This window comes from Centrocercus urophasianus, unplaced genomic scaffold, assembly GCF_019232065.1.
Source record: "Centrocercus urophasianus isolate 14NV4802_14NV808 unplaced genomic scaffold, USGS_Curo_1.0 seq_47, whole genome shotgun sequence".
Taxonomy (NCBI): Eukaryota; Metazoa; Chordata; class Aves; order Galliformes; family Phasianidae; genus Centrocercus; species Centrocercus urophasianus.
Window position 1 is genome coordinate 2,531,382 of NW_024885055.1, and position 127,940 is coordinate 2,659,321.

General features: G+C 48.5%; 1 protein-coding gene across 1 annotated transcript; it reads left to right on the forward strand.

Moving 5' to 3' along the window:
* The first annotated feature begins 42,585 nt into the window (after positions 1–42,585).
* Positions 42,586–111,406, forward strand: TOX2 (TOX high mobility group box family member 2). The gene is given in 9 exon segments (XM_042834519.1): positions 42,586–42,651; positions 62,344–62,589; positions 89,757–89,996; positions 93,196–93,423; positions 101,921–102,001; positions 103,766–104,107; positions 104,109–104,168; positions 106,265–106,395; positions 110,899–111,406. Coding segments are annotated over 9 exon segments (1,416 nt in total). The 5' UTR covers positions 42,586–42,600; the 3' UTR covers positions 110,936–111,406.
* The last annotated feature ends 16,534 nt before the right edge of the window (positions 111,407–127,940 follow it).

Here is a 127,940-nt window from a genome sequence, read left to right on the forward strand (position 1 = left end):
CACAACATCCCCCCAACCCCGGGCTTGGCTCGTCCCGCAACTTCACTCCGGGTGGGAGGAAAAGTGCCGGCGGCGGCGGGAAGGGATCGGAAAAGTGGGCGACGGGGCCGCCCGCATCGCCCCGCACCGCCACGCATCGGCCCGCGGCCGCCACCCGGAGCGCTGCGGGCGGGCGGAGGGAGCGCCCGGGGCTGCGTGGAGCGCTCGGTTCGGCCGCGTTCGGAGCTGTCGGTTTGTTTTCTTGTTTTCCCTCCGGGAGTGTTTCGCCCGGAGCGGTTTACGTGCGCTTTTTTATTTGTTGCCGTTGTTGGTTGGCACTTTGTCGCCTTGTTTCGTACCCTTCGTTTGCCGGGCGGTGCGGAAGCGGAGCTGCTTCTGGACGCGGGGATGGGTGCGGGGGGTCCGGCGCTGCCCCCCAACCCCCGGGCTCCCCCCGCCCCGCACCGCGCTCGGTGCGTGCATCGCTGTCGGCTCCCGACCCGCCATCCCCGTTCATAGCGGGTAGAGGGATTTCGCGGTGCGGGGATATTTGAGGGTGCTGCGGGAGCCGTAAGGAACGGCCGAGAGGAGCCGGAGGGGAAGGCGGAGGCAGTCGGAGCGCGGGGATAAAGAGTTCTCCGCGTTTCGCATCCGTGCGGGATCGCGGTGCTGGAGCGCAGAGCCCTGCGGAGGGGCGCCTGGGGGGGCAAAGCCCGATGTTTGCGCTGGGAAAGTTTCAAAAAGGGGCAAAACTGCAGCGGGGCCGCCGCTGTGGGGTGGCAGCGGTTCGTCCCGCCGCTGTGGCACTTCGGGGCCAAACTCTTCAGGAGCGGCAGAAGGAAAGCTGAGCGGCTCCCGGCTGCGGGGAATTCAGCTCTGTGTGTCGGTGCGTGTATTTAACTGTTCTCTGGCGTTTGGGTTATTTGTCTCTATTTGTTAAGTTGTAGTAAACCTAATAGCCCTCATTTATTTTGAGACGCCCGGTTCTCCCGAAAGGAAACAGATTTCTCTTGTATTCACGTACTGGTTTCAAACGGTTCTCTTATCGCTGCCGCTGTTCCTAAAACACAAATGATGCTCTTAAAACGCTCTCGAGAGCCGACCCCATGGGAGCCGGGATATGGGCGACCGAGTGCCGACACCGACGGTCCGGGAGTGCCCATGGCAGCTGCATCCACCCCAATCCCACTGCCTTTAGGAGCTCCATTTCGCCACGAAGTTCGGAGGTGTGGACGCGGTTTAGCGGTGCCCCGGTTCTCCAGGCCCACGGTGTGGGGCCGTGCCACCCCCAGCACCCCCAGCCCCAGTGCCTGGCCGTGCAGCCCTGCGCTGGAGCTCCTCGCTGCCCCGAATCTCTGGGCTTAGGCCCGGATTAGCAAGTGATCGATCCACACGAGCAGCCCTTGTGTGCGCAGAGTGGCACCGTGGGGCTGGAAGGAAGCAGGAGCTGTGCTGTGAGAGCTGCGCGTGGGACACCCGAGAGGAGCACCCAAGGTACTGACCACTGCCACCAGATGCTGCTGTTGTCACTGCTACCGAGGATCTTAAGACAGCCGGGGGGAGGAGGGAATGGGGGGCCAGGAAAGAAAGGAAGCGATTTACCCTTTTCAGGGTGCTTTTTCTTTTTTTTTTTCTCCCCTCTTTTCCGAGTTACCACGTGTCACTCGCAGCGGTGCACGTTTGTCTGTGGGATGAGGCAGCTGGAAAGGAGGCAGAGGTGAAGTGAGCCGACTTTGTCCCCTCTTCGTGACACAAGTCCTGCAGTCCTGGCACCACAGGGCTGTGGCATCACCCTGCAGAGCTCCTCTGGGCTGCAGGTGCCCATGGGTGTGCTGGGAATCCATACTCACTGCTGCAGACGCTGTCTGAGCACAAGTGCACCCTCAAAGCCATGCAGGACACTGTATGAAACTTCAGAAAGTCCCATTCCTGTTCCAAGCCAAGGCATTGTCTGCCTGAAAGCTTTTCTGCTTGAAAAATCTACAGAGTGGGCTGAAGTGTGAAAATGTGGAAGTTCTCAGGCTGTACAGTGCCCCAAGAGCTGAGGAAGGAGTGCCCGTGGGCTCTGTTCCCCATGATGCTCCCAGCCCCAGAGCACACAGCAGCAGCCCACAGAGCCCGGGCCATGCTGCAGGTGAGACAGACTGTGAAGGGGCTTTAACCCTCTGCTCCAAGTGCATCTCTTGTCCAGGCTCAGCTCTGGCTCCCAGGGGCTTTGCTGTTTGTTTTCCTATTGGGGATGCTGACGCACGCAGTGTCACCGCCCGTCAGCAGCTGCCCAGAGCCACAGACCTGAGCATCCTGAAGTGCTTTGTGCACCATCTGAATGTGGTGTGGTTGGGAACGTGGTGGTGTTGCTGTAAGGTTCCCAATCCATGCACTGCAGCAAGCCACGGTCTCTCTTTGCAGCCACAGAGGTACCTACAGTGAAGCAGATTTTCCATTTTTAAATGAACGAGGAATGTTTCAAGGGATGATGAGATGGGGACAGTGTGTTCAGCCCAGGCCTGCCCAGAGGCTTACATTTGCATCCTTTCTTTCTCCACCAGTATTTTTCCTTAGAGAGATGCTCACCTGTAGCATGTGCTGGGGTCTGTCCCGAGTGGAGACCCATAGTGAGAACTGAGGCTGAGCACCTGGATGGGAGCATGTTGGGCTCTGTGCTGACTGTGTTTGGTGAGGAGTTGTGGTGCTCTGGGCAAACTGGCGGCACTGGGGCTGCCCAGATCTCCATCACTGGTGACCCACTCGGAGAATCCAGCCTTGCTTGAGGTCATGACGTTTGGGGAGAGGAGCAAAGCCCACACTTGCCAGAGCTGCTGCAGGCAGGACCAATGGCACGGGCTTTAGGGCTGCATCGGTGCTGGATTCAGCCTAGGGTGCAGAGGCAAATAGGGCAGCATGCTGCAACAAGCATTACCTGTGCCAGAATGCCAGCCCATGGGCTGGATCCCAGCCACATTCTGTTGGTGTGACTGCACAGGAGAAACACCACTTTGGTGTCAGGCTGTGTCCATGCAGTGGCTGCAAGGGCCTGGGGAGATTCAGCTCACCCTGTGCCATCTCTGAAAGGAGAGCTGGAATTGTGTGTGGATCCACAAAGTACCAGCAGTTGGGGTCTTGTTCTCATCCCAGATGGACTCATTTCTGCAAGGTGTGCAGCAGGTCCCTGCCTGAGCACTGTGTGTGCAGCCCTGGGCTGCGATGGGCAGGGAGAGAACCTCTGCAAATCCAGAGCAAATCTAAGGGGAGAATGAGCATCTCTCTTCTGAATTTCAGTGTACATCCTCAGTGGCTTCTGGTGTTTTTGTTGGTCAGGCTCGGTTAGCACAGTGCTGGATTTCCACTGAAGTCAATGATTGATGGGGAGGAGGAGGGGGGCCAGATTGGAGGCACTGAATCCTTGTGGAGAGCACTGCTGTGGCACTGGGTTTTTGGGGGACTCCACAGCAGCACACAGGGATGCTAACAGGGGTGCGAATGGGCCAGCCCTGAACCCTGCAGCATTCCTGCAGGACAGCACAGCCGTGCCCCGTCCCACCACCAGCACCCTGCTGCTCTGCACCTCCACACACACCCTGGGCTTTTGGCTGAATAATGGACAAAAACTGCTTAACTGATTCAACATCATCAATTAATTATGGATAATTAAAGTCCGGTGGTCACGAGATGGATGTTAATCTGCGCTCTGCTCTCTTCATCTTTGAAGAACCCTTCAGCAATGGGATTCAAGCTACTGGTAGGAGTCCGGGTTGATGGATTGAGTACATTGCTGCAGAACATTCTGTTTTGCTTTGATTTTTACTGTAAATTGTAAATTGCAGCAATAAACACACTCCCTTTCTCACTGTGTTTCTCCGGAACCGCTTTGCCATTCTGGAAGATAAAATATATTCTTTTCCTTCTTTTTATTTTGCTTTGTAAGCCAGCTCTGTTGTGATGTAACATAAATCTTTCTTTGGGGATGGAGGGTTTTGGATGGGGAACAAAGTCCAGCTGACTTTTAATGTGGGGCCCATTTGGTTCTCATTGGCAAGCAGCTCCCACTGAGTTGGAAATGTGGGTGTTGGGTCCCCAGTAAGGGCTGTTGCCTTTACCTTTGTGCTCATCCTGCTCGTTCATCTTTTATTTCTTGACAAAATGAGCTCAAAATGCTTTTACCAGAAGTTGGCTTATATCTCTCAGTGTAAATGAAGCACATAATTGTGTTTTCCTAACAGCTCTACATTAAAAAGAAGTTATTGTGCTGCTAATGTGTTTTCCTTGATGATTTCACACCCAGAGAAGCTGTGGTGTGCCACGTTCCCATCTCTTCTTTGTTTAATTCTTCATTCCTAAACTCAGGGTACAGCATTGGTGCATTGCACTGACTCCTACATGGAGATCTGAGCTCTGATGTTCCACCTTTGTGATTTTCCATACGTTTTCTTGTAATTAAAGCTTATTTTGGGGCTGAGCTGCAGCGGAGAGGGGGAATCTCACAACGAAACTTAATGAAACAAGTGCTGATATGCCAAAAGGAGTGACTGGGAGCTGTGCAGTATCGCGTGGTTTGCACTTAGAAGGCCAGTTTTAGGTATTTTAATCCCACACGTATCCTCCCTCCTCTTCTTCCTATTGTTTCCTTTGGTGGTTTGTTCTGATGGATCCCATTTCTTCCTTGAAAAATGCCATCGGCTCCACATTGCCTGCAAGTCAGAACCTTTGCATTATGCCATCCCTCTCCTCTGCCATAATCCCGTGCACAGATTGTGTGAGCTCTGCAGATACATTAAATCCCTTCCTGATGTGGCGTGCAGCTCTGTGGCTGGGCAGCTGTGAGCAAAGTGTTAAAGCAGGGCCCTCTGCCTGCAGTTGGTGCTCTGGAAGGGAGATTTGGGGCTGCACGTGGTTCTCAGAAACATTTTGGAGGAAGCAGGATGAGCCGGGGCTGCATGGCCAGACTGTGTAGAAGGGAGCTTTACCCATATGCACATATGTATTTTCCTGTTGGTTTTACACCTTGCTCTCATGGTGGAATTTCTCTGCATTTCTGGGGTGGTGGGGTGGGACCCAGTTCCCAGCTCCGTATCAGACTGCGTGGATCCCAGCAGCAGCTCCTTCCCACCGCCCCGATGACTCAGAGTTTCCATTTCCATCTGGATTCACCCACAGGCTCCATCCCCTTTCTGTCTGCATGCAGCTTTGCCCCTGCTCTCCCCTTCCCAGCACACCGTCCTCTTCTTCTGCCTCTCCTTTTGTTTGCGAGGTGCAGCCTTTGCTGTGTGCTTCTGGCCAGAGCCTGAGATAAGGGCTGTGCTGTGGCTATGCTGTTCATCCTCTACAGTTGCCCTTGGCCTCTGTTTCCAGATGCAGTGGCTCACATTGCAGAACCCCAGGCTTTAGGGCTCAGCTCATCCTGAGCTCTAAGCATCCACTGTTGGAAACCTGGGTCCCTGGAGTGGGGCATGCAGAGCCCAGGGCTCCTCAGAGGCTCCTTTCCTCCCAGGCTGTGGGTTCTGAGGGGCATGGGTTAGTGGGCATGGTGGTGATGGGTTGATGGTTGGGCTAGAAGATCTTAGTGGTCTTTTCCAACCTTAACAAGTCTATGATTCTATAATTCTAGGATTCTGTTTCCTCTCCCTGAAGGGTTTCACTGATGGATGCTCCCAGCAGTTCATTGCCCAGTCTTCCCTTGGGAAGGTGCTGGGCTTTGGAGAGCTGCTGAACTGCTGTAACAGGAGGGTGCTGCTGGGGAGATGAGATGAGAGATGGCAGTGGGGAACTTGGTTCCAGAGCACTGGGAGGGGGCAATGCCAGCTCATCCCAGCTGAATTCAAAGACCTTTTGTGGCCATCGTTATCTTAAAACAAAGGTAAACTTTGTCAAAAAATAAGCTGATTAAGATGCATTCTGTGTTTCTCATCTTTTACTGGTACTTGGAGCAGTGTGTTTTTATGGGGTGCGCACCCTGCCTGCCATGGGACATGTCCCACTGGAGGTGACTTCAGGGGCTCTCAGGACTTGAGGCACTCATCCCTGGGGTCAGAAATGAGGCAGAGTGCACTCAGCCCTCAGTGACACAGAGCAAAACTTGAACAGTGTAGAAATGGCATTAACTTCAGGAAAACTTCAGAAGAAATGTTGTATGGAAACAAGCTGGGGCAGACAAAACAAACCAACTTATGTCGAGTCCAAAAGAATGGAGTTGAATGGTGGGTGCAGAAAGCGCGTGGATGTCGTCCGAAGGAGGAAAAGCAGAAATTCTGCTGGGGGGAATCTGGGCTCTGCAGCTCCTGGTGAGATCCTGCTCTGTTTGCCAGCATTAAGCCCAGGCAGACAGCTTCTCCCCAATGCGTTATCTTGTCTCTAAAGAGCGTTCAAAGGAGAAGAAGAATGTGCTGTTAAAAATACTGAACTTTGGGGAACGGCTGGCAGCCTGCGCCGCTGATAAGCGTTGTTGATTGAAGATCAAACGGCCCTTGGAAGCAGGAGGAAACCTTCCAGCGGGGCCGAGCCTGCAGCCAGACAGTGAGGTCACTGCCTGCAGCCTGTGGGTATGGAGGGACCTGTGCTGGATTTAGGCTCTGGGCTCCTCCAGCCCAGACGGATGCTGGCGACGCAGTGCTTTTAAACCTGATAAATCTGTTAAGGCTGAGAACAGCATTTATTAGACGCCAAGAAAGACAGAGTCATGTTTTCATTATTAAGTGGTAGGGCTTTTTTTGTTGTTTTCCCTTGAGATAAAAAGTCTGTCCAGTAGGATGCAGGTCTCAGAGTGAACCAGAGACCAGGGACGTGTGCTCTGTAATGAATTGACAACCTGCATCAAGGTGGCAAGTGAACTGTGGGTGGCTGTCTGCTGTGGCCATGCCAAACTGCACACGTGGGAGATTGAACTGTTTTAGTTAAGTCAGACCGATGTGTAGGGTTTTTTGAGAGCAATTTTAAACAGATTTTTCTACTGTTGGGCTTTGAAAAGGGGAAGAGTATTACCTATCTATTTATCTATCAGTCTATCTGTCCAACTATCTATCCATCCATCCATCTGTCTATCCATCCATCCATCCATCCATCCATCCATCCGTCCATCCATCCGTCCGTCCATCCGTCTGTCTAAATGTATCAACGTTAGCTTCATGAACTTGCAGCCATTGAAGTGAGGTGGTTGGTGCGCAGTGACCTGTTGGGAACAGAGAGCAAAGCCTGGTAGGAATAACTGTTTGTGGTATGGAAGTGGGTTATCACATTTATGCAAGAGCACAAATGAAACAGATAGTGTTTAAAATCATAAAATGTCAGTTGGAAGCAGCTCTGGAAGCATATTTAAGAAATTAGCAATGGCACGTGCAGCTGCTTGGTTGCTGTTTTGGGGTTGGTTGGATACAGGGCTGCATTCCTGAATATGAGGTCCTGCACACTGTCAAAATGAGATCACTACAGAACTGGCAAATCCAAGGTTATCATGGAAACATTTCTAGTTTGAGCTGAGGTTCATTTTAAGTCCTATGCAGAATTGTCCTCCAGTATGCATGTGAATCCATGTTCCTATTTGCTGAAGAGCACCTCTCTAAGAGATTTATCTGGGAAGTGCGGATTTAACATCCTCTTGTCTTGTGAAGCTGTCTTACAATGTTGTGAAGCTCAGCTGGAGCTTCTCACTTGCTCCCAAAGCTGGAAATCACGGGCAGCATTTTGAAAATGCCAAAATCTTACTTGGAGACAAGGAAGAACAAACTCTCGGATCTGGATCTGGTGTCATCGTCGTCGTGTCACAAGAGTGGAGATGGTGCCAGCTGGGATGGGATCCCCTGCTTGGCAATGGAGGTCTCAAGAGCCTGTGGCAGTGTGGCACGGACAGGGACAGCTGAAACTGGTGGCCATTGCTTTGGAGTTGGAGGAGCCACCAGGGAGACACGGCTTCCTTTGGGCTTTGTGCTTGTTTGGAGACAAACTCAAGGCCAACCAGTACTAATGGGGGTACCAATGGACGGGAAGCCGGACGTGAGCCAGCAGTGTGCCCTCGCAGGAAGGCAGCCGGATCCTGGGCTGCATCCAAAGAAACGTGGCCAGCAGGGTGAGGGAGGGGATCTCTGTTCTGTGCTGTGAGACCTCACCTGCAGCACTGCATCCAGGTGTGGAGCCCTCAGTGCAGGAGAGACACGGACTGGAGCACTTCCAGAGCATTGGAGCCTCTCCAACAGAAATGATCCATGGAACACCTCTCATATGAAGACAAGCTGAGAGAGCAGCATGGACTGTGCAGCATGGAGAGAAGGCTGTGAGGTGACCTGAGAGCAGCCTGTCAGTATCTAAAGTGGGACTTAAAGGTGCCTTCCAACTCTAAGGATTCTATAATTCTGTGACTCTATAATTCAGCACCGTCCGGGCTGAACGAGCTTAAAAACCTTACGTGACACTTGTGGGGCTGCTTGAAGCTGCTTGGCCACTGTGATGAACACATTGGATCCCTGCACGAGCACACTAAGCTCTGCAATTAGCAGCCCCGGGGCCAAGGTAGTGCAGCAGGAGCTGCTGAAACCTCGCAGCCTGGGGCCCTGCGGGAGCGCGTTTTCCCTTTGCTGTGGTTGTGGTGCAGACTTGACCTGCGTGCTGTAGCGAAGCAGAGCTCGGTCCAAGGGGCTGGAGGGAGGTGAGAAAGGGAAAGCTGAATTCCCTGCTCATCTGCTCCACAGATTCCCTCTGTGGAGAATTCCCTTCTTCCTCTCTGTTGCCCAAGTGTTGCTTCTGTTGCGTCCTTATGTTTTCCTTTAGCCTGGGGGCTGCTGTGAGAGGTGTCTCAGCGCTCTGCCGGCTGTTCCTGATGCTTCCTTTCCCTTGCTAATACCAATTGTTTCTGCCAGAAGTCGTTTGGCGGTGTTATGTAAACCTAGAATCACACACTAACTCCCTGAGCTGGGGCTCCTGCGTGTGCTGATGGGACTGGCACAGCGTGCCATGGGTCGCTTGGCACAGCACCCAGAGCCAGCAGCCCCCGGCCTCGTTATCCACGGCAATCAGAGCCAACATCTCCCTCACAGCTGATAGTTTTAGTGGGAGGATTGAAAGCATGCCGTCAGTCGCTCGGAGCTGGGATGTAAGCTTGTTGCTGAGTGTGGTACCTGCATATCAACGCTCATTCTTGGCATGGGGTCTCTCTTGATGCTGTTGGGTTGGCAGCAGTGTTGGTGTGCACTATATGAGAGTGGTTTCTTGAGGATCTTTGCATCTCCACCTCTCTTCTACTTGTGGCTCACTGCAAGTGGGGCTGGAGCTCCTGAGCACCTTCATGGGGATGGTGTCCCTGCAGGGACGGATGGGACCTCTCCTCCTGTCCCAAATGGTGTGGGACCTACATTGGAGCATGCACGCTCCTTTGGTTGTTTGCCTGGAAAATGATGCTTGCAGAGACCTTAATGAATTTCTAAGTGCTTCTTAATGTGATTTGGCAGTCAGATTGGAGGGAGGGAGGGGGAGAGCAATGGAACTACAATTGCTGCATGCCCAGTCTCCTCCCCACACACTCCACTGTTTGTGAGAGATTAGAGGGAGATTAAATCCCACGGAACTGGCAGGTGATGCTGATGGATGTTTGGAGGGGATTAGGCTAAATCCATTCCTCCTCCTGATTTAGCTCAAGATTTGAATTCATTGATAAGATTTGCCCAGGTTACATCTCTCAGACCTCCTCTGAGCTGATGACTATGCGGAGGTGTAAGTGAAAGCAGAACCTGTCTCCAAAGCAAAAAGGCTAACGAATTAACCTTTATAAAGTTGATGAATGCTTAAGATAACTGTACATCTATTCCTGTTGCAGCATCCAATTAATCTGCAGTGCCACGGAATTGAAGGGCGCTGGGCTGGCTCCTGGCTGGGGGCTGATGCCTGCATCCCACCATAACGTGCCCAGAAGGTGTACAGCAGCAGTGGAGTTGTGTGTGCAGGGTGTGATGTTCATGGGCTGCTTGAGTTGAAGTTCAAAATGCCATCTCTCAAACTAGAGATGAAATGAAATATGAGTACAGCTGTGCACTGTGGTTGAACATCTAGATCCAGCCTGGGATGTGTTGGTGGTTTTCTGATTGAGTTTCCTGCTTGGAGCTCTTCCCCTGGGGCTGCTCACACAGGAGGGTGGTTGTGGCTTGGCCAACTCAAGGTGTCACCTGCAAGCCTTTGCCTTGGAATGATGGCTTTGGGACGAATCAGAAGAGAAGGGCAGCTAGCAAGCTGCAGTTCTCCTCAAGCTACTTGTCTCATCTGGGTGCACATCAAGGGGCATAAAAATCTTTCTGACCAAGAAAGATTTCAGCAAATATATTCATGCAAAGCCTGTCTTGGAAGCATGGGAAGACTCACAGCGTGGAAGACCCAGCATATGAATTTGTGGCAACACAGTGTGTTCCCTGTGCTCTGCAGCACAGTGACTCATGTTTGTCACCAAGGGATGGTAATGCCAGGTGGTTTATCCTGAATGTGAGTTCCAGGCTCTGTAAGATGGGGCTGGAGGTGGGAAAGGTCTCAGCAAGTATTGTGGTAGTGCAGAGGATGCAAGGACCAGTCTTGCTCTATTCTCTTTGCTTCCTTGGAGTTGCTTCAGGTTTATAGGACTGTAGGAGCAATTACAGTTCCTTCCCTACTGTTATGGGGATGGGAAGGAAAAATGAAGCCCAATGGTAAGTCACAGACAGCTGGGAATACTTTAAGAACATAGTGCTTGGGAATAACTTAGAAATAATGTAACTGAAATTATGCTTTTCTAGAAAGCAGGGAGAAAGAGAGCTTAAAATGAAATATACATTAAACAGAGCCTTCTTGACTTCATTAAGAAGAGAATCTTAAGGGCAGCGATCTGCAGTTTCCTCATCATGCTGCTGCACAGCCCAGTGTTTGCCAGTGAGTGTGTATCTGTGGAAAGCAGCAAGTGAATCCACCATATGGTGGAGGAGAATATTTGGTATCTTTGTGTGTGTGGTGATGGCAGTTTGTTTAAAATAGGGTTACCTTTGCATTTGCTTCTTTGAACAAGAAAAATACCAGTTGCCGTAAGCTCTCCATTAGAGTTCTTCAGCACTTTGGGGTCACATTGCTCAGCCTCCTGGGAGCCAAGAGCCACGGGGATGTGCAGCACAGGTCTGTGGGTGGGAACTCCGTGTTTTGGTGTATAACTCAGTGAGGAAGAGCAGCATCTCACCCCAACAAAGTAGTTGAAGCATTTCCATCCATCCAGTGCTGTCGTTCTCTGGATGCTGGGGCGAGGAAGCCTAGGTTTGGTTGGACCCCTGGGGAGGTGCAACTCAATGAACACAAAGAGGAAAAGCACCAAATTCTACTTGCATTTAGGGTTATTTTTTTCCTCTCTTTTTCTAAAACGTGACTCATGGTGGGATGCAGGAGGGGAGCTCTTGCTGCTGAGCAATGTCCTCAATATGTCCAGGATGGCCTCAATAGCTATTGGTGGTGCAGAGCAGCTGCCAAACCAGCAACATGTGTGCATGCACAGCCCTGAGCTCAGGAGGCTCCTGTGCACCCAAGTCCAAGGGAGAGCTCAGCTTGTTGGAGCTGCAGATGCACGCACAGCAAGCCGAGGCCTCGGCAAATTTGGCACAGGTTGGCTTTCCAGCAGTATCCAATGATGTAATAGAGCAAATATTAGGAGAACAACATCTGGTAGCACTGCTGCCTGTATGCTCATTGCAAACAATTTGTCAGACCTGTGTAAACGTTCAGTTTAGTAACAATGCTGCGGTAAGAGGATCGTGCAGCCAAGGCCACCTGCTTGCTTCTTTTCCTTTCCCATACACTAACAAGGACATTTTTAGTCCGGTTTTGTTTTCAATGCAATGAGTAAGACTTTGAAAGCAACTGCGAGCATTGAAAAGAGAAGTCAAACTCTCCTTGTGCAAAGGTGTTGGCCATTTATTTTAAGCATCGCACGGCAGTTAGCTCATTATCTCTGAGCTGTAAACCAAATGGGGATGACCTGGATATCCTGGAGAAGGAATCAGTTCCTGGCTGGGGACCGGAGGGTCTCTGTGTGCTGCTGGGGTAGGGCTGGGGCATGCAGGGCTGGGCTTCCCCTGCTGCATGAAGCAATGCCCCTTTGTAGTCCCGTCTTGTTTGCTCCACCAGGTCTCGGGGACGGGGATGCTGTCAGCATCCCACAGCCACGTTACTCAGAGCCTGAGCAGCCCAGCTGCAGCTCCAGGCCTACAGGAGATCTTCTCTTTGGCACGTCACTTCAATTCCTTTCCTTTCAGAAAACCAGGAGGAAAAAATGGAAGAGAATTTCATTCACTTCCACGCTCATCTCCTCGAGGAAACAATGGCAGGGTAAATGGGCAAGGCGGTGCTGCAGCACTCACTGCTCCTGCGTGGCTGAGTCATGCACAAAGGGCAGAGCTGGGTCAAGAGCCATGTTTGCAGTGACCATTGGAACTGCACATCTGTCCACGTTTATTTGAGAGTAATAGGGCTGACAGAGGCAATTTCTCTGCCCCGGCTGTTCCAAAGGGGAGTTCTACCCAGAGGTGTTGCTGGGCCCATCCCAGGGCAGTGCCTGGAGCACGCTGCGTGGCACAGAGCCCACTCCCAGAGCTGGGGGCTTCTGTTGTGAACCAGAAGAGAAGGCAGTTCCAGTTTTTATGAACTTGTTAGATTTGATACGAGCAGAATATATTTAAAGAATTAAATCTGAAGTCCAAGAGTTGAGTGACTTTAAGGGCTCTTAGGAGATGATTGCTCATGCCTGCCTTTGCATGTTGAAGCTCCCTGCTCGCAGGCTAAAACACCTCCTGGCAGTGCTTATGGGGCTGTTGGGATCCCATTCCCACTCAGGAGGGATGGGCACAGAGTTGGACACACAAAACCAGTTTGTGCCTTTGGAGATGGGGGACCTCTGGTCTCAGTGCTGCTCCACGAGGCTCTGGTTTCACCTCTGTGCCTCCCACCATCTGGCTTTGATGATCATAGAATCATAGAATGTCCTGGGTTGAAAAGGACCAAAAGGAAAATGTCATCCAGTTCCAACCCCCTGCTGTGTGCAGGTCACCAACCAGCAGCCCAGGCTGCCCAGAGCCACATCCAGCCTAGCCTTGAATGCCTGCAGGGATGGGGCATCCACAGCCTCCTTGGGCAACCTGTGCCAGTGCCTCACCACCCTCTGAATGAAAAACTTCCTCCTAATATCCAACCTAAAGCTCCCCTGTCTCAGTTTAAAACCATTCCCCCTTGTTCTATCACTATCCATCCCTGTAAACAGCCGTTCCCCCTTATGATGATGATGATGATGACAGATGCTGCTCTCCTCCAACTCACTTCTGATGGTGAATTAAACCACAGCTTTTTTTTTTCCTTTCTTTTATCCCCCAGTATTCAGTGCTGTGAGCTAAATTAGAATAGAAACCTTTCAAACCATTCCTTTAATAAAGTATTTAGTTAATAGACGCTGCACAGCTCACAAAGCTTGCAGGAATCTGACACGGGGTATCATAATATTATGATATTTAACAGCAAATCCTACTGCATTATCAACTTACCTCTATAGCATGGAGGAGGCAACAGCTGAGGCATAAAAAACTAATGCTTCAGTATGACAGAGCTAAAATTGAACTTGGCAATTACCGCGTGCGTGATTCACAGCATTGTGAAGTGAAGCTACTATATAAATCAGCTCCAGTAATCATAGGGTTTAAAATTAGTCAGTCACTATTAACTCTGCCGGCGTTAGCGTGTGCTGGAGGATGATGAAAGGGAAAGGTATGGAATATCCAAAGTTGGCTTTAAAGCAAAGGCACTCCAGTGTGCGCCCAGCGGGAGGTGTGAGGTTCACACAGGAGTGAGGTTTGGGTCCTCCGACAAAGGCTTGTGGAACATTTAATTGCACGGTGCAGTCTGATCTTTTTGAATGCTTCACATCCTTCAGAAAGCCCCTTTTCATGTTCCCAAGACTTTTGCAGTTTTACAGAGGGTAAAGCGATGATTGAATTTAATTTTTTCTCTCTTACAGATGATGATGATGATGATTATTTATTTTTTTCCAGAACAGCACTATTCAAATGCTTTGCAGTGCTCTTCAATGCCAGGCGTAGAAAAAAAGGAATCAGCGGGATCGTGTTTTATAAATGGTGCTGGGGAAGTGAAAGGCTGCTCTGAAATGAGCCACCACTCTGACTGCTGGATTTTGGCTTGGTGCAGAATGCATGGCATTGGCTGGGAGGAAAAACAAGAGAGGAATCGAGTTGTTCTGTAGGATCCCGACGGTGCATGTGTGTTTTGTAGGGATACAGAGCTGCTGGTGTCCCTGGGTGTGAGCAGGGCCTGGGGGCAGCTGTGCTTCGTGCCGCAGTGCTGTCCCCACTCCTGTAGTTTGTCTGGAGAGGTTCAGCTTCGTTTTTGAAATAGAGCATTTTTGGGCTCGGTGATGCATGGCTTAATGGACACACACTGCAAGAGCTTTCCAAGGAGGGTGGGGATGTACTGCTGCCCTGGTCTGGCTGCAGCCACCTTCTGTCCCAGCGCAGGTGGCAGTGTCCTCTTGCCAGTTCCAGCCAAGTGCAGACATTGCAGCAAAGCTCCATTCATCCTTTCTTAATTTTTTCCCCCTGTTTGCTCTGCCTGTGCAGTGCAATAGGTCCAGGCTCACAGCTGGGCTGTTTTTCCCCTCTTTCTCTTTTCCCCCTCTCTTTTTAATGGGGAATAGGATGGACGTCTGTCCCCGCCATGACAACTGAAGGCTGTGAAGGTCGCTGTGCACACTGAGCCTATTTGCCATCCTACACATCTTGGTGTTTTGGAAACGGGCTCTGGTATTTGTCTCACCAGCAACAAGGCATTCCATTATCAGCCAGAGATAACGCTTGCCACATTCAGGTTAAGGATTTTGAAATCTATAATATGATTTCCAATTGTTTGATATGGGGTAAATGGCTTCCATTCTTTCTGCCCATAGCTTTAAGATTCGGGAAGAATTTATCAGTACGTTTAACACTTCCATTGAAACCCTGTTTCTGAGGTTATGGAAATGAGCTACAAATGAAAGTCACAGCTCAAGAAGCAGGAAACATGCCTGTGAGCGAGGAAAAAGCTGTCACTGGCATTGTGAAGAAAGAGAGGTATAAATAGGGCATTGGGTTAGAAAGCAGGAAATCTGCGTGCTGTGGGTTTTACTTGGAATGTCTTCTGGTGACCCCAGATAAGATTGTTAACCCTTGTCTCTGCAGACAGTCGTACGTGCTCACTTATGGGCGCTGCTCCTGGCTTTTGGGATTGTGTGACTGTTTGAAAACGCAGCCTCTCCATCAATCATGGGTCTGTGGTTTTTTTGCTTAGAGAGGATCTCTCCATCAAAAAGACTGGATTTCTCAATATTTCCTGCAGAGTACAGCTTAGCCTCTCTCTCCATGTGAACGGCCCGGTGTGACGAGCAGGACAGGCATCGCCTCTATGGTGTCAATGGACTTTGTGTGATTGCTGACCACTTTCAAATTGATGGTGTTTTAGTGGAAATGTTAAAATAAATGGTATTCGTGAGGAGCAACTTAGAATCATAGAATCACAGAATGGCTTGGGTTGGAAGGGACCTCAAGGATCATCGAGCTCCAGCCCCTCTGCCACGTGCAGGGCCACCAACCTCCACATTTAATGCTAGACTTCTTCTCATCCCCACTGTGAACCTAAGAAGGGCCTTCCACGTGAGGCAGCACTGCAGGTACCCGTGGTGTTGTTCCTGTCCCAGAGGACTGGCTCCAAGTGTGACACAGGGTGATGTCCTGGGGGATTTAAAAGTGCATTTTCCAGAGAAGGGCACGTCTCTTCCTGAAACACCAAGGGTCTTTTCAGCCTGCGATCAGCACTGCTGAGTGTGCATCTTGGCAACAAAATAGGGTCTGGTATTTGTTGTGCGCTTCTGTAACTGTTTGGAATGCGCTTTCTCTTTTATGGTGTGCACTGGGTATGGAGACAGGCAGGGGGGAAATGATCAGGGTGGTTGTTGGAATGGGAAAACCAAACGTGGAGGTTGTAACCAGCGGGCAAGGTGCTGCACAGCCTTCCTCCTGGGATGCAACCCATGAGATGTGAAGTCCTTCCTGGCCAGAGCTGTGGGCACAGGAGCATCCCCACCATCTGATGCTTTGCTTTGGGCGGTGATGCCCTGTGTCTGGGGGTGAAGCACTGGAACAGGTTGCAAAAGGAGACTGTGGATGCCCCATCCCTGGAAGCATTCGGGGCCAGGCTGGATGTGGCTCTGGACAGCCTGGTCTGCTGGTTGGCGACCTGCACACAGCAGGGAGTTGGAACTGGGTGAGCACTGTGGTCCTTTTCAACCCAGGCCATTCTGTGATTCTATGATTCTATGATTCTATGAACTCCATGACGTAGCCGTGGAACAGAGCCATCTCACTGTGGCATATGATAGCTTAAGAAACAGCACTGAGGCAAAAGCAATGCTTTGAGAAGCGGGTCTGGCCTTGCTGATGCTTCTGGTTCCCAGGACTGACAGCCTCGGTGTGTGTGTAAGTCATGGGGTGGTGTGGGTCTTTAATAAAATGGCAAGTGAATCTTATGGTTCTGTTACAAGTCAAAAATTTGGCCTACGGAGTTATTTCAGGCTTGCACAGTCTAAAATTGTCCTCGCAGCCTGAAATCACATTTCAGATAGAAATAATAACCTCCAGTCTCTCTGATCCCAGCGTGCTCCATAACAAATAAATGGTGCCTTCCCCGAGGTGTCATCCCAGCAGCTTTCCAGGAGTGCAGAAGATGCAGGATCAGACAATTCCCACACCTCTCAGCTCCATAAATATCGGTCTAAGTAATTTTTTTGAGTACTGCCTACCTGGGCAGGGGGCATTGATGAGCTGTTGCTCTGAATCTTTCAGAGGAGTGATTGCCCACACTTCTTTCTCTTTGGCGTTTCTCATCTCATCTTGCTCTGAATGGTGGTGCTTTCAGCAGGAGGCTCTGAGTGCCCAACCTGCAAGTCTGACAGCTCAGTGCAGACACTGACTTTGCTGCCTTTGACTCGTGCTTCCACCACCAAAGCTGAGCCTTGCCAAGGAAGGCTTTCACAGCTTGCAACCCCCTTTGCAGAACTGAAATCGCTGGGCACAGAGCAGTCGCACCCTCTTCATCAGCAAAAGCAGAGCAGAATTTGTCTCATATCCCTCCGAAGCATGCAAACATGTGCTCTGTGGGCTGTGCTGCAGCGTGGCTCTTCTGCTCGTGCAGGTTGTTTTGTTTCCTGTGGTGTCTGTGTTGCTGCCGAGGCAGTTCCACGAACCTCCTGTTTCTCCCAGGGCTGTTTGCATGGCAGGTGTTTGCTGTGATAAAATATTGACGGGGAGGAGGAAGGAAGGCTTCATTCTCAGGCTGCCTTGCTCTTTCTCTCTCTCTCTCTCTCTCTCATTATTTTTCAGATGAGAGGTATAAAAAAGGCCACAGTTTGATTGAAAATGGATTGAGGCTAAGATGTAAAACCCTGGGAACTTCTAGAATTTGAACATGACTGTGGTTTGGTGCACGTTTAGATAACTCTGCCTCTTCTGGGTGCTGCCAGGCCTACTTGGGCATGGATGGAAGTGCAGGGCTGAAGATGCAGCAGGCTGTGAGATGCCCAGGACACACATTGGGCATGGGGCAGCACCTACATAGAGTAATAGCTGTGTGCTGGAGGCCTGGGTGTCCCTGCAGCCAAGAAAGCACGGCAGTGTCTGTCACTGTGCTGCCCCACTGATGCTGCAGGTCTTCAGAGTGCCCCAAAATGCAGCACTGTTCCTTGCAGGCATCGTGACATTGTAAGAAAAGTGGTGAAGAAAGGTTGAAGGGGGACTTGGGGGGCCGGAGCAAGAAGCCACACTTCATTTCAGACTCGTTCACTTCAGTCTTCGTTTCAGACTCGTGTTTCTTGTTTTACAAGGTGATCTTGTATTCAGCAGAGAATATTTAGCACGAGCCCATAAGCTGCGAGTTAGAGCAGTTTTCCCCTTGGTGGCCAGCTGGGAAGCCAGGGCTTCCCTCCCCACGTTTCTCTCTTCCTTCCTGTAAAGTACGTTGGATGTTATTTCTCTGTTTTCCAAACAAGAATAAACCTTGGTATTTCTGGTCCAGCTGCTGCACGGGTATTGAGCAACATCAGTGCAGTGCTGGGAGCAAAGGCAGGGCAGGCAGATTTGCACATGGTGCTGCTGCTGATTGCCTGTGGTTGGGGATGGGCAGCACAGAGCAGCAGGTGTTGGCACAGCCCCATTCCCCACTGCTGTTTCAGTGGATGGCAATTGCAGGCAGTGTTCTTAATTTGTGTCCTTATCCAGGTGTTATGGCTTCTGCTGATTGGATGGTTTGAGTTTGTTTGGAAGCTCCGTGGCATAGTGATAATTGCCAAAAGAAGGACATTGGATTAATTGGCAAATCCTCCAGCACAGGATTACATTAAATGTGGGTGATGTGACTGCCTAGCTAAGTTGGTACGTGGGCTTTGAGAGTAAATCCTAGAGCAGAGGAGGAGGAAAATCAAAATCTGCAATCATAAAATGGGAGTTAAGTATTTTTTTCAATATTGAATTATGGTAACAAGGTGATACTCTTCACCTTTTGCCCTGCTACAAGAGCAGATCTTGAGAAATGGCTTAGCAGCTTTTGCTGATTCATGACAGCAGTATTCTGGCTGGGGCTGTCCTTACAAGAAGACCTGATTTTCCACAGCCTTGCACAGTCCTTTACTGGCAGCACCAAGCTGCCAGGGTCATGGGACGCGGATTAAAACCGAGTAAATCCTGTATAAAGCTTTGATTCCAGCATTGCCAACAACTGAAGGAGAAACGCCACTGGTTTGACACTTCTGACACTTACTTGTGGTTTTTGCCTTGGCCTTCTTCTGGTGAGGATGTGCTCAGGGTTACTCATGACTCATGGTTGGCACTGTGCTTGGGCTGCTGGAAGTGGTGCTGGGCAGGAGCTTCTGCTCCTTCTCTGCACCTCCCACTGTGTGCTGTTGGGGCAGCACAGCAGAGCCCACCTCTGTGGAGTGAACTCAGCACTTCTCCATCCGGAGCTCCTGCTGGAGGCCACGTGGGCATCTTCTGCTGACTCCATTTGCCCTCGCTCTTAGGAGATTCCAGCCAGATTCTTATTGGCATCTCCTTACAAAGAAACAGATCTACATGTTATCAGATGAATAGGAGAATGCTTCTGATAAGAATACAAAGTCCTTAGATAAGATTCTCTTGAATTATGGGTCTCATCTGCAAGTAGCTTATTCTTCAAGGCTTTCAACCACAGTTCTCACTGAGTACAAAACTGAAAGTCCTCGTGCATCAGAGCAGCAGCAGATGTCAGCTGAAGGACACGCTGCGTTGCAAGCAGTTGTGTGCCAGGAGCGTGGGCCAAGTCTGTAATTGTGAATGAGGCTCCTGTGTGACTGATTCTTCTGTCTGCTCCCAAACTGTGCGCTGGTGCCGCTGTGTTTTGCTGAATGTGTTTGCCTGGAGGCATTGTTTAAGAAGTAGCTTTATGTGCCTGAATCCCAACCTGTTGGATGCTTGCAAGCAGTTTGATTTGGTTGTTTCTTGCTTTTCTTGTGACTGCTGTGCAGCTGAATAAACGAATGCTCACTCCTTTGAATGCTTGCAAGAAGCAGCTCGGAGCCAAAATGCTGCTCTGCGTCCTGAGAGCAGTCCTGAACTGCACCAGGAGAGACGAGAGCAAAGTCACTTCCTGGAAAGGAGAGAAGAAAAGAGTTGCTTTTAATAAAAGTCTTACAGGGCGCATTTTTTTTTTTTTTCTTTGTATTTATTTGTTCAGGTTCCTGCTGCAGCTCACTGCTTCTGCAGCCCTTGCTGGCTTCTGCTCAGAGGTGTGTGCTGCTGCACTGAGATCTTTTCCTGGTCAACCCAGCTCCCATTGCTTTGCTTGCAGGCTGCTCCTCCTCTGAGCCAGCAGCTGGCTCTGTTTCAGAGCTACCTGTGTCTTCCTCCTCTTCCTGGGCCAGCAGCACATCTGAATTCCTGGCAGCCCTCTGACATGTCCAGATATCGACCTTGCTGTGTGCCCTGTGCCATGCTCCACAGCAATTTCTGTTCTTGAGGCTGGAGAGGTGCTGCCTGCAGAGGGAAGGGAGGGCTGCTTTCTTTGCAGGGAGCATCCCTCCATCCTGCACGCCCGAAGCACTGGAAATTGTCTCATGCAAATTGCTGTCTTACAGGTGTGTCACGCTGTAACCACCGCCTTGCTCTGGAGAGCACAACAAGCAGAGCTCCAGATCTGATTGGAAGGGGCAGTGCATTCCCAGTCAAAGGATCTGAAGGTTTAAAAGACAATTCATTAGCTTTTGTACCAATCTGTATGGCACGTGGCTCAGTTTGGGTCTTGGTTTAAGCCCTTCCTTAAAGCACAAAGATTTTTTGCAGGGTTGCTGTTAATTTAGCAAGCCTCTCAAGGGACTGCAGCCCTGGGATCAGTATCAGTGTGACTTCATCCCTCCAGGCTGGCAGATCAGCATCCACACTGGGGAGGGTTAGCAGAGGTAGTGCATCCATTTCCATGAAGTGATGAAGAAACTGGTGAATGAACCTGGCAAGCGTGAGGGCTCTGGCACGTTGGGTTTTGTTTCAGGTGAGCTGGTGGCACGAGCCGGTCGGCTGGGTGATGTGAGCCGGGCTCTATCTTGGTTAGCAAAGCCTACAAAGAGCAAACACATTGCTTATTTATGCAGCCCAGATCCTGGTGTGACGGCATGCCACACAAAAGCTAAGCTGACAGTAATTAGAACAGATCCCCGCTCAGTGACCCAGAGAAAAGTGAGCACTCGGGGAGATAATCATGGGTGAGAGAGGCAACACAAACCAGAAAATGGTGACTGTTACAATTTGAATGAGAAAATAAGCTCTTAAAGCAAGCTGGCTCCTGGAAATCCCATTAGTGCTGACAAATACCCAGCTCTGGGCTTCTGAAAACACTGTGGTGAGCATCTGCTCAGGTAAATAAAGAATTCAGTTTCTGTTTGAAGGTGCTGCCCGCTCCTCTGCTGGAGGTGGGTCTGTAATATCAGCTGCCTGCTGGAATGGCCTGCTGTCATCTCCGTGATCACATCGTGATGCTCCGTGTGGTCAGGGATTAGCTGCACCTGCAGCCATGCTGGTAGCCCACAGGCACAGCATTAAGGGTGGTGCATTGCCAAAGAGTGGGCTGGGGACCCTCTAAAAAGAGCAGGATTTGGTAAATTCAAGTCTGTGTTGCTGCTGGATCCAGTGATTTCTGACCAGGTTTGAGACCTGCGTGAATTTGGGTCCTCTGATATTTCTTGGAATGGTTTTGAACTCGTTTGTTGGTTTTTAATGAGGATGCTCAGCTCATGAGATGAAGAGGACCTCAGAGACTCTGCTCTGATTGTGGTTGGCTGAATGGAGGAGGTAGCTCCATTCAACGCTGTGTTGTAGGCACCCAGCACAAATAACTTACAGCTGTAAAAATAGCTCTGAGAAGGAGGGTGGAGGGTCGGGCTGCCTTTGGGTTTGCCAGTCCTGGTCACTCTGGTTGGACAAGGATAACTGGAGCTGTGTGCTGAAGACCTGATCAGGTAGGTGCTCGTTTGTGTTTGGAGCCTTGCATCTTGCAAATGGTGTGATACACCTCCGTGGGAGCTATAAAAGGTAAAGCTTGGCACTGCCATGGCTGAAAACGATGACAATTTGGTCTCAGTGGCTTCCTGTCTGTGGAATGAGTCAAGAGGCTTTGCCAGACTTCAGGAGAAGACGGCAGGTTGGTCTAAGGGAATGGGAACGACAGCTTGGGGCTGAGTGAGGTGCTCCTCCAGGGCTTAATTCGTCTATGAGACCACTGATGGGTAAAGGAAAACAGCATCATGCTGGAAGCACGGCAGCTTTTGTTCCCACAGTGTTTATGATTCTTGTGGGAGAGGATGGTTCCACGCCATAGTTGAACTTCTCCCAGCAGCTGGAGCATGTTGGACTGGGGCAGGGAAATGAAGCCAGGCAGCAAAAGCCGTATGATTGGGTTGAAAAGGTCTGCAGTGGAAAGATGCAACTTGGGCTGCATTTTTGGGACCCGACGTCATCCTTTTGCAGGCACCTGATATCCTCCAAGGGCAATTTGCAAGGCTTCTCCTTTGGCTCTAGCTGCTGCCCAAAGGCTGTGGGTGCAGGGGACAGCTTTGCAGGCTGGGAGAGCTGCAAGAGATCCCGCTGCTCTTCTCTGGCCTTATATTAGCCGACAGGATTTGTTGCTGCTGTTGGTTGTTTTCTTTTTAAATAACCCACGTGGCGAGTCCCTCGTCCCCATGCTGGCTGTCTGACAGCCCTCTGTTCTGGCTCGTTTTTGGTGTCATCAATCACAAGCACCGTGACAACAGCCTGCTGGTGCCCTGCCTGCTCTGCGGGCTCATCGAGTGACCTATTAGCACTTCCAGTTAATTCTGCTGACATATTTATAGCACGGAGATGTACAGCGCCGGTTTCCTACAGGACTCATCACGGTTTGACATCAGATTAAGTTATAGAGTAGCCTTTCCTGGCTGGATCAATGCGTAGAGTCAAACGGAGCCCTGTCGACATGCAGATGAGGAGGATTAGATTTAAATTGGCAAATGTCACCGATGGCTGCTTTTCCCACCAAGGGAAGAATAGGCAGGGAAAAATTTCCATCATTAATAATTGAAGTTTATAGAGGGGAAAAAATGAGCGTATCATATATTGCTCCTGCAGATAACAGGGCCCCCGTCCTGCTGACAGTTCTGCCTGGCAGACGAGTGCTAAGAAATTACCTTGATTACAGCCGGGTTTCTGAATCTGTTACGAATCTTCTGCCATCAGGGAACATTTTAACAAATGCTCTTTTGTACCAGTGCTGAAAATGCTGTCAGCAGCCCGAAAATGTCCACAGAAAAAATACAGACAAAATAATTTGAAATGAGAGTGGGTACGATTTGTGGTAATGAGGAGTGACACAAGTTGTGGTGTGCAGTTGGTAAAGCAGGGGGATGGGGATGGGGACAGCTGGTCCCCACGTGATGGGTGTCAGGGGCGCAGGAGACTTTGAACTTTGGTGCTCTAAGAGGCTGGCATGCCCCAGTCTTAGAAAATGGAAGCAATTGGAAAGCATCTTTATACAGCTAGTTGCAATGGAAAAAATGCTCAAGTAAGTTATCTGTACTTCTGTTTAGCAAAGGGTCCCAACCATTCTCACATCACGTGTCCATGAAGCATTTTGGTCACCTGTTGCTGCTGCTGCTGCTCTTTGCACTGCTGGCTCCAGGCTGCAGAGCACCACGACCTCAAGTGCTCTGCACTTCTGTGCTCCTCCATATCTCACACCCCAGAGCCTCAATCCCAGCAAGTATTCAAATAAAGGCAGCACATGTAAATCGAGCAGGAAATAATACATGAAAAAAAACCACAAGCGTGCATTCCTAATTAACTGCATCTGCAACACAAGTTAAAGGGCATGTGATTTATCACCTGCCAGTGAAACTGTTGGTTATAGCTCGTGCTTTCAGTGCTGTGCAGTTAAAGGGCACCAAACTTATTGCCCAACACCATCCATGCTGCTTAGAGCCTTCGCAGCCAGGGTGGCTCTTTGTGGTGCAAGGCTGTGTGGCTGAAGCTGGCCAAAATTGCCATGCATCCTGCTGTTGCAGATTTGTGGCTCGCAGCCTTTGCCTGAGCAATTGGTTTATAATGGTGTTTGGGTGCTGGCAGTGCTCAGTGATGGCTGATCAGATCTGTGGGCGCGCAGTTGACTTAAGTCTACTTTTTTTGTGCCTGAAGCGTTAAGTGGGGAAGCTGTGATCAGGCTCTGGGGTTTTTTGGTGGTCATCTTCTGATTTTAGGTACTTTGGTTGTACGTGTTGGGGCTCACGCTTCCATTACTTACGGAATGTGGGTGTAATTACTGCCAGCAGAAAGACGAGTAGCCTCACACGAGCCATGGATTGGTGTAGGTCTAACCAGAGAAACGTCAAAATGTCTCTAGAACTTTGAAATCCATTGAGTTTTATGCAGAAATTTCAGTGCAGTTTTAACACGGTCCGTTCAACCCAGGTGCCTCTGTGGGCCCCGTGCTGGTTTCCAAAGGGCCCGTGTAGAAATCTGTGGGAGCAGAGTGATGACTGTACGCAGGAGGACCAGCCAGACTATCTATAGAGCTGCGGCTGTCCCCCGTGTGTCTGTATCTGTGTTTTCCTCTTTTGTCATCAGGTGGACGTGAGGTAACTTCTGTGCCTTAGATACTTTCCCCAAGCAGTGAATGACTTCTGAGAAATCATTTCTGCTTTCTGGTGAACCCAGGCTGCATGGAGCTCCTCCTGCCCTGAGAGCAGTGCTGCGAGAAGGTTGGGCCAGAGCAGGTCCTTCTCAACCCTTGTCACCTCCAATGGCCACACAGCCCTTGGGCGGCCCGTGGCCCTGCTGGGTGCAGTGGACGTGTACCAGTTGTGTTGGGGTCATCTTACCCCAAGTGTGCCATTGCTAGTGAAGATAACAGGGCTTTATTGTGAGTGTATGGAGGGAAATGCTGAAAGCTTTTCCAAAAATGTTTGTGCGTGCTGTCATTGCTGTTGGCTGCATCAACTAGAGAATCGCTAAGAAAGCTCTACGGACCACAAAAACCTCATTACATAATGTCTGGAAATGCAAGTCATACGTGAATTCAAGTGAGAGATGCAGTAAATCGTGAGACTCCTGAGGATGGAGACAACTCTCTTTTAAGTGTGCGTTAATTACCCAGCTCAAAAATCTCCAAACCCAGTGCCGAGCAGCGATCAGTGCTGACTGGAAGGGCTGGTTGCTGAAGATGATGCTTTCAATGAATCAGTTCCAGGATGAGGCCCCCAAAAAACCCACTGGGGCTGTGCAATGACCTGGGGTGATGGGAAACCCTGAGCTGCTCCTCACTGTACTTCTCCCCATCCTCAGTGTGCAGTGTGCCTCAGAGGGCAGGGAGCAAAGACATGCCTATGGTGTCCCGTTCTTCTCCCGGGCTCTGCTGCAATCCCAGCCCATTATTTCCACCTCTGTCATTGGGTTGGTAGGTCTGCTTATCCTGGTCCCCCAGACCCCACGCACATGTTGTGGTTTTGTTGCTTTGTTGTTTTCCTGAAGTTTCTCGTCTTCTTCCTCCCATTTTCATGTGTTCTTCTCCTGAGTGCTGTGCAGATTTGGGCAGTTATCAGCACCCAGATTTCCTTCTAGCAAGGAAAATATTTTCTGTCCTCTCTATACCTTTCATGTGGTTGGGTTCTCAGAGGGGAAGTAAGAATGAAGCACGGGCGAGGCAATAGCATTTTGCTTCTGCCTCCACTGAGGGGCTGAAGGAATGAAGGTAACACGTTTATCTGACAGTGAATATTTTGTGTACCCATGTAATCTGTTGATGGGGAAATTAAATCACTTTCTTCTCCCCTGTCTGTGCCATTGATCTTGGAGTCATTAGTGAATGAACATGTTGTTGCTGTGACACCTCCCCTGCCTGGCACAGCCATCGCAGAGGGGAGCAGGCATCCACAGATGCTCTTACTTGCACGGGGCTGGGCAGGGGGCTGGCAGTGGGGCTGCAGAGGGGTCAGTGTGTGTGTGCATACACGTGTGTGCATACGTGTGCACATCAGTAGATGGGGGTGTGCAAACTGTGTCTGAGTCTTTGTGTATGAAGTGCAATATCTTCTGCAGTATTTTAGCTTTGGTCAGCTTTACATGCTGGGTTTTCTGTTTGTATGCATGCATTTATGCTCTGGGTAAAAAATGAAAGTTTGAGAAAGTCCATTGGAAAGCTTAAGCAATGATTTATTAGAACATTTGCTCTACAGCCACAGTTTGAAACAAGCTTGTATTTATGGGTAGAAGTAATATATTGTTTTCCCCATCAGCCATCTGTCTGTGCATTTCCTGCTGCCCCATCTGAGCACACCTGTGCTGTAGGGTTGCTGCCCTGCTCCCCTCTGCTCCGGTCCACCCAACCCCTCTCTGTGCAGGGGTTCCTGTTGGTTTTGCTGCAGCCTGCCCCCAGCTGGGGGGTGGGTGCAGGAAGGAGGTTTGCTTTCCCCCCTGCGCTTTGGGAACTGGCTCTGTTCTGCAAACCTGAGCTAGATGTGGGGCAGGCACAAGCTGCCAGCTGAGGAGCGTGGGTTTGGGGGAAAAGGTCCCGGCTGTGCCATGCATGGTGGCAGGCAGCCAGAGCGCGGCAGGCACTGTGTCACCATGGGCACCATGCCACTGTCCCCAGCACAAGGTTGGCACCTGCCCCTGAGCTCTTAGCTTCCAGAGGAGCTTCTGTGCTTCTGCAGCTGTTATTTAAACCCTCTCCCAGTGCATCCTGACTGGGAACAGTCCCTGAGAAGCTGCGCTCTGTTCTTTTGGGCTGATGGGACGAGTCCTGGCCAGTGGGATTTTGTGAGCCTAGCCCTCAAGGTGATGCCTCATAGAGGAGAATGGATAAAAGCAAAGGAGATGCCTGGTCTGCTATTAAATGTGGAGGTTGGTGACCCTGCCTGTGGTGGGAGGGTTGGAGATTCATGATCCTTGAGGTTCCTTCCAACCCAGGCCATTCTGTGACTCTTGATGAGGCAAAATAACACAGCACACAGAGAATCTTCCACCTGCTTTTCTGTTGTTTTATGATTTTTAATTGCTATACTGCATGGGTGCTTCCCAATAACCATGGGTTGTGAACTGCCCTGCTTGTAGGCTTGCTTATGGGTCTTTCCCTGTGCTTACTGTAACTCGGGTTCATTTTTCTATCTCATTAATTATTGTTTTGTCATGTTAGGAGCCTGGGGAGGAAAATACTAATCACAGGTTTAGCTGAGTGCTGTTTCAGTAAGTAAATTCATAAATTAATTGCAGATGGGAAGCTCAGTTGTGAGGATGCTCAGCTCCATCCCATACCCAGCTCCGGGGACACAGGAGGGGCTGGACAGCAGGTGCCTTCACAGGATCCCCCACTTCTCTTTGACCAAAGGCAACGCACACCGGGAGGATCCCATTGCAAAGCTCCCCTGGCCCTATGCCCAACCACAGGGGGACTGGGGCAGTGAGGAGGGAAGAGCATGAGCTCATTGCTCCATCCCTGCTCCATCCTGGCTGCAGCTCCTTTCATAAATCAGATCCACATTTGCTTTGTCAAGGGGGAGAACCCGAGGTAGGGGATCAATGGCAGCAGCACGCTGTCCCCAGGCTTATTCCCTCTGTCCTAAAGCCATTAGGAGCACAGTAGCTGTGCATGGAGCACGTGCATCCTGGCCACCAAAGGTGTTTATTTCTGGAGCCCCTGACCCCAGGCAAAAATAAACACCACCTAACTGCTCCTGCCCAGGGTTATTTCTGGCAGCCCCGCCAAGTAACTGAATTTCAGAGGTCTGCAAGTGTGTGTGTGTGTGTGTGTGTGTGTACAAAACAGCAGATCTCAGCAAGATAATCAATTATATGCAAGAGGAAACCAGAACTTTTTCCATTGGTTTTATCAGATATTGTGGTCCGTGGAGGCAATTCAAAGCAGCTCAGAACCCTATTACGTTCATTCTTGCCATAATCACTCCATCTCTGTTTACCATATTCAGTTAAAGTGGCTTGTTTGCTACATCCGCTCTGCTGCCAAAATAACCTCATTTACTCCTGCAAACGGCTTCTGTTGCTGCTGCTGTAGTGCTCCTGCATCGCAAATACATTCTTGGCCGCAGTGCTGAGGTTTGGATATATTGTTCTTTGAATCCTGCTGCGGAGTTGATTGGTTGGCATTTTCATTCACTTTCAAGCAGAATTTGAATGGCAAGGCTTTTTTGGAACACAGGCTTTGCTTTCACCTGCTGCAGAGCTGAGCAGCCCTTGGCTGGGGGCTGCTTTGGCCATGTGCTGCTGCTGTTATTCATTCTTGTGGTTGCTGTTGTTGCAGATTTCATCTTCAAACAGAAGAGTGTTTTTTGTTGTTGTTTGTTTTGTTTTGTTTTGTTAAAGTAACTGCTTAATGGAGATTTGGTCCCAAAGTTGTCAGGAACCTGTGAAACTGTGGCACTGTGCATGCAGAGGTTTTGCCTGGATGGTGTGCAGGCATCAGCAGGCACGAGCAGCCACCCTGAGCTTTGTGGTGCTGCAGTTCAGCTCGCTTTCTCCTGTTCCTTGTTTTTGCATGAAGCTCTGCTGCAAGTAATTGGGGTGAGGCTGGAGGTATCATTGTGAGGAGGGGAGGGTGAGAAGGAAATCTAGCCAAAAATGGTTACAACCTGTTTGTTTGGGTTTGTTTGCTTGCTTTTTTTGTGATATCCTGTTCTCTTTGATGTAGCTTAGCTCCTCTTCCTCTGTGCAGGCAGTGTGAACCTGGCCAGGCATTGCCAGTGCTGGCTGTGCCCCCCAGGAGATAGCAGCAGTCATGGAGTGTGGTGGGATGTGTGGGTCTGTCCCATCCCATGGCAGCAGTGCTGCAGGTGTTGGCTGGCACACAGCTTGTCTCTGTTACAGGATAGTGTTTCTGCTGTGAGTTACTCCATCGGTCATGGATGGTGGCCCAAAACCAAAGAATCATGCAGTGCTCCTGGATCTTCAGTCCAGTTTTGTGCATTGTTGGTGCAACCACAGTCGCTGTGTGATGGCTACAAACCCCATAATAACCCGCAGCAGGGCTGTGGTCCACATCAGCACACCTGGAGCTGGGCAGCTGCTGGGATGCTGGGGCTGGCCAGTGGGGTTTTGTGTCTCCTTGCTGGGCAGCTGGATTTGCTGCTGCCTGTCCTTCTGCATCCCTTACCCTGCCTCCCCACCCACTGGTCTGTTGGGAAGCTGAACATAGGCAGCTGAGAGCTGCCCTTGGCCATGAATGGTGGTGATGCTGCCCAACAAGGCAGGTGGGGAAGATGCTAAGCAGGTCTGGTCCCAAGGTTGGAGAAGCCTGGGGATGGGCTGCTGCTTGGTGACAGTGTCCCTTTTCTGGGGCCAGCTCCATGTACAGCCCTCGCCTGGGTTCCATGGGCTCCTGGACATGGGGAGCTGCTGCCATGTTGTAGCATCACTGGGGGCACAGGCAGCAGTTTAATGCACCGGGCATTGAGCAGCTCTGTATTTTCCAGTTCTCCAATAGCCTTGCAGTCATTGCATTTCTTGCCACTGAATCCCTCCTGCTGTGGCATCTTCCCCAGTTAGCTCCCCAGAAAGGCTCGAGGCTCAGGGAACAGCTATGGAAACACAGCCCCAGCACCAAGGGCTGCTGCTCACACTGCTGGCTCAGCATGGCACTCCTGCCCTGAAACAAATTCTCAGGAAAACACTGTGGGTTTTTGGGAAGAAAGTGGAGTGAAATTTCTCATTGGTATAAATCTAAAGGCTGAGGTGGATTTGTCCCCTTTTGTTTTCCTATAAGCATTGCTATCTGCTTTGGGATCTATATGTATTTTTTTGGCCTGGCACACTGTGAAATTCTGTTCTTAGTGATGAAAGCCTTCATTGGTTTCATTATAAATTGCACCTCTGACCCAGCCCTGAGCAGAGCTGTGGCTGCATTACAAAACCATCCACACAAAAGCAAAAGTCTAGGACACCAGTTTGTCAGCAGAGGGTTTCTCCTTTCAGCACTGCAAGGCACCTCACCATGACAGAGTCGTTATCCCCACTGCACACCTGGGGAAGTGATGTTGCACCTGCAGCACTGCATCCAGCCCTGGGGTCCCCAGCCCAAGAAGGACATGGAGCTGTTGGAGAAGGTGTATAGGAGGGCCAAAGGATGCTCAGAGGGCTGGGGCAGCTCTGCTATGGAGTCAAGCTGAGGGAGCTGGGGGTGCTCAGCATGGAGAAGGGCAGGATCTGGGAGACCTTCCAGTGTTCTGCTGTCCTGGAGCCTGCTTTCCCAGTTTCTCCCTGTTTCCCCACCCCTCTTCTCTAAGAAGGGGTGAGCAGAGCTGAATTCAGTACCTGGAGCAATCATGTGCTGACAGTTTGGATAACAGTATTGCAGTATTTTCTCTGTTATTTCCTGGCCTGTTATTTTTGCACTCTGTCATTTTACTATTGCTGTGCTTTCAGTAGAGGTTTGCACAGGGCGGCTGATGCGATAGTTGGACTTATCACTTAATGTTCAGTTAACTTAAAACCCGCTGAAGTCTGGAAGTGTTTCAGGCAGCTCCTTCCTGCGTGCATTTGACAGCTTTGGGTTTCTCCTGCTTGCTGCTTTTCTGCTTGGTGTGGTGGCTCTGCAATTCCCAGGACTTCCTCGTTTGTAATTAACCTACATAGCGTTCTTTTTATCTGCAAACTTTGTTTTGCCATGCAGCCTAGTTTCCAGGTCATTAATAAAGATATTAAGCAACAGGAGACCTGGTTAAATACTTGTGTTGGTGTGTTAATTATTGCTGCCTTGAAAAACAAGTGGCGTTCTTAGTCTTGACTCTTTGGCTCTCATCAGCATTGGGTCACATACAGCATCGCATATAAACTCCAGTTTGGTTAGAGCAAAGCCCCCTTGTTTGCTGGGGCAGCTGGATTGACCTCCTAGATCTTGTCCTGCTCGGATGTTTGGGGAGGGAATTCAGCATCCTGCAGCCCATGGCTGCCCCTGCTTCTGAGCCCTGGGGAATGTCAAGAAATGCACTTGGGTTTGTTGTGGGGCTGGAGGAGGTCAATGGGCAGCGCGTCGCAGGCTGCTCCGAGACTCAGAGATGCGAGGAGGGGAAGGATGCTGCTGAGCACGGCGGTGCTTTTCTGTGCTGCAGACTATTCCCAAGCCAGCTGTAACTCCAGCCCCACTGAGCAGCAAAGGTGAACTCAATTTGCACATCAGGTGTTTGCTTGGAGCTGTTTGTGTTGACAGTCAAGCATCTTTCCCATCTGACCAGGCTGTGCGTTGTTCCCACTATGACTTGTGAAGATTTATATATGCGTTTTAAGAGCAACAACAACACAGTTTTTCAAGAGATAGAAACTAGGACCTTTCAGCTGTTTGGGAGATTCATCGTGTTTTGTTTAAAGGAACCAAACATGTTTTCCTTTCCAACGAGCACACGAGTGTCTGCTCCCACTTATCAACTAGAGGAGGCGATTAATTCTTGTGTTTTTGTAGCCAATAGTGTGATGGTGGGGATGACACACAGGTGGGGATGACACACAGGCTCCCTGCAGCCTGCTGGAGCAGCATTATCTGGCACAATGGAGCCTGTAATTAGGAGGTGGAGAAGGTGCTGTACGTGCAGCTCTAGGGGATTGCAAGAGAACGGAGGGAAACGAGAGATGATGGCCTGGCAGCACAAATTGAGTGTTTTCACCTTTCCAAGGTGCCTAAATCTTTACGATGCAAACTCCAGGAAGTCCTTCCTCACTGTGCTGGAGGTTTAACTTGTGCACCCTGCATCTGGTGCAGTGCTTTGTGCTGGCACAGCCCTGCTGGCCCCCTTGGGTCCACAGTAAGGAAGCTTCTTAACAGTTGTGAATAACGTGGAAGAGGAAACGTATCGCTTCTTTTGTAGAGGTGCAGCTGAAATAGGCCCACTGTGTGCCCTGAAGGAGTCTCCATGCAGTTCACATAGGGGCACTGTGCTGGGCTGGACCAGCAGTCAGGATGCAGAGGACGCAGCCCAGGAACAACGCTGAGAGCAGAGCTCCTTAATTACTCCCTCAGCCCTCCCTTTAGCAGTCAGTGTCTGCACTCTCTGGGTTCCCCACACCAGGACAAACCCATTATTGACGTTTTCTCTAAGAAAAAAGGAGCAGCGAGAAGCATAAATCCTGTTTATGGGATTTGGGGGTGAGGGCTGTGTGAGGAGAGACAAAGATGGGAGCACAGCTGTTACCTTTTCCCTTTGTCAGCACAAGTTAATGTAGAACAGGGCAAGGGTTCTCCTGCCAGAAAGAGCCAAGCAAGACCTTATTTGTGAATATATGAATAGCGAGTTGGTAAATACTGCCTCTGAAGTTATGAATGATCTGACACTGAGTGGCTGAAACTCTAATTTTATTGTGTTGGATTTAGTAGGTCAGCCATATACATGCCAAGTCAAAATGACCTAGAAAGCCTTTCTAGGTCAAACTAGAAACTTGAAAACTTATCTTTTTCGAAGGCAAGGCCGTAACATTTCATGCTCACTCCGGCACATTTTCCTTCTAACAGCGCAACGTGAGTCTGTGGGACAGAGGAAATTTGTCATCTCCCACACTGAGGAGAGAAATAAACGTGACCAAGGAGGTTACTAATCTCTTAACACAGCTGTTGCTTTCCTGGTCATCTCTCTTCTCCAGAGATGGTACATTGGATGCCCCACGGGCAGGATTTTGGGCTAGAAGTTGCAACACTGATGCACAAACACGTTTGTGTTTCCATCTAAAACCTGCCGGGGACTCCTGGGTCTGGCAGCATCCAACACCTCCTGCCTGCTTTTGGAGCCCTAATCATTAATTGACCTGAAATTGGGTGACCGTGCCCAGTGTCCCATCCCAAACCATGCCCCCACCCTTGTTCCAACTGTGGCGAAGCCCCTCATCTGCCAGCAGTGGGACCAGCAGCGTTCCCAAGGGCTGGCTCATCCCATCCCAGGCTGCAGGTTGGTCCTTGAGCCCAGCCGTGCCCCACTTGAGAGCAGCTTTTGCCATCCCCAGCAAGTGCGCGGCTCAGAGGCTGCGGTGCCTTCTGAACAATTACAGCTCACAGCAGTCCAAATGAAAATGTTTGTTGAAAACAACATGTGCATAATTAAGGCTTAATGAGCCCTTGTCTGTTTGGAATCTGCAATTAGATTTATAATAGAAAATACTAGCAAATGCCAAATAGCTTTAAAAGAAGCCAAGATAAAAGATAATTTTGCTGCAAATCTATAGTAATACTGTAATTTAATGAGCTGGAAGTGTTGCAGAGAAAGACTGTAAAGGCTTTGGACAAGTTTGTATTGTGCGTGTTTATCTTATCCGCCCATTCTCCTATCTATAAAGCTGTCAGTCTGCTTTTAACTGCTTGGAGAAAGGCAGGACTTTGCTCAAATTGGGAAGACTCCCTTTGTTTATTTTTTATTTAAGCCGTTAATTAGTCGGGCAAAGCTGCTTTTCCTTTTTCTCATTAACGTGCTTTAAACTTTTTGTTAGGGTTAATAATAGTAATAATAATAATAGTAGTAATAATAGCAATGATAACTCAAGTCAATTACTTACAGCGAGGCAGACGCAGAATAATAATCAGAGGTGCCTCTTTCTCATTAGTTTCCTTAATTTCCAACCCAGGGGACTGTCAGTGCTCAGGTGTGCGTTATAACAAGTGAACGTGGATTGCCTCCTTGTTCTAATGAAAGTGTTACACAGCAGAGCAATTCATGGGGAAGATTCAGAAGCTGAATGGAGAGGTCTCCAACAAAAAGAACCGAAATGAGAAATGCTTGAGTGAGGTGCTTTGGGTTTTTGTTAATAATGGGAGTTGGTGGGTCGTGTTGGAGCTGCTCCTTGTGCTGAGCTCCATGTGGAATTGCTCTGCCTCGAGGTCAGGGTTTTAAGGCTTTGGGGTTGTTTTCCCCAGTGACGTGCTTGGAGAACATTGGTGGTGCAGTCTCCATCCCTGGAGACGTTCAAGAGCCATGAGGCACTAAGGAACATGATTTGGGGGCATGGTGGCGGTAGGTGGACGGTTGGACGAGATGGTCTTCGAGGTCTTTTCCAACCTTAATGACCCTGTGACCGCGACTGTGTGGCTTGCTGCCTCCATCTGCTTGATCCCACGGGGACACCTCGCAGGGACGCCCTTTGCCGGTGGGAATCCCGTTTTCTCCTTTGCTCCTCCCGCTGAAGAACCCGGCATGGCCGGTGGGTGACAGCAGGTCCCCTGGCCCCGCTCCAGGCGCACTCTTTGACGCTGGAGTTGTGAGATGAGCTGTACTTTGTCAGCCCATTTTTGCAAGTCATAAATTGCACGGCTGCGGGTGATTTGCATACCGCCGTGCGCAGAGCCGCGGGAGGGAGATGTCACCAGTGCCAAATATCTGCCTGCTGGAAATTCCTCTCCAAATGACTGCAGCAGAAGCTCTGTGATTGCTTTCCCCCCACCGCTTGGTCAGCTTTGCATAATGCTCCCATTCTCGCTAAGGTTGCTTTGAAAATCAATTCTTCATCTCCCTCTGGGTCAGCAGTGCTGGAGGACGGGTGCGTTTAGGTGCTGAGCTGAGCCCTGCAGGTGAATGGTGTGGGCTGAGCTTCAGGCTGGGCTGCAGGAGAGCAATTGCATTGCTGAGAGAGAAGTGGCTTTAGAAATAATTCATTAAAATTCCCTTTCAGCAGCACTCACAGTGTTGTGAGTTAGAGGAGTTTGCTGGAAGATATTTGGGTGAAGGAACTCAACTTGCCCAGCTGTCAGAGGCAGCACCAGGAGCACGATGCCTGCTCCTATGAGATAAAGCTGCCAGCAGCCTCTGCCCTTTCTCTCCCTCTGCAACATGCAGTTGAGTGTGCATTTATTATTTTTTATTTTGCTTTGCAGTTGAGAAGAGACAAAGAGGTCTTTTCCAGACCCTTCCGTTTTTCACCCAGAGGGTGGTGAGGCACTGGAACAGGTTGCCCAAGGAGGCTGTGGATGCCCCATCCCTGGAGGCATTCAAGGCTGGATGTGGCTCTGGGCAGCCTGGTCTGCTGGTTGGTGACCCTGCACATAGCAGGGGATTGGAACTGGATGAGCACTGTGGTCCTTTGCAACCCAGGCCATTCTGTGATTCTAGGATTCTACGATTCTGATTCCCATGCAGGATGTGGATGTTGGACCTTCACCCCATGGGTGCCTGTAGAGAATTGCAGAATCATGGGATCGTTTGAGTTGGAGGGGACCTTCAAGGGCCATCTAGTCCAACTCCCCTGTAATGAATAGGGACACCTGCAGGCAGATCAGGTTGCGCCCATCCCCAGGCATGGCTGTGCATCACAGCATCACTGCCCATGGTCCCATTCCTCCTGTGAATAAGATAGACAAACCTGCTGGCTTGTGGCTGCTTTCTTCCCAGCTGCTCCCTCCCCTCCCTAGCCATTTCAAGGCTGTTGTTTCCCTTCCAAAATCAGCACCTCCATGAGGACCCACATAGCAGAGCAGCACTGGCTGCTGCTGCAGAGGCAGACAGGTGGAAGCTCTATTTTTATCTCAGCCTGAGGTTTTATCTTGCAAAAAAACAGTGTTTCTAGATGCCTTTGACGCTCGCAGCACTCCTTGCACAGAGCCTCCTCGGCTTCTTTCAGATCTTTGGATGCTTTCTGCCTCTCCCCGTTTCCTGTGAATTACACGTGTTAGCAGTGGGGCAGGCGGTGCAGTTAAGTCTCATTATCACTTACTGTATTTGTTTCAGACTGTCTACATAGCAGCCCAGTGCCAGGAAACGTGCTGCGTTCACTCCCCTCCCTCCCTCCCCAGCAGTGCACATGGCAGAGGCGCTCACAGCTCTCGGGATTATTCAGCTGCTGAGGGAGCAGGAGCAGCTTAGCAAGGGCCCTGGGTTTATTTTGCAGAATAACACCTCCAGCACCTGCGTAAGCTGATAAACAATGCAGGGTGTGCTTGTTGTTGCTGGGTTTCAGAGAAGATGTGATGTAGGTGCTGGAGATGTGCAGCTCCATTGGTCGTACCGTGGAAGTAAATGGCCCTGAGTGCAGTCAGCAGTGGGATGGGGTGCTTTGGGGTGAAGGCAGGGCTGTATTCCCGTGGCAAAGGATTTCTTTATTCCCAAGTTTTGAGGGAAATTGGGAAGGGTTTGGTTGGGCTGTACAGCAGCTCTATGCTCCGAGGAGGAGGGGATGTGATGTGATGTACCTGGAGTATGGGGATGCTGGGGTACTGCATGCCTCCCTCCAGTCAGCAGCACACCAGGCAGCTACAGCCAAACGTGGTTGTTTGATCAGGATCTGTCCTCATAGGATGGAAAAACCCAACCCCTCCCCCATGCACAGTGCAAGGGCAAATGTGAGCGCCTCTGAGCATTTCTCCAAGCACGGTCTTTTGCTTTGAGTGAGAGAAGGAGGACAGATGGATGGATGAATGGATGGATGGACGAATGGACAGACGAATGGCTGGATGGGGAGCAGTCTGCTTTGTGCTCTGCTAGCAGTGCTGCTTTTGCCTCCTGTTGGAGTCACACAAGAAAGGGTTAAGAGGAATTTTGATCTCGGCAATATTTTCGTGCTTATACATTCTGTTTCTCATTTCCATGACAAAGATGGTAGGAAGAGCAGAATAAGGTACAGAATTTGCAGAGCAATTTTAAGACTGTAATGAGAACAGAAAATAGTAGGGGGAGAAAAATTGTAATTAGAATATGAAATGGGGGAAAAAAAATTAATCTATTTCCATGTCAGCCTTAAGACTGAATTCTGCTGCTCCCTGTAGCTTTCAGTGGACGGATTTTTTTGTGTGCATCTGTGAGGAACTTGAACTCCTTTGCAAGCTCTGAAAGGCCCGGGTAAATGAGTTTAAGTCCTCATTCCCCTCAAATAACGTAATAACAGTAATTTGGTGAGCGGTGCACACAGAAAACCAGCTAGTCCGTGAGATAAATGAATGCTGTCTGTTGAATACTGCTGCGTCGAGTATGCAGGAACAAAAGGGGAGGCTGGGGAAGGTGCTGGGGCAGGGGCCTGGGAGAGGTCTGTCTGATGCCCACGGGGCACAAAGCACCCAGACATCCTCCCCTTGGCCCAAGGGCTTGCACTGAGCTTCCCCTCCCACTTGGGCAAGTGCTGTTCTGGGTCCCTCCATGCCACAGCAGGAGGCTTTGCTGCTGGTCCTGCAGGAAGGACTCCCACAAGGTGTTGATTCCAACAGCGCTGCTTCCAGTGGCTGCTGCTTGAGTTTGGGTTGGGAGCACTGAGGAAGAGCCGTTGCCTGTTCTTGTCTTGGGATTGTGTGTGCATCTCTTTGTCCCTCTGCATCATCTCTTTTCCTCATCTGTGCGTGCCATGCCATTTGTGTTGCTCACCCCTCTGTTCCTAGCAGGTGGAAAATATGTGCTTTATCTTTTTATTCTCTGTTCTTTCCCGCATAACTTCTAAATCTTGAATGGTGTTTTTTGGCAGCCGCTGAGAGCTGAGCAAAAGTTGGAAGTGAACTCTTCAGGATGAATGCACCATTTCTTCTCTGGACAATAACAGCTATTTTAAGGCCCATTGTCGTGCCTGTGTTGTCAGAATTGCTTTTTTCCAGTGCATTACTTTGCATTTATTGACATTAAATTTAATCTTCCATTTCCTCAATGCCACTTAGTGCTGTGAGACTCTTAACACAAAGCCATTCGAAGTCTGCTTTCAGTTGTGGCCAGCCTGCATAATTTTTGTCTCATTAATAAACTTGAATCCTTCTAGATCACTTCAGTTCTGAACTGGGTGGATTATAACACAGCTCTCTCATCCATGACCGTCCTCCTGCTAAAACCTCCTGGATGTCCTTTCGCTGACTGTGAGCAGAAGGACCTTCCCATTGGTCCCAGGATGAGCTGGGTTTGGCTTTTAAGAGTTTGGCTTTTTGGTTTCAAAGTGCGGGAGTAGGACCTACAAGTCTGCAGTTTTCTGAATCAGAAATTAAACTCAGTTCTGGAACTCGTGAGTTAACAAAGCAAAAACCAAGCACTTCTGCCTGCAACTCCAGTTCCTTTTGTAGCAGAGCCTGGCTGGTGGGCTACGCACTGCATTTGTGAGCTTGGGATCCTGCAGCACAGGTGTCTGAGTCCCACTTGGCCATTCAGAGTGGTTGCTTTGCTCGATTGGTTGGTTGGTTGTGTTGCTTTTAGTTGATCCCTTTTGGCTGTCCCATTTTGAGATGGTTGCTCAGTTTGGTCTTTCTGAGGAGGATTTTCCAGTTCAGGGACAACTGAAATCTGCAGAAGGCAGTGCAGATCATTCCAGCCTTTTGCATGTGGTTTTAATCTCTGGACCACTCTTGTTGTACCTTGGTCACCCCTTGGAATCACCAGCTGTGCAGTAGGCTCCTGCTTCTGCCGTGCTTGGGAAGTAACTGTCACTATAGTTTTATCCTATTTGTACATTGTTTTGTTTTGTTTTGTTTTGTTTTTAAACTACTTTTTCTAATAGTTTTAAGGCTTAAGCCTTCACCTGTATCCGTGTGGATCTACCCCTGTGACTGTTTGGTATAACACAGAAAAAACTGTCCTTCATGAGAACCAGTTGTCTCCCGTCAGTGGTCGGTTGTGCAGCCCTTTTGCAGATGCACTGCTGCTGACAACTTCTGCATTGCTTTGCTTCCTTCTAATGACATTTGTCCAGAAGCACATTGCAGTAGGTGGTGAGGCTGGTGGCTGCACGGAGGCAGGGAAACACGGAGCTTTACAGCAGGAGCATCCTGCGGGGTTCGTAAATCTGTGTCTGAACCCATGACCCTCTCTGACAGCAGCAACTGAGGGGCCATCCAAGCATTGCAGTGGACAAATAAATAATGCTAAGTAGATCACTTTGGGCCAGAGGTTGTGTAAAGACCTTAATGGGGGAAACTGCAGTTAAAGAGATTAAGCTAACCTCAGCCCTGTATTCTCCGGAGAGGCGTGATACTAAATGATTCTTGTAGGAAATCACAGCTCTGCAGGCGGCCACACACTGGGGGCAGGGCTGCAGTGAGCTGTTCCCATCCCAGGGCTGCTTTGAGCTGTTCCCATCCCAGGGCCGTGTGCTGACAGCTCCATCCAAGCCAGCGCTGGGGGCTGCTGGGTGCTGTGCTGCTGCCCATAGGGCTGAGCTTAGGGGCAGGTATCCCAGAGTGTCACCATAGGGATACAGGGCTGGAAGTTACTTTAATTGATTGGTTTTGTTTTGTTGATAGGAAGATAGGTAATGGCCTTAAGATGCGCTAGGGGAGTTTCAGGTTGGATGTTAGGAAAAACTTATTTTCAGAAGGGGTGGTGATGCAGAGACACAGCTGCCCAGGGAGGTTGGGGAGCCACCATCCCTGGCAGTGTTCAGGACCCGTGGAGATGTGGCACTGAGGGCCGTGGTCATGGACATGGTGGGATGGGTTAGGGTTAGACTAGATGATTTTAGAGGCCTCTTCCAATCTTAATGAATCTATGATTCTGTGATGTTCTCTATTTGCTCTCTGTGACATGCTGAAGACATGGAGACCCAGCTGTGAAAGGTGCTGTGCCAGTGCACCCAGCTTGGCGATAAGAGTGCCATGGCTGAGAGAGGACCTGCAGCTGCATCCTGCACGAGGAGCAAAGTGGAGGGCAGTGCTTGTGTCTCTAAGCAGTAGGGATTGCTGGGAGCATCCCATTCCTTCTTCACTGGGCATTAAGTAGGTCGGTGATGGTGGCTTTTGGTTACTGCTACATTTGCATTAATAGTTCACTTTCTAAAAGCTCCAGTTGACTTGCAGATAGGATGGACCAACTTAATACTGCCACCACCAAACGTTAAGCTTCAAAAAAAAGGAAAAAGGGAAACGGTAACAACAAAAATTTAAACAAGAAGTTTGGGAATTTTTTTGAGGTCTTGCAGGTGTCACCAAAGCCACTCCTCCAACATATTTCTTACAAACCTGAAAGCTGACGTTCCCATCGCAGCTCACAGCTCCTGGGAAATAAAGGGATGTGATAAGGTTCGTAATGACGCTACACGAGTTGGCAGTGCCAGCCATGAACACGTAGCACGTTCCCCAGCCTTGGCAGGGCTGTGTGTCCTTCCAGCAGATCCCTCCCTGTGAACAAACATTTACTCTGTGTTTGCTCAGAGCCGATCCTGCAGCATGCTTGCCCTGGGGCTGCCCCAGCTCACTGCATGCGCCTCTTGTTTTTCTCACATCTTATTAACATGTGCCCTGTGTGACTCCTGGGCTTGTCTACAGCTCTGACAACGCTGTGGGGCCTGGAGAAGCCCCCGTGTGCAGCATGACATTGGGTCACAGTGTGATGTTGGGTCATGGTGTGACATTGGATCACAGCGCATCATCCCCACTGCTCCGGGTCCCAGCTCTGGCTGTGTGGGCTTCAGACTCATGGGCTTCAAACGCAGAGCACTCACAGCTCCCTCTGCTCATTGGCAGTCCATGCAGGAGGGCTGAGGATTAGCCACAGCCACCAGTTTGCTCAATGGGCTGCTTCTGTTAACAGAAGAACAGCAAAAGTGAAGTCACTGCAAAAGAGCAAGGACCTGATTAAGACAGCAGCACAAGAGCAGACTCCTTGGGACTTAGCAAGGACCTGAAAAAGATAACTGCTACTCCACACACGTGCATCATTCAGCATGGATGTGATGAATCTGGGGTCAGAGTGCAGAATGGCTGCACCTGGAGCATGGTGAATGGGGAGGAAATGTTTGGAACCAATGGGACATATTAAAATGATGCAGAGCTCTTGAGATCCTTTTTTGTGGATGCCCCATCCCTGCAGGCATTCAAGGCCAGGCTGGATGTGGCTCTGGGCAGCCTGGTCTGGTGGTTGGCAGCCCTGCACACAGCAGGGGGTTGGAACTGGATGAGCACTGTGGGCCTTTTCAACCCAGGCCATCCTATGATTCTATGAAAATGCCCATTTCTGCTGTAAATCATCGTGGAATGATGGGGCTGATTTTTCTGAAGTGTGTTCTGTAGCAAATCGATGATGAGAAGTGGGAGAGCACATTGCTCATCTGCTCCACCTGGCTGCTGGGTACGTGGCAAATATCTAGTTGAGAAAGATATTCTGATGGGAGAATTTCTAATGAATTTGTTTGCACCTTCATAACCTGGGAGATATGGAACAAAATCAGCACCGGGGAACTTCCAAAGTTCCAGTGGTATTTCAAGCCTTGATTTTCAGGCTCACTGCTCAGGGTGGCAATGAGAGCCACCATAATTTTGAAGGAAGGATTCATTACTGTTATTATAAAGGCACAAAGGGCAGAAGGAGGTGTGGAATGGAGGTAGGAATAGTAAAAGCCATAAAAAAAAAAAAACATCTGAGAAATAGAATGGGATGGAGAAAGAAGAGCTCTCCCCTTGCCCTGGCAGCCTGCAGTGGAAGACGCCTTGTCCATCGCTTTCCCCATTCCAAAGAGATGGACTCCCCACAGCCGATGCTGCTGCCGTGCTGTCAGTGCTGAGCCTTTCCACCACCTTGTGTCATCTCCATTGCAGACACAGCCTGCTCCACTTGGGCTGGCAGAGGGTTTTTAGACTGCGGAGCTGATTGAGTCTGCACACCAGGAAAGCCGTCAGCTCCAGCTGGGAGAGCGTTAGCAGCAGCGGCTGTGCTGGCAATCATTTTACACACGGAGGGAAATTCCATTCAGTGTGTCTTTCTTCTGGAATTGCTGCTGGTCCTGGAAAGCCCTTAGGGATGCTGGTGCTTGCTGCATCCTGCTGCTCCTTCCCCACCGAGGGGTCATAGGGAATCCCGCACACGTGTGGGGATCCCCCTCCATCCCACTGCAGTTGCTGTTAGCTGGTGAATCACTGTAATTTTTCTGTTTTTAATTGGTTTTCTGTGCTGTCCCAGAGGAGGGTTCAGCAATTAGAGGTGTCTGTGCACTCTGATGCCACGCAGGGCTTTGCTAACTCTGCAGACTCTAATAGCTAATTCAGCAGCACTCGGAGAAATGGAAGTGTAATTAATAGCCTGCGCAAAAGCCTTCACCTGGCTTTATTTAGATTACTCTTTTATTGGCCTTAATGTGGCCCGTTTCTGTTAAGGCATAACTGGTTGTCAGCCTCATACTGGAGAGCAAAGGGACAAGTACAGGGTGAACAATCTGCAATTCATCATCCAGTTGTAAGGGCAAGAGGGCTGGCTCTTCCCCTTGTTAAGTGCACGGTGTCATTCACAGTTCTACCTCCATCCTTGTCTCAGGAGTGTTTTACAGCATATCCCATTTTATTGCCATAATTAATTTGTGAACTTCACCTCCAGAACTGCTCCAGCCACACTCTGAGTCAATTCTAGGTGGCATTTTTCCTTCATTTGGAGCCAGAGCAAGTGATCAGCTGTAGATAATTAACGAGAAGAGTTTTGCAGCTCTCCGTGGTGGTTTAGCATCAAATGGCTGGATCTAGCAGCTCAGAACCAGGTGAAGGCAGGCATGCTTGCAGCAGCCATGGGAACACACCGTACTCAGGGTGCTCCTGGATCCCCATTCACAGAGATGCAGCCCCAGCAGGCAGGAGGGGATGAGGAGTAGGAGAGGAAATATGTCATCTTGCACTTGGAGTTTGCGTAGAGCACCAAACTGTGAGGATGGTAATTGGGCCTGGGGTTGAACCCCCTGTGCACATCCTGTGTCTGCTTGGGGATAAAGGGATACATGGGTGTCTGGAAGAGGACTGAAGGTGACCTGCCTGTCTTGGAAATTTCCACTGATGGAAGTTGTCTTTTCATAGTTCACTGATGGTGTAGTGGGAATTTTAGGCAGAACTTCATTTCAGCGCTGCTTGCTGCTGGGTGAATCTGTGAATTTGCACAGCTTCGCACAGTTTTGGTTTATTAATTTGAATTGGAGTGACTCATTCTTTCACTTTGCTGAAAGAATTATCATAACCATGCTATGTTACCACATCCCATTGCAATATCAGTGATGTTCATGAGCTCATATACGCTCAGAAGTACAGGAGGACCAGCCCAGGATTTCATTCTGCAAATCTTGGCTCTGGAAAGAGCCAGGAAAGCACATAACCCTGGCACACAGATGGCATTTCTCTAACTCTAACTTTCTTTTGCCATTCTAGTTTGATGGGGAGAACATGTACATGGGAATGAACGACAATACCCAGGAGTTTCTGTCTGCAAATCAGGTAAGTGTTGTTGGGGTTGGGTGGGTTGTGTGTGCAGGGTGGGGGAGGCTTCCCAGGAGACGGAGGCCATGCAGAGCTCGAGTGTTGGGAGATCTCCAGGAATCCCTGCTCCTGGGACAGCAGAAGGGTGCACAGAGGAGGTCAGCATCCTTCAGCGTAAATGGAGGTGCAGCAGGTGTTTCTAGAGGTGAGGTTTCTGAGCACTGTGTGTAGAGTGGGTGCCTCTCTCTGCCCCCACACAGAGCATTTCCTGCAGCTGAATAGGTTGACAGTGAGCTGGCTTGGGGAGAAGAGGAGTCAAAGGTTTCCTGTTCTGGAGCTATGAACCCTCGTGGAGAGGATCAGAATCGAGCTGTTCATGTCTCACAGTGGCCTTTGTGGACTCATAGAGCAGGAATGGCTCTTCAGTGAACCCTGAATGTGTGTAGATGAGCACATACATATAGGCACATGCCTAGGTCTTGCGGAGAGGGGAGAACTTCAGCACGTGCCTACCTGTCCTAACTGGGAGGTCAGAGGTGGTTCTACTTGTGTTCTTCTCTGATCCTTGGCATGAAGCTTCTCACCAAAAGGGAAAACACAAGTTTGTCACTAATATTCTAATCTAATCCCTCACTTTGGGGTTGAGTTGAGCCACTTTGTTGTTTTGCCACAGCTGTGTGCAGCGCAGACTCTGATGAGTCCACTGTGAACTCAGTGCAGTGCAAGGCCATGAAAGACAGCTGGGTGAAGATTTCCATCTATCCCCAAAATGCTGCTGGAGCTGCATAGGGTGAGATGTCAGTTGCTGCCAGGGTTGGGAGTTGCCTTTTTTAGCAATTTGTAGCAATATAGCATTGCTATAAATTAGGAGACTGGTGAATATCTAACTTGGGTACCTATGATGAAAAAAAACATCTGTATGTCGAACAGGAAGAAAACCTGTTGTTCATCCTCCTAGAGTGTGAGACCACACAGGTGGAGGGTTGTCCTTGTGCAAGAAGTATTTCCAAGAGTGGGAAAGGAGCTGCAAACTTTGCACTCTAAGGTGATTCAGCTGTTCAAACACATGCCAACCAACCCAGGCACTGCTTGTGGTAGCACAGGTTGAGTAAAGGCAGAAGGGAACAGGGTGGCCCCAGGGTGCTCCAAGTTGGGGTTGAGCTTCATCCCACCCTGCGCTGCCCAGAGCATCTGGACAGGTGATGGCACCATCAGAAATGAGCAGCAGCTTCTTTACAAAGCAATTAATGAACTTAATTAAGGTTACTCTCCATTCTGCTTTTCCCTCCTCTGGACTATGCCCTGGGTTCAGCTGTGGGTGATTGGTGACTGTGTGTCTGGGACTGCTTTGTGCCCCAAGGTGGAGAGCATCGTGGTGGGGAGTTCAGGAACCTCTCGTGCTCCTTCTGAGACTTCTCCCATCATCACCATCAGTTCACATCCCCTGTGTGTGCTCACATCAGTGCCTGTTTACCACTGAGCACTTCATAGCACTGGTCATGACTTTATTCCTAATAATACAGCGCCTCTAATGAAATGAGGAACCCAGATGTTTTTCACTGTTTGCTCAACCTGCTGGAACCTGAATGAGTATGTTAAACAGCGGGAGAGCATTTTCACAGCCCCATTTGAGAGGCAGCTAAATCATCAGCCTCTGGATGCCCACACAACACATGTGGGACAGTGCTTGGTCCGCAGCACTCGTGGGGATAAAGACATGTCCTGCACACTAATTACAGGAGCCAGCAAACCGTAATTGATGGATATGATGTTTTTCCCCTTGTCGTGGTCCTGAGCTGCTCAGTCACAGTGTGCACCATTAGGCACGGCCACCACAGATGGAGCTTTACCAGGGCTGGATGTTCACACTGCTCTGGGTTATAGGGGCTTGCCTTTTGCTTCTGGGTCTGTAGTTTTGCATTTTCTGGTGATTTTTCTTTCATAATATATAGGGAGAGTTAGGTGGAAAGCAGAATTCAGTTTACCATGTCTCCTCCCATTTAAATAGCTCCTGTCTATCACAGTAATGCTTTACATTTCTCATCCAGAGACACAGCAACTGCTTAAGCTCTGGAGCCATCCCTTCCCATCACACAGATAAGATTATTCTCATTTTGCCACTGCAGAGCCTGTAGTTAGGGCAGCTCTGGTGCTGAGCAGTCCCTGGAAAGCATCGTGAAGCTGTAGCATCCCAGCATCAGCTTCTCACAGCCACTTCCACAGTCTTCATCCTAAGGAGCCTCTCATGGCAGGGGGAGAAGGCATGATGGCTTCCCTCTCCTTCTTCTCCTGCAGTGCTGAGCTGCTAACTTGTATGAACAAACTGCCATGAGCAGTGTAAAGCCAGCTGATCTGCTTTCCTCTTAATCTTCTTCTGTGTGATTGCTTGCGTGCTGTACTCCACGTTTCTTGTTTTCATCCCCAAAGGGGTTTGTCTCAGCTGAGAGCTAAATGCAGAAATGCAGGAGCCTAAAACACAATGAGAACACTGACAGATCCGTACCTGCGCCAGCACAGGCTGCTTGGGGAAAATAATTCCTCTTGTTCCATCAAATAGCAGGGACATTTGACCCCAGAAATGAGTCAAATGTGAAATGTAACTCAACCCCCAGCAGGAGCCGGAGCATAAATGCAAGCTGACATCTGATCAAACAGTCGTGGACATCTGACCCCCGAGATGAGTGAGGGATCTGTCATGTCTCCTGAATCAGCAGAGCATCATTCCTCACCCCTGCCCATTTTCAGTCTTTCCTTCCCCACCTCCAAACAAAGACAAGGAAAAATCCCAAGAAATGCACAGAACCACAACCAGGCCACGTATCATGAAAGAAATGCAACAGTGCTGTTAAAAGAAACAAAAACACCTGCAAAGTCAGTAAGGGAAGGCATTCATCGAGTCCTTTCTGATGGGGGAAGTAACTTCAAATAGGGCAGAATGTGCAGTTGGGTGGGAGTGGGTGGGTTTGTCTTTGAGATGTGTGGATCCCATGAATGCTGTCATGCTGATAGGTACATTTGCCAGATTTCTGCTCTTTCCATCACCTTTCTCTGCTCCTGGGTCAGTGGGTGCTTCAAAGGAGCAAAGAGCTCATTACTTACCACTGGGCACTTTTGATCTTAATCCCAGGAGCTTTCTGCGCACGCCTTGTTCCAGCTGAGCAGCACTCTGGTTTCTATACCGACAAGTTAATTTGTGCAACTCCTTGTGCAAACACTGTTACACACCAGTGTCATTTATTCAAGGATGCTTTGCCATAAGCAGCTCCTTTCCTTTGTGGCTGAGAGCACAGCAAGGACCCCGCTGCTGTGTCTGTGGGTGTTTAACATATTCTCATTAATTTTGACACGATATTTTTATGTGGCATAAAGGAAAGCTGGGGTTTCTCTTGTTGTATGCAAGTCAGCAGGAGCACAGCTGAATGAGTGCACTGGGGGAAATGGAGTTAAGAAGGGTTAGATTTGTCATACACACACATACACATCTGTTTTCAGATGTGTCCCTTTACAAATGTTAGCACGAGTTTACACATGCCTGCCCATTCCTGCACGCATGGAATCCATCTGCACATGTATGTGTGCTTGGATGTGGATAAATCAACATTTATCTATTGTGTCTATTGCCCTTTATCTGTTTATCTCCATACATCTTCAAGCTGGGGTCTGTATTAGCCATAATAGATACAGTGAGTCGCTGATCTGCTGGGTCAAATGGTCAGGGCTCCTTGATCAGCCGTCAGGATGCATTACAGCAGGGCCTCCGGTGGGGCTTGAATTACAACTTGCATTTGACTCATTTCTGGGGTCAAAACGTCCCTCTTATTTGACCAAATGACAGAAATTGTATAATTTGTATATATCCCTGAGCCATATGTGCTCCAAGTGCCACTCTAATGTGTTTTATAAAGGCATAGCTGTCTTGGTGACTTATTTAAAATGGGATTTTGAAGTAGTGTTCTTGCCATTTAATGTCCTCATTCAGGGTTACACAAGGTTTATCAAATAATAAATAACATTTAGAACATTCGTTTTAGCATAACAATGGGTTTGCTAGTTATAAGGAACTAGACGTCACAATAAAGCTGTGTTTGGTAAATAAGCAATAATGTAGAAAGCAACTGATGGCATAATTAGAAATTAATGACAGCATGGGAAGCCTCCAGTACCTTCCTGGCGTGCCGCGAGTGCTGAGACGAGACAGAGCTCCTCCTGGCAGGCTCTGCTATAAAACATGCCATCAAACCTTGTCACAATCCTGGCAGACACGCCGCACTCCCACCTCCCAGGCCTCCCACCCAGCTCAGCTGAATCGTGGAGAAATAGCAACAGTTGGTAAAATAAAACCAGTCTCCGGTTGCTGAGGGTGAGCATCAGTGGTCCATGGTGGGGAGCGTGCAGCCTGAAGCACGCGTTGCTAGGTGGTCAGGAGCCACCGCCTGGGAGGGCAGTTAGGGGCTGCTGATGAAGACACTGCATCCTTCCCTAGCGCCTGCTGCTTTCCTTGGTGGTTGGGCTAGATAATCTTAGTGATCTTTTCCATCCTTAATGATTCTGTGGTTCCTCCCGGAGCTGGAAGGCAGGACCAATGTGGGCATTTTTCCCTTGTGTTTTGCCTCCATCACTGACTTTGGTGAGGATGCTCCATTGCTGGCAGTGCGGTTGTTGGGGGATAACGTGTGCTTGTGTTGTTTTGTCCCTCGCCTCCCAGGACATGTGAATTTGGAGGAATTTTCAGCTATTTGTCCCCATTGCCTGAGGCTCATAGTTGCAGCATGTTGTTCATGGTGACCACCGTTGCTGCTCAGACCTGGCTTTCCTCCAGAAGGAAGGCTGGGAGGTTACCACGCACGTGGCTGAGCAGGGCTGTAGACAACTCTTCCCTTGACTCATCCCACTAAAGACTACACAGCCTGATGGTGGAGGAAAGCTCAGAGCCCACCGTGGTGTGGCTGTAATTTCCACTCTGGTCCCTGGATGAACTTTTGGAGTTGATGATCCTTATGGATCCCTTCTAACTTGGGAGATTCAACAGGTTGCCCATAGAGGCTGTGGATGCCCCGTCCTTGGAGGTGTTCAAGGCCAGGTTGGATGGGGCTCTGGGCAGCCTGGTTTAGCATTAAACGAGGAGGTTGGTGGCCCTGCATGTGGCAGGGGGGTTGGAGATTCATGATCCTTGAGGTCCCTTCCAACCCTGGCCATTCTGTGATTCTGTGATTCTGTGCTTCTAAGGAGTGTGATTGGTCTTTGCATCTGAAAAAAAACACAAGTTTGTTTTAAACTGGAGGAGATAGGTCTCAGGGTCTTTGTAATCTCTTGGCTGCATATTGATCATTGGAACAGATGATGGTCAGATGATGGTCAGTGTTAGAGAAAATCACTGATGTCAAAGAGGGGACTCTTGCCCCCAGGCATGGAGAGCTGTGATGCTCCTACCGGTACCATGCACCTTGCCTTGTATGCGACTTTCTTGCCTATATATGCATGTATGTCTCTCTCTATGTATAACACATGTATATGTATATCTAAAGATCCCTGGTGAAGAGAAGTGAGCTCTGTGCGGATTTGAAGTTGAAAGGAAGGACTAAACTGTGCTGGCAGTGTGGTGGAAGTTATAGTGTGCACTGCAGCAGTACCAAGATTTTACTTCTTTTCTGCTGCTCTTAAAGCAGTGCTGTGCAATTTCAGATGTTGTGCTAGAGAATAAAAAATAGAGAGAAGACATAGATAGATATTAAATGCCTTTTTTGGCAGACAATTCAAGAGAAATCTCATGTACTATTTTAGAATGAACAGTAGAGTGTTACATGTCATTTATTACAATCAGCAGCTAATGGAAACCCTTCCAGATGGGGTTTTGAAGGTGAGCACAACTATAGCTGATGATCCAGGCTCGTGAATTTTGTATGAACTCTTATGAGACAGTGAAATTTTTGAAAAGTGAAGTCAGGAAGCAATTCCTATAACTTCATCTTAGCAACCAAAGCTTCCACTGCTGGTGTAGTGCTTGGATAGTACAATAATAAAAAAATGCATGGGTGTTACAAAGCAACATCATCTTCAACCCTTGTTCTCAAAGAACTCCTAAGTTGTTAGCAGTAGGGTGTTTGAAAAACATCACAGAGTGAAAAACTAATGGGACTGAGCAGTTCTGAGACCAAGTGAATCATCTTTGTTTCTTATGCATTTACTCTAGGGGGGAAAAAAAAAAAGCATCTTATACAGCTGACGAGATCTGTTAGGTGGTGTGGAAAGCGTTTTGTAGGGAGAGAAAACTCTGAGGTCGTGGTGGTGATTGAAAATTTCTTCTCAGAAAGAGGCGGTGGCACAGCTGCCCAGGGATGTGGTGGAGTCACCGTCCCTGGAGGTATTGAAGAAAGATGGAGACGTGGCACTTGGGGCCATGGTTTACTGATGGTGATGGTTGGATTTGATCTTAGAGGTCTTTTTCAGCCTTAAGGATCCTGTGATTCTGTGATTCCAACCATCTGGTCAGGCTAAGTCATGCTGGAGGAGACCTGCTGGGATGTGGTGTGGCTCCCATGGCGTAAGGAGCACATGGGCTGGCTGTCCAGCAATGCTGATGAGCTGTTAAAGCCAGCTGACAGTTCATAAAATAGCAGCAAAATATAGAGGAAGATGGTACGCAGCCAACAACTTTTATCACTTTATCAAAGATTTCCCACTGCGCTCCGTGCCGCTGGGAGCGAGTGCACGTGGTGCCTGCAGAGCTGCTGCCTTTGATGCAAACTGGGGGGGACCTGGGCAGCCCCGAGGGGAGCAGCTCATGCTTCTGAACCCCCAGCATCGCATTGGTATGATGCTGTGCGTGCTGAAAAGCCTCCATTCCTGCTCCTCCAGTCAGCCACTGCTCTTGAGAGCTGAATTACTGCTGTGAAGCCATGTGATGGCTTCCGTGGGGCTACCGTGCTCGCTCGCAGTTGCTGAGCTCTGATTGCACCGTCATTTCTAAGCTGTGACAAGCAAGATGTTCTGCTGCGCCCTGTTGGGGGTTGGTTTTGGCTCCTGCTCTTGAATGCAGAGATTTGTTTGCTTCTGATATGGACCTCTGGGGAGTGGCTTTGGGAAATGGTGTCTATTTGGGGAACTGTAGCATCGTGGGCTGCAGAAATACTGAAAAAATTCCAGGTCTTGTGCTCTTGGGATTTCCTTTCCCAAGTGATGGATTACTTCTCCTGGCCCATCAGATCCTGTTTTTGGGTCTGCGGCCACTGCGGGGCGATTAGCTGGGGAACTGCTTGCTTCCAGCAGGAAAATGTTGCTTGCCACTTCAGAGTTTGGATGGAGGCCTGTGCAAACAGGAAGGCACCTCTGTGGCCACAGGACGAGCCTTCTGCTCCCCGAGGGTGTGGGGGTGCCTGGGTGTGTGCAGGGTGGGCTCAGCCCCAAAGCTGCTCTTCCACAACCCTGGCTTGAGGTTGTGGAGCAAGCACACCGCCGCTCACACGGCTTCACGTGTTTGCTCCAAAATCTATATGCTTGTTGGGCAGGAAAGCAGACCTGAGAGTTTGTCCATCTGAAAGGTGATGGCATGAAAAGTGGCACAGCTGAGCCAGAGCACAGCGTTCAGCTCGCCTGCCCATCACAGCATCACGGCTCTGCTCGCTGGCCACCGGTGACACTGCTCTCATGGGCAGCAACCCCTGAGATTCATCTCAGACCAGGAAAGTCATCAGCAGTCACCAGAAGTGTCTGTGCTCATGCTGTGTGCTCAGGTCTATACATCTGTGTACACTGTAAAGGGCAAAATATGACTTGGCTTTTATTACTTTAATTAAAACATGAGTGAAGGGTATGAGATTCATATTAAACTGTATTTTCCAGGCTGCTGTGTGAAGGGCTAACTGATCTGATTACCATGAAGATTACAAACTATCAAAGTGAAAAAGAGCCTTTTGCAAGTATTTCATATTAAACCTTCAAACATAACACTTTAAGAATAATTATGGTTGTATTACGGGAAAATGATTCATGAATTCTGAATAAATATAAGACCCTTAAAGGGAAATGTTCCAAGACCACAGTTTTCTTTCCAATCTGATGAAATTTAGTATCATTTTGCAGCTGTAGAATAAAATGAAAAAAATATATATATGTACATAGGCTGTATTGAATATATGTCAGACTAAACTAATGAGATTTTTTTCATCAACTCTGAGCACGCACACACAAATGGAACAGCCGTTCTCATTTTCTGTAATAGAAAGCAGCGAGGAGAAGGGAGAAAGGATCTCACTGCTCACAAGCCTTTATTCTGTCTTGATTGTTAAATAATATATTTTAAGTTCTCGTGGCCTGACTGCAGAATGTTTGAACTGACGTTAATGGGGACAGGAGAGAAAAGAGGCAGCTAAAGGGAAAAAAAAGTGAGGAAGGGCCAGGACTGGGGATTTTATTGGTATTCCCAGTGGGCTGTAATAAAGATACTTTTCACACAATACAGTGAATGTTTACAGCAGACAATTTAGTTTCCTTCCAACAATTATGAGAGAAATTGAATCTCAGGAAATGTTAGTTTTCCCTAAAATTAGACATAACAATAAAGATAGCCCTGCAAGTTTATTAAGGAGGGAAGAAAAGAAAAGCCATCAGTCTCTGGAAGACAATTTAGCGAATTTATTTTAAGAATTCCAGCTAACTTCCAAAGCAAACACACAGCTATGCAGCAGAGCCTCGTGCTGGGCACTGCCATTTTCCCAGGCTCCAGCAATCCCCAGCACAGTCTGGAAGCAAGCAGCCACTGGGTGCCCATTTCCACCAGGGACCTGGCTGGTGCAGGAGCTGCACTGCACCCAGTCGGGAGGTGTTTGCTCCCCTGAGCGCTGGCAGCTGCATGGTTTTGCATGAATATCTGCATGCCTTCTTGCAGGTGCCGTCAGCTTTGATGCGTGTGCAAATGTGATGTTTCTGCACAAACGCTCTGCGTGCAGATCCGTGGGTTTGCTAACATGAAGGACCAGCTGGGAAAAGGCTGCAGTCAGCTTTTAAGGTTTTCCTGAGAAAATCGGTCATGAAATGTCAAGAGAAGAAATGAAGGGAGGTGATGGGAATTATTGGGCGCCCAAACGTCGCTTCAGGAGCGAATTCATTGTGCTCACAGAGCAATGCTGGGGGTGAAAAGGGGAAAGCCCTCTGTGAAATGCAGAATATTCTGCATCTCTTTGAGCTGCTGGTACTTGGGTGCTAAGTTTTTGAAACACTGCACTGCCATTGCAAGATGCCATGCAATCGCTCTGCTGGCTCTGTTTTCCTGACCTCTGCATCAAGGGTCTGTCTCAGAGCTTCCAATCCCTGTTGTTTGATATCAAGAGTAGGAACAGGAGCTTCTCTGGAGGTCTTCCTTCAGAGAGCCTGTCCCATTTTGGTCACATTTGGATCTGCCTATAATGTTCTTTTTTGGTTAACACCCAGAAGGGCACTGGGTATGTGGTTTGGTGCCATTCTGAGCAATAGAAACACTCAGCTCTGAGTTTGTGAGCGTATTTATGTCTTGTCCACACTTTAAAAGATGACAGTAGAAGCCATTGAGTGGTCAGGGCAAATCTGAGTTTGTACCTTGGGTTTGTTGTTTCTGCTTTCAGCCCACATTGTGCCAGGATCTTCTCTAGTTGGGTTGGAGCTTGATGGTCTTTAAGGTCCTTTCCAACCAAAGCCACTCTGATTCTGTAATTGTAATTACTCATTTTGTCCCTGTCACTTCTTCTCTAAAGGTATTTCATGAGCATCTGTGAGTTAGGACATAGATGAGCCACTCAGAGCGATGTGTGTGATCCTAGCTTTTTTTAGATTCCATACATAAGCTTATTTTTATTAAAGAAAAAAAATATGTTAGAATTGTTAGAGATAAAATCTGCTTTTTTTCTCCAAATTTACATACTGGAGGCTGAAGGTTGAGATTTTCACTCCTACGCTGGGGATTTGGAGACTTGGCTGTGTACCAGGTTACGGTTCTCATCATTTTGTCATGAGTCTCTTGGTGCTTCGTGCTTTCCCTAACAGCCCAGCACCTTTGTGCTCCTGTGACATGACAGCTTCTGCTTTGGGTAAGTGTGTGAATGAATACAATTCTAGTGCTGGTGGTGATGGAGGAAGGCTTGTAGCTGAGCTCTTGGGAGCTCAGTAAACTCAAAAGGAGCAAAGAGAGATCCCAGTCAACGCCTTTAACCTCTCTCAGATGGGGCAGGCTGGAGCACGGATGAATTTTGCATATTTAGGGTCTACAAGGAGGGAAGCATCCGAATTCCAAAGGCAATCTTTAACTTCTCTTTTGCCCTACCTGCCCAGATCACATTCAGCTCCAATCTGACATTACCTGCCCTGGATTGGAGGCAGCGCTTGCCTGAACCCAGTTGTTGAGCTTAGCATCAGGGGATGCTTCTGCCATCTGCTCTAAGGACTGACTCGGCGTCTGGTGTCATTGCTTCTCCTGGTGCTCAGGGCCAAGTCTGGGGCTGAGGGGCTTCAGGATAACGTGGGAGGCTGATTTATTGCTCCAGGGCTTCCAGTTAATTTCCTTTTCCCATTTTGACCACTTCCTGGCAGTCTGAAATGTTATGCAGGGGATGGGCTGGTAAAGGATATCGAGCTGCTCTGCTCTCAGGGATGGAGAGGAGAAAGGGGAGGGGAGAGCGTGGCATGTCACAGAGCACTGATACGTTTTCAATTTTAATAATACAAAAAGAGGTAAGCAGCACCTTAGCTACTAAGGTGACAGGTGCATAAGAAGCACTGAATAAATACATAAAACATATTTGCTGTAGGCATTTGTCGCTGGAAGTTTAAACATTAAACATGCCTGCTTCGTCTGATACCATAATAAAGCAGGGATGTTCCCAGAGCCATTAGCTCTGCTCTGACTGCAGCTTTACATCTTCACTAGATGTACCATGGAAGCTGCATTGTGTCAGCGATGCCTCAGCGAGTTTTGCACCCAGAAGGAGAAGAGAGTGAGTTCTGGGGATGATCTCGGGTGCCCTTTTGTGGAGCTGATTTCCCCTTCCATACTGATGTTTTGGTGCTGTTCCCTGGGAATCACTGGGCAGGGCCCCTCTCTGCCTTTGTGCCTATTACCCTGTGGCTGAACGGTGCAGATAAACAGGTTTGTGTCTTTACTTTTTGAAATGACAGGATAAGGAGGAAAGCAAATACTCAATCCATTAAGAAATAACTAGGTGGGTGATTCACTACCATTTGTGTAAATGCTAACTCTGCTCTGCCCGCACAATTTATTAGTACTTCACAGGAGGAAAAAAAAAATTATTTTAATCTCATAATGGATGATGAGCTGTGAAATTGCTTCTGCAGCAGCTGGGCACCCTGGGGGAGGTGCTAGCTTACACACATTATGCAGGCTCTCCCCACTTCTCCCCGTCCTTGTGCTAATCAGACACGTCGAGTCTGGGCGACGGAGGGGGCTGTGCTGCTGCTCGTGGGCTTTATTGCCTTTTTGCATCATGCATACATGCATATATCATTTTCTTGTCAATCTGACTTGGGGCCTAAGTGGAACTGGGGAAGCACGTGGGTCCAAAGTTGGGACCTGTTTGTGGTGAGCGATGCTTTGGGCAGCACACGTCCCAGCCCCAGCTCACATTAAGTAACAGAAATTTAGTGAATGACATGGGGCCGTGCATCCAGCCCCCAAAGTGGAAAACTTGCTACAGAGCACCCACCCAAAGTGCGGCACAAAGTCAGTTTTAAACTCAATGGAGAAACAAAATGCAAACTGAAAGGGGATAAGCATGGTACAGAATAAAGTTTTCTTCCTGCTCTGAGTCCTGCTTGCTCGACTGAAGCCAGGTTGAATTAATTTCTTAGAGTGCTTTTTGCTAATTCTTCCCCGCATGCACTCCATTAGTGTTTGCAGGCTGCCTTATCTCTTGACCTGCTTACAGTGCATTATACATCATTATGTAATGTACCCTTGGCTCACTGCAGAATACCAAATCCATCCAGCCCAACAATGAATTTCTGTGAAGTGCGCTGATCTTATTATGCAAGTTCAGTATGCCATGAGACAAAAAAGGCAATTATGTAAAGTCTGTACTCCTCAAATAATTCCCAGAAACGCGTGATATTCTTGAGTAGAATATTATCATATTCCTTGTATTGACTTCCAGCCCAGAGCCCAGGAAAGCAAAGCGAAGGGTTTGTATTTGTGTGATCCGGTCGATCTAATTTTAGATCCCCATTGGCTCCTCTCTGCCTGAATGTGCAGTCCCTACAGAATATACTTTAAAATCAAGCTAAATCTTTATAAACAATTGTGAGACAGATGACAGAGGGTGTGCTTTGCTGACATGGAACAGAGCTTGCGCATCTCCAAGCTTCCCCTGGAACTCTGCCATGTTTATTTCAAAAGACTTGGGGAAGCACTGCTACAAAAACGTGCTGCATTATCTGCCCATGCTCAGGGTAGATACTGCAGTTAGATATTACTGCAGGTGAAAAAGAGCAGCTGTGCATCAAATACGTCTTCTAGTCCTGCTAATGAAGATACAACAGAGGAGTTTTAGCTCTGGCTCTTGCCAATATTTGCGTGAGCCAATATTGAGTGCTCCTGAAAATGCCATCAGCAGACTTGGAGCCGTGTATCCCAGGAGTGTGTTTAGAAGGGGAAAGTCTGTGCTGTAGGAACGTGGTGTTGCCTTCAGTGCTGGAGCTGGGAGTTCAGAGGCAGCTTCTCCATGTGGGTTGGAGAACAGCACAGGGGACAGCACAGGCAGGGTATGGCACTGCAAAGCAGGAGTTTGGGGCATGTTTTGCAAGGAGCATGCGGAGCTCCCTGCTGCTGGATGCTGATTTCCAGAACTTAACAGGAATGCAGGGAGGTGGAAGGTTAATAAAAACAGATGAGAGAGGTGAAAGTGAGGGATGAGTTGTTCTGGTCTCTGAGGGGCTTCAAGGAGCGTTCGCCAGAGGTTTGTGTATCTCCTCCAAAATGCTTGCTGCTATTGGCTGATTTTCCAGCCAGCTTCCCTGACCGGCTGAACTGCTGATCTGCTGCCTTACGCAGGTCTTGTGTTCCTGGGAGGTGTGGTGGTGGGTCTCCATACCTCCTTCCAAGTGGTTCCAGAAGGTTTCTCCCTGGTGGAACAGGGTGGGTGTGGGGCAGCTCTGCTGGGACCCACGGTGGCCCTGGTGGGGACCTTCCCTGTGCTCCCTTCCATGGCAATAACTGCAGAACGCCAGGTAACGAAGGCTGAGAGCTGGGGTGGATTGCATTTTCCTTCCTCTTAATTCCTGGGGGTAACTTCTTCCAAAACTCATTTCTGTCTTTGTCACTGGGGAATTTGAGGTCTCTCTCTTCCCTCAGAAGGATAAGTGTACCATTACTAATCCTTCATATACCGCTGCACGCTGCACTGCTGCTCCCATGCATGTCTATCTGCCTTTATGGTAACTGTAACCTTTTCTTGAACCAGAGATTTTCCTGAACAAGAGCCCTTTGGGATCTCTGTGGGCTTTCCTGGATACATTTTTAATAAACACAATAATTTGACTGCAGGCCCATTACCTATCCCCTGTTTGTTCTATGGGATAGTCATTTCCATGCCTACGAAAGCACTAACTCATAGGGCAATCAGAGGAAGAATGACAAGCAGGACAAAATTGGTGTGTGCTGTGATAAGGCAGTCCATCTTCGGCATCGTGCACTGTTGCGTTATGTATTGCCTGTAAATAATGGCCTCGAGAAGATATTAAATCTTTAGGAAAAATCAAGTCTAATTGTAACTATATTTTTGTTTTTCATTTTGGTTTATATACAGTATATGACTTTTGCAGAGACATTTTTATTCCAGGAAAATGACAGGCCAACAAGAAGCCATAATTGCACTGATTTTTAGAAGTGCCTGCATTACTACAGATCTGATGTACTGCAAGACATGAATCAGAAAAATTCTATTAAAAAATCTCCTGAATGGCTGACACAGGAGTATTATCCACGATGATTAATTTGACTTGGTCATTATGAACACAGACAAGTCTGACAAAATTGCATTTCATTCCCCACTGAATTCATAAAATCACTATACACATAATAAGAAGTTATAGTTGTGTGCTATCCACTATTCTTGACAGGATTCCAGTTCTGGATAAGATGCTGATTAAAAAAAAAAAAAGAGGGAAGTGGGGGGAGAGGGAGTTGGGAGCCTTTTTTAAAGCCTACAATAGGGCTGATTTCTTTTGCTATAAATTGTTCGTAGAATTCCATTATTTTTAGCTTTTTTTTTTTGTGGTGAAGTAGTGATGCAAGTCAGCCACAGCTTGGGTGATGTAAAAACTGAGTGTAAGATATGAATACTCATGGCCAATTCCCTGCATTTTTCATCCTGCTTAGCAGCATGGCACCCAATCATGGCAATCCCTTCACCCAAATAGCAGCTAGCCAAGGAGATCCAAGGTTTGCAGGGCAAAAGTGAATGTTTAGGACCCTGGTATCTCCTTTCTGTGCACATTTGGCTTTATGAAACTTGTATAAAGGGCTTCTTTTCACTGTCAAATTTGGTTTAAACCATTCAGAAGGGATTGAAGGATTGAACCATTCAGAAGTGTTTACAGCACAGGGGACAAAGGGCAGGTAAGATGGGGAAGTAAATCTCCAGCTCCATTCCAGGGCAATGACGTCCAGCAGCACTGTGGTGGACACTGGCTGTCTTCTAGGGTTCACCATAGCATGCAGAACATGCATCAAAGCAACAATAGGAGGAAATGATGAGAAACTTGGAGAACATTAAACAGGTTGATTGATTGCTCTTTGGGTGAACCAGCATTCGCTTGGGATTTAAATCCTATACTGCAGGAAGGAAAGGAGCACAGAAGTCTCAGCAGGCAGGTAGGCCCCAATTTGCTGCTGGTCGTGGGGCTGCCTGCCATCCTGCTGGGTTCCTGGCATGTCTGCCTGCTGCTGGAGGTTGTGCACACACTTCCAGCACATGTTTACGTTTGTACAAGGACTCATTTTTCCCTTTTCAACTGCATTCCCTCAGTCAAAAACTTGAGCATGTGAAAATGAGTGTAAAAGGAGCTGGGAGAACATCTAAAACAATTTATAGACAGTATGTGGCTGGCTGTTAATAAGTACTTATTTACAGTATTCCTCCAACAGTACCCAAGTAATTCATTGGTCCCGCTATTCACAGGCAGGATCTCCACGTGCAGAGATGAGGCAAATCGATTTCCATTGCTGAGCCCCAGAGCTGCTGATGTGGAATATCAGCGCTGCTTCAAGGCTTGGCACGGGCCTTTGGAAGGCACTGCTGGGAGCGCAGCCTTTGGCAGCCCCACGGTGAGCACCGTGCTGTGGTCCTTGCTGGAACTGGAGCTCTTCTTTGGGGTTTGCAACATCCAGGTGCCTTCCACCTTCTCCTGCCACCTGAACCAACCTTGCTGCCCCTGTGGTTTCAGCACTCCATGCTCTCCATGCAAACAGGAGCACAGGCTTTGTTGGTGTCTGTTGTGGTAGCCCTTGGTTGCACTTGCTCACAAATAGCAATGTTTTATTCACTCTGCAGATTTCCCAGCCTGCTTTTTGTTTGTTTAGCCCTATCTGATGTCTGAAATTCCCAGAGGGTCACGTTCCTACGGCAATAAGCTCTCATGTTAGCTGCAGGAACAGCTTTGTTAGCAGGTGAGGGGTGGGAGAGTCCATGGTGTTTTGTGTCACACGGATGATCAGGGTGGGATGAATCACATCAGTCGACATATTTTCTTTGTACCTTACTGGGTATAAATTTTCTTTCTTAGCCTTGTGTTTACTGTTGAGTGTTATTTGACAGGGCAAATATTTACCTGCAATAATGCTGCAAATCCCTATCCTTTCCACTGTGAATAATATTTTCTCTGAATCAGTGCTTGGCTGCAGCTCTTGGATCCTCATGGATAATCACACGGAGCATGACTCAGTGGAGAATTGGGGTCACTGGATGTTTGCCATGCATCTGAGGAGAGCAGTTCCCAGGTCCTTGGTCAAGTCATGTCTTCTATGATTAATAGCAATGTGCAAGGGAGAAGTGGTGCTGGCCAGCTGTAGAGTGTTTTTTAAAGAAAGGCAGTATTTCCCTCCTCATCCAAGAGGGGAAAGGCAGGAGAAAGCCAAAGGCTTGATGTGCACAGCACTTGTAGCTCCCTCAAGCTACCTGCATGGTGGGTTCTTGGTGTCATTCACGATAAGGTATTGATTATGGCTTTGGCTGGCTCCCAGCCAGCCCTTCGAGATCTGGGTGGTGTTCAAATACCTGGATATCCCTTAGATTCAGGCAGCTGGATGCTGGAGGTGCACAGTGCAGAGGTGGGCAGACGGACCCTAAATGGTGCAGGAATAGGCTGTTTCGCAAACCTTCCTCCTGTCTGCAGCACAAAGTACGGTTGTGTCTGCCCCACTCTGGAGCAGTAGCAAGGTGTGTTCCTTGTTGCGGGAGCTTGCATTGTGTTACAGCTGTAATGGGTGCTGGCGGTGGAAACGTTTGAGCAGCTGAGGGAATGGGGGTTGTTCATTGTGGGGAAGAGGATGCCCAGGGGAGACCTTATCACTCTACAGTTCCCTGAAAGGAGATTGTAGTGTGGTGGGCCTCAGGCTCTTCTCCCATGTAACAGTGATGGGAGGAGAGGTAAAGGCCCCAAAGCTGTGTCAGGGGAGGTTCAGATTGGAGATCAGGAAAACTTTCTTCTTCAAAAGAGCAGGGATGCAGTGGCACAGCTGCCCGGTGCAGTCACCGTCCTGGAGGTGCTCAGAACCGTGGAGACGTGGCACTGAGGGACGTGGTCACTGGGCAAGGAGGGGTGGCTTGGGTTGGACTGGATGCTCTTAGAGCTCTTTTCCTACCTTTGTGGTTCTATGATTCTACTTCCAGTTTGCTGATTGCCAGCTGCTGACATTCTAGGGTGAGAACTACTCGCTTCCCTCCTTGGCCCGCACAGTTTTCAGTAGCTTGAGGGCATTTGGAGAAGATGTCTGCAGCTTGATACCCTTTTAGTTCTGATCCTTATCTGGGCATACGGAAGAACATCCAATTTTAGTGTTAAAATTCAGGCATCCCATCATGGGACGCTGGAGACAAGCAGAAGAACCGGCTTTATCTCTGTAAAGCTCTCGCTTCGGCTCCATTTCCACATGGGGCACTGCCAGCTGCAGCGTCCCTCCCTGCGAGCCTCATGTGGGCTGCCTGTGAATCCTGTGAGGGGTTTTTGGGTGCGTTAACACGTCTCTTTCTGTCAGAAAGCATCAGGGGTTGTGGGCCGCCAGAGCCTTGCTCCTGAGCAGCTGAGGTCGCTGTGTTGGCTGTGCCCAGAGCAGGGCAGGCTGAGGGCAGGGCTCATGGCGGCTGCGGCTCTTCATAGGGAGCACAGGGCAGCGCTGAGCTGGAGAGGCCTGGCACGGGTAGGCTTGTTGTTTCAGCCGATGTCAGTGTTTTAATTTGAAAGGGAATAATGTGTAATCAAACAACCGTCATCTGCTTGAGAGCAGAAAATCCCAGATCTCCCGCGCTCGTTGTGCGCTCCGCAGCGGGCGGCCTTTCAGCTGGGAGAGCTTCCCTGCGCCTGGCTTGGGATTCCTGGTGGGAGGAATGGGTTCAGGCCAGCTCGCTAATCTAATTTGTAATGTATCCTTATAACGTATAATTGGCTGTTTAATTTAATTCAAATTAACATAAGAATAGAAAACAGAATCCACCACGCAGCCCAGGCCGTGGTGGGAAGGCACATGGGGTGCTGCTGGCAGGAGATTGGGGATGATGGCTTTTGTGCACGTGTGTGAGCCCACCCTCCGTGGGCATGGATCCCCATGGCCATGCCAACAGTGTGCCACAATAACTTCCCTTCTCCCCTCCTTTCCATACTGCTTCTTCTCCCTTCCCTATATCTCTAGCCATCTATTTGAAACACATATAGAATAAGGGCGGCCTGTTTTGGAAAATAGTTCTCTGCGACGCGGTGTAAAAGCTGGCAGGCGCCAAGGCTGATTATGTTGATTGGATATTGTCTAATCTGATTTTGATTGCGTACGGCTTTGATTGTGATTTTCATAGGTCTGCACAATACTGTAGCTCTTCGGAGGGCTGTGTGAGTTACACAGGGCTTTTTTCTCCCGGTCTGAATAGCACAGAGCAAAGAATGTGCAGGGGGAGCGGGGGCAAAACCGCCTCAAAGCCTTTCCGTGAGCTGCTTTGCAGCAGCACAAGCAACTCGTAGTTTTGAAGAGAGCTTTAGGAAACTTTGAGTGGGTTTTACATAATTTAGTTAAGCGCAGAAAAGCCACTTTCTTATATACCTGATACCAAAATAAACCAGTTGGAGGAACAAGTTTGCTGTGCAATGATTTATTTAAATCCCTTTCCATAAAGCGCAGAGTGAAATCCTCTTAAATAGCTGGAGAAGAATTTATATACCTCGAAGAGTGTAGCTCAAATGAAAACTTAACTGCTAGACGCATTAAATGGGATCTGTCTGCTTTTGTGTGCAGCCTCTCATCCCCCTACCTTGCCAGCACAATGCCACTGCTAGACAGAAGCTGGCTGGAAAAACAACTGGGCTTGAATTTCCCCTAACAATAACTGTTGATACAGAGCTAGCTCAGCTTGGTCTCCTTATATTTCTGGTGTACTCGTGTTTCTCCAAAGCTAGTGGGAATTTCACGCAAATGTGAGTAATTGGGTGGGATGTGCAGCATATGTGCTCTGCTCTGTTTTTGTGATGGGATGAGAGGAGACAAGAGGTGGATTTCCGCTTAGCTGCTTCTCCTACTGGATTCTGAGCTCTGATTAAAAATGTATATGTTTTTAATTTTATTTTATTTTATTAAGGGTTTTCTCCCTGCCGTCTGGGGGTGGTGAAGAGCATGAACCCAAGTGTGAGCTCTGGGGCAATGGATTAATAAAGCCTGAAATGTTCAACTAGTTTTGCACACGCCTGGGGTTTTGCTCTTAAATTGAGTATTAAGTCAAAATCCAACCATGAAACTAGGTGATCTGAGAAATTTAGCTTAAAATCCATGTGTGTAATGCTATGGCTAATCAGAATTTCATATACTATAATAATAAGTGAAACAGTAGATCTTTAGAGTAAGCCTCCTCTGCCAGAGACTCATTATATTCTGCTTTCATAATTAATAATTTTGGATAGATTTACACTTGCTTTATGAAGCAAATATGTTTTTGTCTGATATAAAAACACTCACATCGGTGTAATAATATCTTTTTTTTTTTCCATACAAATTGGAATGCTTAATTTTATACAAACCAGCAGAAAGCATGGGAAACAAAAGAAGCAGCTTCTCTGCACATTCATGGGGAATATTGGTACGGAGAGGAGGGCATGCTAAACCAAACTAGATCTGTATGAGAATGTAAGGAAGGACAAACCTCAGTGTGGGGCACCGTCAGGCTTTCTCTCTTTAGAGGCGTTTATAACCTGGTAAAGGGTTGCAGCAGGGATGGAGGGGCAGTGAGCAGTGCTCCAGCAGCACTGGAGGCTTTCAAGAACATGCAGTGTTCTGCAGTGGATGGTGCACTGCCCATTACCTGGCCCCTACTCGGTTATGGCTAGCTGACAGCTGGGCCTGGAGCTATTTTTTCTGTTAAAACAAGAACATTTTCACTGGGATCGTGCTTTTGTATTTCTTACACAAGCAATCACTTTTATTTGCTGAAGGGACAAGGCAGTGACGCATTGTGAAATGTCTTTTTCATGTTTTAGACGTATAATAGTCAGAATGAGAATAACGAAGACTATGAAATCCCACCCATCACACCTCCCAACCTCCCCGACCCTTCACTCCTGCACTTGGTGGACCACGAAGCTGGATATCACTCCCTGTGCCACAGCCTGCCTCCAAACAGCCTGATACCCGCCTACCCCTACCAGAACATGGACCTGCCAGCCATCATGGTCTCCAACATGTTGAGTCAGGACGGGCATCTCCTCTCCAGCCAGCTACCCACGGTCAGTGACTTTCTCCTCTTTTTGCCTTCCGTTAAAGCCATTTCTGTACATTGTGCTATGATTTGATTGAGATGTTATACATTTAATGGGGTGTTTGCACCGGGGATGGGGATTGAGCCTCCTTCTTGCCACCCCGTGGTGTGTGGCATTGGCAGGAGGAGCACAGCTGCCCCACGGAGGGAGAGCTTTCCTCTTGATTTCCAGGAGAACAAGATCCCTGCCTGCACTTGCAAGCTTAAGTTGCCTTTTGGCTCACAGGGTGGTAAGGTGATACCTTGCAAAGTTTCAAATGATGCTTCTGTAGGAATAAATACACAGGGATAATGAAATAAAGGCAGCTCTGGGAAGAAACTTTGGGACTAATTAGGCCTTAAGACGTTTCTGCAGCAGCAGCATTGAAGAAAGGTTTTCTCTCGTTTTTTGGCAGTGGTGTTAACACTGGAGCTATGTAATATTTTCCTCTTTAGCACATTTAGCCCTATGGTTAGTTTTCTACATTGTTTCTCTCTAAGATCATTGATTTTCATGGGTGCTGTTAGAAGGCATCAATATCAAATAGAGTTAATTTTACTTTATTAGCATTGCCTGCAAGTCTGCAACTGCTCTAGCTAGACAGCATTTGGTGTCGATTGCTTGAATAGATAATGGTCTGAAAGACAGATATTTAAATATTTAAATGGGATATTATCTCTTAGGCTAGGAAAATCCTAAGGCTTTGTAAAGTCTCGGTGCATCTCCAAGTTGCCTGGTTAGTGTGTTTAAGAAAAACATCATCTTCTGCCTATCAATATTGAACACGAGCATATTTCTATGAAATTAAATATTACTTAGGTCTGTGTGTTAGATTTTAGGTTCTTAGGTGATTAAAACATTCATTTCTGAGACAAAAAGAGTCAATTTCAGATGAAATATTTTTCCCTAGTTTAATTTAAAGTGCAACCCTTTTTCCTGACCCTTATTTTCATAACACAATAATTTTATCCTGTGTTGATTGTCTCATTTTTGAGGGGTGATATTGCACTTATAAATCACTTTCTAAAATACCTAAAGAAACAAGAATAGTGGGATTTATTAAACAGCTTCTGTATGTCTGAAATAATTTATTTTGGAGTAGTCCTTGGGAAATGTTCTCTTTCTTATTTTATGGTACTGTTTTACAAATGCAGCGTGGTGACAATAAATCAGGGCTGAACCGGAGAAGATAAGAAGGGGGCTTAGTGGGCTGTAAACATAGAATAGAGAGATTAAGATTTGTTTGCCCCTTACCACTGAAATAAAAAATCCAGTGAACCCTGAATTTTCCAGCCAATGGTGAATTGAAAGTGCTTAGTTTTGAGTGGAAACCTCCGGATCTGCAATACGTCTTCAGAGGTCCCAGCAGTAAGGGAAGTAGATCAGGGCGCGAATGGTGTTGCAGTGTCGAGTTGAAATTAAATCCTGCCCTCCCCTCCGGCCAAAGCCTTTTTTCCATGCTGTCAGACCTGAGCTACAGAAACAGCTCCCAGCCCTATTTTTTCCTGCCCAGCTGTGGTTTTGGATGCCCACGCTGAGTTCCCCTCACATAGCTCCACTGTGGCAGGATTGTAGCACTTGTTCACTAATTACTATTGGGAGCAAGGCATGTACAGTAATTAAATACAAGAAAACGAGCAGATTTTTAAGCCTGTGTCAGTGACACCACCTGCCCACATCCCACTGAGCCTCAGCTCTCTGGGTGAGGCACCATGAAGATACTTCAGGCCCTGCTGCCTGTCACTGTGCCATGTGCAACCTTCTCTAAACCTGCCCAAAAGTTCATCACGTTCAGGTGGGAGTTGCAGCACGAAAGGATTTGATAAAGGAATCTTTGAATTATAGAATGATAGAATGGCCTGGGCTGAAAAGGAGCACAATGCTCATCCAGTTCCAACTCCCTGCTGTGTGCAGGGTCACCAACCAGCAGACCAGGCTGCCCAGAGCCACATCCAGCCTGGCCTTGAATGCCTGCAGGGATGGGGCATCCACAAAAAAGGAAGGGACTTACCTGCTTGCACTTCCAAAAAGAGTCCAAAAATGTCCCAGCATTGTCCATACATTGAGTTAAGCCTCTCTGTGCCTCTGCAAGGGAGGCAATTGTTGTTCCCATTATGCAGGTGAAGACCTAGATCAGAGCAGGTTTAAAGCTGTCTTTAGGAAACCCACAATGGGATGAGAGCTAGAGAGTGAAGGTGAAGCTTTGGGGAAGGCATGTTGTAGTTGTGCTGGGCAAAGGAAACAGCTGAAAAAATCTTAGCAGGACAGATTATTCTCTCTTGCCATCTGTTTTTTTTGTTTGTTTGTTTGGTTGGTTGGTTGTTTTTTTTTTTTGCTATGGAGAAAGAGGAGGAATGGTTGGAGGGAAAGAAAACAGGAAAGATGTGATTTTCACTTAGAAATGGTGAATACTTAGGGAAATAAGAGAGGAAGAAAGACCTGTTCTTCACATAAAGGGAATAACTTTGCCCACTGTGAGCATCCTCTCAGCTTTTTGGTGTCAGCAGGTGGCTGTTGAGCCCTCATGGGGGTCTGGTGGGTGAGAGCTGGGAAGCACCGGGCATAACTAGGGACAGGCAGCAAGGTGGGATACTGCTGGGAGAAGGAGCTGCTGTGAATAAATGAGATTTCAGAAGGGATTTGGTAGAACCTATTTGGCAGAAAGAAAGGGTGATCAAGGTCAGAGCCCACGAATCTCCAGCACAGTGCAAATATATTTCTGTAAATATTAGATAGCAGCGTGTCTCTGCTCATCAGGCGGGATGGTGTCCAGTCCGAGGTGCTGCGCCCTTCTCTGTTGGGTAGAACTATGGCACAGCTGTGTACTTTTGCTGGGGGAAATGTCATTTTGGACACCCCAAGTGGCAGCTGTTAGGAGCAAGCATTGACTTTATCATCAGTATGATAGTTTGACTGGAAAGACTGGCAACTTTCCATGCACCTCCACTCCCTGGTGCTTCTCATGGTGGGAGATCTACGTGACTTTATTTCTCGACGTTTGCACTGGTTATGGCTGTAGAAAAGGTACCCAAAATCAGCTTCCCTCACTTTTCAGCTCTTCTGGAGGAGGTTGCAGCAAATGCTGTCCTACAGTCCCTCCCTTCCTCTTACTGGGAAGAGAAGGAGAGATGGAGAGGTTGGAAAGAAACTATCCCTTCAGCTCCAGGTGATGAATTTTTTCTGCTATCAGAAAGCTGGTGCATCAGCTTGAGTGAAAAAAAAATGTAAAAAAAAATATATAGAAAAAGGCTCCAGAAATGTCCTGGAAGTGTTTCATTTCAGTTTGAGAAAATCCACATCACCTGAAAAATGTTCAAAATCACCAGTGGTGAGAAGCATGTTCATAGTGTAAAAGATGTCAAATTTCTGGTTAGGTCTGGAACCTGTATGCACTGGGTTACTGTATTTAATTATAATTTCCTGGGTGTTCCCTCCAGGGAGGAGAGGTTAAAGGCAGGAGGAATCAGAGCAGCAAGGACAAACGCAGCCCTGAAATGTCTGGAGTTGGTTGGCTGGCTTTGGGTAGCTTGGCTTTGGAAACCAGACTGCTGTTATCTAGCATTATGGGGCTTTTCTATGGAATAGAAAGGGAAAAAAAGAAAGAAAAATAAAACACAAAACCAAGCAAAACTTCGGCTGTAACACACCTACCTTCAAGTGAGAAATGGAAATGAAAAGCAGCCACTTCTCAGAGCCAGGGTTGTGTGCCTGCCTGGGCCACGAGGATGGTGGAGGTCTCTGAGAACAAACAACTCGCTGGTGGCCAGCAGAAGACCCTGAGCGAGGTGGTGGAGTCACCATCCCTGGAGGCTTTCAAGAAGAGGTTGGATGTGGCGGTGAGTGGCACTGTGCTGTAGGCAGGGTGGTGATGGGTTGATGGATGGACGTCATCTCAGTGGTGGTCTTTCCAACATTAATGATTCTGCAGTTGTATAACCTGTTCCAGCACTGGCTCCTGCATGCAGGCAGCTGGCAAGAGCATCTCCCTGGCCAGTGCTGTGGGTTTCTCTTCACCTCCCATTCTTCCCATCTTTTTGACTGGAGCCTGAGTCACATGAGGGCAGCAGGATCTCTGTTTGTCTGAGTAGCTCCAGTATGGCCTCAGCTGTGGGAACATGGTGAGGGCACTGGGCTGGGTATGCACAGAGCTGCAGCTCCGTAGGTGACAGAGATGCTCCTGCAGGCAGTGCTACTTACATGTTGTTGGCAAATACTTCCAGTGCATGAATACTGCAATAATTTTAAATCATTGCCTGGTGAAATAAGATGTTAGGAACAACTGTGTTTCCAGCAATGTCCTGAGCGTGGGCTGGCACCATGTCACCATGTCACTGGGAGCAGAGGGTTAGCAGACCCCTGTGCCCTGGCACTCCCATGGTGCGTGCTTCAGGTTTCGACTCATTTGCCTTTCTGCTTACTAACAGTTCACTATTTAAAAGCTAAACTCCAAACACAAGCCTTGGTGGAAAATAGCAATAACACAGCCGTACGTGAAGGGCTCTTTGTATTAAACAGAGCCCTGTTTGCAATTCCCTGCTAGTGTTTTTCTCAGAGGCAATAAATGAAAGAAATATGTCTTTTTAAATTTTATAAAACTCAGAAAAATGGTTTTAAACAGCTTTTCTTCACCTCCTATAATTATTTATTTTCAAACAGTCCTTCAGGGTAATGTTCCGTTTTCTTATTTCACACTCCTTTTTCTCATAAATGAACCATCACTTCAATAAATCATTATGAAAACAGAGACTAACACAAACCCTGAAAGGTTGAAAGATTTATGTAACACATTTATGTTTTCCATTTTCTCATTCTGGTACTCCACTGCTAAAGCTAAGCTAATAAAAGCTGCTATTAATATTTCTTGTTGCCTAGCAACCGCAGAGAGGGAGTAATAGCTTTAGCTAGAAAAATAGATGACCGATAAGGAAAAATTCAATTCTTTTATTATCTCAAGGGAAAATGGGCTTTTACTGGAACATTATGATGTACGAGTGCAAAGTTGAATACAAAGGATATTTTTTCAGTTGTTTTTCTATTTTTAATGAACGTTATTTTACCTTCGCAAACTTGTTTAAGGCGTTTGCCCCACCTCCTCGTGAGCTTAATTTAGCTACACCCACACATGCTGCTGGCTCTGATGTCTGCTGGCATTTCATTTGGAAGCCCCTTCCCTCCATGCCCCCCCCCCCCCCCCCCACCCCTATTGCTAGTAACGTTTCGCTCCAGGTCTGACAAGATTCCCAATCAAAGAGCAAATTGTTTGTGTGTGTTTTTAAGAGCAGGAAGGGGCACGGTCTGGTAGTTACTCGGGGAAGTTCTAGCAGCTGTGGCTGAGCCCTGTGTGTTTGCAGAGAGCAGACGTGCTGTTTCTGGCTATGCGTGGTGCTGGGTGCAGAGCTGGTGGTCTCTATGGGGACGTAGCTCCTCCTTTATGGGAGAGCATCCCTGGGACTTCTCATCATCCTGAAAACCAGCCTGAGCTCTTTGCTCGCAGCTGCTGCAGCTGCTCCGTGATCCAGGCCAGGTGAGCAGGAGAGCTCCAAATGGTGATGATTGCACCACATCCTATCTGTGCCAGTGCTCAGACAGCAGCAGGGCTAGGCATGCAGCAGACACGATTAACTGAGTTGCTTCTAGGGTGATTGTGTGGTTGGACCTCAGGTTCACCCCTGGGTATTCCATCTCTGTGATAAGAGAAATAAGAGATAGGCTGTTTGTGGGTATGTTGTGACAGCTGAGAACAGAGTAGATTTGCGCTTTGGTTGGTAACAGCAGATTGACTCCAGGAAGGAGACAAGGTGCCACCTTTGCCTGCCAGCTCTGAACACATTAACCTTCTCCTGCTAGGACTGGGGATCTCACATGGAATCTGCTTGGCTTTCCTCCCACAGCTTCCTCCTGGCATGATCTCTGCTCCCCAGCTGTGCTTATGGTCTGCACATCTCTGCCCCAGATCCCCTTTAAGGTCTCTGTACAGAGGAAGGCTCTGAGACTAGCAATATGCACACAGTGCTTGATGTTCCCTGGGATCGTAGCAACAGAAGGAATGATCTTCCTGAACCTCAGGCCTTCCCCCAGCCAGTGCCAGATTCTTGCCGAGCTGTGACAAACGCTACCTGGCACAGCAAGGGATGAGCGGCGTGGAATGTCGGCATCTGCTCCTAGGTATCACCTAGCAGATTTTCCTGGGTATTCCCTGTAAATTACCTTTGCTATTGTCAGTGTTGTGTGCTGTTAAAATAACAATAAAATTGCACATCCCAGGGCCAGAGTCACAGGGTACAAAGCCTATGGGAAGAGATACCTCTGCCTTGAAAAACTCCCTACCCAGTACAGAGGAATATCACTTAGGAGCAAGGTAACAGGCAGAGATGTGCTGGGGGACCTCAGCCTGCAGAAGCACAGTGCTGGTTGCGCTCTATGTAGATTTCTTCTTCCCCATCCATCCTTCCTGCCATATGCCAGGGTTACTGCCACACACTCGTGTCTGTCCTTTTTCTTCTGTCCCATAACCAGGGGATGGAGGAAAGTATTAAGGTGTGCTTCTATCCAGAGCAGGAAGAGGCTCACATTGTGTGTGTGTGTGCCTGCAGTGACGCCTCTTCTCTCCTTTGCTTTTGTTCTGCATACTGTTAGCCCATCTCCTCCTGCTCATCACTTGGCCAGAGCTGCAGCAGGTCTGATCCCAGTCTGCTGCAACAGCCATGGTTATAGAATTACAGATTCACAGAATATCTTGGGTTGGAACAGACCTTGAAAATCATCTCATTCCAACCCCCCACCACAGGCAGGGCTGTCACCGTCTAAATCAGATCAATCCAGCAGTGCCTCTGCACCATGTGGGGAACCTTTTCCCCATTCCATAGCAACACACCCTGCTCACCTTTTCCCTCTCCCCTCGGGCTGCTCAGTACCGTTGGCAGCCCCACCGCTTGGAGTCACCCCATCGGCCACAATGGCCTCATGTGAGTGTTGTCCCCAGGCCCCGTGCCTGGTGGCAGTCCTCCTGCTCTCCTCATGTTGCACAGCCGGCCATTAAGCAGTTGCAAAACAATTTGCTTTGCTTTTACGGCCATTTAAAATTTTACTGATTTTTAAATGCAAACTTCTCAGGAACAATCATCAGCGCAGTAAACATGCAGCTTGTGCAACACCACCGAGGAGGCTCGTTGTGAACAGCATGTGTATTAGTAGTGTAATTAAAATATCAATTACGCTGCACTGACAGGTTGCCAAATAATTGGCTTTTGTGCACAGTAAACTTAATCACTCCTCAATCCACTCGCAAGACCCGCTGCAATCTTGGTGCCAAACCAGCACGACATAAAAACAGCATTTGCTAAAGCGCTGCTTCAGTATTACTTTGCGTAATGGTGCTGCACTCCATCGCTGGTATCATGTTCTGAAAATTATCTTTTAATGTACAATTTGTATTGCTGAGAAATGTCACTTACGTCGCAGAACGTCTCGGCGACATAAAATCCGAGATTTATTCCTGTCATTTTTTGTCTCCTTTGCCATGTTGATAATAAGAAGCCTACTTTGTGTGTGCAGTGCTCATGTCAGTTTTGAAATTTGGGGTTTCATAAAAGACAGTAGTATAAATAAAAGATGATATAAATTAAAAATATAGCGGAAAATAAAATCTGTGAGTTACAGACGCAGATAAAATAATACGGCGTGAAGGGGGTTTTGAGAACAATAGCGAGTAACTGGAAGTGTGCAGAGCAAATATGCTAAAGACGTGGGATGGGCCTTTTTTGAGAACTGATTCTGATCTTAGAACGTGTTCATCTCTGCACACGCAGACATGCAGATGGATTCCTGTCGCTTCGCCTGGTTTTACCCTGTGGATTTGGATTGTCTGCCTCCCAGTGATGACATTTTCCCCCTGGATCTGGAAATTCAGAAGAGGGTTTCTTAGGAGTCTGGTATGGGCTCTAGGAAAAGAGTGCCCGAACATGGCCAATTCCCACCTCCTCCTGGAGGATCTGTCACCTCGGTCCCAAGAGCCAGGGATGTGCTTGGAGCCCCATGGGCTCTGCTGTGCTTGGGGACCATCTCTTCCCTCTCCTGTGCTGTGCTTGAATCATATCTGCCGTCTCCTTCCCCCCTACTCCAAAAAGAGTAGGAAATGATGTAAAAAAGTAAGTATCAGATAAAAGGCTGAACAATTAGAATGTCAGATTTACCTTTGCCCATGCAAACTTAAGCAGGACACTGTAAAGCATCGTGCGTTTAATTGCAGTGTGAGATAAACGGTATCCGATCATCTCTGCTTAAATATTGGTCTTTGGTGTGAAGCTTTCAGGTCCTGTTTGGACCCTTTTGGGAACAAGAAGTAAAATCAGAGCTATATGTTTCCAGGGGCTTGCTGCTAACCAAGCCCTGTATTTGGTTACACTGATTCAGTTGCACCCATTTGATTGCACTAATTGAGTTGCACTAATTTCCTGCACATGAACCAATGGCATAGAATGTATAAGAACTCATTGTTCGGGCCATGCACAGGAAGATGTGGTGATTTCCAGCAGTGACAATCCCCCAGACACGATTATGCACCCTGTCCTGCATCGTGCTCCATCACTTGTGGCAACGTGGGGATGTAAATCAAAGCCAAGCTTTTATTGTCACCTGCCTGGCGATGGCATGACTCAGGGATGTGGCCTTGCCAAAGGGCCTGGCTAGCTCCATCCCACTGGGGCTTTACCTATATTCACCCTGCCTGCTGCCCTTTCCGTGCTATGCTTTGTGCCATGCAAAAGACACTGCCTTTTTCATGTTCCCATATGCATCTATAACCCACTTCCCTGTGCAACATAAAGTCACTCTGAAGTGCATCAGGAAGCTGAGAGAAGAATGATTCCTGCCAGCTTTAACCAGCAGCACTTTGGCTGCAGGACAAACCGTGCTGTCAGTTATCCCAGCAAACTAGCATGTCTGTCAGCTCCTTGCACTCCATTCTGAACATTTTGATCAATGTTGCAGCCCCTTTTTAATTACCCTTATCCCCCAGATCCACCATATTTATCTCCTTGCTGTCATTTGCCTCCTCTTTGCATGTTACCAGGTTGCATTATCCTGCTCTGGCAATTACTCATTGCCTCGGATCTTCATTGTCATAAGAGAGGATTCATGTGCCTTTGAGGAGCACTCCCAATCCAAGCTGTGCTGTGCTAAGTGGCTCTCAGTACCTTTCCAGAAGTTCCATTCACAAACAACCCTGCCCGTTTTGGAGGCTGCTGACTGCACACCCGGGGCAGGAGAGCACAAAAGGATGGAAATTTCCACAGCTTTTGTTTCAGACAGAGAAGTTACGGTGACTGTTCACTTCTGTAGGTGTGTACACGTTGACTAAGTCTATTTTATTATTAAAACGGGAGCCATTTTTAGAGGCAAGTAACAGAAAGTGCTTACAATAAAAATAATAGGCTGGAACTGGCTTTGTTGTGCAGAAAAATCAAAGAGCTCCACCAGCCACGTGGCTCAGCTCGAGGGAAGGGAGAGGGTTTCTAATTGGTGGTAAGATTTCCTCTACTGGTAAAGGTGTATGGTAGTCCCAGCCTTGTAGTAGGAGTTCTTTCTACCTGTCAGGTTTGCAGTGATGGTGGAGAACAAGTAACAGAAATGGGAATCTTGAACCAGATTTCCCATTCTCCATCCTGATTCTCAACCAATGGGGTGAGTGTGAATCTGGATGGGTCCAGAAGATGCAGAGGGCTGAACTCTGAAAAACGCATCTCCTGGCATCCCTCCCATCTGCCTTGCTGCTGCAGCTGAAACAGTTCTCAACCCCACAGCCCAGGAAAAATCAAAAGTTACCATTTAAATGAAGAATACTGCTGGAGAACTGCCTCGGCGAAGAGGTGTGGGATGCAGTGTCAAGAGAAATTATAATGATTGCTACAGATGCAGCTTGTCACAGAAAGAGAAAAATGTTCGTGCATCTGATGCATGGCAGCGAGCCAGTTGGTAATGTTATATGTCCGAGTGTTTCACTTTGGCTCTGCTGGCTGGAAAGCATTCTGTAATGCTCTGCCTGGCGGTTCGATTCGTCTCTCAGCTCTGCAGAATCCCATTACAAACTCTCCTTTTACACCGTGGAAATTGTTTGGTCTCTCTGACCGGCTGTGCGAGGGAAGGAGTGTATTGCTGCAATTCCTCAACATCCATGGAAATTGTTGGTGTTATACTTCACACTTATCTCCTTGCAGTGGGCATTTCTCATTATAGATCGAGACGTCCTGTAAGCAGCACGAGGCAGCTGTAAACATTGGGGGATGCTGCGGTGCGTGGAGTGGCTGCTCTGTGCAGTGGCAGAGACAAAAATGGGTGGATTTGGGGTGAATTGAGATGTTGCAGCAAGAAAAGGGAATAACAAAGAGTGGGGCCAATCAGGGAGTGGCTGGCCTGATCCAGGATGGTTTCTGTACAGAAGGAGCATGTTTTGCCCAGCTCACCATGTATGATATTGTTGTCTGGATCAAAGTTGAAAGGAGGAGCTCTTGGGGATCCTTGTGCACCTTGGTTTGTGGCTCTCAAAGCATTGCTGTGGCCCTGGATGCATTGGGTTTATGCTTTGTTAGTAACAAGGCTGGATGTAGGCAGTGAGGGATGAAATTTGTGGGCTGCACAAAGGAATGAAACGTATTTGGAACAGGAGAAACAAAGTTTGGAGAGATTTAGACATAGGAGGAAAGTGGACTACAGTGTTTCTAAGGGAGCTCAGTGTTGTTAACTGCATAGAGATAAGTGCATAGAGGAAGTGTGCCAGAGGAGATGAATCGGGAACATCTCATAAGGAAAGAGCAAAGAAGCTTCACAGGAATTGAGATTTGGAAATCAAGAGCAATGGAAAGCAATTTTTTTTTTTTTTTTCCTGTTCAGGTCTATAGAAATTTTGGGACTCCCTGCCCAAAAATGATGCACCAAAGAGACATTTTTAAAATGCTTGTTGGGATGCCAAAACCATGGGGGGTAGTAGATGTTAAACTGTGGATGAGTAGAAAAGGAGGAGAAAGTTGTTACATGTGGTAAACCTGAAACTGATATCTAACTGGAATTGATCTGAGCTGTGAGAGCACCAAGTCCCATCCAACACATAGTGTGCCCCATGTGAGGAAGGATGGAATTGGCCCATGTCTGTTCTGGGCTACAGGTAACACTTAACTCCTACTGAGTTGTTGTAAACTGTTGATAGAACTGGTGGCTGAAGCAGTGCAAACTGCTTTCCTTTCCTTGGAACACCACCAGGCAGCTCTGAATTGCTTCCTCTGCATCCAAAGCCAGGGCTCTCTTTATCCTGATGATGTGGGGATGGAGATTTGGGCATGTTCCCAATTAAACTTTTGAGGTCTGTTCCCACTGCTCTCTTCCAGCCCACGAGGATGCACCAGCTTCTGCCAGCCACCTCCTAAAGGTGCATGTTCAGGTTTGCATGTGCAGAAGTGGTCTCTGCAGGAGTTGAGCTCCAGCTATGGATCTCGTGTTCTTAACACAAAGCATCCATCTGCCAGCACCAGCCCACCTGCTGTATCACAAAGGTCTTCTGCCCTGTGCTGGAGGCAGTCTTGCACACAGCTTCAAGTTCCTCGCAGGCTGGGCTCTTTCATGGCTTGTTTCCAGTTCTCTGTCAGTTTTCTATGTCTGTCCTAGAGGCTCTCTGATTACTTCAGCCTGTGTTTTTTAGGAACCAACTGCAGACAGCTGGCCATCTGGTTAGCATTAATCTGAGGGAGGAGGCTGTGCTCTCACCTGCAGGGAAATCACTTTCCTTTCAAGATGAGTTCTCTAACTTCATGTTTATGTTGAGCTGAACTGAGGATGTCCAGTTTGGGAGAGAGGGAAGCAGGGGTGAAAGCAAAATAGATAGGATGCATTCCTTTCCCAGCTGATCCCTTGCAAAATCCAAGGGCTTGTTCTGATTTCTCAGTCTTAGTAGACGTGGTGGGATGGGAAGTCCCTGCCCTACCCCAAGAGATAGGGCAAGGCCATGGTCAGCCCCACAGGCGGCTGGTTTAGGTCTATTGGTAGCATTGGCAAAGTTCTCTCAGGTGGAAAATCCATTCCTTCTTAAGGTCACATTTCATGATGGGATTTGTACTTCTGGAGCTTGCTGCTGCCTCAGTGGCTGCCCATTGCCCAGCCAAATTCAGCCCCTCTGTGATGGGCAGTGGATGCTTGCAGCAGTGGGTGCTTTACAGCAGTTATGGAGCATCTAAGCACGACTTGCCCCAAAGATGAATTCCCAACAGTGGAGCCCAGATAGGATGGAAAAGATTTTTTTAATCCTTTTACAAATGACCAAGCTGCTGGAGTACTGGCTGTGCTGGAACCCATACAGATCGTGTTAGGGAATTTGTAAGGAGGATTACAGAGATCTCTGTCCCACGCGGGGCACAGCGGATTTGGAACTTCCTTCTTTTGTAATTTAGCATCTGTGGTTCTGCCATGCTGTTTTACAAGGCAGAAATCCAATTCCTGAAGGGATAGGAGCCAAAGTTCAGCACAGAGTATTACACCCTGATGAGGGTGTTGTATTAATGCCAAGTGGAAGAGCAGTATCACTGCTGATTTATGGGATGTGTCCGTGTGTGGCTAAGCAGCATGGCTCTGTAAACATTTCCTCTGCTATCCTAGCGAATATTTATTTTGTAGTTTAGAGCTGTGTGGTCAGGCTGGCTGAGGAAGGTATTTCGTGTGGAGCTGGGCAAGGTCTACCAAGGGGCATTTTTAGAATGCATTTTTACTCTGGCTTCTCACAGTCCCAGAGGTGAGATGTGACCTAACAAAACTTCTCTGCTGTGAATTCCCCCAGAATTAAGAGGGAAAAAAACTGTATCTTCTGGGATCGCAGAGAGCTGCACATCCAAGCCTCATCCTGCAGGAACGGCTTGTGTGAACCTTTCTGGTGCGTGTTAACATCTTTAGGTTTGCACAGAAAAACAACTGCCTACAGAAATCCTGCCTTTTGCTTTTGTGCTTTGGGACAAAAATCCAGGACTACACTGAAGTCCCTTTGAAAATTTGGATTTCGTGATCTCTAATGAGCGAGCGAAGCTGGAATTCTCCTGAGTGACAGTTTGCCTCATTCCTTTTTGCCTTGCCTTCTCAGTGAAGTAGAAAAGCCGTACACAGTACAGTGAATTTAGTTCAGCCAACAGCAGCTCAGCCGTGCTGATTTATTGGAGCCATTCACTGGGAAATGCTGCACTTCTCTGGAAGTGGGAGCGCCCATCAATTTCATGTGGATTTTTACTCTTGCCCATGAATGGTCAAAGGATTTGGTTATCACAACCAGATTTTTGCTCTTTTGTCCTCAGTGTGATGCTGCACTCCATCAGCTGTCCTTGCAAGAGTGTGGGGACGCGCAGAGGAAACATGAGTAGAGTCCTCGTAGGGGTTTTAAATCATGTCCCATTGTATCTGCGTGTTTGTAGTGCTTGTTTTGTGTGGGAAGTTGGCCATAGGATGACAATAAAGAGGTGTGAGGAAGTGGCCAGTAATGTTTTAATACCCCTTTGATCGCTTGTCACACTTAGATGCCATGTGCACCACAAATAATAATAACTGGACTTCAGTTGGAGCTTACATTTAAGGTTCACAGAGGAAAAATTAGATGAATAACTACAGTTATTGCTGTGGTAAGATGGCTCCTTTGTAGTACGTATTCTACTGTAATTTAAAAAGCATGGATCATTAAAATCAATACATATTGCAACCAGACTTCATGAGCTCCATTCTCACTCTCACAAAGACGTGTCAGTCTTGTCAGGAGCTGAGAACTGAAGCTATGGGAAACAGCATTAGCTCAAGGAAGGCTGGGTTTAATATTTCCTCCAATAAACCTTTTTCTAGCTTCTTTCTGGGTAGAAGTGCAAGTATTTAACATGAGCAGAGCAGACTTCCCAACCTCTCCAAACTGATTGTGAAGTAGGGCAGCCAGCAGTGCCATGAAACAGGTGAGATGTGAGCATGTCTTATTTATGGGCTTATAATCAGCTTCTGGGAAAAAAAGCTTGGTGCATAGCCCCAAGCTGGGGCTGGAAGCCTGTCTGGTGGCACTACTGGGAGGAGCTGGGGCTCAGGGCTTCCATCCAGGGGCTCCTTCATGGCTTGTCTCCCTGAGCCCCTTCATTTGGGGCCAGGGCTGTGAATTTTTTCTATTTTGGGGCAGTGGGAAGCTGATCCTGCAGCTTGGTGCAGGAGATCTGACAAGAGTGTTAAGGAAAGTCTTTGAGAGACATTAGTTTTCAGAGTCCTTTGGATAAAGAAATACATATATGTGGAAAAAAAAACCCACATTTTTTTTATCTGTAGCCATCAGTATGGTTGCCAGGTACTGGGTTGTGCAGAGTTGAGTCATAAGCATAAGAACTACTAAATGATGAGCCCAACCTCTTTGTTTAAAACATTGCAAATGTAGGAAATGCCGACTTGAATAAGGCAGCTTTGTGGGGTGGTAGCCAGGTGGAAGCTGCTCTCCAGGACTGAAGCAGTCACCTGGCTGGCTTTGGCAGGGAAGAGGCAGATGCTCTTCTGCGGTGTGCCTCAAAGGACCTGTCTGAGCCTTGGGATGGAATGAGCATCTCCATGATGTTTTGAGGAGCTCAGATGCATTAGTCCACGTGTCTGCAATTGCACAGATGTTGATTTTTCCAGCTATTTAGCAGAGGCCCAGAAGCACATTGAAAGCTGCCAGGGAATTAGAAAAAGTGGAGAACATCTCAGCTGATGTCATCACTGGTGTGAACGGGTCCATCCAAGTGCAGCCATGGGGGAGAAAGGGATGTCTGGCACTTTGCGCCAATCCCAGGGACCTGGATCCTCAAAGGATATGTTTGTATTGCCCTGTGAGGCTGGAATCCTGCAGAAACAAAGGGCTCACTGGGAGCCACCTCTCTGGTTGTGCTACACTAGTGTCCTACTGCAGTCCTCAGGGCTTCGGGGAGAAGCAGCTCCCAGCTGAATGAAACCAAGAGCGGCTTCCAGAGGTGTGAATGCAGATTGCAGAGCTCACACGGGCTCTGGCAATACAGCCCTTCCCAGAGAAACCGGATCCAGGAGCAGAAAGGGAGTGAGGCTGAGTCACACACTGACATCACAGCAGCACACGGCTGGCGTCAGAGCTGAGCTGGCGCAGTTGCATGCATTTGGTATTCCGGGCGAGCTGCCGCAGCGGCGGAGAAAATTATTCACAGATCAAAAAAAGAAAGGCATTAGCAGTACAAAGTGTCATGATTTTCTCTGTTCTACCACAAAGTTGAAACAAGACGCCAGCTGCGGTACATGAGAAACAGCTTGAAGGAACACCAGCAGAAATGCACTGATTGCTCCTGAAAGCCCCATGCAGCTCTCACGGAGGGATCGCTCACTAATTCGCGGGGCGGTGCGGCCCTCCGCCGGCTCAGGGGGTGGATCTGGAGCTGAGCATCACAACAGGAGCGTGGCAGTCGCGTGTGTTCTGTCACTGGGAATAAAGGCCGGGGTGAGCAGAGGGCTGCCAGCCACCGCGCTGTAATTGAGAGATGTCAAACCGGCTTTCTGCCATGGGGAAATAGAAGAAAATGAAAAGGAATATAAAGTTCACAGCGGAGATGCTGGCTGCTGCCATGCACACAGCGGAATAGAGGAAACAGTCTTCAGAAATCAGATGCAGATACCAACGAGCAAACGCCAAGCAGTGAATGCTGGGCCCCATGATGAAGCTGTACTTTTCAAAAAGCATCAGATGTAACATTATGTCGTTGCCTGAAGTCTTTTATCAGGGGCTGATTGGCCCCAGGCGGCAGCTCTCAACAAAGATTTGCCAGTGAGGCCATGGGCTGCAGGCACCAGTTCTGTCCCCAGCGGCAAAGGCCCAAGGATGCAAAGCACTGCAGGTGTCTGTGAGTGCCTTCCGCTTGCCTGAAACATGCAGAGGCATGTATGGAAGTGACTGTCCACAACTCTGAGCCTAAAAGCCCCCAAGCCAATTAAAATGCCTTGATCAGTAAGAACTTTAGAATTACGGTGTTTTGCTGAAGAGGTGCTGCTAAGCAAGCACACTGGCTTTGCTGTGTCCATGTCCTGGCTGCTTGTTTCTCTGGAAGCAAAGCTCTCTAAGATTGGCTGCAGAAGCTGCCTTTCCATGGAGCAGCATGGCTCAGTTTCTGTGCCAAGGAATGGGCATCTGCTCTGCCTGGCACAGCACCCTGGTGCATGCAGCGGGGCTCTGGGGCATTCCAGTACCAAGGATTTGCCCAAGCAAATATTTTGAAGTCCCAAATTGCTGCTGCTGCTTCTCTGCTCCCTTCGCCTTCACATCACTGACCCTCATTGGCAGGGCTGGCAGCTGGAGGAAATATTTTAATTTCCAAACCGAGGCAGTGTGACTTGGTGCTGGTGATGAGCACAGCTGCAGCACCCCATGATGCCATTTTACAGCCTTTCCTCAGAGCAGGGCCATGTTTTGAAATGAAAAAGTTCCATCTTAAAATAGAAAAACACACTGAATTATACAGCCATTCGATAATTATTTTTTAGTGCTGCTGCTAAGAACTCCCCATTGTAAGATGAGAGTGCCATCAGGCTACCGCACACAGGGAGCCCATTTCCAGATGTTTTATTTTCTAACTCTGGCCCAACCTCTGGGAGTAAATATTTACATTTCTCTCTCCATTCCTACCGTCTGTGAGGAGTGTGGCACGGGGCACCCATGGGTGGCACCCAGCCTGGCTGGGTGAGAGGGGAGATGTGCACATGGATAGGAATGGCTGTGCACCCAATATTAATGATGAGTTTGGAAGCTTTGCCTAATTGCATTGTCTCTCTTAAGATGATGAGACAAATATTTATGAGTGGGACTTCTTATTCTCATTGTAATCAGCAACATAGATAGGAAACACCTTTATAAAGAGTTAATAAAAATGTGTAAACACGGGCTCGAGCACAAACTATTGAGCAGTGTGCTGTAAAACATTCTGGTGTTTATTGTATTAATTGAATATTCATGAGATGCCAATTTAAATTACAGTTCACAACTGTTGCTGTGTCTAATGAATAATTTAAACAAGTGTGGCCAAAGAGATTTCAACGCCGCATTAGCAAACTGCAAGGGATTAAGCAACAGAGAATTTATAATTAGCTTTGTATATTCTATAATAAATTCATTGGAAAGATGGTTTTAATTATCCCACATGTTAATTCAGAATTCAGTGCGTTAATTTTCGATTGAAAAGTAACCCTTTCTTTCCAGATAATGTATTTTGTCTTCGTTTCCTGAATCTCAGGGAATTGCAAGTGTGGTGATGCTCAGTCCCTGCAAACTCAGTGCATTGTTGCAGCCCTGCTTCTCCCATCCCGTCCTCCTCAGTGCCCTGATGGGTTCTTAAGAAATGCTGTCTGTTCCAGGAAAACATGTCTGCAAAAGTGGTAAAAGTTTTTGCTGGTCATCTCCTATACACAACCCTAAGTTTTTAAACAAAAACAATGACGGGTGTCAGTGGAATCCCAAGGTTGATTTGCTGTGTTCTGTAGAACTGAAACAAGACAGGTTTGCTGAGTCTGGGAGAAAACCTGGAAACAAAATGCTTTGGTCTTGGAAGATTGTAGGAAGGCTTTGGGTCATTGCAAGGCATGGTCCTGCCCATGGCTGGGCTGCAGTGGGAGCAGTTGAGACTGTGGAGGGTGGAGGTGTCCCACTGCTGCTCCTGTTCTGCAGGAGGCAGGGAGAAGAGCAGCAATGTGTGACAGCCACGGCGTGCCACGAGTATGGAGGAGACAGCAACGTCCTAATGAACTGTGAGCCCTCGGGAGGGTGCATGTTGTCTGTGCTCTGCCTTCCTCCTGCTTCCCCTCACCTCCTGGCTTTGCTGTGTGGTTCACTTGTTTTTGAAGAACCTAACGGTGGTGTTTGCTGCTGCCCCTTTGTATCCATCAAACGAGGTCAATGTCATCAGTGCCGAGGAGGAGCTGCTGTGGGGCTGTGGTGTCCCAGGCCACCTTCAGGCCACCCCACGCCTTCGGCTGCTGCTCCAGTGCCTCTGCCTTTGGGTGGCTGCAGTTACTGAAGTTGATGAATGGGCAGCATTGCTGTAATGCAGTGCATTATCGGTGACATTTATTGATCAAACCTCAGGACTCCATTGATCAAGCTCCCCAGTGTCAGCTTGTAATCCCAGTGGAAAAAATTAAGCCTGTAATGGGGTCGTGCGTTGCTTGTGGTTTTAAAACCACTGGGTTATGTGTTTTGGGAGGAAGTGGTTTCAATGGCCCGAATCCCTCCCATTACCAGGATTAAATGAAGGCTGGAGGTAGGAATCTGTGGTGGTGGCACTGCAGGCTGGGCAGAGCCAAACCCCGTTAAACATGGCATTGTTCACTCCAGCAGTCAGCTCTCTCCATGGTGAAAGGAAAGAAAGGAATCTCTCAGGTGCCTGTTTTCCATCAGGCAGCAGCCCAGCAGGACAGCACGCTGCTGGACGGAGCAGCTCTCACTAGCCCTTAATGCAGTGCAATAATCCAACAGCACGGACTTCACAGTGCAGGCTGCATGGAAGCACAGGTTAAGGTTGCTGCTGGAGCCTAAATAAACATTCTCTGAAGTTGAATAGCTTTAATTCTGCACTTACGTTGGTTTTTGCACGTCTGCAGTTTGTGCTGGAATAGCATCTATGGTTCTATTAGCTAGTGACAAAATGAGAAAGGCTGCTTCTTGGCGAGGCAGAGCAGGAGTCACCACATCTGGCTCTCGTGGCTGGAGACCATGCTCTCTCAGAGTTGAGTTTCTCTTCTCTGCTCCCTCCTGCAATTAGTTTTGTGCATAAAGCATCATTCGAGCTTTTCGCACCTCTTTTAAAAGTGTTCACATTCCCTCTATTTAAAGACAAGCAGATAACAGACGGCGCCTTCTGGTAACAGTTTATGTGATGCAGCAAAGTTGCTGCAAACCTTGCTGCTCCCGGAGTTTCCTCTCTGCAGTGCAGTTCTGTTGTGCTGGTGGGGAACTGACGGGCAGGAGGTGCGGTCCCTGTCTCACGTTGATCCAGGAGAGCTGGATTTAGACTCACAGAGTTCCCCAACCAATATTCAGTCACAGAAGTATTGTTTTTCCCTGAGTGGCAGTGTTCCCCATCATCAGTGACTCTTACAAGACATTTATCACAGACCAGCACAATAATCGCAGCAATATTTGGGTACTGAGCTGGGCTCAGGCAGTGGGTAGCTCCGTGCAGGTGTGTTGATGTGATGTGGTTTGTGCAGATGTGGGACCAGCACTTGGGGAATCAACTCTTTCTGATGCTGCCAGCTTTTCTTTTCACAGAGTTTAATACCACCAGGATGATCTTTCTTTGTATTCTTCCCACTTTGTGTTTGTGTTCTCAAATTATTTTTTTTTTCTTCTTCTTCCCCTTCTTTTTTAATGCTCCACGCAATAAAACGTGGAAACCTGTCGTTACAGTTGAGTCTCTTGCTTGATGTGAATGCTGTGTCTAAAATATCTGCAAAGAGCCAGGAGAAACATTAACACAGCATTCACAAAGTGAACTGCGCCGTGCAGCAGGGCTTCAGTCATCTGCAGGAGCCAGGAAAGGCCGTGGGGCAATGGGTCCCAACAGGGTGCATTTCAGTACAAGTCTTCTTGATGGTAGAAGGGCCATCTCCTGTACTCCTTTTTCCTTTTTGCTCCTTTTTTTGAATCCCATTTTTTTATTTGTGGGGTGTTTTGTTTGTTTTGTTTTCTTTTTGACGTTGTCCTCTGTTATGCAGGGAGTGCAAATGGATGTTGTATCCACTGTGTTTTCTGAGGAATGACTTCTGGTTGTCTGGCATCCCTACAGCTTTGGGAGAAATACCAGGAGTGCCACAAGGTCTGCAGGAGCAGAGCTCACAGAGAGGACTTTTGTCCATCTCAGCAGTTCAAAATCTTTTAGAAAGGCGACTGAGCCTTTCTGTCTGAGTTAAGACATAAAACATGTCATAACTTCTGTTTATCCCTAAGGCTGTTTGCACAAAACCAGATCTCTGCTTCTAGGGAATCCATCTGCTCTTCCCAAATCCTATGGGACAGCTTTGTGGGGCAAGGGATGGTCCCCCTGAGCACAGAGCTGCACTGCTGGAAAGCAGCTCCGTGGCCAGAGGTGACCTGCAGAGTGTGTCCAGGGCCCCCTGCAGTACGTGACCCTGGGAAGTGTTCAGCAAGCCCTGCTATTGAGCTAATTACCCTCTTAGAAGATTTTAACTATGGATTATGGCTCTGTCTTCCTGACAGCATCCTTGGGATTAAAAAGTAAAAACTGAAATGAGAAGAAAACTCCAGGTCAGGCTGTTGCTTGGATGTGATCTTGAATGTCTTTTCCAAGCTAAAGGACTCTGTGATTCCATGAAATTCAGATGGATGGATAGCATCACACTGGAGATACTTCTCCTCTTGATCCCCACGGGGATAGCTTTGGCTGGCACGCACAAGGACTTCATACTCCTGTGCACTGTTTCCACCAGCAGCAGCCTCAGTCCTTCTCCATGACCACCTTGCAGAAGCAGCACCCAGGGGGACCCAAGTGAGGCCATCCCCTTGTTGGCGTCCCCAGCAGCGTGGGCCATGGGATGTCACCATGGTATCTTGTGTCTCCATGCTGGAGAGCTCCTTCCAGTTCCTCCCATGGGCTCAGCACCATTCCCACTCCCAGGGCTCTCAGCCCCTCAGCCCATTCACCTGCAGAGATTCCTTACCCACCCTCTTTGCTGCTTTGCACCAACACACACAAAGGGGATGCGGCAGTTTAAGTTTTATACCCCCTGAGGATGGGGGGGGTGGGGGACAGGAACCTTGTGCTATTGAATATTTTCCCATCACAGGGAAGTTCTGGCCCCTGCTTTGGAGACGTGGTGATGTCATGCCTGGGTGAGCAGTGATTGCCTTCATGTACAAGTGGTTGTTAGAAAATCACTAAATAATGTATTCAGAAAACGTGCTGGAAATTAATGGAACAGATTATTTGCAAACATGTTCTCTGAATTATCAAGCTTGTTCTTTATCCATGAAATAATGTACTTATAAGAAAAAAAAGGGGTTATTATATACATTATTTACAGCCTTGTCTGTGACTGAGAGCATGTGAGAAGCACATGGGCGGCCTGGCTGGGGCACAGGTTGCCCGGATCCTGATCTCAGTTGCACTGTTTGTCTGTGGGACAGTTGGTGGACCCAGGATTTGGTATTTTGGATTTGGGATGAGCAAAACTTGCAAAACTTGGATGTTCTCCTGAAGCAGCAGCTTGGAGCAGGTCTATCACCTGGATGGAACTTCTCAGGGGATCCAGTAATGGACAGCCGTGCAAGTACGCAGTAATACTTTTACTGGCAAATGAGCCTGGTGGACAGTCATATCGCACAAAAGCAGGACTCGGTTTGTGCTGCACTGAACTGTTCCTTTTGGCCGTGCTCCTCCAGCACAGGGAGCGAGGAGAACATTGACGAGAAATATTTCCCGTTTGCCGAGCAGTCTCCATCCTGTTTTGCACCTCTGTTCTCACCCAGAAGTAACAGTAATCTTCATAACGAGGTGTTAATTGTGTTTGGAGGATTCTTTCCCCCAGTAATAGCAGGATGTGGTACCACTAGATCACAGGCTGTCAAAGTGCTGAGCGCAGATTTCAGGCAGGTGCTTTCCAAACCCAGCCCTTGGTCCTGTTTTCTGCCTGCCAGAGAACTTCTCTTCGTGGAAAAAAAACACACCATTACCCCTCATTTGAGAGGATAACTTGGCAAGTGTCTGAGATATTGAATGTGCAGCCTGAACTACCAGGGCACGCTCACTCAAAATGCATCCAGAAATGTGGCTGCCGGTGAGGAACATGGAAATAGGAGGTGATTGAGACTGGAGGAGACATAGAGCAAGTTTTGCAGTACCAGAGGCAAATGAAAAAAAGCCTTCAGGGAAGGATGGATATAAAGACCTCTGAAGCAGGAGGAGCTGCAGGAGCGTGGTGTGGGGTTGGCTGCGTGGCTGTGCAGCAGAGCTCCGTGTCGCAGAGCATTATATTCAAAGCTGCCAATATTAATTAGAAAGGTTGGGGTTTCAAATTAGGTAGCATTTAGAGCAGATCGTAAAACTCTCTTTTCTCAAACATATCTGCACAAATCCTCCTTAAATCAGCAGGCTGAGCTAGCGTGTCTGGCTTGAAATAACAGAGCGAGGAGCACTCAGTGCCACTAATGCCGGTATTTATTAATTCCTGGAATACTGGGGAGGCTCTGGAGGATGAGAAAAGAGCTAATGTGCAAATATTTAAAAAGGGAAACAGAACAGCCCAGGTAATTACAACCCTGTCAATCTGCCATCAATTCTCAACAACATAACGGAGTGGCAGATCCAGGCCTCAATTAATAAAGAATTAGGGGAAGGTAATATAATTAATGCCAATCAACATGGACTGATGGAAAACAAATCTTGTCAAACCAACTTGATATCTTTTTTGATGAGATTACAGGTTTGGGTGCTAAAGGTAACGATGTTAACATAATATACTTAGGCATCTGCAAGACATTTGACTTGGAAGCACGAAGTGTGTTGAGAAAGTCAAACAATGCAAAATCAATGAGATACAAGTTTGGTGGATCAGTTTGTCATGCTGCAGTTTCTTGTATTTTTACCATTGAAAGCATTACATAATTACCAGCGGAGTGTGTAGGTGATGCAGCAAGTAAGCAAGTAATGATGGAGGTGCAGAGGTTTTTGCAGGTTCTGGTAAACTAGTCACAAAGAGTTAATATGCACTGGGAGATCAACACTGTCCTACCTGAGAGAATAAAAAAGCATTTGGAGATGAGGACCCGGGTGGCTCCAGGAAAGGGATGGGAGGGATGGGAACACCCGTGCTTCATTGTGAGCGATGAAGAAAAACTGCAGTTTTGATACGGTTCCCAAAAACTCGTACGTGCCCCAACCCCGCAAGCTGGCAGCAGCGGGCACCTGATCCAAGGGGATGCTCAACCCCAGCACCCAGGGCAGGCTGGGCCATGGGCAGGACCCCCTACATGCACAGAGCCAGGTGAGAGCTGCCCCCAACCCCTGCAGAAGCAAACTTGCTCCCTTTGTAAATCCTCTTCTCCCTTCGCTTTCGTATTCATAGCGGGATGATCGGTGGAACCAAAGATGTGGCTGTTACTTTAAAGGATAAATTAGTTTGACTCTTAACTCAATAATTAAAACTGTTATGGCTATGAGCCTGCAGGGATAATGTACTATTATTATAGTCATTTGTTTCAATTAAATGCTTACTGATTTTACAATAGCAGCTGGGCACCTGTGTGAGATAGCTATTACTCTGAACAAGACATCTCAAATTCCAGCAGAAATTTGTCACCGCACTAAAGCATTTTACATAGACCATGAAAGTTTATTAGGAGCAGTTACAAATCAGGAGGAGGAGGGGTGGTAATTGGGGATGTATTTTCTTATCAGCTTCCCTCTCTCTTGCTCTCTCTCTTTTTTAAGTAAATCATCTTTAAGCATTTCAGCTATGGTGATGCGTTTACATTTAAACTTCAATACGGGAAAAAGCCTGCTGGGAAAACTTGGCTCTGAAACTGCTCAGCCACTAATTTCTCTCCCTGGTTGATGTGATTCTGAGGGCTCAATCCCAGGAGCACACCCAGGGATTCCCAAGCCACAGCCCCGACCCACAGATTCTGGCTCCTGTGCTGCCCTGCCCTTCTCCCACAGCAAGGAGCACAGCTTATACGTTTGTCAGTCTGTTTCTGTCCTTCAGGAGGATTAGCTGGAGTCTTTATAGGCTGATCTGCATATTCATTTAAAAAAATAATAAATATTGTGGGGAAAAAGTTGCCTTTGAGTTAGCGCAGCCTTTGGGAATCTGCTAAGTGAGATGCATTTAATTACTTCAGCTATGGCTGCATCGCATCTCGCTTCTGTTCCCCATGAGGTGCAAAGCAGCTTCTGTGGAGGCTGCAGACATTCCCAGGGCCTGGCAACATCTCCCAGCAAGCCTATGGCACTGGGGTTGCATGAGGCAGTGAGATCCAACCTGTCCTGGGAGCTTGTCCTGCTGACAGTGTTAATTACGTTTGTATGTAATTACACTGGGCTTATAGCAGGCCTCATGGGTTGCTCTGCTTTGCCATCATTGCCTCTGCTCCCAGGATGAAAGGTGATGGCCTTAAGTTATGCCCAGGGAGGTTCAGTTTGGATATGAGGAAGCATTTCTTCTCAGAAAGAGTGGCAGTGCAGTGACACAGCTGTCCAGGAAGGTGGTGCAGTCACTGTCCCTGGAGGTGTTCAAGAAAGGATAGATGTGGCACTGAGGGATGTGGGCATGGTGGGATGGGTTGAGGTTGGACTAGATGATCTTAGAGGTCTTTTCCAACCTTAAGGACATCATGATCCTATGACCTTCGTTTTCACCCTAAACACATTCAATTTGGGGAGGACAAATGACCCTCTCCAATCCTGAGATCATCAGCACTGCTGTGAATGGAGTCGGCGAGGCATGGGCAGGGGCTGCAGGGAGGCGGCAGCTGGCATCTTGCTTTACAGACTCTTACTTTTTATTAAAAAATGGGTAATGGGGAGAAATGTAGTGAGTAGCAATTGTTGGGTCCAGCTGCTGCCCTTCAGCAGAACCCACTGCCCAGAGAGCCTGCAATCTGGGGAGGCAGAACCACCAATGTTCAGCAGACTGTAGGTAAAAATGTCAGTTGTTAATGATGTACAGCAATAGACAGCTGCTCGTGAGGAGGCTTCAGGGTTCCCAGGAAAAACACTGCTGTGGTTGGGATGGTGTCAGCTTCTAGGTGGTTCGGGTTCCCTTTTACCTGTGAATTTTCATAAAAATTTGCAGCATGTGTCCCAGATCCATAATTGCACTCCTGGACTTGTTCTGCTCTGATGCATAAATAACACGCACTGTAGAGAAAAAGCATATGATTACGTATTTAATGGATTAATGGAGCTGTTGTGGTCCGTTGGCCACATAATAAAAGTTTCACAAAGATTGTCTTAATACGGTGTTTACCCAAGAGACTGCCATGGCTACAAATGGGAATGGGCTATTTTAAATTTAAAAAAATTGTAAGCCACGTTTCATGGCCATCCCTACTTCTGAAACACCCATCTTCTGTACTCTTCCCTCATTTAAATTTAGAACAAGAACAATCCATTATTTTCCTTAGCAGAACATCTCCTTGAACACCAAAGGCCTTGTTAAGCAGACAGCATCCGAGCTGAGCATACCTTTTCCTCCACTACCACTGCTTGAGGGCCAAGGGCTGCCAGCCCTTCTGCCTCCTTGCAGGCTCCCCATCACTGCCTGTCCCATCATGACTGCAAATCCTAATGCAAGTGCAGAAATCCCCTTCTTGACGCATCCCACGCTACCCAAGCCCGTTGTCCATCCCCACCTTGCTTACTGTCTTCTTGGTCGGGATTTCTTATGCATTGTGTTTTGCAAGGAGAGGCCAGACTTTTGCAACAAGGCAACTTGAAGAGTGCGTAACACTTTGCATAGTTCAGGAAGTGAGTTTTCTTGGCTGCCGGAGTTTTCTTTGCCGGAGCAAATCCAGCCCCACTGCCTTTGCAAACACACATTTCCTTGGAAGCAGCAATGCAGCGTGGCTGCCAAGCCAGCCTTAGCCAAACTCCTGCTGCTGTGTAAATGCAAGGCGTGATAAATCCCTGCACTTTGTAATTCATATAACAACGGGGCAAAGCTGGGAAAGTCTACTCCCCTAATGCATGCTTCTCCACTGATGGAGAATGGGAAAGTAAGAGCGGAGCACGCCGTCTTGTGTTGTTCAAAGCTCCCGATTCCTGACCTGCAGCTCTAAAGCTGGTTTTGCATTGGGATTTATTTCCTCTGAAGCCTGCCGAGCCCCTGTAGGTCTTCCCCAGGTTTCTTTTTGCATGCACTGCTAATGGAGCTGGCAAGTCTCCCTGGTAATGAGAGATCGCACCTCAGCGGGCTTATCGGAAATGAAGGTTGTTAATAAATAAAGCCTGGGTCTTTAAGCTCGTGTTAACATTAATCAGATTAATATGAAAGGGAAAAACCAGTGTTTCCAAGGGGGTCTGCTTTCCCCCCCACCGCTCACTGCTCAGCTGGGGCTGGACCTGGTGATGTAGGGAGGCAGCTCAGTGCTGCAACGATGGAGAGGGAAAAATTGGTTGTGGGCTCAGCACTGGGGCAGCCCCACGTTTTTCTTCCAAATCTTCCAAGATTGGTGGCCCAGCAGCTGGTGGCCGGTGCAGTGTCTCTGTGTCTCTGCAGCTGCTTGGCACTGGCCATTTCAGTCCCATTGGCTGTCCCCTCATTCTCATGGGAATAGAGAAATGGGATTTAGGGATTCATGGGAATTTCAGGGACAGCTCTGCCACAAAGCATCCTTTCTCATCTCTGATCTCTCTTCATTCATCTACATCACTTCTGGTCTCTTCTCATTGCGAAATAGTAACGATGACCCAGGAATATCCCTTGCCCTTCTCTGGATGTTATTGTGCTGTGCTCGTTTCAGGTGAGATCAAAACCAGCAGTGCTATTTGAAATTGAGAGGCATCTCAAGAAGCATTGTACTCCTTACTAGGCACTGGGGAGGCTCCACCTTGAGTGCTGTATTCAGCGTCGGGCGCCCAAGTGCAAGAAAGGCATCGAGGCCCTGGAGCATGTCCAGAGGGGCTGCAAAGCTGTGAGGGGTTTGGAGCACATGTGTGATGGGGAGCAGCTGAGGGAACTGGGATGGTTCAGTGTGAAGAAGAGGCAGCTCAGGGGAGAACCTCATCACTCTCTACAACTACCTGAAAGGAGGTGTTGGCAAGGTTAGGGCAGCCTCTTTTCCCAAGTAAGAACAATAAGGCAGCCCAACATGGTGGAAATGGGGGCCTGAGACTCCCCTGATGGTTTCTGTGTTTCCTGCTTTTGCCTCCAGATTTAACCCCAGTAGTGCTGGTGACCCAACAGCTGTGAGATGTTGGTTGTGACACCTGCACAGAGCCCCTGGAGCACTTGACTCATTTCTTGCACTTGGCTGGCTTGGAAGGGACATGAGGAAGACTTTGTCACCCCTTTAGAGTCAATCAATAAGACTGCATCATAAAGTGATCTGACAGCACATAACTGAATACATTTGTAATGACAAAGTGATGTTCTTCCTTGCACAGATCCAGGAGATGGTCCACTCGGACGCCGCGTCCTACGAGTCCAACCGACAAGTGCCGCTGCTGAACCGCCCCGCCATGCTGGCTGGCCCCATGGGTGCCCTCAGCCAATCACAGCTCATTTCACAGATGGGGATGCGCGGTGGTGTCACCCATGGCTCCCCATCACCCCCGGGGAGCAAGTCTGCTACACCATCTCCCTCCAGCTCTACTCAGGAAGAGGAGACAGAGTCACACTATAAGGTACGTGCAGTCACAGCTCTTCCATCAGATGGTAGGAGGACATCAGATGATGTTTTCCAGTCATGCTAAATAAGAGTATTTTATATCCATTGCTTCTGTATAAATAGCTTCACGTATATAGATACTTATACACACACACAAATGTATATGTGTACTTACCCCAAGCTGGGAAAACTGCTTTCAAACCTGGTAAACCTGGTAGGTCAGTTCACATTTTGGGTTGGTATAATAAGTTTAGCAAGGAGAACCGTGATTTTCCCCACAGCTTTCCAGGCATGTAAGCCTGAAATGAATCAAAAAAACAAAGCCTTTTGTAGGGCTTCTGGGACACCTTGGTCATTGTCCACCCTTGTCAAAATGCACCAGCAAAACTCTTCTGCTGTCCTCTGTGAGTTTGCTCTCTGTTGTTTGTTGTGGACAACTTGCAGTGATCACAGGGTCACTATCTCTTCACCCTAAGGTCTCCATTTAGGCAAGCCCCTGCATTCCCTGTGGGTTTTAATCAAAGGCCTCTCATGGAAAGCCTTCTCCTGGAAGTGCTGATCCAGGGATGATGTCGGAAGAACCAATGCTGCAGCCTTATCCTCTAAAAATATCTAGTTGTGATGGGATGTGAATGTATAACCAGAACCAGAAACAGTGAAGGGACTGGAAAAGAAGCAGGAAAATGCCAGGAATTAGCAAAAAGAGCAAATGCATTTCCAAGGAAATGCAGGCAAAATTATTCTCATAATTAATGTAGGTTTTTTTATCCATTGTCAGCTTTCACTTCAGATCAGAGCATTTCAAAGCAGAGAGCACTTGTGTATGCCAAACTGAGGTCTGGTGGACTAAAATTATGAAAAGATGTGGTACACGATTGATTACAGATAGAACTTCACACACCTTCTGACTGCATGTTTGGGGATTCTGTAGGATGGGATGTTCCACTGGACACCATGGGCTGTTCCCTGAGCCTGTATCACACAGCTGTAATCTGTCAGTGGAAAATGAGTTTTCGTCTTAGTTACACACCAAGTCCTCTCACTGCCTCTTCTGGCATCGTTCAGTTCTTCTCCTGTCATGGTTTGGTGGGTGGATCTCATTGGCCCACTGATGCATGTTGGGGTAGGAGGAATGCAGAGATGTCCAAGTTACATGCAGCGGTTTGATTTTTTGTGATCTTACATGTATACCCCTCATTTTTCTGCCCTGTGAACTGCCTGGCTTGATGGGTGAAACAGGAGTGATGTATTTGATGGAGAAAGGAGAGCAGAAGTGTAAAGAAAGCAGAAGAGCTGCTGTGTGCCCTGCAGGTTTCTGTTTGTTTTCTCTATATACACAGCTGTTGGAAACATTCTGAGGGACTCATCAGTCATTTTTTGTATGGCCATTAATGGTCCTTGTACAACAGGTCATCAAAGCAATGTCCAGTGAACAGAAATCAATCTTGTGGACAAGAAAGCTGCGCATTAAATAAATGGGTCCGATGGCAGAGGGTGGTTCAGGTGCAGAAGGTCCTCAGAGGTAGGGACCCTGTAACTGTAGGAGGTCTCCAAGCTGTACTGGGGTGGTTAGCTGCTGTGTCGCTCCAGGGATGGAGATGTGATTATAACCAGCTGTCAGATCCCAGATGGATTAAAGATCTCCATAGTTCTGAATATCATGGTGTCCATAAGGTTCAGCCCTTTGAGGGTTTGACATCTATGAGGGCTGCCAGCACCTCTGAGGATGTCCTGTTTGGCTTTTCCATCAATGCCATTGGCTCTGTGTGCAGGGCTGGCTCCATAGCCATTGTCATGGCCGTTGCGTTGCAGTGAAAGGAAACCTTCCAGCCCCAAAGCTGTCAGCTGTGTTCTGCCTTCAGATCTAGTGGTTGACAACCCTGCCCATGGCAGGAGGGTTGGAACAAGATGATAGATAAGGCCCCCTCCAACCTAAGCCATTCTATGATTTTATGGTTCTGTCAAGTCCCCAGCTACTTCCCATGGCCACCAGTTGTGAGGTCAGCCTCCCCTGTGGTGAATCAGGCAGGACTTTGGTTAGTTACGATGCCATCTTGCTTGCTAATGGACTGAAGCCGTGTTATGAATTTCTGTCCTCCTAATAAGGAGGCCTTTCACCTCAGTGCCTCCTATTCAAGCCCAATTGGACAGTTTTAAATTAAATGCCATTTTTTCAGTCTCTCTGCTCATTCACTAATGGTCACTGTCTCTTTGACAAATGTCACTGCACTGATACTGATCTTAATGGCTGGTTGAGCTCTCCTGTACATAGAACACAAGCAGGGTTGCCCTTTCTCCCCTTGATGAATGTACCAACGTATATGAAGCTTCTGAAATCCAAGCCCTCTGTGCTCACAATCAAATTAGCAAACCCATCAGGAGCAAAGATCTTTTGCTCCCAGCACTCACAGGATGTGCAGTTTTTGTAGTATCTTAGTATTTAAGCCAGGAGGTGCCTTGGGACCTCTGGGACCTCTGATGAGCAGTCAAGCACTGCCCAGAGGTTGCATTCCACGGCTTCTACAGCCCCATATGTCTAACAGCCTGCCCAGGCACAAGCTCAGCGATGGGATCTTGGTTCTGTGCTGCCTCCACTGGAAACACCCCTGCTTGCACCTCACTGGTTGGCTCCCAACCCTTTGGTTCAAGCACCTAAGCTTTGTCTGGCAGCACCAAGACAGATTGCAATAAGGGAACAGTGCCTGTGAAGCAGTTAATACACAGAGTTTAAAGAGTTGGTTGTTGTATGTTTGTATGGATGGCAGTACTTGAGCACCAGCAGGGTGAAAAAAAGTTTGGGCAGCCAATGTATGCGCTGCTTGGTGCATGCTTGTGCCCTCTGCCGTGGGCATGGGGAGGTCTAGTCATGCAAGGATGAGGATTGCCAACAGCAACTTGCAAAGGAGCGCTGTGGGAATGGATGTCAGCAGGATGAGTCTGCAGAAATTCAAGAGCTGGGAAGCAGTGTGTTTGGAGAGGTCCTGGAAGAGGATGAAGAGAGTGATCTTGTGATGCCAGGGAGGGAGGTGACTGAGGGTCAATGTTGAGAAAGCCCAGCTTTGGAAGGAGGGGCAGAAAAGACCCCTAGGGCATCCTCACCGTGCTGGCCGTCCTCCTGCCCCTGCCCCATCCCATCCCACTCCTGATCAGCTGGAAAAAGACCTATTTCAGACAGTCCATAGCTGCCCACTAAGGGACTCTCTTGGTTTTTGCAGGTCACTGGAGAGAAAAGACCATCAACAGACCTGGGCAAAAAGCCCAAAAGCCAAAAGAAGAAGAAAAAGAAGGATCCCAATGAGCCTCAGAAGCCCGTGTCAGCATATGCCCTGTTTTTCAGAGACACACAAGCTGCTATCAAAGGGCAAAATCCCAATGCTACCTTTGGAGACGTATCAAAAATTGTTGCATCTATGTGGGACGGCTTGGGAGAAGAACAAAAACAAGTAAGTTATCTATTTAGTGGTTTTTGTTCAGCTATTAATGTGTTTTTCCACTGCAAAGGGTCAACATCTCCCCAGGATATTCAGGATCACAGTCAGGGGCCCTGTAGGATACACTGTCTGTTTCACCTCTGCTCTTTCTGTAGAAAAACTATGCTGTTACATGGGGAAGTGCAAATCTTTCTGATAATTAATTGTTCTTGATAAGGACATGCTTTGTAACAACCTCAGTGGTATTTCCCTGGCATGAGCTCTTTTATGGAAAATGTTTATGTATTTGCTTACGAAGAGTGACTGGAAACTGGAAAAAAATGGTTAGCTCTCTACCTCATTGGCCAGAAATTGAATGTTCAGGGCTTAAAGGCTTGAGTGGGATACATCTGAAGTGGCCCTGCAGAGGAAACCTTCCTGCCTCACGGCTGTTGACAGCATTCATTCTCGCAGGAGACATGCGAGTCTGGGTTCAACTGCTTTGTTGATGCTGAGTCAGTTACAGCAGTCTGTAATTGCTTGGTCCCTGCTGAGAAAACCCCAGGGAACACTTTCCACTGCACACGTGACTTTTTGTTGGGCAGAGCGAGGTCTGACACTGTGTGTGATGCATCTGTGAGCCCAACCACACTGGGGCTGACAGTCCTCCCCACACAGAGCCCTCCTCTCAGTACAGCTCCAACTCTGGTTGGGTGCCCATGGCCTGGACTCAAAGCAGTTGCATTTAGGGCGGGAACAGCAGCAAGGAAAAATCACTGAAATGGAAGTCATGCTGCTAGGAAATTGTCTTGCTTTCCATCCCACACCTTACAAACAGGGCAGTCTGCCTGGCTGACAGCCATTTTGCTGGTCCATTGGGAGTCACCACAGTGGGCAATGTGTTGCTTTGACAACTCTGCCTTTCCCTCTCATGCACCTTCTTCCTGAAATCCATCCGAAGTCCTCTGGCCATCCGGGCTTCCTTTGCAGCCCGTGGGTGCAGTGATTGAGGGCATGGGGCTGTCCCCAGGACTGTAAGGCTGTCTCCAGGCTGTGAGGCTGTCTCTGAAGCATGAGGCTGTCTCCCAGGTTCTGCAGTGCAGGGAATGGCTTTCGGCCATGGTGCAAGGGGTCCAGGAGCATGGATAAAACTTGCCCCAGGTTCTCTGTTTCCTCTTGCTGCTGCCTTCCTCCCTCCTGACATCCTGCTCTCCCTTACTCCATCTGGATAGAAATATCTCTGTAGGTTGGGCTCTGAGTTCATCTGCAAATGTAGTTTATGTAGTGGAAGTACTGTGGCAACCCTGACTCAGCACAGTGCAAATGCTGGGCTCTTAATTAACAGCAGGGATTTAACCAGTCCGTTTATCTTCCCCGCTAACTCTCCCTTCTTCTCCTCCATGAGATAGCAGCAGCCTCGCTGTCTCTTTACACGTGCTTTCTAAGTGGCTCCATTTCTCCCTCTGTAATTGATTTGATTAAGTCATTTGTTCCTTGTCTGGATGCTTAAATATTAACTTCCTGCCTTTGTCTCCAGCTGTGTGCTCCCCTCCCAGCACAGCTACCTCCAGGCTGCAGGGACACCGTGCTGCTCTGTGCTGCTCTGTGCAATGGGGCACGTTCGCGTGTTGAGCGCCTGGTGGATGAGAGCCCCTTTAGCCCCTGTTTGCTTTCTCCTGCCAGCAATTCTGTCAAGTTTGTTTGGATTTGTAAGGCAACACAATGGAAAGAAGGAAAGCAAAAAGGAAGAAAGTAGAAAACACATTAGCCAAATGTCTTCAAAACATAAAAACAAGGATGTCCAGCATGTCCTTTCTACCAAGGACTGCAAGCGTGATGGGCATGTGTAATGAAGGCAGACAGCCAAGTGCTCTGGGGAGGGGACAGTGACCAAGCAGGACATCTCAGCAATGATGGTTCAGATCCATCTGAAACCTTTTAGTTCACCTTCGTAATCTCACTGCAGAAGAGTTGCAGAGCGCTAAGTCTGGATTTCCTCGCTCAAGTCAGACCAAGGCTTTAGTTAAAGGAAGCTTCCCCTGGTCCTGCTGTGAGATTTGGGGCTAGTGGGTGAGATCTGAAGCTGCACTGTAGTCCTGGACTTGGATCCCTCGTACCCCAAAGACAGGAGGATATTTGGGCAGGGGCGTTGCTTCTCTGGCAGGCTGATGTGCAGAGCTCATCCCCACCATGCAGCTCATAGCCTGATGCTTTCATTGCTGTAGCTTCTGCTTCAGATGAGGTTTACCCACCTCATTCTGCTTGCCAGCAGGCTCAGTGTTTCACCAGCCCAGAGCATGCTTTGTTCCTGCCTGGTCAGTGACAGCACAGGGAAGGACGCTATAAACCCAATTCCCACCATTTCTACAATAGGAACTGGGATGCCAACTATGTGCCAGGGAGGACAGGCAGCACTGAGAGGGTTAATCCCTTGCCATTTGGGCTGCTAATGATTATATGCATTGTAATATCAAAGCTGTAGCTATTTATTTGCCATTGAGCAGGTGCTGCTGCTCCCACAAAGCAAATTTGCTTTCTCCTCCTGATGAAACAAGCAAAATAAAGGTTGCTCACGTACCATTTCAGATATGTTGGTTTTTTTTTTTCTTCCTTGTGCACGAGCTGAAAGACAAACATTGAGCGGGAATCAGAATGCACATTATGCAAGAAACCATATAATCTAGGAGCATCTTTGATTTGGCTGCTGCTGTCACAGCCATGCATTTCACAGAGGGGCTTTTTTTCCCCTCTCTGTCGTTCTCACTGGTTTATCATTTGTGCCTTTGTCATTTTGTTCCTTCTTCTTCTCCTCTTCTCAGCCTCTTCACAATGAATCTTCATTTTCCCTCTGACACACTTGTATCTAAATTTCCTTATTTCCTGCCTTTTTTTATTTATATCTGTTGCCTGGTGATTTGATCATGCTGTGGAATACAGGATTAGCAATCTCCGTGTCCTTGGGTACTGCTCAAGGACACCTGTTCAGCAAGTGGCGGTTTTCTTCCCCACTTTAACCCCTTCCAGCATGGCTGAGTGTGCCTCACAGCCACAAATAACAATGCCCTGAAATATCTGCAGTGCTGCATTAGCGGGACGTTGTAATCTGCATTCTTCAACAGCTGGCGTGGTCCTTCCTAAGGAGCTTACATGGGAATCTGAAGAATGTGACTCGGGAAAGAAAAAATATTAATACGTACTCTTTGAACTTTACAAATAGTTTAGCAGCTGTTCCTGTAGAGATAGCTTAGACTTCGGTGGAGAGAGAAATGCTAATGCAGCCATTATCATCCAGTGGGGTACCTGGCATTGTGAGCCTCCCGCAGCTCCTGGCCCTGCTCGAGTCTCCAGAATCCCCTGCTCAGTGTTATTTCTATATGACAGCACTGTCCTAAGAGGTTGAAAAGGGCCTGAGGCATGAGAATGGTCTGGGGACCCACCAAGGGCACAAGTGTTCCAACACATGTGAGCTCACGATGCTCATGCTGGACCAGCCATGCAGAGCTGTTCCATGGCAAGATACATACGTGATTTTCCCATCCATATGCACAGCCTTGAGAATAACACAGCATGCAGACTCCAGGGATAAATTGCCCAACAGAAGAATTACTTGCTCAGCACAAAATAATAGATCACCCATCTAATCAGCTCCATCTGCTCATTGAACCTGATCCATCACATGGTGACAGGACACTACATATGTCTAGAGAACAGACAAGTCCAGGGCCAGCTGGAAGGCCGTATTTTGGCAGAGCCATCGCAGAGTGGGGTTTGAATGCAGCATGGCCAGCAAACTGCCCTCTTCCAGCATTGCTCCAGAGCCGTCAGAGCAGGAGCCAGCAGTGCTGCTGGCTACTTCCCAACACCTGGCAGCAAGGGGCAAGGAAGGAGCCCAGTTATAGCATCTTTCGAGTGCCAAGAAGAGTCGTGTACTGGAGAAGAATGAAAGCACCAATCCCAAATGATGTCAGGAGAGATCTGTGGAGATCAGGGTAGTGACCAGGAAGATGTGAAAAGGCAGGACTGCTTCTGAAAGCAGCTCCAAAAGTGTGAGGAGCAAAATGAGAGCTGGGAAAGGTGCGTATTGTGTGTTTTTCCTCCTCCTTGGAGGTTTAGGGTTGGATTGTCACCCTCATCCTCCGCTTCATTTTGGAGGCTCTTCTGGAGGAACAGCTGACTTACACCCAGGTGACACGATGGCAGAGGGAAAATAGCAGGAATAGTTTGGGACACTTTATGGTAATTGCTGCTTGGGGATGTGCCTTTCCATTCATTCTCCTAAGGACTGCTTCACTGTGCTGCTCCACCAGCATAAGGGAGGAGCTCTTCTGAAGCCATGAGAACAGTTCCATAGCAAGAGCCTTCCATGGAGGTGTCCTCAGGGCTGTCAGACACTGTAGCTGGCAGAGCCTGGGGACACAGAGCACCTAGTTAGCAGCCTCACAATTGTCATCATGGACAGGTGCTTCCCATGGCCAAGCTTGTTGGCATCAGGCTTTAGGAATCCAGAGCACAGCTACTGGACAGAAGAAGGTGTGTTAATGTTTACACAAAAAAGAAAGTGGTTTGGGTTGGCTCATTGCTATGGGAGAGGGGTGGGTTAAGTCTGTCCCAAGAAGAGAGCAGGAGGGGGATGCAATGACTTGGGGAAGAGCTGGATAGGAATGGCAGTATGATGTGGGTGTGTTTGTTACATGCACTCCCAGTGGAGGTGTGAAGGCTGCATGCAAAGCAGATAGGTGGTGGGGTGTAGCAAGGAAGTACTCTCAAGTCATCATATAAATAAGCCATAAATTGTGATGATCCCAAGAGATAACTTCAAGGAAAGAATATAATAGTTACAAGAAAAAAAATCTCCAGAATTACAAGCAGAATAAAATCCAAATGTATACGTCTGGGGGGAAAGAGTCATGGAATCATAGAAAGGAGGGCAAGGAGAGTCTTAAGAGGTCAGCCAGACCATACTGCTGCCTGAAGTCAGGATCAGCTCTACTTAAGCCATTCTTGATGGATGTGTGCCTAATCTGTTCTTAAACCTTCAATGCTGGAGATTACACATCTCCCCAGGCAATCTCTTCCAGTGTTTAATTATCCTTACTGCTAGGAATGCTCTGCTCTTGCTTAGCCAATGTTTCCCTTGCTACAGTTTAAGCTCATTGCCTCTTTTCCTATCTGTGGAGTATCGGTCACTGCCTCCTTCTTTGCTGTGTCACATTTGGAGGCTGTGCTTCCTCCTGGTCTTCTAAGTCAGTGGAGTCCTTCATTTGGTTAGGTCACTCTGCTTGTCAGCTTTTCTCTCCTCATGGTCTATCAGAGAATCACAGAGCAGCTCAGCTCGGAAAGGACCTTGAGGAACATCGAGCTTCAGCCTCCACCCCTATCTCTTTTTAGAAGCAAAATGCCCCAAACTCCACCTGGCATTGCAGCAGGGGGCTGTGCACCAGGATCAGCAGACACTGATAATGTAAAACCAAGGCATCCCCTGCATGGAGGAGGAGGGTGGGTCTGGGCAGTGTCCCCCTCGCTCCTCTGCAGGCTTGGAAAGCAGCATTGCTGTTAATGCCTGGGAACAGAGGTTACTGATAACAGCTCCCGCTGCCACTCTGTGCCTGCACGACACCGAGCTGCTCGTGGGCGTCAGCGGGGTTCGGAATAATTGTCTTCTCTAATTAACTGGTTATCAAACAAGAACATTTCATTACGGTACAATTACTAGCTGCTTTGCTGAGACACAGAGGTGTCAGGATTACGATCCCAACATATGCTTCTCACAGCTCTGATTTCGTGTTTTCATAATCACTAACCATTTCTGCTCCCCCCCCAACCCACCCACTCGCTTAATGACTAATGAATCCTCCCGCTAGCAAGTAGGAAAAATAAGTCAGCGGGCATGGCAGGTTAGAGAGGAAAACATGCAAAATGTTTTGAGGATCCTTAAATCTGATAAATTACTTGGAAATTAAAATCCCTGGGAGAGAATGGGATTTAATTAGAAAGTAACATGGGTTTGTCAGTGTTTAAATTAAAATTGTAAAGGTTATAAATACTGCAGTGAAGCTGCTTTTGCAGAGAGGATTGGTGAGAAGTTGTGCTCAGGTCTGTGTGACACGGCGGGCTGCATTTTTGCTGTTAAGCATTCTCATTAGAGCAGACTGTGAATGCAGGAAAGGCTGTGTGCTCGGACAGATGACCCAGCAGGAAGCACATGGGAATGGTCACCAAGCTGGGGGACTGTTGGGAACGCCTGTGAGATGGACACAGCTGGGTGTGGGAGAGCATCCACAGACACACCGTAGGCTTGATGTCCCCTTGCCCTGCCCTGAACCCCATTCATGGGGACAGGAATAGACCTGGGACTTGGCCATGGGCAAAGATACCAGCACAGTGCAGTGCCTGTAGACTTGTAGAATCATCAAGGTTGGAAGGACCACTAAGATCATCTAGTGCATCCATCAGCCCCTCACCATCATGCCACAAAACCTCGTCCCTCATTGCCACATCTCCGTGGCTCTTGAGCACCTCCAGGGATGATGATTCCACCCACTCCCTGGGCAGCTGTGCCATGTGCTGGGAAAGATAGGGACAGATGGAGAGTAGGGAAAAAAGCACAGAAAGATTAAGTGCCCGAGATGAATGTAGGCACTGAATTGGTTAGTTATCCATTTATTTGCATTTAGGTTAAGGAAGTGTAACAGACCAGCCCTCTCCCAACCCTCTCCCTCTCCCTGCCCATGGCCATGAAGTGCAGCTTTTCTTCAGACAAGTCTTCCAAATAACTGACCTATCCGTGTGGATATCCACTGTGGCCAACGTTGTAGCAGCCTGAGATGAAGGAATTCATATGTTACTGTTGTGCAGCATCAAATACTGCCCTTAAGAGCATCTGTTACAAGCAGAGCTGCTGGAAACTCCACGTCTCTGTTTTACAGTAAATGCTGTGTTGGGATCTCTGGTTTCACCATGACGGGTGAAGGGTGTAAGGGAGGCAAGGATTGTAGGGAGAAGTAATAGCTTTTATTAGGGTGCAGCTTGAAGAAATAGCTGCTTTTCACGGGCAAACTCTTCTTCAGGCTGACATTTCAAAATGTAATTTTGTTCTGAACGAAGCAATACTTCCTGAATGCCACAAAGCCAAAGACAAACTTAGGAAAACGCTCCGTTTCAGAAAATTGCAGATCTGCAGCACGTCGAGGCAAAACGCTTTATTGCAGAATTCCCCGATTTAGTGGAGAAAATAAGGTTTGCAATCATTTTTTAATATACCTAATCTGCAGTGATTTTGGACAGAAATTCAAGGATCTGGGTGGCTTGGCTGCTGGAGCTGGTTCCTCTGTTCGGAAGTTCTTTGCTATTGGAAGGGTGCTGCCATGGCAGGTGGCACAAGAACTATAAAAGGGCAACATGAAAGCAATGCTGAGTCAAACTCCCAAATGGAAAAGGAAATTCTGCTCAATTTGCTCGAACAAATTTCACAAAGACTCTTCTGCTGCAGTAATTTTACTTTTCCTGCTCTTTTGGTAGAAGTCATCACCCCAAATCCATCACCTCCCAGCACCATCCCATGGGTATGGGCAGCATACCCATGTGCCCATGCTCAGGGCCTGGTACAACAGCAAGCAAACAGAACTCCTCAGAAATTAGCTGTATTTCCCCACCAGGCTTCAGTGTGCTGATTGTTCAAGGCTGGTGCTGTTTTTAAAGCAGAATGAAATATATGCAATGCTGTCCTAATTGAAATTACCTTCATTTGTGCCGCTTGAGGAGGGCTTTGACTTTCCAGCAGAGAGCTGACAGATATTTTTCTAGGGAGTTTCTTCCTTTCGCCTGTATTTTTTATTCTATTTTGAAATATTCTTCTTGCTTGTTCAGTTGGATGTGCTTCACCCTATAGGGAGCCATCCTGCCTGGAGAACGCCGTTATTTCTCCATGCAACGGGAACCAGACTTGGGGCAGAAAGGAGACCAACCCTGTGAAGCTGTGAGGTGAAGAAAGGAGAATAAACACTAATCCACTCTTACAAAGCTTTTTCTCGTTTTACTTGCTGTTTCTCTGCAAGCCCCAGATCACAAAGTCATGAGATTAGGCCAGAATCTCAGCTTTGATATGTCGCGGAAAGGACCTCCCTGCTGCTAGGGCTGCAGAGAAAAGCTGAAGAGTAGGAACTTTAGGTTTAATAACGGGAAAGCCAGGAAAGAGAGGCAATAGTGTAGGATTTCTGAATGACTCGCCATTTCTTAAGGTAATTCAGGGACTTGGCCTTGTGTTGTTCCACCAAGAGCCTGGATCTCACTCTCCTCTAGCTCCTATTCAGAAAGCAAACACAGAGATTTCACCCTATAAAAGCCTTTCAGGGCTTTATTTGCTTGATTTGAAGTCAGTTCCTCCCTGGAAGAACTGAGATTTTCATGCTGTGTTTTAGAATGCCATCCCTGCTTGGGTCACGCAGGCTTCCACAGAGCAGAGAGGGTGCAGCCAACCCAGCAGCACCCCATTCTGCTTCGATCGTAATTCTTCATTATTTGGTCCTTGCAGGCATACAAGAGGAAAACAGAAGCTGCCAAGAAGGAGTATCTGAAAGCCCTGGCTGCATACCGGGCCAGCCTGGTCTCCAAGGTATGTTGGGACATGCTGTCTCTGCACGTGGCAGTGATGAATTCACTGCAACCCATGGGACTTTCTGGGTTTCTGAGTTTGTAAGGAATACTGTGTAATCATGCTGGTAGTGCCAGGACTGAGGGAGGGCACACAAAAAGGAGGGGGACGGATCCCCACCTGCCCTGGACCGTGAGCTCCAAGAGTGCCAACAGATGGTAGTTCGTGTAGCTGCCACCCCACAAACCTGCTTCTCCTTGCTGCCCATATCTCGACACTGAGAAAGGTGAGGGAGGAGGCTAGACCTGCACTGGTGAGGCCACCTCTACTGGAGTGATGCTCCATCTCCTGCCCACAAGCACCTTGCAGTGGTACTGAACTGCTGCCATGTCTCTTAGGGTGCCTTAGTTCTTCTTTGAACATGTCATGTCTTGGTCCATGCCTTGATCCATCTCTGCTGTGTTTGGCCAGTCACGAGTGCAAAGACTCACAAAGCTTTTGTGGGCTTTCCAGCAAGCCCGCAGCTCCTGGCCCAGTGCTGGGACATGCTCAGGACACTCTGGGGGGCAGAATGGGGCTGGAGCAGCAAAATGCCTTGTCCGCTTCATGCTCCCTGGATGTGCTGTGCTAGATGTACTGTATGTGCTTGGATCTATACCACACCCTCAGTACCTACTAATCATATTTAGCTGCTACAGGAGATAACGTGATGTCCCAGATCCACCATCATCTGTGGAATCCATGTGACTGTGGTGTGGGCTGGGCAGGCTCAAAGCTTTGGCACAGACATGAGCACTGTCACTGTCTTAACTTGCGAACAGAACAGCAGCAGGGACAGATGTCTGAAACGGAGGTGGAAATAACTATTTGGGGATTTAAAAGCTCTTATTCCAGAAACCTATGAGGGTTTTACCTTGAACATGTATAGCAGTGATGTGGGGTATGGAGGGCATGGAGTCACCACACTCCATGGATCCATTTTTCTCCAATGACCAATTTTTTGCAGAACAAGTTTATTTTGAGTAAAACAGCACTGTGTGTTCCCTGCTGATGGGTGAGAAAAGATCTGGAGGATCATTACAGAGCCCATCGCCGGATAAAAACCTCATTGTCCGAGCCAGATAATGTCCTGTTATTCTTCTCTTATTCCTTCAGAAATGAGGCCACCATTGTGTTGTGCACTATAGACCCCACAGGGCTGCAGAAGTGCTCAAGATTAAGAAAGGAGTATTTTTAAAGTCCCATTTGTTCCTTAATGGAAGCAAAAGTGATCTTGTCACCCACCTACGTGGGCCTAAGCAGTGAGCAGTGGACAGGCAGTTTGTCTCCATGCTGATTAGTGCCTCTCCTGTGCTCCAGGCTCTGCCAGATCACAGTCATAGAATCATTTGAGTTTGAAGCCACTCTGAAAGGGAGCAGGGATACCTACAGATAAATCAGGTGCTCAGAGCCTGGTCCAACCTGACTTTGAACCCCCTCCAGGGATGGGGCATCCATCACCTCTCTGGGCCAGTGCCTCACCAGTCTTATTGTGAAAAACTTTTTCAACACACAGTTGAGTTATTGGACTTAAATTTCTTAGCTCCGGGTTCTGTGCCCAGCCATTGGGCTGGAGGTGCATGTGCTGGGTAGGACAGGCGTAGAGTTCAGCAGCATGATCGGTCCAAGCCCCAGGAGGATCTTGGTGCAAATCATGCTTCTGCGTGGTTGGGCAGGACAAGTGCCTGGGGACGGATGATGGTGCGTCCTTCCTCCCTCACCCACTTCCAGTCTGTTTTCCCACAGAGCTCTGCTGACCAGGGGGAGACGAAAAGTGCCCAAACCAACCCACCTTCCAAGATGATCCCACCCAAGCAGACCATGTACCCTATGCCACCGCAGGCTTCGTCGCCCTACCCCGGCCTGGGCTCTTTCCTGTCCCCATCGGACCTGCAGAGCTACCGCGGCCACCCCAGCCTCCCCAGGACCCTGCCCTCCAAGCCCATGCTGCCCAGCATCAGTGCCTCCCCACCACCCGCCTTCCAGATCAGCCCTCCCCTGCACCAGCAGCTCTCCTTGCATCACCCGCAGAGCTCCCTCCTCAGCCAGCCCATCAGCATGCAGCAGGTCCCCCAGCAGCCCCTCCTGTCCCCCCCCCATGGCACTACAGGTACAGCCTCCCATGAACTCCTCGCCTCCCGGGCAGCAGGTGAGTGCATGACCTGCAATGTGCTTGATAAAAGGTGGATGTTTCCTCTTCATTGCGTTGGGTCAGTTGGTCATTGTGTGGTTTGGGGGTGGAGATATCGTCCCTTCTGGAAGGATTTTGGTGTGAGTCACCATAGCGTGGAGATCAGCCCCAGTGGGGGCAGTCAGGGAAGCCTCTCCTGGCTTTTGCTCACTTTGCACATCCTCCATCACGCATTTTGGGGTGGTGTTGTCCAAAGTGCTGAGACACCTAGGAGCATCAGTACCCCCACAGACAGGGCAGGGTTTGCAACTGGAGCAGTGAAGGCTTTGTCCATGGGAAAAGCTGCAGGAGTTGGGTTTGCCCCTGGTAGAAGTTCCTTATGCTTGTGGTCCCTCAGCCTTGCCTGGATTCACCGATGGTCATCTGAAGCAATGGGTTCAGTGAGATGGGCAGTGAGAATCCCCCTGGTAACATTGCCAAAAGAGGAGCTGGAAGGTCACCAGAGAACAGCAGAGTTGTGTTTCACCAGGATGAAGAGAAAAAGGATGGAGGGAATGCCACAAAAAAAAAAAAAAAAAAAAAGGACATAATGAATATTTTTCCCAAAATTGCCTAGCAATTGGAGGACGTTGCTGTTGTGGCAGGGAGCCAAGAGGATACTTACATGTATCCTTGTGCTAACAGCATAACAGCAACAGGAATCACACAGACCTATGCTAGGCATGTGTAAAATCTGCTGAAAGAAACCACCCATAGCCGTGCTTGTGGCTGGCAGCACTGAGCAGCCAGGCTGAGGAGTCTCTGCTGCTCCTCTAAACCTGATAAGAACATGGATCTGGAGGAAAAACAGGCTGCAGCAAGAACCAGCCCTCTGTCTCATAGAGAACATGCCAGTATATGGAGAGGGAGATGAGTGGTTTCCAGAGCTTCTCCATCTGGAATATGAACTGGACCAACTATTCATAGTGAAGGACATATGCTCTGAATTCACAGCTGCTACCATTTACTTGATGATACTTTTAACTGTATTATTCACCCAGATGGTTGAGTAATTTGGGTTTCACATGTTTACTAGCTGTATATCACAAAATTCACACAGTACTTTAGCAATGAACAAAGCTTTCTTTCACATAATATGACCCATTCAGTTTGGGACTAGCTTTGAGAAAACAAAAATTGTTCATTTTGGAATAGCTATTACAGTGGAAGAAGGGGAAAGGAGAGCAGGGACGTGGAAGCACAGTCATTCCTGACCATTAGAAGAAGATGATACATCTGGGAAAGTAAATCCAAGCACAGAATTTTATTTCCAGCTTGCTCAGGGTATCCCACATAACTTCTCCCACACTTTGGTAGTGCTTTGGCTCTGCATAAGCAAATGTAGCCTTGGTATTTCAGGGGATCCTCATAATCACATTCATTGGGATATTTGTAGTTGCTGAGGGCAGCATTTTGTGAAGCTTCATTCCACGTGTTTGTTAGTAAAAATTTAAATGTAAGGAAAAAAAAAGACTTGCTTCCCTAATTTGGATGTTTCTGATAAAATCATAATCTTGGTCAGGTAACTGCCACAACTCTGCTTTTTCATACGCATTGCCTAACTAAGGAGGCCCCGCAAAATTGGAATCATGATTGGCTTTCAGATCAAACAGCCCCACAGAGCCCTCGTTAAATTGCCAGCAGTGACAGCTGACAGAGACTTGTGTGGCTGTTCCTCACCTTGTTACCATGCTCTGTGACGGGCTGATGCCTTACTGCAAAGGGAGCTGCACTTCAAGTGGAAAAATGGGTTCGATTGCCCAAATACTGATGTGAAGGCTTTCCTGGCTGTGCTTCTCCTGCAGCCACGTACCACTCCCTTGAGGACCCACATAACAGAGGGGCAGAGGGATGGGAGATGTAGCTGCATGGATACATGCTTGCAGCAGCTCATGTTCTGCTCAGCTCCACCATGGAGCTTTGGGTCCTGGGCTGTTCTCCTCATATAATGGCTCTACACCCTGCACTGCAGTGCTTTTGGGGCATGCAATCATGTTTGTGCAATATTCTTAGATGCTCGGTGTCTCCTGCCTCTGTCCATGCATTTAACCCTTCCTTTTCTCTCCACCCCACAGGACTTCTCACACATCTCCTCTGAGTTTCCAAACAGCGTTGGACCCCGTTCGCCTGGTGCATCAAACCCTGCAGGAAGCACTGAGTGGGACAATGACTACCCCAGCAGAGAGTGTGGCATTAACCACTGCAGGCCAGTAGACAGCAGGGCTTTGCTCACATATTTTCTCTCATCTCATCTATGAACGTATGGTTGTTTGTTGTTCCAAAAGGGATGGGTGATAAACAGAGGAAGATGTCACGTTGCACAAACAATTTGCATTTCTTTGTCACGGTGCTTCCTCCCATAGCTTGAGTCCTAGGCTTGAGTCACTTGAGTTGCTTGAAGTGCCACTAAACTTGGTTTACTCATCACTGAGTTCTGGGAGCAATTTCTGCAGAGGTCTTTCTGCCTCCTGTGAGCAAAAGGGGTCAGCACTTTTTAACCACAAAGCACAGAGTGCAACATGTCTTTGTAAATGGTTGGAAGTCTGACAGCTTACAACAGCTGGGAACCTACCCCAAAATGGACAGCAAGTTGAAAGACTGATTATGGAGGCAGGTAGCTTAAAAATCACAGATAATATTTTCATTGGACATGAATGGCTTTCTCTTTTTGGAGTTTTTCCATCCCGTGAGCAATGGAAGGGTTTGAGACATTTTCTTCCAGAGCAAGACAGGGAAGCCCAGCCCATTATGTGCGTTGAGTTCAGCATGGCTGTCACCCAGAGTACAAAAGTATCCACGTCCTGTGAGTGTTTGGTGCAATGTGTAGATGTGGTACTTAGGGACAGGCTGGGCAGTATTGTTGGTAGGTGGATGGTTGGACTAGAAGATCTGAGAGGTCTTTTCCAATCATAGTGATTCTATGGTTCTGTGATTATGCCCTATGATTACGATTATTGCAGCATTTGTGGTTTTGCTGCTTGCTAGAGAAGCTTAAACTGAACATGTTGAAGAGCTTCACTTTTTGTGGCTCTGTAGTGTACCACAAGCAGAATCCCAGGAGATGCTGGGGTTGGAGGCCAAATGGATACTGGTGTTGGAGAGTGTTTGGCCGTGTCCATAAGCAATGTCCTGCTTCTGAAGTGATCACTCTTACCACCAAGGCCACGGTCTCCTCTAGCTGTCTCTGTCCATCCCAGGGTTTAAGCACAGAGGGCACAAAGCCTCATCCTCCTTGGAGCTGTGATCACAGAATCACAGAATCACAGAATCACAGAATCACAGAATTGTAGGGGTTGGAAGGGACCTCCAGAGATCATCGAGTCCAACCCCCCTGCCAAAGCAGGTTCCCTACAGTAGGTACAGTAGGTGATACTTCAGTCCTCTGCACCTTGCAGGTGGACTTCTGTCCAGATCTTCCCACTTACACCTTGAAAGGGCCTGCACAAAGGTCCCTTTAATGCTGCCTGAATTCCCCAATAAATAAAAACATCAGGATCATCTCAAAGCCGGCCAAGAGTGAGGGTGTAAAAGCCATTTCCAAACACAGCCTAATCCAGCTCTCTTGGCTCAGCATTAACAGCTTCAAGCCTGCTCTTGTGCTCTGTCAAACAGGCACGGTGGCTGCTGCTAGAGCAGGTAGGGAAGGAGGTTGGTAGCTTCTGAGTATTGTTTGATTTGCTTGAAGTGCTGGAACACAGTGCTTTCACTGGAGATAATAGCAAGCTCCCAGGCTTTTCAGAGTGCAGCTCCCGCCTGTGCCAGCAGTGCACTTACAATTGCTGGGCTGGGCACAGACTGTACAGACGTTTATTCCTTTCAGGGAAATAAATAACTCACCAAGCCATGAGAATAGGGCTGTATCTGCCTGCGGAGGGTGTCAGCTATGGGGATTGTTGTGGGCTCTAGTGCGGAATCTGGCACGCTGCTTAGCAAAGGCCCAGCAGACAGCCCCAGGAGAGGAAGTTCTTTGGCACTCGATGATAAAAATCATTTTAGATGCTGCGGGCAAAACGCTTGGAGGCTTATTTGTGGAGATGCTGAGCAGAGGTGACTTCCAGACACGGGGGAAATGCTAACATTGTAGGCAGGATTGGGTTTTGTGTTGCTAAAACAAGCCCTTTGCCATCCGGCGGTAGCGCTGTATTGTTAGCACAGGGCCCATGCAATTCATGATCAAAGCTCATGCATTTCATGACTTTGTCACAGCAGAAAGATCGAATTTCATGGGTTTATCACAGCTTCCTGGAAAAAAAAATCATTTTAAAACCAGACAGATTATGCAGAGACTGCCAGATAATTACGAGAGTGGGTTATAGAAATGAACTCAGATGCATATAGATCAGAGAGCTCTTAGTGCACCAAAAAAACGTCACCATCTCTTTTAAGAGAGCATCTCCTGCACCAAGACTGACCAGCTTCCCTTCATTTCACTGTGCAGCCTGGTGCACGAGCACTGCCATCACCACCTGCTCCCACCAGCCCCTAATATTTGCTCAGATGAGGATGCTGATTTCATGCCTGCCCTTGGCATTTCTTTAGCTTTTGTGATGCACTGGCACTGCTTTAGCTGGGGTAAAACCTCCCAGTCTTGCTTTCCTTTTGTGCTTGTCATCCAGACGTCTGAAAAGCTAATGAGGTGGGCTTTCTCTCTGTCCTTCCCCATCTAATAGATCTCTTTAGGAAGGATTGCTGAAGCTTTTTTTTTTTTCCCCCCAGCCAACTGGTACTGATTATAATGCTATGAAACTTTTCTTCTTCCCTTACACCCCTCAGATTCCAGGATCTTTCAAACAGACACTCCTTAATTCATAAATCAACCATATTAGAGGGAGCTTTAGATGTTTCTTAGCCCATCCTCTCTCCATTTAAAATGAGTTTGTGCTCACTGACTTCCATCCAATTTTTCTAGCTCTTTCTGGGCTCGAGCCCAAGCTAACCCAGCCTTCTAGCAAAGACACGAGCCTCCTTTCCTCATCTTAGTGCATGACTATCACTTCCCACAAGCAATTGCAGCATCCAGTTTCATTGCTTTCTGCCATCGTATCACAGACTTACGCAGTCCCCTGTCTCCCCCACCTGACAGCCTTGCTCTCACACTTGCTCATTCCCAGGCACCCACCAAATACCTGCGTTTGCACTGAGTTTCTCCAATGCACCAAGCTCCCCTCTATCCTGGTTGCAGCTCAGTTTGCAAATACTTTCGAAATTCCTACAGGTATCTCACCATTTTTTTCTTCTCTTTCCATACCAAAGCTGTCTTCAGCATTTGTTTGCATTTGTCTCCTACTGTTTAGGTTTGTGATGGCAGCACTGAATAGCAGTCTCTTCCTACCTCCTTCCTTTCATTAGCAGTAGGTGACTTTATCCTCCAGGTTTTGGGACATGTTGTTAAGGCCCAGTGAAGATGCTGAGCCACCTGCTCAGTGCTGACCCTGCTTTGCGTGGGAACCAGGCAGTTCCAAGGCCCTTCCAGCCTGCATTATTCTGTGTGTTCCAAAAATTCCAATGAATTTCACCTCATTCATAGCCTAGGCCTGCAAATTATATGAGCTGCTTAGAACCAGTACCTGTGTGTCATTGCCTGGTGCTGTGACAGAGGTGTGCTGGCTTGTCTCTCCCTTGGCATTGCTGTCCCTGATCGATGCCAACCTGGTGGGCGAGCTGTGGATGCCCAGCAGTGTGGCACAGAAGTGTTGAAGCCCAGAAGTGATGGTGCTCCCTGCAGTCACATCCGGGCTGATTGCAAAGTGAGGCCTCGCCTCCCCACCCAGATTGGGTTCTTTTTGGGGTATCGGCATTCAGCACCTTTTCTCCTCTTTTCCCACTCTTTGGGGTTAAGGAGGAGATGATCTCAGGTAAACCTTGTCCACGTACAGCCAGCTGCTCCATCCAGATTCTGGCAGCCTCACCAATCCCTGCTAACTATGAAGCAATTCACTCTTAAGCAGGGGAAATTTCCAAATCAGACACTAAGTGAGCAAACTTTATAAAAAGACAGAGGTGAAACATCACAAATGCACTTAGTTCAGGTTCAATTATTTATGGCAATATGCTGTAATGAACTGGGAAGTGTTCTGTAGCCTATTTTGTAAAATTAATGAAGTTTTAGTATCAGAATACCTCTCTGCTGTTCACTGGTATTAAATCTTTGCTGAGTGCAGTAGGGAGCACTCTGCATTTAAAATGCAGATTATAAAACGTGGAGATTAGCAAAATGCAGACTCGTCTGTGCTGCACTCTATCAACAAAAGCACTGCTTGTTGGCTGCTGTTTTCCCATTATTCCACTCACAATCACACCCACACCAGAATTTCCCAAAGCTTTGCAGTGTTCTTCTCTACTTTTAAGGCCAAGGCGTCTTTGTGGAGACGATCGGATCTGGGCAAACAATAAGGCCCGTTGAAATGAAATGGGCTTCAGAGCAATACCACATCGTGCTTTAATGTGGGAGAGGGACCCACTCGTCTCCTGGGGCCACAGCCCCGAGCTGCCGGAGCTCGAGGAGCGTTTGGGCGCTGCTCCCAGCCGCGGGGTTCGGGTGGCGCTGTGTGCAGCCGGAGGTTGGGCTCCACGATCCCCGTTAGTGCCTTCCAGCTCGGGGTGTTGTGTGGCCCTGAGCCAGGTGTGCAGATGGCTGAGCAAGTGCCCATTTGACTGCCAAGCGCCGCCCTGCTGCCCGTCTCACCTCCTGCTCTCGTTTCCCTTACAGCATGCTGCCGAGGGACAAGGCACTCTACCTCACCTAAGGCTCACCATCTGTCCCAGGAGGCTCAGATGAAGGACACGCGGCAGGGTCTATCTTACAGACAGCGTGGCGAGGCTCCGAGCAAGTCGTACTGCCAAGAGAGCAACCTCTGCACCTCGTCGCTGGCTTCGTCCCCAGGCTCTAAGAGCAGTTTTCTCTGATTGCTTTTGAACTCTAAAGTCTACTTTCCGTGGAAGACCAGAACCTCGTTAATCACAAAGAACAACAACAACAAAAAAAAAGAAAATAATATAAAAAAATAAATAAACACAAAACCAACAAAAAAAAATAATAATGAAATAAGGACACAATTTTTCTGCTTGCCATCAGCTTAGCTACAGACTACTTTCCTAGTGAACTGCTTTTAGATGCAGCATAAGCCCAGGTCTGGTGTCCTCAAGCATTAGGCCAGCTCAGTAGGAGGATGCACTCTTTTGACTTGCTAACAGCACTAAACTTTGTGCAAGAAAAATGTGAAGTTTGTGTGAATATTGTACATGCAAAGGCCTTGGATGTCTGGCAAAAAAAAATACAAAAAGTAAATAAAAACTATTCTTAGGTAGGTGGGGTGAGAGGAGAAGGCAAAACATGGGAGGGAAAATGTGAAACAGATCATGAAAATATAATTTGTTGGATAGTTGTAAGTAGTTTACTAAGTGTTTTAGAGCTGTGCTAAAGACATCTTTAAGATTTTTTTGTGAAAAAAATTAGTAGTTTACTTTATAGTAAAAGCATTTTATATTAATTGTAGCACATTTTTTAGTTATACATAGAAGGGAGATGTGTATAAAAAAAAAAAAAACAACAAAAAAAAGCCTGCCAAACTTGTTTCTATTATTTGTACAGCAAGAAATGGACGATTTATATCCATGTTGTATGGCATTATTATATTTTTCCTGCCATATGTCCATCTATTTAAAAAATTGCTGACAATGATTTTTCGTCTATTTATGAAGAATTAGAGAGCATAATTACGGTTTCTCATAAGGTGCATTTTTCTTTTATTTTTATTTTACTTTTTTATGTTGTTTGATAGTGCTGTGTTCGCAGCACCTGGCACATTCACGATGCTTATCTTACCTTTCTTTATAATAAAAGATAAGAAAAATAGAACTGAACCAGTGTCTCCTTATGCTGGGCTTGGCCTCGGCCGTGGTGCCCGTGACTTGTCCTTGTCCCATCCCTCCTTCCTCTTCCACCACATCCTCACTCGTTTTCTTCCCCTTGCTTTGGGCCAACAGGACTTCACTCAGAATGCCTGGGACCACCTCTGGCAGTGAAGATGGATCACCGAGCAATGACCACCACAGCAGACAGGTGTTTCTCATTTGCTGCCTTGAAAAGCACCAACCCTGCGCTCAGCAGAGGGTGCTTTGAGCAGCTGCCCAATGCATTGAGCTACAGAAGTGCAGAATCCTGGAATCGTATCATAGACTCATAGAATCACCAAGGTTGGGAAGACCTCTCACATCCAGTCCAACCACCCACCTGCCATCGATATTTCCCCTCAGCTCGTGTCCTTTGGTACAACATTTCTTGAACACCTCCAGGTCCGTGTCCCCACCACCTCCCTGGAGTGACCCGTGCCCCTGTCCATGGGCCACCAGGTGCCCACGAGAGCCCTTTCCAACTCTTCCTAGGAAACACTGGTGAGAAGGACAAGAACAAATAGAAAGGATGGAAAATGTGAATGGCGTAGAACACAATGTGAAATTTCACACCCCAGGCTGCCTGTCTGGTGGAAACCCGTTGGTTAATGTACCGTTTTAAGCCTATTTTCAGAGGCAGCCTTGTCCATAGGAGTCTCACCACACTCTGTTCCTAGCACACAGGTTGCAGTCATTTAGATAAAGCCTAGTTTCTGCCAGTGTGCATTTAAATGGAAAAATGTGAAGTGGCAGCATGGCTGTGTTTCTCATGCAATTGGGAGCATCAGGTCATGTTTAGGTCCAAATCTCATAGTTAAGATCCTAGTATTCCCACTGTTACCTGTTAATGATGAAGGTGGCCTTAACACTTATATCCTCCAATGACTTTAAATAACTTGTTAAGCCTTCAGACCATTCTAACAATTCAGAGGGGGCTCACCCTTCGAGCTTAAAGGGTTTTTTTGTGGGCTAAATGATTTTTTTCATTGCCCAATGGTTTTATATACTCTTTCAAAATGCTGCTGTGCCCTGTGCTTATTGCATGAAGTCCGACTAGAGTGCCAAGCTCTGGTCCATCACACAGGGCAAGGAGCTCATGCTGGAGGTCATCCTGCTCTGTCCTCTGGTTGATGTGTGCTGCAGAATCCCCTACGACCCGCTGGCACATCCAAAAGAGCCACCCCAAAATCCCAGTCTGTGCCACCCAGATGCTGCCCTCTGCCCTCAGCGGGGCGGTGGGGAAGATCTGCAGGTGGCTCAGGGCACGCTGGGTTTGGGAGCGGCCCACCCTGCATGCTGGGAGAGATGGAGGCAATGGCAACACGGCATGGGATGGCGAGCCCCTGGGACACCAACACGTGCAGTCAGCCTGGCAGGAAGGATGTGCTCTCCTACTCGCCCAAGGCCATCACAGCCTTACTGCCAAGCGACTGAGCGGTGCCTCCTCTGCTGAGAATATTTGCCTTCTCTGCATGGGAGTGAAATCAAGACATGACGGTGTGAATCATCTTTCATTAGAGCTGTAACATGCTTTAACCCCAACCTTCCTGCTCTCTGAATGGCACAGATAAAAAGCACCAAGTGCCTCTTCCTTGTCCCGTTACCCATTTTGGTATAATCACAGCAACCCTTGAGTAGAGCGGAGTGACATCAGCCTTTATTCACTATTAGCTTTAGTAGAAAATGCAGTAACTGGCTCTGAAAAGTTACCTGACCTCCCTGTGTGCCTTGGGGTCAGACCTGCCCGAGCCCTCCCTGTGCTCCCAACCTCCCACTGAGAACCTTTCAATTCCAGGTGGTTAACCTAAATCTCTCTCCCTACAGAGCAAATCCCTCACGTTTGAACATCACAGAGAACTCATTGCTTTCCTTGTTGCAGTAATTTTTTCCATGTTTGAAGAAGGATATCAGCTCCCCCTGTTCTCCTCCTGTGAGCAGGTGCAATTGCTCCGCACTGCTCACATTCTGCTGCCAGACTGCCTGCAGAGCTGCTACTCCTAGACAAGGAGCAACCCCTTATCCTCATCACCAAGGTTGGAAAAGACCACTGAGATGACCAAGTTCAACCCCAGCGCATCCAAGCCAGACCCAGGCAGGAGTTCCTAATGATGGAGAAGAAATCCAAGAGGCAAAGAGGCACCCAGGAAGAAACCTCGCTAATTGACTTGGGCTTGTGAGGCTGTAATTAGCAACACAGTGAAATGTAATGGGGAGTTTCCCAGTCTCACCAGAGGGATCTCAGCAATGTTAACCCTTTGGAGCAGGGAGGTGTATGAAGGAAGTTTGCACCCCCATGGTTCATCACCTCAGTATGAGCATTCACACGGCTCAGAGTGCAGCATTCCTCACCTCAGCACACAAGCAGTGCAAAATTATCTCTTTGAACAGTGAGTTTTTGCAGGGGAGAGATGAGAGGAATAACAGTTCTCCTGGATGAAATGCTGTGCTGTCCAAAAGGGCAATTTAGAGTCTGATTTTAGACCAAATGTTTTATCACTGTATCCTCAACTCTTCTTGACTTTGAACTGCAATGTGGTCAATCAGCATAATACCTGGCACAGTAACTGCTTTAGGCTTTATTCCTGGTGAGGCTACTTTATTACTCTGTGAGCCCATTAGAGAGCTTTCTGCTGCTCTGCCAGCATTATTTGTGGGGACAGAAAGTCAACTAATGCAGAATGTACGAGGTGGGTGTTTTTACAGGTGATACTGGGGTGCTGGTTTGCAGTATGAGTGCAGCTAAAGGAGGGCTGGAAGAACAGAGTGCTCAACTCTCCATCTCAGCTGCTCCAGGGCTCCTGCTAGCCTTGCTTTGCCCTTCTGCCCATGCTCATGCCCGTGTGTCTCCAAGGCAGCAAAGGGCTGGGAGCCCATGGCAAGACTCTGCCCAGGATTAGATATAACTTCTCATGGCAGTGCATCACATATTGCCCCGCATCTGCTGCAGTGGGATGGCCAGGTTTCCAAGAGCAAAGGAACGTAGTGGGGGCTGTGTGCTCTCCCCTTATCAGGCTGGGTACTGGGGGAGGCTGCTCATCATTCCCAGCCCCCTTCAATGGGGGAGCCTTGAGATGGGTCGGATCCTCATCCTCACCTCCCAGGAGCAATGCCAGGAGGTGCTGCAGGGCTGGCCCTTGCTTGTAAAGTCACCTGCACAGCTTTGGGTCCTGGCAGCTCTCAGCTTTGGGGGGAGGATAGAATTACTCGAGCTGGAATCACACTACAGTTTCATTATGAACCAAGCACCTTTCACTGCAAGGAAAGAGGAAAGAATAATAACTGCTTTTCAGTACATAATCAACGTGTCTCATTGTTTTCCAGATGAATTTTGATCATGGAAGACAGTTATGACTATAGAATAGACTGCAGAACTGTAGGCCATTGCGATGCTGAGGGGCCACGTGCTGCTCTGCATGGTCCCACAGGGAACACCAGGGCCACCATCTGCACCCAGGGGGACAGTGATGGAGTGATGAAGGAGTGATGTTGGGGCTGGCAGGAGCTACATGTGCTTTCTGGCCCACCTCCTGCTCCAACAGCTCTGTGCTGCCTCCCTTTGTGCCACACAACAGGAGTCTGGTGGGGATGCTGGGTGCCCAAACACATCCCTTCATCCCGTTGGGGCACTCAGGTAACACGCATTCACATCTGTTTCCTGGTTAGGAGCCTGTAATGCCTGCCACGGGAGGAGGGCTGGAAGAAATCCCAGGGATTTGGGACTTCTCCAGAAGACAGCATGGCTTGGGGGAAGTTAGCAGAGAAACAGGATAGAGGCATTTCAGAACATATTGAACATTTTTCTTTTTCTGGAACGCAGGCATTTGCTAGATGCTGTCTCCGGAAGCACTACACTACAAGTAGATTTATTGGCTTGCAGCACAGTTTATACTAATTTTTCATCCTCCAGCAATTTACACAAAATATTTCTGTAGTTATGCGTGGCGTTTTTGTAATTAGATCCTCACTTAACTGCTTTAATTGTGGCTGGTCTTTTGGCAGAGAGGTTGGGTAGCACCACCTGTTATAGGACTTGTGCAATCTCCCACTCACCTGAATCACTGCGGGATACAGAGGGGGAAAAAAGAGCGCAAGCATTCCCCAGGCTGCCCTGCCAAAAGCTTGCAAATGTCACACGGAGAGCCTCTGCCAGCTTCTAAAGTTATCTGAGGAAGAAGGAGGGACAGGATGGACGTGAAGGCCATTTCCATCCACAAAGGCCACCGCCTGGGGGTTCCTCGCATCACCTCAGTCACTGAGCGAGGGTCACAAAGGGCCACGGCCTTGCTGCCTTCCCTATGGACAGCCAGCCCGGAAAGCTAGACTGAGTTAATAAAACTCAGAGCACATCACGCTAATTACCCTGAGCGTGAGCAAAATGAGTTTCATCCCACCAGGTGTCCCACTGGGAGCTGAGTGGGCAACTCCTGGCTCCCTCACTTGGGCTCTGGGGAGATGGTCCCATCCCCACCCCAAGCACCAAACTGTGGGCTCAAAGCACGTGGGGGAAAAGCCCTCCTCAGAGTTTGGGAGATGTTCAGCCAAAGCTCCGCGGGCTCTCAGATCCCCTCTCAGCACTCAGTGACTGCACTGGAAACACCTTCAGACCGAAGGCTGAATCAGGTTTGGGGCACCGTAAACCATGAGAAGAAATAGTGAATATCTCACTTTGAATAACTGAAAAGCAATCTAAATTTATGATGCAATACAAATGCATAGTTTCCATTTGAAAGGTGAGAAAAATCTGGTTTCTCAGACCCCCTCAGCAATGCAAGACTGCTGGTCGGGTCCTGTGCTTCTATTTGTTGTTTTTCCTTTGGCCCTTCCATAATACTGAAAGCATTAAAGCAAGAAACATCCTCAGATTGATTTCCTTTCTTTTCTCTGCACTGGAATAACTCGGCACTTCACTTTTGTCTTTTTAAGTTGCAATTTTTACACAGTTGCAGCACTATTTAATGCTGTAGAGCTGAAAAGACTGGAAAACCTGGAGCAAATGTCTTCTCTTACCATGAACATCACCCATCCATTCCTTTGTGTTTTCGAGTTTGGCACAGAGAGAAAAGGACAGAAATAAGAGAGAGAGGAGGAGCTGAAGACATGAATAATTTCTTCTCTCCCAAACCCAAAATGAAAAGAAAGTGTGAATATAGAATGAGACAAACTTTAATTTCTGTTCTTTCATCCAGAAGTTTACCATGAGAAGATAAAAACGTGCCTCTACTGCGTTCCTTCCAACCTCCTCCAGTCTGTCCAACTTTGGCTCGTGCCCACACTCGCTCCCCATTAAGCCCCACTGACTGTATGGGCTTCTCCCAAAACACGAAACAGCCCTGGATCACAATGGGAACAGAGGATCCTGTGGTGCTTTTGGTGGGTTTTAGATCAAGTCTAAATTGATCCAAAGTCACTGTAACTTCGGGGTCTCCACTCAGTTCAGTGCACCACGAAGCGCAGGGTTGGGGTGGGGAATACAAGACTTACCCCTACATTTAGAACTGGGCAGCACTCCTACAACAGCATTAAGTGGATCAAAATATCATCTGGGTTCCAACTTCCTTGCCACAGACAGCATTGAAGTCTTGTATTATCAGGACTTAAATATTTCCTCTGGTACAACCTCAGAGTACCTCAAGAACAAGTCCATTAAATACTGCCTAAGTGGGAACTGGCTTGACTTTCCTGATTGCCTCCATCCCAGAGGAGCAAGGGAATGGATTGGCAAGTGACAAGCAAACCTGAGTGAAGGATTTCCTTGAAGCAACACCACGTGTGCTTGGAGTGCCAGCGCTCAACTGGCAGCTCTTGAAGTGTCACAGGAGCCGTCTGCCAATTCATCTTTCCTCTCTACGTCCAGATCTTTCCCAAGGTTCAGCTGCATGCGACTGTCTGCCAGCATGTTTGCACAGCAATGGGTCAGCAAGTGCTGGTCCTGCTCTGCTCACCAAGCGCTTAAAGACAGCTTACCTCACTGCCCAGACAGCCACCAAGTAGCCATGCCTGAAAACAAACCTTGGTCCCTACCTGCAGTGATACTGGTCTTGCCACAGAATCACAGAATCACAGAATGGCCAGGGTTGGAAGGGACCTCAAGGATCATGAATCTCCAACCCCCTGCCACACGCAGAGCCACCAACCTCCACATTTCATACCAGCCCAGGCTGCCCAGGGCCCCATCCAACCTGGCCTTGAACACCTCCAGGGATGGACGGGGCATCCACAGCCTCTCTGGGCAGCTGTTCCAGCACCTCACCACTCTTATAGTAAAGAACCTGTGGTGGCCACTGTCCTGCAGTGGTGCAGGGATGCAGGGCAGCAGAGCCACACTGCACAGGACAGGATGCACCCAGCACCTGAAGCTATGCTCAGCATCCAGCTCCCCACTGCTGCTGCCTGGGGGCTCAAATGTGCCCAGCATCCAAAGCCACAAGGACTTGGGTTGCCGCAGCAGTCAGTTCACAACTGTCCACTCTGAAGCAGCTGGGCATAGGAAGGTTCACCTGGTGACTTGTGTTTCAGATATCTTGAGGGTCTGCAAGGCAGACAGCTCCCAGTGCATCCCTATCTCATGGTGTGCCCATAGGTGCAGTGGGCTACCAACCTGCTGGCTGGGACCAAGCACGTGAAAAAGCCCTTTGCCCAAATACGTGCTGGTAAGAACCCGGCAAGGAGCCCCCTGGAACAGAACATGCCACAGGCCCTAGGCTGCCAAATCCAGCCAGCAGGGCTGGCCGAGGTGACGATGACCACAAGGAAGTGCCAGCCAAGCACCATGGCTTTGTTCCTCGTTATGCAACAGGCAGGACGGAGGTTTCCGGTGGTATTTGCAGCGGGGAGGTGGAGCCCACGAGGCGTGAAGGTCCACCTCTCACCGCAGACCTTTCCACTCGGAGTTTGACAGCGTTTGCTTCTCAGTTTATTATCTTGTGGTTTCAAACAATACAGGAAGGATGTAGGTGTTTGCAAGAAGAAAGAGAAGGAGGAGGAGGGCTGGCAGGCCGCTGCCGGGGGGGCTTCTCAACGGGTGCTACTTGCTGGAAACCGCTCTCCCACGCGCGTTATTAAAGGTGATGAAATTAATTTGGGGGAGAATAGTCTACAAAAGGGTCATGTTCCCAGCAGGGCTGGGCTGGGAGGGGCAAAGGTCATGAGTGAGAGCAATCCTGCATGGGAAGTTCCCTTTAAAACTCAAAGGAAAGCCAACAACCCAAGGGCCTGTAGGAGCCCCAGCAGCGTGTGAAGACCGTGGGCAAGGTTGTTCTCAGAGCCCAGGGTGCTGCAGGTCCTCATGGCTGTGCACACTGCTGCAAAGCCCACAGAAGACCTGATGGCCATAGGGATGGAGCTCGCTGGATGCAGGCGGGTGTCAGCTCCTGACCTGCCCTGGGCAGCACCTCCACCAAACCTCAGCACCTTCTAAAACAGCTTCTCCACCCCCACCTTCCCTCCAAGCCACCCATCTGTGCCATTCTCTCCTCTCCCACCCACTGAGTGGGCACAACATCTTTACAGCAATTTCTTCTTGATAGTCTTGAATGAACCATGTACCAGCAGCACATTCTAGAATCACAGAATCATTAAGGTTGGAAAAGAACATTAAGATCATTTAATCCAACCCAACCCATCACACCCCATCTCCATTCAGCACATGGCCATCACAGCATAACACCCAGGAAGCATCTCCAGCAGGAGTGGATATGCTGGCATTGGAGTCAGCCCAGCATGGAAATGAGCCTGGGTTGTGCATGTCTACTTTGTGCAATGAGGGATTAGGAAAGACGACGAGGAAAAGGAGGCTGGGATGCTGCTTGGGTGGATCCAGTGGGTACCACCTTCAACAAAGTCTGCAAAGTACTACCAGTGAGTTATTTCTGCCCCGCACTGAGCAGTCCAGGTAAAAGATTTGGAAAATTTAGGTTGGACGTGGAAGGTTGAGGTTGGATGCTGGGGGAAGTTCTTTCCTGTTGGAGTGGTGAGGTGCTGGAGCAGCTGCCCAGAGAGGCTGTGGATGCCCCGTCCATCCCTGGAGGTGTTCAAGGCCAGGTTGGATGGGGCCCTGGGCAGCCTGGGCTGGTATTAAATGGGCAGGTTGGTGGCCCTGCATGTGGCAGGGGGTTGGAGATTCCTGATCCTTGAGGTCCCTTCCAACCCTGGCCATTCTGTGATTCTGTAAAAAGCCGGTGATCTCCAAACCTTGGGAACCTCACATGGGAGTGGCTGGGCAAGAGTTTGCCCCAGCCCTAGAGAAGGAACAGCATTGGATCATAGAATCACAGAACTGTTTGCGTTGGAAGGGACCACTGAAGGGTCCAACTCCCCAGCAGTAAACACCTACAGCTCCATCAGGCTGCCATGAGACATGAGATGTGGGACGTGGCTCAGCCCTGACACCAATGTCCCCTTCCCACAGGGACATGGCACACTGGGAAGGTGCTGGCAGCTCCTTGTGGCTGTGAAAGGTGTATTGCTGCCGCAGTGACAGGAAAGCTGTGCTCTTGAGTGGTGCTATCTCATCTATTTTGCAAATACAAATGTGATAGAAATCTGCAAAATAAGGAATATGCATTAACTTCTGAAAAGTTTTGACTACATATCATTATCCGTAATTTTGCTGCTTTGATTTGCATATTCATAAAAGAAACATACAGCACGGATGTGTCAAAGGCTTTCAGATGAGTACGAACAAAACCAGCAGACTTGCAATCTCAGTTCTGAAGTAATTGCTAGGAAGATTTTGCTTTCCCTGATATTTGTTTAATGGTTTGTCCCTGAGCTTGTGAAGCTGGGAGCTGGAGCATCCCAAGGCATGAGCATCCTGGGGCAGGAGAATCCTGGGGGCAGGAGCAAGCCCTTGGATTGTGCTGTGTGCACAGCAGTGACCCATCCTGAAGCACACGTGATGCACCAGCACCAGCAGGACGAGTCGGTGGCATTCCAACCAGGTGTGGTTGTGTTGGGCTGTCCCAGCCCCAGCAGCACTGAGCATCCTGCAAAGAGCAAAGGGAGCCGATGCACTGCATGCATCGAGCTGCAGGAGCTGTGCACACCCTGCCAAGCTCCATCAGCGTGCACTACAGGTGCTGCTCAGCCCTTATTTTGCAGCCGTGGGACTCAAGCTGATAGACCTGGGGTGGTGGCAACGCCTGCAGCACGGCTGATGCTGAAGTGATAAAGAGCACAAGAAACGTTGCTTTTAACTTATTTCCATGCTTTCAAGCTGTGGAATAGGTGAAGTAGCAGCAACTGCTGCTCGCAGTGTTATCCCAGTGCTACAGTGCTTGTGGTTTGTGTTGCAGTCTCCCCTTCCTCATAGCACAGCCGTGCCAAACTCCAAACAAACTGCAGCTTTTTTAGCTATCCACCCAACAGGTGTCACAAATGATGGGTCTTGAACACAGGGTGTCGTTCAGCATCCACCTGCCACTGCTGATCGCTGGGGCTGGAGGGCACGTTGGTCACCAGCACCAAGGGATGTGGTCCTCACGATGCTCTGCCTCCACGGCCAGAGGACAGACACACGGACCTTTCATGGCCAGGGCAGAGTGAGAGGTGCAGATGAGCAGGAGCAGGTGTGCACTGAACTTCTCAGAAAGCTCACCTGGGACTTGCTCTTTCTCACGGTGAGCAGCAGCCCAGGAGGGGCTGGGGCAGGCACTGGGCTGAGCAGCAATGAGGGCTGCAAGGTTTGGGCCCGCAGCTAAAGCCCCCGAGTGCAGCCAGGAGGTCCTCTGTGGAGAAGGCAGCAAAAGGCAGCCATCCACATAGCAGGTGTGCTGTGTGCTCCCCTCCACCCCCAGTCCCTCCCAGCTCCCATTCCTGGCTCTCACTCCACATCAAGGTCCCTCCTTGCGAGCTGCTGATGGACGTGGTGAGGGTGGATGTGCTCAGTAGATCACCCACCCCAAAGCCATCCCAGCACAACAGTCCTCTCCATCTGGTAGCTCATGATCCCATTTGGACCTCTTCCCTACTCAACAGGACAGGCTGTTGAGACCAGGTTACGTGTTCACCCTGTTCTCTCCTTCCTGTGCTCATTCCTACCTGACTCACCTCCATCCTTCACCCTCCTTTTGCTCTTCCCATAAGCATCCCATAATAACTCCTGGGCTGGGACAGGTATTTCTATCCAGGGCTGTAGCTCCAGCAGCAGAAGGAACAAGTCCAGATGATGATGAAAACAAACAGAATTATTGTTTTAAAAACAATTCTCAATTTATTCACTTCCCCGCGCAACTCAGATGGGAGCTAAATTGATTTTTTACACCGCCTCATGTAACACACAGAGCTATTTCTCTCACTGGAAGGAACTTATGGCAATCAGTTAAACCAACACATCTGTGCTCAGAGCCCTGGGAGTGGGAGACGAGAGTAGTGTGGACCTCCCACCTGCCAGAATACCACATCTGGAGGAAGATGTGTAGATTGGGGCCTCACACTGGGACGTGAGCTGGGCGTGAGCCAAGGACATCACAGCAGTGAGCAGCCTGGTCTTCTGCTTCAGATGGTGCATGCATGGCACCAGCACAGCCCTCCCATATCTGCACATCTAAAAATGTCACCAAGCATCCTGCATGGCCTTTTCTAGCACACCATTCAGCAACTAGAGATCATCTCATGCCTCCTTCAGCATCACCCCACAGTCTTTCTGCTAAGCTTTTCTGGGGACGGACAGAATTAGGCGGCAAGCTCAAGCAGCAGCATGATGCCCAGAGAGGTAGGTTAGTCCTTGCAGACATAAGGGGATGAGAAAAAGGTACTGGGCAGAAGGCGCACAGACAGTAGAGGTTGGGATTTCCCTAAAACTACCCTTTGGGTGAGATATTTCATCCCAGAAAAATGACACAGCATGGAGAGCATTGCTAGGAGCCTGCTGCTGAGTGAGCCTCCGTGCACAGCCTCACCATGTCACCATGATGGAGCATCACAAGCAGGGCTGCTGCCCAAGGGTGGGGAGCTACAGGGAGCCCAGAGCCAGCGGGGATTTCCCCCATCCCATAGCACAGGAGCAAGGCGAGCAGGACAGGGTGGCTGATAGGTCCAACAAAAAGCCCAGCATGCGAGGCAGCACCGTGGTGATGAGGTGGGCCTGGAGCCAACCCTTGGAGTCAAACCCCAGGTGAGGATCTGGTTCAGCAACTGGGGATGCAGGGTCAAAGCCAAGAAGCCAGTCTTTAAGTTGCCACCTGCCAGGAAAAGATGGCACAGGCCTGGACATGAGATCACCACCCCATTAGCACAGCTCAGATGTAAGGACCAAAAGCTGAAATGGAGCTCCTTGGGGTGGGGGTGTGGATAGAGGCGCCAGGTGAGGTTGACCAGAGCCATCAGGGCTTTCTGGGCTCTGACCATCAGCTTGGGAAGAGGGCAGTGCACTGAGCTGCTCCTGTCTGCCTGAGGAACCATTCCAGCCTAAGTTCTGTGCACCGTCACCTTGTCCCAGGGATGGAGGTGCACAAGGACCACGCAGGTTCCATCACCATGGATGGAAATGCACCCGTGGGTTTGCCCACCTGGGCCTCAATGAGTCACGCACGCAATGGCAGATGGTTCAGAAACAGCTGGGAAGATGACAACACTTCTCCTTCGGTGCCTATTGTCTGTCCAGAACATAAATGTCTGTTGGGTGGGTAAGGCACTCCTGGAGGTATGTACCTAATGGATCTCAAGGAGACCTTCAGTGATGGTTTATAGAGAAGCTCACCTATTCAGCCATCGGAGAAGCACGAGCAGAGCCTTCATCGAGGCATATTTCCAATACACGAAAAATTAATGAATTTGTACAGCTCCCTGCCTACAAGATGCATTCATTTAGACAGACAGCACTCAAGGCTCTAAGAGCTGCTGCTGCAGGAGATGGACGGAACGAAAGCAAAGGAGAGTAAACAGAGAAGAGATTTCTAAGTGCCCGTGACATTTGTTCAAATACTTTATTTCAATCAGCTTAAAAGGGAAACATAAAGCTCAGGTTGTTCATAGCAAAGGGGAGGAAATTGAAAACTGAGTAATGCACTAAGAGCAATTCAAAGGGAGCGGAGCCCGGCTGCTGCTCTCCTGGTGGGCTTTTTGTGTCCAAACGCTGTGTCACACCGTCTCAAGAGAAGCCACTCCAAAAAAAAAAGGGTGTCTGAATGACACCTGGAGAGCTCCACTCACACAGAGTCAATAACTCCACATTTATTTTGCCAAGGAGCCCAAATAGTTGGGGTGGGGATCCAGGCTGAGTGGGAGAGCTCCTCAGGGCGACATCAGCATTTAAATCTCGTGTTCAGTGCAGCTTAGAGACACCAGGAATGGTGGAAGAAAAAAAAAAAAGCAGAAGAACCTGAAATATCATCTCAGAGAAGGTGTGAATTTTCACCGCAGTGCTAAATAGCCTGGATTTTTTTTTTCCCCTTTAGGATAAGGAAAGGCAGCAAGCTGAAGGAGAAGGAAGGCTCCTTGTGACGCAGCAGCAGAGCGTGCAGTAAAACATGCATTTGTTCAGAGCTGTAACTTACTTCTGCTAACAGAAGAATAGAGTGAGGTTGCTGGTTTATCATTATTTTATATTTGTTGTCTTCTTTTTCACCCCCACGAGCTCACAGTGTTTCTTTCATCCCTGAGCTGTCTCCGATGGCATTTCTATATTTCATTTAGCAATCCTATAAATATGTAAATATAAGATCTGTATGTGTAAACACACACACGCATAAATAAAACGGTAATGATGCATACATCCATGTTTGTATAAAAGCTAAATTACCTCCAATTTATCCAGTGTCCTTTATCTCTTCTATGCAACCTAGGCCAAGAATTGTGTTCCTAATGGTCTTCATATGTATACGGGAATGGCACCTAGGAGGGACAGATATAGGACTAAAAGGCATCTCTGATGGAAAAGTAAGTGCAAATTCCTTCATTTCTTTCCATGTGCCTCCCAGAGCCACAGGGGAGGGCCTGCACACTCCTCACCCTGCTGTGCCCATGAGGTTTGTGCCCCCGGAGCCGGGCACTCTGTTCCACCCATCACCAAATCTGGAATAGGGGTTGGTCCTACCACCGTAGAACCATTTGAGTTGGAAAGGATCCTTAGAGGCCATCAGGTCCAACCCCCCTGCAGTGCACAGGGACGCCCACAGCTCCATCAGTGCTCAGAGCCCCATCCAGCCTGACCTCGGCTGTCTTCAGGGATGGGGCACCACCGCCTCTCTGAGCACCTCCGTTCTGCCGGGGACGGCTGGCACCCCGTCCCGTGACGCTGCTCCACGGCAGGAGCTGCTGACAGGCTGAGAGGTGCCTGTGTTCTGCTCGCCGCACTCCCAGCACAGCACCCCGCACCGCCCCGCTCTCCGTACGGGCGCAATCGATCCCCGTTCAAGTTGATCGCTAGAAAACACCGCGGGTGGAACGAATGCAAGGAGGTGGGAAACCATGGGATGGATGTCAGCCCAATGCGTCCTCTGGGAAGCCGTGGAGCGCGGTGCGGTGCGGTGCGGAGTGGAGCGAAGCGGCTGCTGCTCGGCGGAGCCGCCTGGGAGCGCACGGAGCTGCGGCTGCGGCACTGCGAGAGCTCCCCCTGCAGAGAGCGAAGTGAGCGGCCTCGGGATTCGAGAGCGGCTGACCTCCGGGGCACGGAGCTGCCGACGTTGTGCTCCTCGGGGTTCTGAAGCGCGGTTGGACGGCGGCGCAGCGGCCAAACTCTGCTGTGCAACTCTGTTCGATCGCCGGAGGTGAAGCGCCCCGAGGTCTCTGCGCAGATGGTATCTCTGAAAGGATGGATGCCCGCGGAGGGTTCTGCCGGTGGTGCAGCCCTGCGTTTCACCCCCTTATTAGCACCTGCAGTCCCTTCCCTCTGTGCCCACAGAGGTTCAGAGGTTTCCCAGTGCTTTGCCGGGATCGGAGTCACCAACGGGAAGTGTTGTGGATGTTACCCCTCGGGTCCTCTGCGCAGAGCCCTGGCTGCTGCGTCTCAGCAGGACTCCCCAGACCTCCTGCTTGTCCATGGGCTCCCCTTAGCTGTGGTAGGAAGGGCAGCGGGGTGAAATGCCAGTGGTGGCAGGGCAGAGCCCCGGCTGGCAGGGTATGGGGCGGAGACCCTGGGTTGGCTGCTTATAAAGCATTGAGCTGCACTGCCAGTGGAATCAAGGCGAGCAGAGCCCTACCTGTGGAACCAGCATGGGGGAGGAGGACCAACAGCAGGAACATCCCTGTCTGTCTGCCATCATCCACCTGATCCCCTGGAATGAGGGGGATCGGCCTGGAGACCTGGGGACATCGCTGAGCCCCCACGCCAGCCTGGCACAGGGCTGCTCCAATTTGCCATTCCACGTCTGGGCCCATTTTCCAGAGAGCTGCTGCAGCTCCCAGCCAGCCCGTATCACACAGTGGGACAGTCGCCCTCACAGCACTGCAGGACGCTGCTGCTGCTCCAGAACTCCCAGCATTTGCCATCCACTCTGTGTTGTTCCAGGCTGGACATCCTCAGTGGGGCCATTTGCCCCCAGCCCCCAGCTCTCCATCCGTCTGCCTGCCACGTGCTGAAGAACAGCCAAGACAGCTTCCCAGGCTTCTCCACCTCATTCCTCAATCCACCACCCAATATTTCATCACCCACCTCAGTGAAATGTATATTTCCCTTTTAAGAGCTCTCCTAGAATAATATATTTTTTTATTATCGTGACAGTGAGGGCTCCCGTTGCCATGGTTACGTGGCCTTTGCTAGAGCAAGAGCTTTCTGGGTGTTTGAAATTCTGGTATTTCTCCTGACCTAAGAGGTTTGATTCTTTTTTAATTTGGTATTTATTCCCATTATCATCATTTGAAACAACAGGTCATTTATATTGCATATGGATATGTCACCACCACGGTGAAGGGCTCAGAAATAAGCTTCTGCTGTGAAAAGGAATGGTTTTTAGTAGGGGGAAATCTACTTTGCAGCACTTATCAGACACAGTACAACAAAACCACAGAAACTCTGATAGGATCTCTGCTGTATCTCTGCACATTACACATCAAATCCCATCTCTGGCTGGAGAGCAAACCTCTGCCTTCTGGCTGTCAGCTCAGCTGTTCTCAGCTCCCCAGCCTCCTGAGTCCTGATCTGATCTAGAACACATAGAGAGAAGTTAAATGCATATATTAAATAGAGATAGACAGATAAATATACAGATGGATGGATGGATGGATGGATGGATGGATGGATGGATGGATGGATGGATGGCTATATAGACAGACAGACGAGAGATGGATAGATGGATGAATGGTTAGATAGACAGATACATGGATAGACAGACATAGATAGACAAATAGATAGACAGATGAAAAGATAGACAGGTATAAAGAGAGATATATAGGCAGATGGATAAAGAGAGAGACAGATTAATTGCTTGATAGACATGGATCGAAAGGTAGATAGATTGACTGATAGATGGATACACAGACAATAGATTGATTGATAAACGGATAGATGGACAGATAGATGGATAGACTGATAGACAGGTAGATAGATAAGTTGTAGAGCTGGGATAAAAACATCTGGATTTCCTTGGCCTTTTGATGATTTTCCCCCTGTTGTTTTAATGGCAGCATCCATACCAGCTGCTTCATTCAGCAGTGATGAGGACAAAGGTGTTTCCTGTGGGCTTGGTTCCTTCTGTGTCACCTGGGCCAGACATGCAGCATTAGCTCCATTTGCTTCCCTTCGTTTTAACTGAAAACCCTGGGATAAGGAAGGGGGGGATGTAGCATGGGGGCTGCAGGGTGGGAAGGGACCCAGCACAAACTGTGTGCTCAACACTCTGGCAAGAAGGGCTGATAAACACAAAAGCTCCAGCACAAACAGCAGGCAGTGCAATGGGATGGGATGGGATGGGGTGGGATGGG